Source organism: Engystomops pustulosus, chromosome 6 (genome assembly GCF_040894005.1).
Source record: "Engystomops pustulosus chromosome 6, aEngPut4.maternal, whole genome shotgun sequence".
Lineage (NCBI taxonomy): Eukaryota > Metazoa > Chordata > Amphibia > Anura > Leptodactylidae > Engystomops > Engystomops pustulosus.
In genome coordinates, this window is record NC_092416.1 from 16,940,924 (window position 1) to 17,085,102 (window position 144,179).

General features: G+C 46.1%; 5 protein-coding genes across 10 annotated transcripts in view; 3 read left to right on the plus strand and 2 right to left on the minus strand.

Moving 5' to 3' along the window:
• Positions 1–1,748: 1,748 nt before the first annotated feature.
• On the minus strand, positions 1,749–96,661 carry MAG (myelin associated glycoprotein). 5 transcript variants are annotated; one of them, XM_072155037.1, is made up of 11 exons: positions 96,527–96,661; positions 53,981–54,035; positions 25,094–25,169; positions 18,659–19,027; positions 17,150–17,446; positions 15,714–15,971; positions 13,995–14,255; positions 13,213–13,500; positions 12,207–12,303; positions 10,936–11,029; positions 1,749–5,396 (listed from the first exon to the last, which is right to left on the minus strand). In XM_072155037.1, the coding sequence occupies exons 3-11, from the start codon at positions 25,140–25,142 to the stop codon at positions 5,232–5,234; spliced, it is 1,878 nt and encodes a 625-aa protein (XP_072011138.1). In that variant the 5' UTR covers positions 25,143–25,169; positions 53,981–54,035; positions 96,527–96,661; the 3' UTR covers positions 1,749–5,231. The 5 variants fall into 5 exon arrangements, with proteins under 5 accessions (XP_072011138.1, XP_072011139.1, XP_072011141.1 ...); XM_072155038.1 differs by lacking the exon at positions 96,527–96,661 and adding an exon at positions 55,631–57,488; XM_072155039.1 differs by lacking the exon at positions 1,749–5,396 and adding an exon at positions 9,879–9,920.
• Positions 96,662–99,781: 3,120 nt separating this feature from the next.
• FAM187B (family with sequence similarity 187 member B) lies at positions 99,782–102,469 on the minus strand. The gene is made up of 2 exons (XM_072113128.1): positions 101,556–102,469; positions 99,782–100,147 (listed from the first exon to the last, which is right to left on the minus strand). The coding sequence occupies exons 1-2, from the start codon at positions 102,383–102,385 to the stop codon at positions 99,814–99,816; spliced, it is 1,164 nt and encodes a 387-aa protein (XP_071969229.1). The 5' UTR covers positions 102,386–102,469; the 3' UTR covers positions 99,782–99,813.
• Positions 102,470–106,697: 4,228 nt separating this feature from the next.
• Positions 106,698–117,957, plus strand: LSR (lipolysis stimulated lipoprotein receptor). 2 transcript variants are annotated; one of them, XM_072155042.1, is made up of 10 exons: positions 106,698–106,883; positions 109,811–110,146; positions 110,362–110,481; positions 113,141–113,197; positions 114,748–114,894; positions 115,375–115,536; positions 115,632–115,688; positions 115,770–115,898; positions 116,026–116,669; positions 116,819–117,957. In XM_072155042.1, the coding sequence occupies exons 1-10, from the start codon at positions 106,829–106,831 to the stop codon at positions 116,852–116,854; spliced, it is 1,743 nt and encodes a 580-aa protein (XP_072011143.1). In that variant the 5' UTR covers positions 106,698–106,828; the 3' UTR covers positions 116,855–117,957. The 2 variants fall into 2 exon arrangements, with proteins under 2 accessions (XP_072011143.1, XP_072011144.1); XM_072155043.1 differs by lacking the exon at positions 113,141–113,197 and having other exon boundaries at positions 106,699–106,883.
• Positions 117,958–126,218: 8,261 nt separating this feature from the next.
• Positions 126,219–128,960, plus strand: NDUFA4 (NDUFA4 mitochondrial complex associated). The gene is made up of 4 exons (XM_072155044.1): positions 126,219–126,379; positions 128,116–128,204; positions 128,293–128,353; positions 128,686–128,960. Exons 1-4 carry the CDS (start codon positions 126,338–126,340, stop codon positions 128,740–128,742), a joined length of 249 nt encoding a protein of 82 aa, XP_072011145.1. The 5' UTR covers positions 126,219–126,337; the 3' UTR covers positions 128,743–128,960.
• A 14,902-nt stretch (positions 128,961–143,862) lies between these two features.
• The window catches only part of FBL (fibrillarin), a 5,295-nt gene continuing 4,978 nt past the window's right edge, over positions 143,863–144,179 (plus strand). The window contains exon 1 of the mRNA XM_072155045.1: positions 143,863–143,987. Within this exon, the coding sequence (XP_072011146.1) occupies positions 143,978–143,987 (10 nt within the window). The 5' untranslated portion in view covers positions 143,863–143,977. The remainder of the gene's footprint in view (positions 143,988–144,179) is intronic.

Sequence of the window (144,179 nt, forward strand, 5' to 3'; positions counted from 1 at the left end):
TGTGCTTGGTTTACAATCCTTCATCCTGATGGTAGATTTTCTTTAAACTCAGAGCACAGGGTTTATCATTTGTAAAGAGGGTTTATGTCTGATTGACTCTTATGTTTTTTTGCATGAAGCTTTTCCCATGTCCCCTCCATTACATAGACTGCTCCCTATGCACCTCCATAATACAGACTACTTCACATACCCCCTTCTGTACTCAGACTGCTCCCTATGCACCTCCATAATACAGACTACTTCACATACCCCCTTCTGTACTCAGACTGCTCCCTATGCACCTCCTGCTACACAGACTTCTCCCATGTCCCCTCTATAACACAGACTAGAATTGTCCCCCTTTTAAAAATTTCTCCTCTGAGAGCAGCATTATCCCCTTTCATGTTTCTCCTGTGTTAAAAGCAGCATTCCACCCTTTCCCCCTCCCTTCCACTGGGCACAGCATTCTCCCCCTTCCGATCCCTCCACCACCGATGTTAGCATTATACCCAACCCTAGCCCTACTTCACTGGCAGCAGCATTGTGTGGCTACCCACACCCCCTCATCATCAGAAGCATTGACCCTCTACCCAAAATCCACTGGCCGCAGCATTGTCCCTCTTCCCAAGATCCACTGGCCGCAGCATTGCCCCTCTTCCCAAGATCCACTGGCCGCAGCATTGTCCCTCTTCCCAAGATCCACTGGCCGCAGCATTGTCCCTCTTCCCAAGCTCCACTTACAGCATTGGCCCTCTTCCCAAGCTCCACTGGCCGCAGCATTGTCCCTCTTCCCAATATCCACTGGTCGCAGCATTGTCCATCTTCCCAAGCTCCACTTACAGCATTGTCCCTCTTCCCAAGCTCCACTGGCCGCAGCATTGTCCCTCTTCCCAAGATCCACTGGCCGCAGCATTGTCCCTCTTCCCAAGATCCACTGGTCGCAGCATTGTCCATCTTCCCAAGCTCCACTTACAGCATTGTCCCTCTTCCCAAGCCCCACTGGTCGCAGTATTGCCCCTCTTCCCAAGCTCCACTTACAGCATTGTCCCTCTTCCCAAGATCCACTGGTCGCAGCATTGTCCCTCTTCCCAAGCTCCACTGGCCGCAGCATTGTCCCTCTTCCCAAGATCCACTGGCCGCAGCATTGTCCCTCTTCCCAAGATCCACTGGTCGCAGCATTGTCCATCTTCCCAAGCTCCACTTACAGCATTGTCCCTCTTCCCAAGCTCCACTGGTCGCAGTATTGCCCCTCTTCCCAAGCTCCACTTACAGCATTGTCCCTCTTCCCAAGATCCACTGGCCGCAGCATTGTCCCTCTTCCCAAGCTCCACTGGCAGCAGCATTGTCCCTCTTCCCAAGATCCACTGGCCGCAGCATTGTCCCTCTTCCCAATATCCACTGGTCGCAGCATTGTCCCTCTTCCCAAGCTCCACTGGCAGCAGCATTGTCCCTCTTCCCAAGATCCACTGGCCGCAGCATTGTCCCTCTTCCCAATATCCACTGGTCGCAGCATTGTCCCTCTTCCCAAGCTCCACTGGTCGCAGCATTGTCCCTCTTCCCAAGCTCCACTGGTCGCAGCATTGTCCCTCTTGCCAAGCTCCACTGGCAGCAGCATTGTCCCTCTTCCCAAGTTCCACTTACAGCATTGTCCCTCTTCCCAAGTTCCACTTACAGCATTGTCACCCTTCCTCACTTACTACTTACTACTGTCAACAACTTAAAACTGCTGCAATTATTACTTCCAATAAATAAAATGGCCGCCATAAACACCAGTTTCTGTAATTTTATTTGTTTGCACCGGGGTCACCAACATGAACAATTTGCTTTCATATTATTTACATTTTTAATATCATTTATGAACATTTCAGATCTATATAACAATAGTCATTAAAGTTATGTAGTTTACAGGAATATACATCAAGCAATAGCATTACCGAGTCTGTAGGGTGCGGGAGGGGAGTCGACTGCGGGGCTGATTACCGTGCATGGACACGAGCCATATGCTTTGTAGAACAGGTTATTCCTAAAGATTTGTTACCCTTCATAGGTGGCACACAAAGGACGATGGTGCATGTCTTCTACCCCAGTTACAACCCAAGCTGCATTCGGAATATTTACTTAGTATTAAGGGGGCATTCCCACGAAGTCCAGTTTCTTATACATACTCAGAATAACAAAATATCACATTCTCTAATTCACTGTTGTTAACAAAAACGCAGCATCTCCCAGATATAATTCCAACCTTTCTATCAGTCCTGGTGTGTACAATTTCAGTTGCCCCCAGATGCGACCCTGTAACTTCTGACTTTAGGGTTGGGCCGTCATCCTTGATTTCTGTGTGAGGCTGTGCTTGCTGAGTTTCTGTCTCTCTCTGCTCTGAGCCTGTAGCCCCGCCCCCTGCACGGAGCTCACACTGAATCACTTCCTGCCAGCACATGGTGAGCAGTGAGAGGCTGCAAACTACAAGGAGATAAGGGTTCTTGGGGAAGGGGGAGGCAGAAACATATCTGTGAGATGTAGCAGAGCTCACAGTGTAACAGTGTAAAAGTCTGTTAGCCTCTGTGTAATAGGCATCTTATGGATCTCTCTCTATATGTGTCAGTGTGTTAGTACAATGTCAGAGGCCAGATGAAAGTGTATATGCACCTTGTACCGTGATAATGTAACCACTTTGCCACCCCACAGAACTAGATGGATCATAATGAGTCCCTGCCCACACCCTAGGATTTTGAGCAGCCTAGGGAGTGATGGGAGCTAAAACAGGAATAACACTGAGTAAAATTGTAAAGTTAGGGGTTAACATGATCTTTATTGTGAAAGATTGAGATGTGAGAATTTTTTTGTGGGAAAACCCCTTTAAGACCTTGCCTCTTCTTGCTATCACCTGCTGGTATACTCCTTTCATATTGCATGCCCTGATGCATTGTGGGACATGTAGAGCCACAGCCAATCTATTTGTTAGTCATCTATGACACCAAGGTGTGTTGCAGCAATAGTTATGTATGTTTTGTAGTATGGGAGGAAACCGGAGGACCTGGAGGAAACCCATGCAAATACTAATATTATCTACTCAGAATAGTTTCTGTCCTTCTTTCTTTTAAGGCATTTACACTCATTTAAAGGGGGTCTCTGCCTAATATCTCTCTCAGACAAGAGAAGAGAGACACCTGTAGGTGTTTTAGTAAAATGGCATAGATTGTTCCAATGCAGGTGAGGATAGGAAAGCCGTCTACCACCTCCCAAGTTACCTAAACTACACTTAGATTGGAAATTTCATACCTACAGCAATTTTCACTATATATGGGCTTTGTATTATTATCACTAAAAAGTTAAAGGAATACTCCGGGCAAAAATAATAATGTGTTATTGCTAAAAAAAAGATCTGTGGGGGCGGGCATAATCCACATGGATTCCTGAGTTAGGTACCGCCCCTGAGGTGCCATACTAGATAGGAAAGAGAGTATTAATGTGCCTGGAATCAGTAAGAAAATAAAAATCCTTGTAAACTCTTGAGGTATAGCTGAAGTGTCAGCAACATCTGAGTCCGGGAAGTGTCAGGCAGAATCAAACACAGAATAATGTTTCATTAGGATAAAATTTAAAATTCTGGAATCTCACAGACCAATATTCTGCTAAGATAGAATGATATAGATAAGTGGCGCTATTGCATTGAAGTTTCTGAAAAAGAGTTGCCTGTGGCATAGTGGTAGGAAAAGGTACTGCAAAAAAAAAAAATTTTGAAAAACATTTTTTGACAAATTTTGTACACAAGAAGAGTTCTAGAACATCATATGCAGCGGTAGTTTCATTTAAAAAATTAAAATTTAAATAAATTGTACACTTTTCATTGGATTTATATAAAGTGACGTTCCAAGGTTGAATGTATGGATAATAAGGGTCATTTTTACTGAATATTACAGATAATTTACAAGTTTATTAGAGATTCTGAATTTACCAATTAGAGTAAAGTGAAGATTAGAGCGTTTAGTGCCTTAAATAATTGGAAAAATAATAATTTTCTCGTCATTTTTTGCATCTATGCACAGGGAAGAGCATTTACAGCATTGTACTATTACTTGGAGATCCGGGGGTCGGCCTTCTCTTGATAAATTAGGAAATAAATCATAATATAAATAGAGTAGATAAGAGAACAGCGCCCCCTATAAGGTTAGAGGGGGTAGTAGGAACATATGGGGGTAGATATGGGGAGGTTCTGGCATAGATTGCACCTTATACATGTAGCGAGTCCGCCTCAGGCTTATGAGTAGATGCTTGATGGAATGGATCCAAAAATTAATAATTTCCACAGTTTTGGACTCATCAGGTTTATCCGATCCAGCAACTAAATGTGACATAGACACACACGGGAACACATCAGTTTTTTTTGCTTCCATGACTAACAGCACAAAGGATTGTGGGTAGGAAGATGAAACCATTAAACAGCAGAAGACAGCTTGATGACCACCCACTCCCGGTGACACAACTGGCACCATTGTCTGGAGCCGTTCCATCCCAGAGTCTATCCAGCCAAACAATCAACAAGTATTATGGGGGGGGGGGGTGTATGGTATAATATTTTCATAGTTAATGCTACTGTATAGAGTCAATAGATTGAATCCAGTGTATAGACAGTCCTTTTTATGTCATATAATCGGAATTCTAAAGTTGTACTTCAATAGTTAAAAATTTACGGCAATGCCCCTGTCTAATGCTAGATCATGTGACTGAGCCGGTTTTGGGCTAAGGTTGCCCCTCTATTCCACACGTAATGGCCTCCCAATCCTTTCCCACTTTCCATGTACATGACCTACTGGATTTCTAAATGCTTCCTTATGGGGCGGGTACTTACTGTTGTGACATCAGAGCTTTACTGTATTCTCTGAGCCAATCAGATGTCTCCCCTGCTGACCTCCTTCTCCTCTCTTGTTACAATGTCCCATTAGCACTGGGCAGGAAGCTGCAGCTGCATCCCCTCCACCTCCCCATGACCTCTCCTCCATGACTAATACTTTCTTAATAAAACAAGATTATTTTTTTTTGTAACTGAGAAGGTTTTTTGGAAATTGAATCAACTCTTTGCTGGAAAAAGGGGCAAAGACGAAATTAAAATGCAAAAAATTATTACAAAATTTGGGGGGAAGAATGGAAAAATTTTGTATCCTATGACTTGTGGGCCTGAGATATTTTGGAATACTTTGCGATGGTGGCCAGACATTGGGTCAGTTGTGTTTGTGCTGTTAGATAAGTGGCCGTCATTTCACCCGGATTTCGGCATATTCGGTAAGCTCCTCGGGGGAGGTGTAGATGTCCATGACACTCTTCTTTGTAAAGTCAATATTTGCATACTCAGAGTCCACAGTTGGTTTTTGCTTCCTCTTACTCAATAGGATTCTCTCCGAAATACTGAGAAATTGGTTCTAGTAACAAACAAAAAGATTGTAAGAGGTAAAGTGACTATGCAATAAATTCTTGTCATTTTTTAATATTATTTTTTTATAGTTTATTATACAACATTTTTCCTTATTACTTTGATATTTTCTGTATTTATTTTATACCCTATAGTGACATATTACACTATAATACACAGCCACAAGACGACAGATGGTTTTCACATCACTTCAATACATGATCAACAATTTTTTTAGAAATTGAGACCCAACAGACAATGTATGAATTCGGAACAAGCTGCTGACAAACATTGATCAGTGCAGAAGCAATTAGAAGTAGAAGTTTGACATTTTCTTATAATATTTGTCCATTTCTCACCCGTACACTAGCGTTATAGTCGTAGTCAACTAAATGCTGGAATTTCCGTTAATTTCTAGAATGACGGACCCAATTTTCCCATTAACCAAACTCCATGAAATTTTGCCCCCTATTCCAACTAAAATCATTCCATGGTTCCATTCAAACCTCTTGGTCTTGTTGTTTATGGGGCCAAGCCCAATTTTGGAGTTTATATTTTAGAATAAACCATTAGAAAAATGGAACCACTCATGAGGGCTATAAATGGTTTACATGTCAAATGACACTCAACCTACTTCTTATAGGATAAGAGAAGTTGGCCAACTCCTGCTGGTTCTATATCTCCTCTACACCACTAGTGTATAGATGAGTAGGAATTAACCTATGAATGCAATAAGCAAAGCGTTGAACCAACATAATTTGTTAAGAGATGATTTTGTGGAGGCAACAATATCTGGAGCATCTAGAATACAGCCTGAGCCCAACAGAAGATCCGCTGGTATTCTGATGGCCCAATCTGACTCTGTGGATCCTGTCTTGAAGCTAGGACTGGAATCCTATCATCTGTGAGAAACTGGATCTTCTGGAAATGTTTTTATAGGCCGAGGACTTAACCAGATCTTCTGGAAATGTTTTGATTGGCTGGATACTTAACTAGGTCTTCTGGAAATGTTTTGATTGGCTGGGGGCTTAACCAGATCTTCTGGAAATGTTTTTATAGGCCGAGGACTTAACCATGTCTTCTGGAAATGTTTTGATTGGCTGGGGACTTAACCAGATCTTCTGGAAATGTTTTCATTGGCTGGGGACTTAACCAGTACTTTTGGAAATGTTTTAATTAGCTGGGGACTTAACAAGGTCTTCTAGAAATGTTTTCATTGGCTGGGACGAAATGTTTTTACAGGTCGGGGACTTAAAGGGGTATTCCCATTTGGGCATTTACATTTAATTAAATTCATTTGCCTTATGTAAACATTTCTTCAATTGGATGTTAATAAAAAAAATGTTCCTGTGTGAAGATAATTTCTCATAAATGTAGTCATGTTGTCCCTTAGAAACCAGATAGTCTTCTCGGATACGACCACGTCACACTCTGGCAGCGGTGGCCAGACTTGCGCTATTGAGTCCTGCCTGACCTCCTGGATTCAGCAATCATTACCACAGGACGGCTGTGGGACATACAGTAACTCCTCAGACATTTTATATACAATAACCTTTTGTTTCTTTGTGCACTCACTGCAGCAGAGGTGGCCGTATCCGAGGAAGCCATCTCATTTCTAAGGGACAGAATGACTACATTTATGAGAAATTATCTTCACACAGGGAACATTTTTTTAATGACATCTAATTGAAGAAATGTTTACATATGGCAGATTAATGAAACTGAATGTGAGTGCCCAGATGAGAATACCCCTTTAACCAGATCTTCTGGAAATGTTTTTATAGGCCGAGGACTTAACCAGATCTTCTGGAAATGTTTTCATTGGCTGGGGACTTAAACTGTAACAAGTTTACTGTACCTTCTATATACAGTACAATGTGATACATTGAGGTTTATTAATGCGGTTTTGGAAGGCAAAATCGGTTGGGTGAGAACAAATACAATGTGTACGGAAATTATTCAGACCCCTTTACATTTTTCACTCTTTGTTTCATTGCAGCCAATTGGTAAGATCAAAAAAGCTCTTCATTTGCTCATTAATGTGCACTCTTTTCCACATATTGACTGAAAAAACAGAAATGTAGATATTTTTTGTTGATTTATTAAACAAGAAAAACTGAAATATAAAATGATCAGAAGTATTAAGACCCTTTGCTGTGACACTCATATTTAACACCCATTTCCTTCTGACCCTCCTTGAGATGGTTCTACTCCTTCAGTCCAGCAGTGTTTCATTAAACTGATTGACATTGATTAGAAAAAAACCACACCATGTTACAAAATAATTTCTGCAGCACTCAAAGTTCCTTAGAGCACAGTAGCCTCCATGATCTTTACATGGTAGAAGTTTGGGACGAGCAGGACTCTTCCTTGACCTGGCCGTCAAAGACAAACTAAGCAATCCTGAGACAAGAGCCTTGGTGCGAGAGGTAAAGAAGATCCCCAAAATCCCTGTGGCTGCGCTGCAGCAGGGAGATGGGAGTCCCCTATTGCTGCAGCCTCCAGCAGTCGGGGCTTTATGGCAGAGCGGGGACGCTTCTCCTCAGTGCAAAGCATATGAAAGCCACATACAGCGTGCAAAACATATGGAGGATCCCAGACTATGAGGAATAAGATTCTCTGCTCTGATGAGATGCAGATTGAACTTTTTGGTGGAGGCAGCTTCATGCTATGGGGGGGGGGACCACTGATTGTAATGGAAGGAAAGATGAATACGGCCAAGTACAGAGAAATCCTGGATGAAAACCTCTTCCACTGGACCTCAGACTGGGCCGAACCTTCCAACAAGACAATGACCCAAGTACACAGCTAAAATACCACAGCAGAGGCTTCAGAACATCTCTGTGACCATTCCTGACCGGCCCAACAAGAGCCCAACCTAAACCCAATGGAGCATCTCTGGAGAGACTTGAAAATGGCCTCCACCAACGTTCACCATCCAACCTGAGGGAACTGGGGAGGATCTGCAAGGGGGAGGCAGAGGATCTCCAAATCCAGGAGTGAGAAACTTACTGCATCTTCGCAAGAAGACTCCTGGCTGCACCATCTCCAAAGCTGCTATTACTCAACACTGAGAAAAGGGTCTGAGCACTTTTGACCATGTGATATTTCAGTTTTTCTTTTTAGTTTAATAAACTATCCAAAATATCCACATTTCTGTTTTTTGTCTGTCAAGATGGGAGCAGAGTGCACATTAATGAGCAAAAAATAGAATTTACCAAATGGCTGCAATGAAACAAAGAGTTAAAAATTTAAAGGGGTTGAATACTTTCTGCACCCAATGTAATTGAGACTACTACACCTCTTGTTTAATGCCAATCCTGGTCTGGTTATCAAAAACTGCATCTGAAAACCTAAACAAACGGATCACAGCCTCAAAGGGTCTACACTAGGGGATAAAACGTAAAGCTTCAAGTATTCCCATCCGGATATACACATTTAATTCACTTCATCTGAGATGTACATGGGTTTCTAAAATAAAAATGTTCCTGTGTAAAGATAATTACCCATAAATCTAGACATGTTGTCACTAGTCAGTTTCTACATTGACTTCCCTCTATGTTTTTCTCGTAGGACATCCTGTCTTTTACTCCCATCGGAGAGTCACACAGTAACTCTCCGAAAAAAAAACTTATGTTTGAAAACTTTAGGTCCCTTCGCCCATGGGACTGCAGTCCAATTACGGTCAAAGTTACACTCTGAATAAACTCAAAAATTATCACCAAACAAAATCAAATAATTTCCAACTTGGTTCATGTGAAAGCGGCCTTGGGCAGATAAATTCAATTCAGTTTGAATGTCGAGTTGTAAACTTTTAGCGAGAACTTTCAACCAGAAAAACTTGACTGTTCATAATATAACAACGTCTTCGAACTTCAAATTATGGAGGTAAGAAAATTGGTGAAGTGATAACATGGGAATAGAACTTTTTGTTAGTAGTTTCTGTTGATCCAGGGAGTTATTCTCAATGCCATGTTAGGGGTCGGGAAGGAATTTTTCCCTGCTTTGGGCCAATTGGCATCAGCCTTTCTTCTGGATCAACGCAATATAATGTATAGATTGGACTTGGTGGACTGATATCTTCTTCTAACCTTTTTTACTATGACACTATGAACCTGGAGGGATATCCGGTAGTCTGGTCTAAGCTATTTTACAAACTATTGGCCAAGGACAGTTTTTCGCAGGGGCATTCTCCGGCCTGGGTCAGACTATACATTGGTTTAATCTAGGACAAGGTTACTTTGGCCTACTACACCTGATGTTCTGGAAATGGCTGGAGAGTGAAAAGCTGGGGTGGGTCACTTTTATTCATGGGCGTAACTATTAGAAGTGTTTGGATAGATGGTATGGTGGCTTCAACTACCTTCAGGAGAAGGTCCCCATCTCATCTACATACATCCGTAATTGTTGACTCTATTACCATTTCAGATTTTTTTCTTCACTGGACATAACTCAACATGAATACAAAAATCATAGACAAAAATGTACTAACCTTTATGGATCATTTTACCTCGACTGCACAGATCTCTCCGGACTGTTGAAGAAGGTATATTAGTGAGTGTTACATGGTACGTGGTTCATGACATTAGTTCATTACACAAAGTGGCGGCTCATGGTTCATGGTTTATTCTATCTAAGAACTACAGTAGAACGAGCTCAAAAACTATTCAAAAAGTTATGATTAGGTCCAACCTCCTGTTACTAATATCTGAGTTATTCCTATTATAATCTACAATAGTATCAAGTCAGATATTTTCATGGTTTTCACATAATGGCTGAAAATAATTCAAAAACTTTTTTAAAAAGAGGAAAAGATTGTAATAATTGTAAACGGGAATCACTAGTGGGATTGAGGATTGAGATGAACACTATACCCCTTCATCTCAGATGTGAATGTCTTGTGTATTTCTAGTAGACTCTGTTTATTTTGATTAAAAATGGGTCAATCGGGGTCTATGTGGGCAGGAGTGGACTGGGGTCCTTGGGTCCACCAGAAGCCTCCATGTGATTCTGAGGTTCACTCTCCATCAACTCCTAGGAAATATCCTACATCCAAGTTGGGCTTTCTTTTACTAAACTACTGGGGCCCTTGATTGAGTTATGGCCTTGACCACCAGAGAATCCCCCGGTATTCTGATGGGTTAGTTCGGCCCTCTTTATTGGTTCAGTCTAGAAACCAGAACTGAGATATAACCAATTAGATTCTGGATGCTCTGGAGATGTTGGCTTATAGCATTAAAAGTCGTTTTAAAGGTGGGATGAGACCCTTTTACTCAGGGGCGTAACTATAGGAAGTGTTTAAGTTTTGCCTCTGGCTTTACCTTTCATTGGTCTTGCAATTACATAAGTCTATCGGGGTTTCCAGGTTACGGAATTTATGAGGGTCCCAGCTCTAGGTTTTTTAACCAGGTTATTCAAAATTGCCATCAAGTTGGGAAGGTTATGGTACGATACATGGGTAGAAGTGTGCTCGGATGTAAACTTAGAAAAATTTGATGATTGAATAAAAAATAAAAATCTCAAAGGAAAAATATTGAATTTTGTCTCACCTCTATTTTTCCTAAATTTTTCTTGGAGGCGTCTCCACTGTATGACGGTGAGGTCTCCGTCTGGATGAAGCTGGAACTTTCTGTTATGTTCTTTCTATGACAAAAAAAATGTATATCATATTGAGCTCAAAAGAACACAACAGAATTATGTGGAGACCCATGAGGTGAATACGAAAGTTTTCGGAACTTTTAATGAGATTGATGGAGGTGGCAACTGACAGAACCCCGGTGGAAAAAAAAAGTTTAAAAAAATTGATATATCTAACTTTTTGCTAAAGTTTGCTATAACTTTTATTATATTTTGGTATGTGTACTTTTTTTAAAAAAATGAATTGATTTGTGTAATTCGTGTAAATTTGTAAATATTTCATAAATTCTTTTTGACGGAAGAGGCAAGTGGAGCAAAAAAAATTACACAATGTATACAAAATGTATATTTTTTTTAAATCCGTAGATATTTTTCTATCTAATTTTGGAAAAGCAACCAATTTAGATTTTTTTAGAACTGTATTTTCGGTAGCCTTAAGAACTTTTGTAATGTCGATAATCAGCAGTATCTACCATCTAAGATTGGTGGGTGTTAGTTATACCTTTTCTCATCCTGAGAATCTATCTTTGACCACATCCTTTGACTGGAAACGTAGGAATAAAGAACAAAACGGTCCTTAACAAATACCTATCATTATTTCCATACTAGATGATATATTCATGGTCAAACTTAACCATAATGCGACCTATTCAAGTCCCCAGAAATCAATGAAACTCAAACTGACTTACTGAAGAAACTAATACACGGCAGTGCAAGAAGCAACCAAATCCTTGATGTGAATTTTTAGAATACAGCTGTGTTGTGCCGGTCCCTAACTATAGGGGCATAAAGTGGCAGTATAAAATCTGCTCCTTAACATATTAATATTGAATCCGGGTTCTACCTTTACATCACTATGTGAATGTCACATTTCCTGTTTTCAGGGATTGTTATCTCATTAGCAAGCTATAAAGCTATCCTTGGGACTGGATGTCTCTGCCATTGATTTTGCTTGTTCATACACTTAATAATCTATTGTTGGCTGACCTATTGCTACATTTATTGTCTACTCTATGCTCCCTAATTCTGTACAGTGTTGCCTTCTAGTGTATCTGTTGTCTCTCTTTCTAGCACATATTCTTTAACTAATTGTAAAATTTTCTAACATATTATATGAACCACTGAGTGAATATGACTTGTACTAAATCATAAGAACAGATGACAGATGGATAATGTTCCTTACTTTTCTCTGGTTTTAATCATGTAGCCACCGACCGCTACAAGGATGACGAAAACCACCACGGCTCCAACGGGACCAATTTTGGCCCAAATCAAGGTGTCTGTGAAGAAACATGAGAAAGACATAGATAAGTCATCTATGAACCACAATAAATAACAAAGAACATATATCAATGATAAGGATCATATCATAATAATGATTAGTTTTTGGGTCTGGTTTGGGGTCTGTATTCAGTTTGGGGAGTGATTCATAGGACCATATTCATGACTTGTAATTTATATGGCTTAGGTGAGGGCATGTTCTTTATCAATGGTAAATATGTGAATTAACTATAGTAGCTTTGGGGGCTGCAGAGGTTGCAATTGCTACCAGGCCCGGAAAGCCTATTGACCCCCATGATATAAATATCAACCAGCAATATATACTTGGGGGCCCAGTTATCGATTTTGCATTGAGGCCCAAGAGACTCAGTCTACCACTCTGGATGCCAACTTTTAAAACTTGCTTTTATGGACAATTTGGCTTTGGCAAGGCATTTTTTGAGGGTACAGATTGTTGTGGGGAGAAGTTTGTTGGGTGTAGTGTGTTATGGGTCAGGGTTGATTGGTGTGGATTTTTATTGAATAGGCTTTAATGATCCATGGTATGGTTTGTTAGAGTGTGTGTGCAGCTTAATGAGGTGGGGGTTGTTGGTTTTGTTATTGGTTGTGGTATATTAACATACAGCTCGCTATTCCACAAGGTTTGTTAACATTTGCCTTGTTACAGGGGTGTGGTTTGGACATCCTAAATTTTTCCCTAAATCCCCCACACATACTAAATTCATATTACAGACCAAACTCCAATATCTCAGTATTCAAAACACAGATCAACCACTTTAACCCAAGAAGCAGACCCTGTACTTCTGACACCACTTGGTATTCCCTTGAATTACTTATGTAAAAAAAACTCAAATTTCATTCCACCACTCATCACATTTTCTTTACGCCTGCCGGAGAACGTGACTTACTGGTGTCCTGGAAGAAAAGCTCATGAACCTTCTTGCCATACAGGTTGCTTGCAGAGCACAACACAACTTCTGGGAGCTTGTTCTCCTTCTGCAGGGTCAGGATGCTGCTCACCATGTAGCCGCTCCTCTGGGAGTGTACATACTCTGCGTTCAGCTCACTGACCGTGAAGTTCTTCTCTGGGATCTCAAACATGATGTACGGGTCTGGATTGGACTTCACCGTGCACATACACTGGACACTGTCTTTGGTCACTGTGCACTTGGATTCAGGCAAAACCAATGGAGAAACTGGAAAGAACAAAAAAATGGGGATGTTAAAATCCTATTTAGGTAGAAGTTTGGAGATAAGAAATTGTTATTTTTTGGGGATCCCTAGTGGATAGACTTATAACATCACATAATGTATTAAGTTCTGTTTTTACCCCTATTATTTTATCAACCTGTTATTTTTGTTAGTGTGTATTTTCATGTTACCCTTTTTGTATGATAACCATTTTTAGTTGTAAGCACTGTCCTTTTTTATATTAAAACTTCAATTTAATAAGAGCCTTCTTGCATTCTATTGATTCTATAACTCAGAAGAGATGTTATCTGAAGTGATTTAACTATAAATTATGCAAGGTGTTTCGTCAGCCTTATATATGGTTCTGGAGGGCGGAAAGCTGTCAGAGGATGGTCCAGCATGATCTGATAGTCTCCTGAACCTACGTTGGTGATCCTTACACCTTACATTTTGGTGATTTCTTCAAAATCCAACAAACCCTGATTAAGAGGAGACTTACATACAACGGTGAGGTTGAAGGAGCTATTGCTGTGTCCATACTGATTTTCCGCCATGCACCAGTACTCCCCATCGTGTTCATGAGTCACGGATGGTATTTCCAGCACTAGTTCATTCTGGAAGATGACCGAATTTAGAACTTGCTTGTCCTTCACCATGGTCATGATGGGATTGGGGTTCCCCTGGGTGTTACAAAAAATAGTCACTGTTTCGCCCTCTACTGCTACGAGGGAGGCATTCACCGAGGGTTTCCATGGAGGATCTAGAAGATATCAGAAACGTCTTGTTATTTCAATTGAATTCAATGTTTTCGAAATATAATTTCATAAAATTAACTGAAAAAAATCATTGTGACAAAAACACGTTCCTTAACATGATTGTCTTTCAGTTGTCAGGTCTACTCTGAAGCCAACAATGGCAACATCTTGCATCTTCAACCAGAAAACATTGCTGTATTCGGCAACTAGAACCTTTTACTCAAAGAAGACTATGCAAAGAGCTAAGAGCACAGAAGGGTGAGCTCACTCAACACAATCGTGCAAATCTGTTTTTGAGAAAAATAAATAGCGACTTAAAGGAATCCTATTGACTTAATAAGCAGCTATGAGTAGGGTATTACGTAGCTAAAGACCTTCGAGATAATGTTTTTTTATTTCATGCCCTAGTTTGGTGGAATCGCGCAGGAAAATCAACTCTAAAGTGAGATGTATATTGGGCTTATAAAGAGGCGGAGAGTTCAGCACTGAAGTCAAGCTCTCCAAATTCACAACGTCCCCTCTGCTGTGACCTCTTACACCAGGCTTTAGGAGAGCCGGTAAGTGATGAACTTGGGCATAAGGGCATCAATCACAACAAAGCAGGTCTTCTGAGGTGGGGAGAACTTGACTTCAATGTTAAACTCTTCTCCTGAAAACTTTTAAGGGTCCCAGAAGATCCCAAATATGAGTTGATATTTAATAGAGTAAATGTATTTACTCTTATAAAGAGACATATATGATGGTATATACGAAGCGACGGGAGTTGGTTCTTTATAGTAAGAACAAAAATTTAGAGAATTCTTGTTTCCCGCTTCCCTTCAGTCACCTCCTATTTCATGGTTAACATGAATATATTGTTTCAATGGTAGGAATTATACAATCATATAATGGCGATTCAATGGTTAATGTGAGAAACGAACAATTCCACACTGCGCTCCATAATCCACTGCTGCCACCTAATGGTTCTTATAGATAAAGAGCTCAGCTCAGGGTACCGGAACGGAGGTCGGTGAACAAAGCTGGTGCAACCTTGATAGTAGTCAACATCATCACCCTACTCTACTAAGACCGTAGCTACAGTATTAGGAAGAAGTGATCACCGGGAGAACACAAGATCAAAATAACAAGGTGTCTCATGTGAATGGAGCGGAGGCCCATATTTTTGCCCACCATAACTCAACCAAGACTCTAACAGGCATTGAAGGGGTTGGCCACTTTACATCATGTTTTGGTAATGTTTGTGGGGGGGGGGCAGGATTTAGGGTAATTTACAAAAACATGAGGTAAAGTGGCCAACCCCTTTCAAGTTTCCCTCCTCCTATGAGAAGGTCTTCTCTGGTCTCTCCCATGGCTTATTGCCTCTTCATGTGATGATCACTGATGTGCTAATTATATAATATAATTTTTTTTAATTATATCCCTTAAAAACATCAAAATTTTTAAAGATTCCAACAAATACTTACACATGACGGCCAGTCCGATGGACTTATTGACCGCGCCGTACTCATTCTCCGCCGCGCACACGTATACGCCATCGTGGTTATAAGTGATGTCCTCCAGCTCCAGCGTTAGGTTCCCCGTGTAATCCTCCTTTATAAGGTTGTCGTCCTTCAGCCACATGACCCGTGCCATGGGGTTACTGTCCACCACACACAAAAACACCACCTGAGTGCCCTCTGTCGTCTCCGTGGAGGAGTTTATGTCTACAATACGAGGGGCATCTGGAAAAGAAACAAAAATGGTCAAGACTCTTGACCTTTAAACCTTAAGTCAAAATCATAACAAAAGTTGTCAAATATAAAAAGTTAATAAAAAGAACACAGGCTGGTAATTATGACAGGTGTCCTCTCACTGCTGTGCTCTGTGTTCTCTGCACTGAGCTGCTTCATAGCATCTTCCCCACTGTTCTAAGTAACTGCTGTAGCATGCATCCAGAGCCTACTAAAGCTTTTACTCAGAGCAGATGGGAAGGGGCTGTAGATTGGATCAACGTTAAAAGCACAGCAGTAAGAGGACACAGCACTAGGGCACTTGGACAAGCTATAACCATGGGATATAAATCCATTTCTCTACTAAAAATATACTAAAAGGTATCACTCAGATCTCTAGGGTGAATACATAGAAGTGTCTGCATAGAGCTAAGAGCACAGCAGTGTGAGGACACTCCCCCAGTGCACAAGCAAAAGTTACAATCTTGGGATATAAATCCATCCCTCTACTAAAAATATACTAAAAGGTATGATAACTCAGATCTCTAGGGTCAATAAATTACACTGTCTGCATAGAGCTAAGAGCACAGCAGTGTGAGGACATGCCCCCCAGTGTACAAAGAAAAGTTTCAATCCTGGGATATAAATCTTTTTATCACAGTCCTGCTGCTAACAACAACACCCACAAAGGTATAATTACACATCTCTCCAGTAATGATACATAACACTGCCACTGCAGAGTGCTAAGAGCACAGCAGTGTGAGGACAAATCCCCAGTGCACTTAAATAAGCTACAACCCTGGAATATAAATCCATATTCCACAGTCCTGCTGCTAACAACAACACCCACAAAGGTATAATTACACATCCAGGAATGATACATAACACTGCCACTGCTGAGAGCTAAGAGCACAGCAGTGTGAGGACAAATCCCCAGTGCACTTAAATAAGCTACAACCCTGGAATATAAATCCATATTCCACAGTTCTGCTGCTACTAACAAAATACACAAAGGTCTGATTACAAAACTCTCCAGGGACAATACATACCACTGGCTGGGAGATTCCCTTGAAACAAAATGTATGATTTTATAAATAAAAAATGTAATTTTTTTAAATACTGTGGAGTAATTAATCAATAAAATAATCAAAGCCTCCAACTAATCATTGGTGGGCATCAGAGTGACTTACATCTTACATCCATAGTGGCAAAGCCCTTGTACTCCAGTTCTGTCTCTGGAAACGTGACCTTACAGCCCAGACGTTGCCCATGGTTCTTATAGGATGGTAGGAACCTTAGGGTAGATATCTGCTTCCAAGCACCATTGTTTTCCTCAAGGCGGGCGTAGACGTTGTGATGCTCCAGTCCCTCGATGTCCATCCAGGTCACCGTAGGCTTCATGTCGGGACAGTTATCATCTACTAAGCAGGTGATCTCAGCTTCGTTGCCTGATACAATTTCTTGAGGTTGGACTACAAATGGTTCATCTATGGAAAAAAATAGCACCAGAATTGTCACCTATTGGCACTTTGATTCATTTTTTTCCCAGGGGCATCTACACACACTTCTAATGATTAATAAGAAAGTTCCAACCCAAAAAAGTCAAGGGTGAAAGTTCTACCAGTGGTTACAGTTCTGCAAAGAATCTAAAACTGATGAAGTAATAGCAAAAATATCTACTGATAGAATGAGATATTTCCTACTAATCTATCATTTTCGAGCAATATTTAAAGGAAACCTACCACCACCAAGGTAGATCGGGTGGTAGGTGCCTCTATTGTACGTGAGGATAGTCATTTTAAGGGCTAATCCTCACGTCCCCTGTATCTTTTTCTAACTTTCATGCCATAATATGCTAATTTTCTAAAGAGGCTACTGGGGCGTAGAGTAGCTGGAGAAGAAGCTACACGCGTGGTTATTCCATGCCACGGTAGCCTCTTTGATCTTTCCACCAGATATTTCGATGCGCAGCTACGAGGAGCTGCATGCCCACGTCCGCAAAGCTTAGCGGATGAGGGTGTGCGGGTCCTCATAGCTGCACGCTGAAGATATGCCGGTAAGAGGATCAAAGAGGCCACTGGGAGGTGGAGTAGCCGCGCCATGTAGGCTCTTCTCCGGCTACTCCACACCCCAGTAGCCTCTTTAGAAAATTTACATATTAGGGAAATAAAAGTTATAAAAAGATACAGGGGACGTGAGGATTAGACCTTAAAAGGGCTATCCTCACGTACAATAGAAGCACCGACCACTTGATCTACCTTAATAGGTAGATCCGTGGTGGTAGGTTTCCTTTAAAGTTAATTTCAGCAACCAATCAGCTAATTAGGTTCTCTACTGTCAGATGGGTGGTACTAGGTTGTGATCTCCATCCCAGGACCGCCCTCCTGACACTGAAGTTCTAAATTGTTATATTCAGTGCAGAAAACAATTGTTTGGGAAGGGTGGAAGTTAAACAAAAACTTTAAATTGCCCTGGTATCTACAGAGTAGGAACTATTAAAGGATGCACATAGTCTGAGCAGGTCATGAAATAGTAAACAAAAAAACCCACAAAAATGGTGTTAGTTTGTCTACTACAAAACATTTTTTATCTGATATCCAATAGATAACATAGAAGATTGGCTAAACCCATGAAAAATGCAACTTGCCTTGCAAAAAACAAGCCCTCATACAGTTATGAGGACAACCCAAAAAAATTACCTAATATATAGAGGTTGGCATGTTCGGAGTAAGTATATTGATTGTAGCCTCCCAAATCCGCCCGGAAGTAGTACTTTCCCTGGAGCTCACTGGAGACTTTCTCAATCTGTATTGAGCAGTTTGAGGCCTGTAGATCTCCGATCATCTTGGTACGACCCAGGTAGATTTCATGTGCAGAGTTAGTCTTTGAATTCAAGACCACAGGAGGAAAGTTCCTAGGATACGGACTGTTAAAGTACCAGATACCATGTACGGCCGACGGCCGAATGTCCTCGGGATAGTTGAAGTTGCATTGGATGGCGACACAGGTCTCCTTAAATGCCGAGATGGATGGGGGCATCCAGGCCGACCAGTGTCTACTCAACACACCTAGAATGGAGTCAATCACAGAAAACAATCAAACCAAGAAAAATCAGCCCTTGTGGCTTTGCTAGTTCCAGTTTTCAGGTTTACCCATGAGGGAAGGTGAGGGGTCAGTGGACATGCTTCAGATAATGAGTAGCCTACTTCAGTTTTCAAGTGGACATCACATTATTTGATGTCTCCGGATCTGAGGAGGCCACTCATTGGATATAGTGGGTTACAGCGACCCTACAGAAATTCCGGCCAGGTGTAGACCCGCAAACTGGAAGTATCAGAGCAACACATGAAGCAGAAAGGGCTACGTAAAGGCTGACCAGTGTCAACTCAACACCCCACAATGGAGTCAAAAATGAAATGAAGTAAAATCACCACATTTTTTACCCCTTGTTTACCCCCAATTTTCAGGTTTGCACCCCTGGCCAGAAGATTGGGAATGGTGAGGCATCAATAGACCTGCTTAGGACAATGAGTGGCCTACTTCTGTTTTCAAGGTAACTTCACTGATCTGAGGAAGCCACTCATTGGATAAAGTGGGTCCAGTGACCCCCCCAAGAACTTCCAAACAGGTTCAGACCCGCAAATTGGAAGTATCTGAGCAACACGTAAAGCAGAAAGGGCTACGTAAAAGCTGACCAGTGTCTACTCAACACACCACAATGGAGTCAATCATAGAGAAAAAACAATCAAACGAAGTAAAATGACCACATTTTTTACCCCTTGTTTACCCCCATTTTTCTGGTTTGCACTCCTGACCAGAATATTGGTAATGCTGTGGTGTCAATAGACCTGTTTGGGACAATGATTGTCCTACATTTGTTTTCAAGGGAACTTCACTTTCTTTGATGTCTCCTGATCTGAGGAATCCACTCATTGGATAAAGTGGGTCCAGTGACCCCCCAGAAATTCCAAACAGGTTCAGACCTGCAAACTGGAAGTATCTGAGCAACACGTGAAGCAGAAAGGGCTACGTAAAGGCTGACCAGTGTTTACCCAACACACCAGGATGAAGTCGGATCATAGAGAGAAAAAATCAAACCAAGAAAAATCACCACATTTTTTAATCCTCGGTCCTTTGGTATTTCCAGTTTTCCGGTTTGCATCCGGGGATGGTGAGGGGTCAATGGACCTGCTTCTGGCAATGAGTGGCCTACTTCTGGTTTCACAGGAACTTCAATTTATTTGATGTTTTCTGATCTCAGGAAGCCACTAATTTGTTGAAGTGGGTCCAGACTTTCTGGACGGTTGCAGATCCGCAAACTGGAAGTATCAAAGCAATGAGTGCGGTAGAAAGGGGCAAGTAAGGGCCGACCAGTGTCTACTCAACACACTTAGAATGGAGCCAATCACGAAAAATCACCACACTTTTTAGACGTTTTAGCTTTCGATACTTGCAAAATGTAATCAAAATGAAAACCCAAAAAAACGTGTACACCATACATGGATCCAGATCATATGATGGAAAATTTTTTTCCTATGAACAGTTTGTTTTTGAAGTTGTTTTGTCAAATTAATCCTATTTATGTAACAATTCGAAAAGCAATAAATTTGGCCCCTTCTTCAGCAGCGCCCGCCAAATCACCAAGACCCTGCCAATTTGATCCACCGCCACTGTTCTTGTTCTGGATCCAGACAGTTTCGTCTTGTGTGTGTGGGCCTGTAGTACCACCTCAATCTGGAACCTCGCGTCTTATCAATCATGTTCTTCTGAGAAAGTAACGGAGGAAAGGAGGAGAAAAAAACAAGGGAGAGGAAGAAAACTAAAAAAAAAAACATTGAGGTACAATCCTGCCGTCTTTCACTTTCCTTAAAAAAAAATCTCATGGATCATGATGCGGCCACATTTGAATATTTTTTTATCATTTTTCAGATGATTTTTGTCTCTGGAAGATGGAGTCTAATGCTGTTAATGTTGGTCAAACAGCCAAATTTCAGCAACAAACAGAAAACTACTTAACGTTCATGGCGCACGAGTGCCTGACATTGTGGGAATAGGAAAACACTGCCCCATAGCTACCTGGGCCCATGGGCCCCTTTGCAGTAAACTCACGTGGCGGCATTCAAAATTCTAAAGCTAAAACAGTCTCCTGTTCCCTAAAATATTCCTTCATTTATCATCCCAAACAGCCCCCTGATCGTTATTTTATATAAATCCCCCTCACTCCCTATGGATTGAGTATGTGGGCCCCCCCCTCCACAGCAGCTCTGGGCCCCGGCACTTGCCCATGTATGCCCAGTGTTGGTGCCAGCCCTGTTGTAAGACAGCACCCATGGGCGTAACTACAAGGGTAGCCACTGCAGTTGCTACAGGCCCCGACTATCAGGATTATCAATAAAGCTTCATTACAGACTCCTTACAGCTCATCATTGCAGTCTGGAACTATAGTAACATCCAGAGAGGTCACCAGAGGTCAGGGGGTCTGTCTGTAACTATGGGTTGTCTGTAAGTCAAGTGTCCTTAAGTAGGGGACCGCCTGTATCTGGATAATGAATATTTCGTGGAGGTACCACTCACCTGTGGGGCGATAATGTTCTATATATTCATATTTGTGGCTCTTGTTATAAAGTCCGAGGTATTTAAAGGGCTTTTCCAACGAAACAACTTTGACCGTATTCACAGTATAGGGCCTAACTTGCTGATCGGTGGTGGTCTCTGTGATGAGACCCCACAGTTCACGAGAATGGGGGGTCCGATGTACCCCAGTCAGACCCCTTGTCACTGCCCAAGATAAGCAGAGCAGCCGGTCATGACTGACCATGCGTAACTGGCTGCTCCACTCATCTCATCATCAAGGGGTCCGTCGTGGGGGGCACATCGGATCCCCCCCCCCTTCTTGTCATTACTGAGACCTCCCACCAATAGGCAAGTTTGGCCCTTATACTATGGATACGGCCTAACTTGTTTCATGGGAAAACCATACAAGGCAATCTTATTTGGAGCGGAAACACTGTACTGCATGTGTCCGATATTGCTAGACGCGTTTCGGAGCAGATTGCCCCTTTCTCAATAGTATGCTACTAAGAAAGGGGCAGGACGCCGTGTAACAAGACTATACAGAAGAGCCAAAAATATGAATACCATATTTTTCGGACTATAAGGCGCACAAAAAATCCTTTTATTTTCTCAGAAATCAAAGGTGCGCCTTATAGACCAGGGCGCCTTATATATGAACTTTACTTACAGACAACAGCTGCCTTGAACTGTGCACAGGTCTGCCTCCTGCTGGTCATTCATCCTTATAATCAGGTGCGCCTTATAATCCGGTGCGCCTTATATATGAACCGTACTTACAGACAACAGCTGCCTTGAACTGTGCACAGGTCTGCCACCTGCTGGTCATTTATCCTTATAATCAGGTGCGCCTTATAATCCGGTGCGCCTTATATATGAACCGTACTTACAGACAACAGCTGCCTTGAACTGTGCACAGGTCTGCCACCTGCTGGTCATTTATCCTTATAATCATGTGCACCTTATAATCCGGTGCACCTTATATATGAACCTAGACGTTTTAGCAGGCATTTATTGATGGTGCGCCTTATAGTCCGAAAGATACTGTATATAGAACATTATTGCAACACAGGTGAATGGTACCTCAGTGGTCCGAAATATTCACTATCCAGATACTACACATTATGCTGTGAATGTAACTATTATTGATCGTAAGAAGGGCAGATTTTAACGTGAAGAAGCTGGAGCCCAACTTTACTCCACTATAACGAAAACATTTTCTATTATTTCATTTTTATTTTTTAACACTTTACGGAGTAGATACAGATCCCGGTGCTAGTAAGTTGTTGTCATATCGTATAATATAGTTATTACTGCTGATCAGCTGCGACATTTGCTGTATGTTATTGAATAGATGGATATATGTGACTGTATCATTATTCATTTATGAATTGTAATTTATTCATACTTAGTATATTAAGGTTTTAAATCGAGTAGTGACTGTGCCATCACCCTTACCCTTATATACATCATTGTACCGGATGACAGTGTACAGTTATAGTGATCAGCATGTAATTACAAAAACGAGAGGTGTATGATATGACTGCCGCCTCAACTATTTACATTTTTACACGTATATGTGATGTGTATATGCACCATGTGTGTGTATACTGTATGTGCATGTATTTAATGTTTATATACTGTATGTATGTGTGTATGTGCTGTATGTACGTATATATAATGTAAATATACTATATGCATGTGTGTATATATACTGTATGTGTAATAATATGTGTATATATACTATATGTGCAGGTATTTAATGTTTATATACTGTATGTATGTGTGCATGTGCTGTATGTACGTATATATGATGTAAATATACTATATGCATGTGTGTATATATACTGTATGTGTAATAATATGTGTATATATACTATATGTGCAGGTATTTAATGTTTATATACTGTATGTATGTGTGTATGTGCTGTATGTACATATATATAATGTAAATATACTATATGCATGTGTGTATATATACTGTATGTGTAATAATATGTGTATATATACTATATGTGCAGGTATTTAATGTTTATATACAGTATGTGTGTACATACTGTATGTCTGTAAGTGTGCAAATGTATATATGAATGTATAAATGTGTGAGCATGATTGTAGAACTGTATGTGTGTGTATATAAATGTGTGGAAAAGTATATAAATGTATGGAATGTATAAACATGTGTAGAGAAATGTATATTTTTTGTTAATGTAAGGGGGGGCCCCATTCAGAAGTCCGCTATGGGGCCCGGTCGCTCCTGGTAGCCCCCTTGGCATCAAGCATGACTTTCAAGAAGCCTAATGATGCGGGATCAAAGCCAAACCAGTATATCTATTCCACAAGGAACAGACTCCCACCTGTACACATCGCTGTTTTGATTCGGGAGCGTCTCTTCAGTTCAGCGTAGGAAACTGATTTCGCTGAGTGAGAGGTTTTTGACCCGGGTCAGTAATGTGTTCCTTCTGGAATAGAAATACTGGTTTGACTTTATCCCACATCATGTCATTAGGCTTCCTGAAAGTCATTCTTGATGTTATGGAGGTTGCTGTAAAGATAAAAAGAGGTGTGGTTTTCCATAACCTATTCTGGGAAATGTATTTGCATATTTCCCAAAATCCCCTAGTGGGGCGTCAATGGCTGTAAGTCTACACACACCTTCAAGACGGCAAAGTCTCTGAAAGAAGAACTCTTACTCCCTGACACTGGGAGTTGACATGCCTGATCCTTTTAGCCTAGGCTGTGGCCAGAAGTGGCCATACACACAGTAGGGAATAAACATTGGATAAAAACCAAATGCTCCTATATCCAATAGCTTTTCCTCCCAATGTGCATGTGCTATGAAGATGAAGTGTGGGTAAAACCATTGCCTTATCTCCAGGATAAGGTAGGATGAGCTCCAATCAAGATGCCAGAGCAGAGATGAGAGGCCACCATACATAGCAGATGGTCAACCAGACTCAGATCTATGATACATATAGCTTTATGAAATGTATCTACTCATAGATCCAATTACAATAAATACTAAGCATTTTATGGAATCTTATGGAGTCTTAAAAGGAGTCTCCATGAATCTCAAAACCCCCTAGTGGCCTGGCTGGGGAAAATGGTAAGGGTGCATTCTTTTCCCACTTCGGCCCCTGGTTTGTCTATCCAGTACTTTCAGTTTTTGGTATGGCAACATACTGGAAGTTCATGGGGGTTCATGGAACAAGCTTCACCCAATGAGTGACCTCATTTTCCACTTCAATTATAATGGATGAAGTGGGCCCATTTTAGTCCATTAAACCAGAAACCCAGAAGCATTACATAATAATAATAATAGATATTTATATACCACCATAATTTTCTGCAACACTTTACAGTTTGAGTATCGGAGAGATGCCGAAACCGGCAGCCAGAGAGGAGTTACCTTGTATTCTTTCTCCAGCCTTTAGATTTCTGGGAAACCTTTTTACTTGGACCACCACTGGGGCCACCACTCACCTCAAAGTGTTCTTCGAGCCAATACGTTATAAAATGGAATTCCCCTTTACGTTTTTTTACTTGCTCATCAATATTCTTACCTTCTAATAGAATAAATATTAAGGTGAGGGTCTTCCACCTCCATGCCATCTTCTTCTAAACCAGTGGGAATCTTCTCTGTAAGGAAACAGAAACAATGACACCTCTGATTAGAGATGAGCGGAACCCATTTTAGTTCAGGTTCAGCCACTTGACCAGGAAGTATTGCCGGATTGGCAGCCAATCCGGCAAACTGATGGCCCTTGCTAATAGCCATGATTGGACACACCCAAGGGCCATGGCCAGGAGCAAGTGGTGTCAATTTGCAGGATTGGCTGTTCGTCGGCCAATCCGGCAATATGTTTGGGTTGTCCGAAACCCCAACTAAAACTGTAGGTCTGCTCATAAAAACAAAGTACAAGAGACATTATCTGGGGGAAATTTTGAGGACTTCAACCAACCCACTGGAGAAGAGAAACATTACACCTAAGGGACCAGAAATGGTCTACACCACGGATCAGAAAACCTTGGCCTCCCCAATGGCTGATAAATTCTAGGAAGTCTCAAAACAGGTCAACAGGTTGAATATCAAGGAGAAAGAAGGACTCACAACTGACCCTCTGGATAAGAGAACTGTTACACCTAAGGGACCAGATAAGGTCTCCACCCCAGAACAGAAAGCCTTGGGCACCCCCATGGCTGATATATTCTTGGAAGTCTCAAAACAGGTAAACAGGTTGAATATCAATGAGAAAGAAGGACTCACAACTGGGCTCACAACTGACCCTCTGGAGAAGGGAACCGTTACACCTAAGGGACCAGATATGGTCTACACCATCGATCAGAACGCCTCGGGCTCCACCATGGCTGATATATTCTAGGATGTCTCAAAACAAGTCAACAGGTTGAATATCAAGGAGCAAGAAGGACTCACAACTGGACTCACAACTGACCCTTTGGAGAAGGGAACCGTTACACCTAAGGGACCAGATATCGTCTCCACCACGGAATAGAAAGCCTCGAGCTCCCCAATGGCTGATATATTCTGGGAAGTCTCAAAACAGGTCAACAGGTTGAATATCAAGGAGAAAGAAGGTCATCAGATGGGTCACAGGGGGCCGGGACCAGGTCATTCCATCCTTGACTCCAGGAGGACTCTCTAAACCCGTAGTAAGTCAAAGTATTTCGTAAGGCAGTAACAATAGTAACCAATAATAGATTACAATGGGGGATTTTTGGATATTTTGTGATTACTCATGTGTGATGACATCTCGCAGCTTCTATGATGTGTGTGGGAGGAACGTGAAATCTATTAAGTAGGAATTAAAACACATAAACAGTGCGATTGTAGTAGACAGCAGGATATTTTTATGAGTAGGACGGCTCCAGAGGCTTCGCTCACACGTACGACTTGACGGGGGTGACAGCTTTTTGGCTCCATGTGCTCATTGTATGGAGCCGCAGATGAGATGTTACAAATCTGTCCATCCGCTCTATAACGAGCAGAAGAAGCCAAAAACGGCGAGAAAAATATGGAGATTTATGGTGAGTGATATGTGTAATATAAAGGATTGGAATATACTCAGTATTGCTGGAGTAACACGAATTACACCGGATTTACAACACGTTGGAGGATGTTTGATACATTGTGCACATTTTATGTACAGTTAATGTTAAGGGGATATTCCAGGAATAACAATAATTAATAATTAATCATTAAAATATAAGTTACTATGTTATTAGTTATTATTTAAAATGTTGCTCCCCCTTAAAATGCTACTGGCCCTTTAATTAGTCATGTGACTTTTTTCTGCTGGCCACATGTCCATATCACATGTCCTGCAACTGCCTGGACACTGTGATTGGCTGTAGTTGCTTGTAGTGGGTTTGATGTCATGGAGGGGGTGGGGACTATCACAGTTGGGGGCGGAGCCATAATCACAAAGGAGAGAAGCCTCAGATAGCTCTGCAAACCGGTCAGTTTAGGGGTAGACGGAACCTCTTTTTTTTAAGGATCAGTGACCAACATCCTCATGGTCTGCAATCTCTGAGCTTGCAATTACAGGAATACCCCTTTAAGTGGCTCCCTGGTAATATGCACATTATCCTACAAAAATTACAGTTTGCAGGACCCAAAATAATCCCAATATAGACTTTCCTAAATATTGACCCCAAATAAAACCCCTTACAAGACCCCCAATATAGAGCCTAAAATACAGAAGCCCAGACCCTAGGTCCTTAAAAAGCCCCCACAATACAGTCCCCCAGATACTACACCTTTAAATAAATATAGAATCCAGACATTTCTCTGGCTATTTTAGAAGCTTCAGGACCAAACTGGTCATGTGACCTTATCATGAAAGGTCCTTCAAAAGATGCAAGACCTGCAGAGATGTAGGAGCAGTGTGATAGTGATGAGAATTCCGGCTCTTCTTAGTGAGGTGGCTCAGCTCCCTAAGAAGAGCCGGCTCTTCTTGCTCCTGAATATAATAGTGAGCCGCAGGCCAGTCAGGCGCCGGACACCACACCACTTTTAATCCGAATTTATCAGGTTAAAGGGGGCATGGTGAGCCAGTTAGGGGCGGGGTTTAGTGAGCCATCTCTTTGACGGGAGCCGGCTCAGGTCGTTCGCGAACGACCCATCACTACAGTGTGATGTGTCCTACTCCTATTCTTCTGCCCATGCAATCAGGATTTGTGGGGTCCTGCCTAAGCCAGGGCACAACTTAATATGGAGTAAACAGGGGGATCACTGTGCCTATGTCACTTACATTAAGAGCCTAAAGGTGAATCAGTTGTGGAGCAGTACAAGGGGAGTAAGAGAACAGCAGTGTGAGGACATGCCATCAGTAGTTACTGGACGGAAATATAAGTCCATTTTTTCCCAGTCCAGTTGCAACTAACAATATACATAAATTTCTGATTACAGATCTCTCTAGGGACAATACATAACACTGGCTGCAGAGAGCACAGAGCACAGCAGTGTGAGGTCTGATTACACATCTCTCTAGGGACAATACATAACACTGGCTGCAGAGAGCACAGTGCACAGCAGTGTGAGGACACACCCACAAGAGAGAAGTTGCAATCCTGGGATATAAATCCATATATGAGAGTCCTGCTGCTACTAACAACATACAAAAAGGTCTGATTACACATGTCTCCGAGGACAATGCCTAACACTGGCTGTAGAAAGCACAGATCACAGCAGTGTGAGGACACACTTAAATTAAGAAGTTGCGATCCTGGGATATAAGTTTATATATTACAGTCCTGCTGCTAGTAACAAGATACACAAAGGTATGTTTAAACATCTCTCCAGGTAAAATACCTAACACTGGCTGCAGAGAGCACAGAGCACAGCAGTGTGAGGTCTGATTACACATCTCTCCAGGGACATTACATAACACTGGCTGCAGAGAGCACAGAGCACAGCAGTGTGAGGACTGATTACACATCTCTCCAGGGACAATACATAACACTGGCTGCAGGGAGCACAGAGCACAGCAGTGTGAGGACACAACCACAAGAGAGAAGTTGCAATCCTGGGATATAAATCCACATATTAGAGTCCTGCTGCTACTATTAACATATAAAAAGGTCTGATTACACATGTCTCCAGGGACAATGCACAAGACTGGCTGTAGAGAGCGCAGATCACAGCAGTGATACATTCCCTTTAAGTCTCGTCACTGGACATTCCGCATCCTCCTATCTATATTATAGTTACATTGGTACAGCGCTCCCTGGCCCTGGTATAATACACATGACACATCACCCTGTGCATTGTACCACCCTTAGCTGGGCCCGCACAGGGGACAGGAGGGGCATGTCCCGGCCTTCCACCTCCTGGATCGGGGCCTCATCACCACACAATCACTTCTGTTGTATCGCGGGGCCACAAGTAGCCATTGAATTCTCGGTGATGATACAAGAGCTGTTTTGATCGCACATCTTAAAGCCGGGCTGTGGGTCGAGCCAATAATTGACTCACTTCCACATGCGATGGGATCTGTGTGGGGGTGTACGAGGCTCGTCATCTGCTCGCTCTGGAGGTCTGGGACTTGTTTTCTTACAGATTAACACTTTCAATGCTGATCAGATATACTAATCACGGATGGACTCATTTCTAGGAGAGACGCGTCATCTTATGTGAGATCTGTATCTGTGCAATATTATATATAATAAACTAGTGCCAAAAGTTACATCACCCTAATCATAGTAGAATGGAAATAGAGGGTTTTAATCGGCTTTTAAAGAGGCTTTTCAGGACTTTATCGAAGAGCTGTTCTTAGGCTAAGTGAATGAAAATGAGCTGCAATACCATTCATGGCCACCCGAGATGAATTATAGGGAGGGCACCTGGGACGTGAGCCCCATGGCCGCCACCAGTCAGCAGGAGTAGAGGGTCCCCACCATTCTGCCTGCCTCCATTCCTGTTTTACTGATATGCTATAAGCTTCTTGTACAATCCTCTGCTCCCTGTGTAAAGGGGTGGGGCTTCCCTGGTGAGTGGGTGGAGCCTCACCACTATGGTCTGGATTCTACACGGTTTATTCAAAGATCTGGATACAACAGTTAAAACAGAAGCAGTCAGTGCCTTTAAGTGAAAGCTACATGTTTAAGATGCAGGACATACGATTATGTTCTTGGGGGTGATTGATGAAGTTCTGCATCAGCTAAAGTGTGTATGAAGAGGTTCTGCAGCAGCTTGCTTCTTTGAAAATGTTTGCAGAACTATGAATTTATCCTTATTAAGTATTTACTTTATTTTTCAAAAAAGGAAATAATTTGTGGCCCCCATCACCCTAAACCTTGGTCCTGTGACCACCAACCCGGATACAGCGCTGTGCCCTTACCACAGCACAATAGCCCTGTCAATCATCTGACTGTCTGGTGGAGTGGAGACTTCATTTTTGTGGGATGAATCATGCTTTTTTAATTACATAATTTTGGAAATGGTAAAATAACGGTCATTGATTGGGTCCGAGCAATTTTTGGGAAGACAATTAAAAAAAACTAAAATTCTTCCAGTGTTTTTTTGGATCTTTATTTTCACAGTAATGTTGAATGCAGAGAATATGAACTATTTTATTCTGCACGGCAACCGCCGATTGGGGCAATTTTTCTGTATAGATCCGCAGGATAGGGGATAACCTGTGTGGCAGGAACCCGGATCATGATCGCTCCATCAATCAGTGAGAATGGGGCTCTCCAAATTGTTGGGGGTCCATTCTCGTGATAGGTAGAGGTCCATTCTCTTTAATGATGGGGGTCCTTTCTTGTGATCAGTGAGGGTCCATTCTCGTTATCACTGAGGGTCTGTTCTTGCTATCAATGGAGGTCCCTTATTGTGATCGGTTAGAGTTAGAGATGAGCGAGCACTAAAATGCTCGGGTGCTCGTTATTCGAGACAAACTTTTCCTGATGCTCGAGTGCTCTGATAAGTTAGCAGATGTATGCAAACATCTGCAATCTATTCTTCACTGTTCCGCGCGTATATTATCTCCCGACAAGTTAGCAGATGTGAAGAACAGTGAAGAATAGAATAAAAACAGTGACCACAGGATCATTTAAGTGAAAAACACAGTGAAGAATAGAATGCAGATGTTCGGCACATCTGCTTACTTGTCGGGAGATACGCGGTCCGGGATCCGCTGCTCTTCTTCCACTGAAGTCTCCCCGATCTCTCTGCCCGCCCCGCTGTCTCCGTGCCCGCCGCTGCCCCGGTGTCTCCGTGCCTGCCGCTGCCCCGGTGTCTCCGTGCCTGCCGCTGCCCCGCTGTCTCCGTGCCTGCCGCTGCCCCGGTGTCTCCGTGCCTGCCGCTGCCCCGCTGTCTCCGTGCCTGCCGCTGCCCCGATGTCTCCGTGCCTGCCGCTGCCCCGCTGTCTCCGTGCCTGCCGCTGCCCCGCTGTCTCCGTGCCTGCCGCTGCCCCGGTGTCTCCGTGCCTGCCGCTGCCCCGGTGTCTCCGTGCCTGCCACTGCCCCAGTGTCTCCGTGCCTGCCACTGCCCCGGTGTCTCCGTGCCTGCCGCTGCCCCGGTGTCTCCGTGCCTGCCGCTGCCCCGCTGTCTCCGTGCCTGCCGCTGTCCTGGTGTCTCCGTGCCTGCCGCTGCCCGATGTCTCCGTGCCTGCTGCTGACCCGCTGTCTCCGTGCCTGCTGCTGACCCGCTGTCTCCGTGCCTGCCGCTGCCTGTGCTGCTCCCCGGTGTTTCTGTGCTGCTCCCCGGTGTCTCTGTCCTGCTCACCGTGTTCTTCAATGTGTTCTTCACATACTATTTTGTTCCGCCGTATCTTCCGACAAGTAAGCAGATGTGCCGAACATCTGTAATCTATTCTTCACTGTGTTTTTCACTGTGTTCTTCACTTAAATGATCCTGTGTTCACTGTGTTCACTGTTTTTATTCTATTCTTCACTGTTCTTCACTGTTTTTTTTAATTAAATGCTCAATCTCGAGCAGGGGAAATACTCGTCCGAGCAACGAGCTGTTTCGAGTACCTTAATACTCGAACGAGCATCAAGCTCAGACGAGTATACTCGCTCATCTCTAGTTAGAGTCCATTCTCGTGATGGGGGGTCCATGCTTGTGATCACTGGAGTTCCATTCTTGTAATCATTGGGGGTCCATTCTTATGATCGTTGGAGGTCCATTCTCAAGATGGGTTTATTCTCGTGATCCCTAAATGTCCATTCCTGTGATCACTGGTGGTCCATTATCGATGGGAGTCCATTCTTGTGATCATGGGGGTCCATTCTTGTTATCGATGGAGGTACTTCCTCGTAATCGGTGGGGATTCCTTCTCGTGATTGGTGAAGGTCCTCTCTTGTAATCAGTGGGGGTTAATTCTCGTGATCAGTGAGGGTCTTTTCTTGTGATCATGGAGGTCCTTTCTTTGACTGTTGAGACTCCCAACAATCACAACTCCCACAGATCAGATTTTTTTCCCCTATCCCGTGGATACGGGATAACGATATCACTTGGTACAACCCCTTTAAGTACATGTATTTCTTGTGATCCAACCACAGCACATCATTGTGAATGAGAAAAAAAAGTTGCTTTTAAGAAAACTTCTAAATCACCAAAAGAGTCCATCTAATGTCATACAATAAGTAGAATAACAGGAGGGGGATGCAGCTGCAGATCCACACTCTGAGAGTTATGCTGTGAGAGGGGAAGATAAGCAGGAGACATCTGGGAGAGACATCTCAGAGCACACAGTACAGTCCTGACATTACACCAATAAGCCAGGCCCAGAGATGAGCAGATCCGGATCGGGTGCATCCCGCCCAATCAGGACATATTGTAGGATCGGCAGCTGTGCAGTCAATCCGGCAAATTGACTCCCCTAGCTACAAGCCGAGGCTCTGATTGGCCATGTTATACTCCACGCCCAATCATGAAAACCATCTATTATATCCACTATCCAGGTCGGACTAACCTACCAAAGTACCAGAGGACCCTCAAGTGGGTCCAGGCTTCCACAATATAAGACTCCAATGGTTCTACAACCTGGGGGGGTGATGGAGAATGGGACCCCAATATAATTTTCTCTAGTAGACAGAAGGAATGAAACTGACAGTATCTGTCTACAACCCAAAAGCAATTAGATTATCACTTCCCATCCCTGACCGTGTCTGAACATATAACCAAGTCCACCCACTTTTTCAAGGATTTTGATATATTCAGTTATCAAGAGGTTTGTTGATCATGGAAACAAATAGCTGTTGTCCAGAAACAGCGCCACCCTTGGCCACAGGTGGCTTCCGGTACTGCAGCTCAGATCAATTTCAATTCAATTGAGTAAAGGAGGATCTGCTACGCCGCCCCCAGCCTCTGGATGCTGCTGTATAAAAGGGCAACAAATCAAAGATCTACTGCCCCCTAGTGGTCAGTTTCCCTCTTGCTCCTATTATAATTACGGTTTTACAATGTGTCGCGTTATCCTGAACTCCACCGTGTCAGTCCTGTCAGATAACAAAACATCTTCCAAAATGTGTCAGCGCCTCCTGTGCCGGCATTCTGGTCTGGAGATCATTACTCTGGGGGTGCAGTCTGGTGTTGTTATCTCCTCCTGTATTATGGAGATGAAGGCAGCAAAAAGCAAAATAAACAGATGAGGAACATATGAGCGAGGAATCCTGCACGTCTAGGAATCACTAAAACCCGAAAGAAGTACGCACACCCCTCCCAGCCTGATGTGGCTGATACCAGGGAACAATAGCGCACAGCCAGCTGTATAGCCATGACAGATCTGATAAACACTGGGTTCACGGCCCTTTAATTAAGCCGCAGGGTTCTGTGTGCGCTTCACTGACTATTATAGAAATCTACAGAAATCCTGACAACTAGGAAAGGTCTGAACCCACCGCAGCAACCGCAGGAAGCAAACACCCAGCGCTCCGCTCCGAAACACTGCTCAACTATGGACCAGAACTGGCCTCATGTCATATGTGATGTGTCCTCTATACACAATATCACAGAGAGGTGACCCCGCCCCCCTCCCCCGACACCAACAAAGAGAGAACATGTGTCACAGACACTGTATTATAGCAGTTATATTCCTGTACATAGTGGTAGTATTATAGTAGTTATATTCCTGTACATAGGGGGCTGTATTATAGCAGTTATATTCTTGTACATAGGGGGTAGTATTATAGTAGTTATATTCCTGTACATAGGGGGCAGTATTATAGTAGTTATATTCCTGTACATAGGGGGCAGTATTATAGTAGTTATATTCCTGTACATAGGGGGCAGTATTATAGTAGTTATATTCTTGTACATAGGGGGTAGTATTATAGTAGTTATATTCTTGTATATAGGGGGCAGTATTATAGTAGTTATATTCTTGTACATAGGGGGCAGTATTATAGCAGTTATATTCTTGTACATAGGGGCAGTATTATAGTAGTTATATTCTTGTACATAGGGGACAGTATTATAGTAGTTATATTCTTGTACATAGGGGGCAGTATTATAGTAGTTATAATCTTGTACATAGGGGGCAGTATTATAGTAGTTATATTCTTGTACATAGGGGGCAGTATTATAGTAGTTATAGTCTTGTACATAGGGGGCAGTATTATAGTAGTTATATTCTTGTACATAGGGGGCAGTATTATAGTAGTTATATTCCTGTACATAGGGGGCAGCATTATAGTAGTTATATTCCTGTACATAGGGGGCAGTAATATAGTAGTTATATTCTTGTACATAGGGGGCAGTATTATAGTAGTTATATTCTTGTACATAGGGGGCAGTATTATAGTAGTTATATTCTTGTACATAGGGGGCAGTATTATAGTAGTTATATTACTGTACATAGGGAGCAGTATTATAGTAGTTATATTCCTGTACATAGGGGGCAGTATTATAGTAGTTATATTACTGTACATAGGGAGCAGTATTATAGTAGTTATATTCCTGTACATAGGGGGCAGTATTATAGTAGTTATAGTCTTGTACATAGGGGGCAGTATTATAGTAGTTATATTCGTGTACATAGGGGGCAGTATTATAGTAGTTATAGTCTTGTACATAGGGGGCAGTATTATAGTAGTTATATTCTTGTACATAGGGGGCAGTATTATAGTAGTTATATTCCTGTACATAGGGGGCAGTATTATAGTAGTTATATTCCTGTACATAGGGCGCAGTATTATAGTAGTTATATTCTTGTACGTAGGGGGCAGTATTATAGTAGTTATATTCTTGTACATAGGGGGCAGTATTATAGTAGTTATATTCTTGTACATAGGGGGCAGTATTATAGTAGTTATATTCTTGTACATAGGGGGCAGTATTATAGTAGTTATATTCCTGTACATAGGGGGCAGTATTATAGTAGTTATATTCCTGTACATAGGGGGCAGTATTATAGTAGTTATATTCTTGTACATAGGGGGTAGTATTATAGTAGTTATATTCTTGTATATAGGGGGCAGTATTATAGTAGTTATATTCTTGTACATAGGGGGCAGTATTATAGCAGTTATATTCTTGTACATAGGGGCAGTATTATAGTAGTTATATTCTTGTACATAGGGGACAGTATTATAGTAGTTATATTCTTGTACATAGGGGGCAGTATTATAGTAGTTATAATCTTGTACATAGGGGGCAGTATTATAGTAGTTATATTCTTGTACATAGGGGGCAGTATTATAGTAGTTATAGTCTTGTACATAGGGGGCAGTATTATAGTAGTTATATTCTTGTACATAGGGGGCAGTATTATAGTAGTTATATTCCTGTACATAGGGGGCAGCATTATAGTAGTTATATTCCTGTACATAGGGGGCAGTATTATAGTAGGTATATTCTTGTACATAGGGGGCAGTATTATAGTAGTTATATTCTTGTACATAGGGAGCAGTATTATAGTAGTTATATTCTTGTACATAGGGGGCAGTATTATAGTAGTTATATTCCTGTACATAGGGGGCAGTATTATAGTAGTTATATTCTTGTACATAGGGGCAGTATTATAGTAGTTATATTCCTGTACATAGGGGGCAGTATTATAGTAGTTATATTCTTGTACATAGGGGGCAGTATTATAGTGGTTATATTCTTGTACATAGGGGGCAGTATTATAGTAGTTATATTCTTGTACATAGGGAGTAGTATTATAGTAGTTATATTCTTGTACATAGGGGCAGTATTATAGTGGTTATATTCCTGTAAATAGGGGGCAGTATTATAGTAGTTATATTCTTGTACATAGGGAGTAGTATTATAGTAGTTATATTCTTGTACATAGGGGCAGTATTATAGTAGTTATATTCCTGTACATAGGGGGCAGTATTATAGTAGTTATATTCTTGTACATAGGGGGCAGTATTATAGTAGTTATATTCTTGTACATAGGGGGCAGTATTATAGTAGTTATATTCTTGTACATAGGGAGTAGTATTATAGTAGTTATATTCTTGTACATAGGGAGTAGTATTATAGTAGTTATATTCTTGTACATAGGAGGCAGTATTATAGTAGTTATATTCCTGTACATAGGGGGCAATTTTTATTAGTAAAAAACAAACATAAATACAGAAATACTTTTTTCCATCAAAATAAATCATACATATTCATAAAAATAAAATGTATATTAAATATAACTTAAGAGTCCATTTTGGCTGAAAGGGAAACAAAGAAAAAACAGAAAAAAAACAAAAACAAATGCATCCACATTATATAATCGGACATATTTCAGTCTAGATGGATGTTCCTCCAGAGTGTTATATTCTCCCCCTTTTTCCTGACCTCTAGTGACCGGATCCACCTGAGCTCGGACATTATGAGGCTTATGGCCTTATTATGATGGAATGGCTCGCTATGTATGGACACTCTGGTTCTCATGTGCCAGTGATAGTACTTGATGACCTGGATCACTATGTACATGGTCTCCCGGTCGATGTTACTTACAGTAGGTGTCACACCATAGAGGATCTCTGGGTACCTGAGGGACTGCAGTGATGGGATTCTTAGCTTGTTGGAAATGTCCTGCCAGATGTTCCGTCCACCCCAGCACTGAGAGATAAAATGGACCATAGTCTCCTCTGTCTGACACCCGAGGGGACACATACGATCAGTCACACTTAGGAACTTTAGATTTCCCCTGACAAACAGTTTCCCCTGTAATGAGAGCCAGGCAATGTCACAGAACTTATAGGGCAGCCTCCGACCATTCATAAACCTCAAACTGTCCTTTAGGGTGGTGGTTGGACAGTCTGGAAGTGCCAGCTGCAGAGAGTAGAAAGTCCTACAGACTCTGGAGTACAGATCTTTCCTGGTCTTACTTTCAATAAAAGACTTGTCTATCCCCCATTTCCTTAAACACCTCAGACCATACTCCAGATACTGGGGGAGGAAGCCAGGAGTCCATCGGCCCCTCTTGAGACTGCCGCCTCGCACCCAAGATTCTGCAGAAGGCAATATCCAGTCCCTGACACTACTTACCCACAGGAGACCATTATTTGAGTCCAGGCTTCCAAAATTTACTTTCAGAAACATGGAGTCAAAAAAGACCCTTGGATTTAACATATCCAGTCCACCCTCTCTCCTCTGCAGGTAGGTGATCCCTCTTTTTACTGGGTTCAACCTGTTCCCCCATAAAAGCTGGAAGAACAGGCTAAAGAGCCTAGCGGAGAAAGATTCTGGCAAAGGAAAGACAACAGAGACGTAGAGGAAGACAGGGACCAGGTAAGTCTTCATCAGAGTAACCCTTTCTCTATAGGTCAGCCTCCAGTTCTTCCATCGCTGAACCTTTACATTTCCGGTATCCAACTTCTCTTCCCAATTTAGTATGGAATTATCTTCCCTCCCAAATTTAACCCCAAGGATTTTAATATGGGTGGAGGCCTTGGCGAACTGTGGCAGATCAAAGCCAGGAGCAGTATCCAATGTCCAGAAAGCTTGACTCTTCTCAAGGTTAACCATAGACCCGGAGGCCTCTGAGTAACTTCTGATGGCTGCAGACAACATCTCCACCTCATGAGGCTCAGATATCACCACAGTCACATCATCCGCGTAGGCAACAACATCCAGGGGCAAGCAATGGGGGACCGGCACCCCCCGAAAATCACACCGCTGCAGTGATCTCAGGAACGGATCTATAGCGAACACATACAGCAGTGGACTCAGAGGACAACCTTGTCGCACCCCCGCCTCTACCCCGAAAGTGTCCCCCTGCCAACCATTGATCAGAGGAAAGCTCTTCGCCTCTCTATACAAAGTTCTCAGCCAATCCACAAATTCTCCCGGAATACCGTACTTTGATAAAGTGGCCCATAGATAATCGTGGTCAACCCTGTCAAAGGCTTTAGCCTGGTCCAGACCTACAACATATCTCCCACACCTCAGAGCTTTACATCTCTCAAACATCTCTCTAATCGAGAGGACTGCTCCAGAGATGTTCCGCCCTCTTACTGTGCCGTACTGAGAGCCTGCCAACAGTGCCGGGGACAAACAGACTAATCTAGAAAACAGAATTTTTGCCAAAATCTTCCTGTCAACATTCAAGAGGGCGATCGGCCTCCAGTTCTTGATGTCAGTAGGCTCTTTCCCTTTGGACAGCAGGATTAACGATGAGACCCTCATGGATGGAGGCATCAGGTGATTTTCTAGACAATTTCTGTAAACATCCATGAGGATTGGAGCTAAGAGGTCTCTGAACTTCTTATAAAATTCTGCTGTAATACCATCAGGACCTGGTGCCTTCTTCAGATTTAACTTATCAATGGCCTCTTTTATCTCCTCCACCGTTATTTCTGCTGTCAAAGGAGAAAAATCCAAATCTCTAGTATCAGGGCCTGGAGTTGCCTCCAAGAATTGGGTCACTTTTTCCTTATCCAAAGCTTTCTTCTGAAACAAGTCAGTATAGTACGATCTCACCACCCCCAGGATTCCCTCCCGAGACTCTTGTAACACACCCTGGGAGTCAGTGAGACCTGCGATCAGTTTCTTCTCCACACGCTCCCGGCAATTCTCAAATGGATCAGGTGCCCCTCGGGTGCCATAGTCCCTCTCCACTACCAGGGAGGTGTACCTACTGTACTGATACTGCCTTATCTCAGATTTCAGCCGGTCAATCCTTTGTTGGTCATCCCCACCCGCCGAATAGAGTGACTCCAATTCTTTACGCAGTCTCAGATACTGGCTGTACTTACTTCTCCCCTTCTTAATTGACAGTCTCTGCAAGAGGGATCGGATCTCCTCCTTGACGTCCTCCCACCAGTCAGCCATGTTATTATAAAAATCTACTCTGTCCAGTTGATGCTGAAAGAAAGAGGAAATGTATTCTTGGACAGAATCATCATCTAACAGACCAGAATTTAGTCTCCACAGCCCTCTACCAGCCTCAGGATACTTAGAGGCACCCAAACAAAAATATAAAGCTGAGTGATCGGAGTATGGGACCGTTCTTTCCCTTCTTTCCCTTATGGCTTCAGTAGGACTTACCAGAGCTAGATCTATCCTGCTGCTGCGTCCTGCACAGGTGTAAGTGAACTTGGGACTCCTACCACCCTCTACAAAAACATCGGACAGGCCAGCCTGCTGAATAATACTATTTAGGACCTTACAGTCCCTGGTAAGGGGCCTACTGTTCCTGTCCCTGGTGGTAGTGGTGGCATTAAAGTCCCCAGCCATGATGACAGGAATAGATGTGAACAGATATGGCTTCACATCATTAAAAAGCTGAGTCCTTTCGGTCACTGTCTGTGGGCCATAGATGTTAATGAGCCGGAGTCTTCTACCTCTGATGGTGACCTCTAGCAGCAGGCACCGTCCCATCGATATCTCGGTGAGTCTGTGGACGGTGACATCATGGGTGTTAAACAAGATGGAGACTCCGGCATAAGGCTCCACAGCCAGCGACCAAAAGGAAGGACCAGACTGCCAATCTCTCTCCGCCTCTCGTATGAGACCCAAGGTGTTTAATCGGGTCTCCTGTAAGAAGAACACATCGGCCTTGAGATACTTTAGATGATCATACACAACATGCCTGGTCCTTCTAGCTCTAATGCTATTCACATTACTGGTGACCACAGTAAGATGGAAGTGCGCCATCATAAAAAGAAATAGAAAGACCATCCCCATCATCATAGATCAGAGTCAGAGTTGTTTCCCTGACTACAAGTTTCCATATCCCAAACTGACTGAGACTCGGCATTAAGCGGTTTCCTTTTTGTGGGAGGATCTCCCCCTGGGTCGTCATCATATTCCTCCATCATACGTTGCAGCTCTCGATCTATCTCCTCCTCCCCATCTGACTCGGACAGTACGCTGTACCTATTAGTGGTTACAGTAACATCAGCCTGACTCTGCACTTTCATTTTTGAGGGTTTTTGGACGGTGGTCCACGCACTCTCAGGTTTTCTGGTGCTTTTATCCTTCTTCCTCTTTTTAACACTATTATTTTCCCTTGTGGTTGGTATCAGTTCAGGGGAAGAGACGGGCGCTGGCTGCACTACAGGCTGCTCCACTACCTCCATGTCTCCCTCTGTGTTACCTGTCCCTGGATGGTCCGGGGCAGCACCACTAATATCCGGGGTCTCTGGTACTGTGCACACTGACCCTGACAATAGGGCCTCCTCCTCCTGCTCCTCCTCTGGTACATCTGCCCCTTCCATCAGGTCTTCATCGGGGAGGTCCCTACAGATGTTGTGCCAGGCATCAGGGCAGTCCCTATGGGGGTGACCGATCTGACCACAAAGGTTGCACCTGATGGTCTTGCAGTTGGCGCTCACATGGCCGAGGTCCCCACACAGGGTGCACTTCACTGTGGTGCAGTTACTCGCCACATGACCGGATCTTCCACACTTAAAACATAACCTGGGCTGACCAAAATAAAAGCATACACCCTTCTCTCTACCGATAAAGAAGGAATTGGGGAGGTGATGGGTGACGTTCTGGTTCTGATGTAATTTAACCAGGACCCTCCACCCCCCGGTCCAGATCCCATCCTCATCCCTGGTCTTGGTCATGTCTGACATGAGGGTGCAATGTCTCTTAAGCCAGGTAATGATATCCTGAGGGGGGACAGACTCGTTCCAGAACATGATGGTGACAATTGCAGTATCTAGTTTGGAGATGGGAATAAAACTAAACTTACTCCATCCCTCAGTATCTCTGTAGCGGGGTTGTTGAGCCCAGAACCGGTCCAGATTAGACATCAGCTTGAAACTAATGTCATACCCCTGTCTATCAGGCAGATTTATTACGGCCAGGATGTCGGCTGGCTGGAAACCCATCTGGGTGCACAACATATCCCTGACCACATGCCTCCTGTCAGGCAGATCCTCCTTCGCCCCTCTGTGCCTAAACCTGACAACATTCCTCCTCTTGAAGGCCTGGCCGGTGTAATGGGTGCTGGAGGAGAAAAATGGGGAACCCCGACTCCACGCATTCCCTGATGACTGACCCCTGTCCTGCTGTGGGGGATGTGTGGGCTGTGGGTCATCTGTACAAGTGGGCTGTTGACCACCCGGACCATGGGGCTCTGCTGTCTGTGGTGTGACTAGTGGGGGGAACTCCTCAGCTGTAGATTGTCCCTCACCCTCCACAACAACATCGGGGCTCTCTGCGTCATTAGCTGCCATAGACTGCACTGGAGATGACTCCTCAGCTGGGACATTATTATGCACAGAAACATCAGACATATCAGAAACACCAACCACAATATTAGGCACATCAGCAGCATCATTAGTATCAGCATTAACCCCTTGCACATCACAGTCCTGAATGTCCTCCCCAGAAACATCCTGCACAGCAAAGTCCTGTGGAGAAACACCCTGAGGTGCCATGGTGTTACCTTCAGGTGCGAGTCCTGAGTCCTCCTGCAGTTTGCCTTGTGGTGTTTGCACAACTTCACTGCTGTCATCAGGTCTGCTTACTGCTGGGACTTGTGGTGCCTCACCAAGGGTTGCTGGGACTTGTGGTGCCTCATCAAGGGTTGCTGGGTCTTGTAGTACCTCACCGTGTTGATATCTTCTTTTGTATACTTCTCCCTCCTCAAAAAGAAGAGTTGCCGGCTGCAGTACTGGCCTTACATGGGACTGCTGGGTCTCAGACCTTGATGTTGACGCAGACATCTTGTCAAACCTCTGCTGGTTCCTGTAGGTCTCTCCAACTGGTCCCATTTGGTCAATAACAGACTCCATCTCCCTCACAATGTCAGAGAGCTGTTTGGCCAGGGAGTCCAGCTTGTTATCCAGCAGGTTCTGCTTCCCCGGGTTTGCTGTCTTTAGCATATATGTACAATCTATTTGTTTTTGCAGGTACAGCTTTTGTTTTTGTAAAGCGTCCATCTTCCTCACCAGTGCTGGGATCTGAGCGGCCAGCTGGAGCTCAGGTGATGGCTCTGGGGGCTGCAGTTTGCTGCTTTGGAGTTGTTCTGACTTGGTTGCAGGCCTGGATCCTGTAGCCGCACTACCACCACTCTTTCCTGGTAACAGACCCTGTGACTTTGGTGCAAAGTCCTGTGACTTCTGGTGTTTGGAAGCTGCTGTTACTGCTCGTGGGTCACAATCTCTTGCTGGGTGACTGGGTCCCAGAGGTCTTGCAGACACAACATCAGTAGCACCTTTGGGTCTTTCCTCATGGCCGCCTTGCATCTCCTTCCCAGCCTGCATTCCCCCAGACCTGGTGCGCTCAGCTGGTAACATCACTCGCTGCTTCAGGTTCTCCTGGATGGTCTGTCTCTCCAGCGATGTCCTCCTCTGCCTGCCCGGGGTGGAGGTGGATTGTCCACCTGAGGCCTGGGATGGAGGCTGCTGCTCACTCTGCATGTTCCTTGCTTTTGGACTTTCAGGCACTTTAGCTTTACTCACAGGTACTACAATCATACTTGCAGGTTGTTTCACCAAGTTCTCACCTGAAACTGCTGGTTTTTCCACATCAAATTTCTTTGTAAAACTGGAACTGTTCACATTTGTTCCTTTCACGGAGTCTTTTGAAATCACATTGGTTGCTTGCACTGGCTGAGTAGTATTCACCAGATTAGGCCTAGAAGCCTGGGCCTTGCATGGGGAGCTTCCCCACCAGGGTGGCCCCGCCCTGGGCTAGCTCCAGACATCCAGAGAGATCAGGAGCTCAACTAGCACACAACCTCACCTCTAGGAGGCAGGATTATAGTAGTTATATTCTTGTACATAGGGGGCGGTATTATAGTAGTTATATTCTTGTACATAGGGGGCAGTATTATGGTAATTATATTCTTGTACATAGGGGACAGTATTATAGTAGTTATATTCCTGTACATAGGGGCCGTATTATAGTAGTTATATTCCTGTACATAGGGGACAGTATTATAGTAGTTATATTCTTGTACATAGGGGGCAGTATTATAGTAGTTATATTCCTGTACATAGGGGGCAGTATTATAGTAGTTATATTCTTGTACATAGGGGGCAGTATTATAGTAGTTATATTCCTGTACATAGGGGGCAGTATTATAGTAGTTATATTCTTGTACATAGGGGGCAGTATTATAGTAGTTATATTCCTGTACATAGGGGGCAGTATTATAGTAGTTATATTCTTGTACATAGGGGGCAGTATTATAGTAGTTATATTCTTGTACATAGGGGGCAGTATTATAGTAGTTATATTCCTGTACATAGGGGGCAGTATTATAGTAGTTATATTCTTGTACATAGGGGGCAGTATTATAGTAGTTATATTCCTGTACATAGGGGGCAGTATTATAGTAGTTATATTCTTGTACATAGGGGGCAGTATTATAGTAGTTACATTCCTGTATATAGGGGGCAGTATTATAGTAGTTATATTCTTGTACATAGGGGGCAGTATTATAGTCGTTATATTCCTGTACATAGGAGGCAGTATTATAGTAGTTATATTCTTGTACATAGGGGGCAGTATTATAGTAGTTATATTGCTGTACATAGGGGGCAGTATTATAGTAGTTATATTCTTGTACATAGGGGGCAGTATTATAGTAGTTATATTCTTGTACATAGGAGGCAGTATTATAGTAGTTATATTCTTGTACATAGGGGGCAGTATTATAGTAGTTATATTCCTGTACATAGGGGGCAGTATTATAGTAGTTATATTCTTGTACATAGGGGGCAGTATTATAGTAGTTATATTCTTGTACATAGGAGGCAGTATTATAGTAGTTATATTCCTGTACATAGGGGGCAGCATTATAGTAGTTATATTCTTGTACATAGGGGGCGGTATTATAGTCGTTATATTCTTGTACATAGGGGGCGGTATTATAGTAGTTATATTCTTGTACATAGGTGGCAGTATTATAGTAGTTATATTCTTGTACATAGGGGGCAGTATTATAGTAGTTATATTCCTGTACATAGGGGACAGTATTATAGTAGTTATATTCTTGTACATAGGGGCAGTAAAATAGTAGTTATATTCTTGTACATAGGGGGCAGTATTATAGTAGTTATATTCTTGTACATAGGGGGCAGTATTATAGTAGTTATATTCCTGTACATAGGGGGCAGTATTATAGTAGTTATATTCTTGTACATAGGGGGCAGTATTATAGTAGTTATATTCCTGTACATAGGGGGCAGTATTATAGTAGTTATATTCTTGTACATAGGGGGCAGTATTATAGTAGTTATATTCTTGTACATAGGGGGCAGTATTATAGTAGTTATATTCCTGTACATAGGGGCAGTATTATAGTAGTTATATTCTTGTACATAGGGGGTAGTATTATAGTAGTTATATTCCTGTACATAGGGGGCAGTATTATAGTAGTTATATTCCTGTACATAGGGGCAGTATTATAGTAGTTATATTCTTGTACATAGGGGGGCAGTATTATAGTAGTTATATTCTTGTACATAGGGGGCAGTATTATAGTAGTTATATTCCTGTACATAGGGGCAGTATTATAGTAGTTATATTCTTGTACATAGGGGGCAGTATTATAGTAGTTATTTTCCTGTACATAGGGGGCAGTATTATAGTAGTTATATTCTTGTACATAGGGGCAGTAATATAGTAGTTATATTCTTGTACATAGGGGGCAGTATTATAGTAGTTATATTCTTGTACATAGGAGGCAGTATTATAGTAGTTATATTCCTGTACATAGGGGGCAGTATTATAGTAGTTATATTCTTGTACATAGGGGGCAGTATTATAGTAGTTATATTCTTGTACATAGGGGGCAGTATTATAGTAGTTATATTCCTGTACATAGGGGCAGTATTATAGTAGTTATATTCTTGTACATAGGGGGGCAGTATTATAGTAGTTATATTCCTGTACATAGGGGGCAGTATTATAGTAGTTATATTCTTGTACATAGGGGGCAGTATTATAGTAGTTATATTCCTGTACATAGGGGCAGTATTATAGTAGTTATATTCTTGTACATAGGGGGCAGTATTATAGTAGTTATATTCTTGTACATAGGGGGCAGTATTATAGTAGTTATATTCCTGTACATAGGGGCAGTATTATAGTAGTTATATTCTTGTACATAGGGGGGCAGTATTATAGTAGTTATATTCCTGTACATAGGGGGCAGTATTATAGTAGTTATATTCTTGTACATAGGGGCAGTAATATAGTAGTTATATTCCTGTACATAGGGGGCAGTATTATAGTAGTTATATTCTTGTACATAGGAGGCAGTATTATAGTAGTTATATTCCTGTACATAGGGGGCAGTATTATAGTAGTTATATTCTTGTACATAGGGGGCAGTATTATAGTAGTTATATTCTTGTACATAGGGGGCAGTATTATAGTAGTTATATTCCTGTACATAGGGGCAGTATTATAGTAGTTATATTCTTGTACATAGGGGGGCAGTATTATAGTAGTTATATTCCTGTACATAGGGGGCAGTATTATAGTAGTTATATTCTTGTACATAGGGGGCAGTATTATAGTAGTTATATTCCTGTACATAGGGGCAGTATTATAGTAGTTATATTCTTGTACATAGGGGGCAGTATTATAGTAGTTATATTCCTGTACATAGGGGGCAGTATTATAGTAGTTATATTCCTGTACATAGGGGGCAGTATTATAGTAGTTATATTCCTGTACATAGGGGGCAGTATTATAGTAGTTATATTCCTGTACATAGGGGGCAGTATTATAGTAGTTATATTCCTGTACATAGGGGGCAGTATTATAGTAGTTATATTCCTGTACATAGGGGGCAGTATTATAGTAGTTATATTCTTGTACATAGGGGGCAGTATTATAGTAGTTATATTCTTGTACATAGGGGGCAATATTATAGTAGTTATATTCTTGTACATAGGGGGCAGTATTATAGTAGTTATATTCTTGTACATAGGGGGCAGTATTATAGTAGTTATATTCTTGTACATAGGGGGCAGTATTATAGAAGTTATATTCTTGTACATAGGAGGCAGTATTATAGTAGTTATATTCTTGTACATAGGGGGCAGTATTATAGCAGTTATATTCTTGTACATAGGGGGCAGTATTATAGCAGTTATACTCCTGTACATAGGGGGCAGTATTATAGTAGTTATATTCTTGTACATAGGGGGCAGTATTATAGTAGTTATATTCTTGTACATAGGGGGCAGTATTATAGTAGTAATATTCCTGTACATAGGGGGCAGTATTATAGTAGTTATATTCCTGTACATAGGGGGCAGTATTATAGTAGTTATATTCCTGTACATAGGAGGCAGTATTATAGTAGTTATATTCTTGCACATAGGGAGTATTATAGTAATTATATATATTATATAGCACTCTGTATTTCATTAGTTCTTCTTTCTCTCCTGGTTCGGATGTTTCTGTGTCACCTGTGACTAGAATTACTCTTTTAATTTCCCTTCAGTTGGTGTTTCTGGGTTGGATAATAAGTCAGCCGCGGCTTTGATGCCTATAGGCTCTGGCCCACTGTGGATTGTGATTTATCTGTCCCGATCTCAGGAGGAGGATTCATCCCACGCGAGACCATTATAGATGAAGAGAGGTGTTTGATGTTTTCCTCTTCCTTTAGAACGTATTAGAGGTTTTTTTTTCGGGGCTGTTTTTTGTGATATCTCTAAACTATCGGATAACAAAAGCTCAACAGGAAGCCGGCGGATCACCTAACAATAGCAATGATTATTAGAGTCAATTACCCCCATCCTAAAATAAATCCGCCTGCTCCTCAGCTGTACTTTATTTCAGGAAACCCTAATAAGCGTTGTCTGCGGAGCGCGTGTCACAGATACATTTTTTTTACATTTAGACCTTTTAAAGGGCCGGCGCGATGTGTCCTCTGAGCTTCATGCCGACATGAAAGCCAATGTACCATCTACGCTGAGATCTTCTATAGATTCACGTATGCTAATGAGGGGGGGGCACCATATGGTGTTCTCTGTTCTTGGAAAGTCAGAGATTTGTCACAATAATTGGCCACCAGATGTGATGTGTTGGAGTGGGTGTATGTACTATGGAGGAGGCTCATGGAGGGGCTGGTATGGGGGGTCCTTAGGAATTAAAGGGGTATAATTCATTGTCCTCACTTACTGGATGGGAGATGGAAGTCTGGTACATGGGATTCCATAGAATAGATATATAGGTAACAATCTGCCTGGTACATGGGATTCCATAGAATAGATACATAAGTAACAATCTGCCTGGTACATGGGATTCCATAGAATAGATACATAAGTAACAATCTGCCTGGTACATGGGATTCCATAAAATAGATATATAGGTAACAATCTGCCTGGTACATGGGATTCCATAGAATAGATACATAGGTAACAATCTGCCTGGTACATGGGAATCCATAGAATAGATACATAGGTAACAATCTGCCTGGTACATGGGATTCCATAGAATAGATACATAAGTAACAATCTGCCTGGTACATGGGATTCCATAGAATAGATATATAGGTAACAATCTGCCTGGTACATGGGAATCCATAGAATAGATACATAAGTAACAATCTGCCTGGTACATGGGATTCCATAGAATAGATACATAAGTAACAATCTGCCTGGTACATGGGATTCCATAGAATAGATATATAGGTAACAATCTGCCTGGTACATGGGATTCCATAGAATAGATACATAGGTAACAATCTGCCTGGTACATGGGATTCCATAGAATAGATACATAAGTAACAATCTGCCTGGTACATGGGATTCCATAGAATAGATATATAGGTAACAATCTGCCTGGTACATGGGATTCCATAGAATAGATACATAAGTAACAATCTGCCTGGTACATGGGATTCCATAGAATAGATATATAGGTAACAATCTGCCGGGTACATGGGATTCCATAGAATAGATATATAGGTAACAATCTGCCTGGTACATGGGATTCCATAGAATAGATACATAAGTAACAATCTGCCTGGTACATGGGATTCCATAGAATAGATACATAGGTAACAATCTGCCTGGTACATAGGATTCCATAGAATAGATACATAGGTAACAATCTGCCTGGTACATAGGATTCCATAGAATAGATACATAGGTAACAATCTGCCTGGTACATGGGATTCCATAGAATAGATATATAGGTAACAATCTGCCTGGTACATGAGATTCCATAGAATAGATATATAGGTAACAATCTGCCTGGTACATGGGATTCCATAGAATAGATATATAGGTAACAATCTGCCTGGTACATGGGATTCCATAGAATAGATATATAGGTAACAATCTGCCTGGTACATGGGATTCCATAGAATAGATACATAAGTAACAATCTGCCTGGTACATGGGATTCCATAGAATAGATACATAAGTAACAATCTGCCTGGTACATGGGATTCCATAGAATAGATACATAAGTAACAATCTGCCTGGTACATGGGATTCCATAGAATAGATATATAGGTAACAATCTGCCTGGTACATGGGATTCCATAGAATAGATATATAGGTAACAATCTGCCTGGTACATGGGATTCCATAGAATAGATACATAGGTAACAATCTGCCTGGTACATGGGATTCCATAGAATAGATACATAAGTAACAATCTGCCTGGTACATGAGATTCCATAGAATAGATACATAAGTAACAATCTGCCTGGTACATGGGATTCCATAGAATAGATATATAGGTAACAATCTGCCTGGTACATGGGATTCCATAGAATAGATACATAAGTAACAATCTGCCTGGTACATGGGATTCCATAGAATAGATACATAAGTAACAATCTGCCTGGTACATGGGATTCCATAGAATAGATACATAAGTAACAATCTGCCTGGTACATGGGATTCCATAGAATAGATACATAAGTAACAATCTGCCTGGTACATGGGATTCCATAGAATAGATACATAAGTAACAATCTGCCTGGTACATGGGATTCCATAGAATAGATATATAGGTAACAATCTGCCTGATACATAGGATTCCATAGAATAGATACATAAGTAACAATCTGCCTGGTACATGGGATTCCATAGAATAGATATATAGGTAACAATCTGCCTGGTACATGGGATTCCATAGAATAGATACATAAGTAACAATCTGCCTGGTACATGGGATTCCATAGAATAGATACATAAGTAACAATCTGCCTGGTACATGGGATTCCATAGAATAGATATATAGGTAACAATCTGCCTGGTACTTGGGATTCCATAGAATAGATACATAAGTAACAATCTGCCTGGTACATGGGATTCCATAGAATAGATACATAAGTAACAATCTGCCTGGTACATGGGATTCCATAGAATAGATACATAAGTAACAATCTGCCTGGTACATGGGATTCCATAGAATAGATATATAGGTAACAATCTGCCTGGTACATGGGATTCCATAGAATAGATACATAAGTAACAATCTGCCTGGTACATGGGATTCCATAGAATAGATACATAAGTAACAATCTGCCTGGTACATGGGATTCCATAGAATAGATATATAGGTAACAATCTGCCTGGTACTTGGGATTCCATAGAATAGATACATAAGTAACAATCTGCCTGGTACATGGGATTCCATAGAATAGATACATAAGTAACAATCTGCCTGGTACATGGGATTCCATAGAATAGATATATAGGTAACAATCTGCCTGGTACATGAGATTCCATAGAATAGATACATAGGTAACAATCTGCCTGGTACATGAGATTCCATAGAATAGATACATAGGTAACAATCTGCCTGGTACATAGGATTCCATAGAATAGATATATAGGTAACAATCTGCCTGGTACATAGGATTCCATAGAATAGATATATAGGTAACAATCTGCCTGGTACATGGGATTCCATAGAATAGATACATAAGTAACAATCTGCCTGGTACATGGGATTCCATAGAATAGATACATAAGTAACAATCTGCCTGGTACATGGGATTCCATAGAATAGATACATAAGTAACAATCTGCCTGATACATAGGATTCCATAGAATAGATACATAAGTAACAATCTGTCTGGTACATGGGATTCCATAGAATAGATACATAAGTAACAATCTGCCTGATACATAGGATTCCATAGAATAGATACATAAGTAACAATCTGCCTGATACATAGGATTCCATAGAATAGATACATAGGTAACAATCTGCCTGGTACATGGGATTCCATAGAATAGATACATAAGTAACAATCTGCCTGTAACATGGGATTCCATAGAATAGATATATAGGTAACAATCTGCCTGGTACATGGGATTCCATAGAATAGATACATAGGTAACAATCTGCCTGGTACATGGGATTCCATAGAATAGATACATAGGTAACAATCTGCCTGGTACATGAGATTCCATAGAATAGATACATAGGTAACAATCTGCCTGGTACATGAGATTCCATAGAATAGATACATAGGTAACAATCTGCCTGGTACATAGGATTCCATAGAATAGATATATAGGTAACAATCTGCCTGGTACATGGGATTCCATAGAATAGATACATAAGTAACAATCTGCCTGGTACATGGGATTCCATAGAATAGATACATAAGTAACAATCTGCCGGGTACATGGGATTCCATAGAATAGATACATAAGTAACAATCTGCCTGATACATAGGATTCCATAGAATAGATACATAAGTAACAATCTGTCTGGTACATGGGATTCCATAGAATAGATACATAAGTAACAATCTGCCTGATACATAGGATTCCATAGAATAGATACATAAGTAACAATCTGCCTGATACATAGGATTCCATAGAATAGATACATAGGTAACAATCTGCCTGGTACATGGGATTCCATAGAATAGATACATAAGTAACAATCTGCCTGTAACATGGGATTCCATAGAATAGATATATAGGTAACAATCTGCCTGGTACATGGGATTCCATAGAATAGATACATAAGTAACAATCTGCCTGGTACATGGGATTCCATAGAATAGATACATAAGTAACAATCTGCCTGGTATATGGGATTCCATAGAATAGATACATAAGTAACAATCTGCCTGGTACATGGGATTCCATAGAATAGATACATAAGTAACAATCTGCCTGGTACATGGGATTCCATAGAATAGATACATAGGTAACAATCTGCCTGGTACATAGGATTCCATAGAATAGATACATAGGTAACAATCTGCCTGGTACATGAGATTCCATAGAATAGATACATAGGTAACAATCTGCCTGGTACATGAGATTCCATAGAATAGATACATAGGTAACAATCTGCCTGGTACATAGGATTCCATAGAATAGATATATAGGTAACAATCTGCCTGGTACATGGGATTCCATAGAATAGATACATAAGTAACAATCTGCCTGGTACATGGGATTCCATAGAATAGATACATAAGTAACAATCTGCCTGGTACATGGGATTCCATAGAATAGATACATAAGTAACAATCTGCCTGGTACATGGGATTCCATAGAATAGATACATAAGTAACAATCTGCCTGGTACATGGGATTCCATAGAATAGATACATAAGTAACAATCTGCCTGGTACATGGGATTCCATAGAATAGATACGTAAGTAACAATCTGCCTGGTACATGGGATTCCATAGAATAGATACATAAGTAACAATCTGCCTGATACATAGGATTCCATAGAATAGATACATAAGTAACAATCTGTCTGGTACATGGGATTCCATAGAATAGATACATAAGTAACAATCTGCCTGATACATAGGATTCCATAGAATAGATACATAAGTAACAATCTGCCTGATACATAGGATTCCATAGAATAGATACATAGGTAACAATCTGCCTGGTACATGGGATTCCATAGAATAGATACATAAGTAACAATCTGCCTGGTACATGGGATTCCATAGAATAGATACATAAGTAACAATCTGCCTGGTACATGGGATTCCATAGAATAGATATATATAGGTAACAATCTGCCTGGTACATGGGATTCCATAGAATAGATATATATAGGTAACAATCTGCCTGGTACATGGGATTCCATAGAATAGATACATAAGTAACAATCTGCCTGGTACATGGGATTCCATAGAATAGATACATAGGTAACAATCTGCCTGGTACATGGGATTCCATAGAATAGATACATAAGTAACAATCTGCCTGGTACATGGGATTCCATAGAATAGATATATAGGTAACAATCTGCCTGGTACATGAGATTCCATAGAATAGATACATAGGTAACAATCTGCCTGGTACATGGGATTCCATAGAATAGATATATAGGTAACAATCTGCCTGGTACATGGGATTCCATAGAATAGATATATAGGTAACAATCTGCCTGGTACATGGGATTCCATAGAATAGATACATAAGTAACAATCTGCCGCCTTCTATTGACCCTTTCTTTACCCATATCCTAGTTTTTGTCCCTGTTCCCTCCCTTCCCTCCTAACATCCATCCATGCAACAAGTAATTGTCTTTCCTGCCTTAATAATAATAATTCTTTATTTATATAGTGCACACAGATTACGCAGCGCTGCACAAAGCATGATAGATTGGTCCCTGTCCCCAATGGGCTCACAATCTAAACAACCTAACGGTATGTTTTGGAGTATGGGAGGAAACCGGAGGACCCGGAGGAAACCCACACAAACACACCTTCCCCTTCTTTCCTCCTTCATCCTACTCTGGATGCTTTGATAAACTAGACAAGTAGCATCCAGCTATAAAAGGGGTCTTTAATATGTCTTTTCAACACCCCTTTTCCATTCCCCAATTGCTTTGTCCTCCAAAATGAGGCACAAACATGGATGAAACAGCCATGAGGGGAGTTGAGCCTATTGCCTCACGCAGCACAGACTGCAGCAAGATGGGGGTCAACATCAAAGGCCCAGGTAACTGCAGGACCTCCCACTTCTGCAGACCTGATGTCTGCATGGGGAACCCACTTACTAAAGACATAACCTGATACATCACTACTGCATGGGGTGGAGAGGGAGCTGATCTATTGCTCACCCCAGGAAGTAGAGAGTTAAGGTTCACCCTTGGGGTGCAAAGTGGAGGTGGAGTGTGAATATTTGCATAAAAGTGGGTATTATTCGGGTATTACGGTGGCCGGCTCTGATGTAGAGGTTCTCCCCTTCTAAGGGTACATTAACATGACGTATGTTCGCCCAGACCTTAGCCCCCTAGCTCACCCCTCCCCTCTCCATAGAGAAGCGAGAGCGGCGATGTCATGTCATGCCCTATATGTGTCCTATATTTCTCTGTGCACAGTCACAGTGCGTTGGGACACCATAGACATCGATTGGGACCAGTACCCGGCCATTACAACAATGTGAATGTACCCTAATAGTATCTATCAGGTCCTTTCTTTATGATGGCCCTGTATGGTCTGTAGGGTGCATGTCCTTGCTAAAAGAGTGTATATTATACACATGAGGGACAAATATGGGGGCCATGTAGGGTTTCGGACATAGGTGAGCGGAAATGCTAAATCTGTACAATTCCCAAACTATGATGCATTTTGCTAGAACTTGTCTCTTTGTATGGGAAGAAGACACTTTTGGGGGACCCAGATTTGAGCGCGCCCTCTGCACCCCACCAGGTTACACCGCTGGCTCCTATTGGATTGCTAAATTACTCATCCGCTCAAAATATCTCATATCTAAGCAGAATTGCCATTCAGGATGGTGGAAAAGTTGGGATTGAGAAGTAATAGCATCACATTACACGTTACCCAGCTTTTCCAGAATTTGGATCACTTAGAGATAGTGGACAGCACTGATAGAGTTAAAGATGTCTTTATACTGGGGATTTTTTTGATCAGGATTCTGGATTTTGGACCCAGCGAGGCTCCGGCGAGGTTGAAAGTCATCAAAGGCGAAAGCGGCCACAAGAAATTAATTTACAGGACACATTGTGAAGGCGAAGCAGAAGGTCCCATCCCGTGTCATTGTATCACACAACAGGTGACATGTAGCAGAGATGAAGACGGATCCTCGACCATGTGGAGACATTCACTGACAACAATACAACAACCTGCACTTACCTGCTCGCTGCAAGGCCCTCCGACTACACCGCATAAAACTGGGATGTGCTCAAATCTGAAAGAGAAAATGCTAAATATCAGACGTGGACAATCACGGAAACCAAACAAATCCACAAAAAGAACAATAGAAGGGAATCTTTTATCATGTATGATTGAAAACCTTTGTGTGTGTTGTTATGGAGGTTGGATAGCAGGATCCTCACCCTGCTGTGCTCTGTGCTATTTACATTAAGCTTCTCCTGTATTCCAGCCACCTCTACACCATGTGACTGCTGTAGTATTCCCCAAAGCTTGCCAACAGCTTTTACTCAGAGCAGATGGGAGGGGCTTGTGGAGCAGCTCTAAAGAGCCAAAAGTACAAAAGTATTAGGACAACCTTCCCTCTACCCAGAACTTTGGAGAAGCTATAATCCTGGAATACAGTCCTGCTGTTACTAACAACATACACAAAGGTCTGATTACACATGTCTCCGGGACAATGCCTAACAATGGCTGTAGAGAGCACAGATCACAGCAGTGTGAGGACACACTTAATTTGAGAAGTTGCAATCCTGGGATATATATATACACAAATGTATGTTTAAACATCTCTGCAGGGACAATACCTAACACTGGCTGCAGAGGGCACAGAGCACAGCAGTGTGAGGACACATGATAATTGCACTTAGAGAAGTTGCAATTCTGTAATATAAATCTATATTTCACTTTCCTGTTGCTACTAACAATATACACAATGATAAGACATCTCCCTGGAGCCAAAAACTAACACTGGCTGCATTAAAATCTGACACATCCCTTTAAGGTTAAAATTTAGTGGCTTCCCTTAACTGCGTAGAAGAAAAAAGGATATAGTGATGGTCAGGATTCCTGGGTACCCCTGCCTTAAGAGTTTTATGACTCCTTAATTGGGGCCCCACCCCTTTCCAGTTATTTTGTTATAACTTGTACACACGTTGCTACAATGTTGCAAGTCAGAATATTTACTGTTATGTAAACATTCTAACCAATAGAAAGCGTCCGATGCTAAGCTCAGGAGTTCGCTAACGTTTTCTTTAGTGATAAAAAGGAGGAAATGTAACCCGTTCCCCCGCCCCCTAAGTCCTGGACCAGCCCCAAGGCACTGTCCAGTGCTGAAGAGAAGGGTGGCAGCATATTTGGGCTTGTGTGCAAGCTCCACCACAATAGGGGGCGTGTAGGATCACAACCCCTATAGGGATGGGTAACAGGGCAACTTCAACTGCAGCTCATGCCCCTCATCACAGTACATGCCCTATCACCCGCCCTATCACCCACCCTATCACACGCCCTATCACACGCCCTATCACCCGCCCCATCACACGCCCTATCACACGCCCTATCACCCGCCCTATCACACGCCCTATCACCCGCCCTATCACATGCAGAGTTATTCAGGTTATTACAGTCAGGTTAATCCATTAGATTATTATTAGTATAATATCTCCATACACATTGTTCCCCCGAAGCAATGTACTTGGTGAAATTATAGTTTCTTGTCACTGGCATCATCCACAAATAAGACGATTCATGATAATATTTTGCGGCAAATATTGTAAAAACAGTAAAATAAATTAGATTTATGTAAAGAATAATAAGTAAAAATAACTGTACTCTTCAAAGAAATCCACTCACCTCCCTGTAGTGCACCTAAGATGCCAACCCCTATGCACCGAGCCACCCTGGCACAGGTAATAGGTCCTAGAGAAAGTTCTTCAAACTGATGACAGGGTCACCCTGTGAGTGATGCCAGATACTGTCACGAAAAATCTGACTATTCAGGGCAGGGTCTTCTCCAGAATGATACCAATGACCTGGGTATTTTCTTCTTCAGGCGCTGTCTGATCCCAAATAATACCAGTTTACTAGACGTAGTCTTATTCAGTAAGAAATGGGCACAGTCTTTTCTTGGAGAGAGAGAACAAACTGTGGGATAGTGACTATTATCCGAGACAGAGTCTAGGCTGGTGACAGAGAGGGGCACAATTTTTTTGGAGGAATGGTGATAATTAGATTCCTGCAGTGATGATGATACGCCAGGAACTTTTCCCTCAGATGAGGACGATGATCTGGGCAACGTTTTCCCTGGAAAAAGGTCACTGACCTGGCACAGTCTTCTCTAGGATGATATCAGTCAGCCGGGCACAGTCTCCTCTCAGACCTGGGCACAGTCTTCTCTGGGAAAAAGACTATGATCTGGGCACGGTCACCTCTAGGATAGTGAGCTAGAAACCGTCTCTTCTGAGATGAGGATGATGACCCGGGCACAGAATACTCTGGGATAAGGATGATGACCCGGGCACAGAATACTCTGGGGTAAGGATGATGACCCGGGCACAGTCTCCTCTGGGGTAAGGATGATGACCCGGGCACAGAATACTCTGGGATAAGGATGATGACCTGGGCACAGTCTCCTCTCAGATGATGATGATGACCCGGGCACAGAATACTCTGGGATAAGGATGATGACCTGGGCACAGTCTCCTCTTATATAGTGACAGTGAACTGGGCATAGACACCTCTGAGATAAAGACAATAACTCAGACACAGTCTCCCCTAGGACAGTGATAGTCAGCCGGGCACAGTCTCTTCTGGGATAAGGGCAATGACCCAGGCACAGACTCCTCTAGGACAGCCGGGCACAGTCTCTTCTGGGATAAGGGCAATGACCCAGGCACAGACTCCTCTAGGACAGCTGGGCACGGTCTCTTCTAGGATAAGGACAATGACCTGGGCACGGTCTCCTCCAGGACAGCCGGGCACAGTCTGCTTTGGGATGATGATGACGATGAACCAGAGTCTTCTCAGTGACAATGACAATGACCTGGGCACAGTCTCCACTAAGATAACCAGGCACGGTCTCTTCTGGGATAAGGACAATGACCTGGGCACAGACTCCTCTAGGACAGCCGGGTACGGTCTCTTCTAGGATAAGGACAATGACCCGGGCACAGTCTCCACTAAGATAACCAGGCACGGTCTCTTCTGGGATAAGGACAATGACCTGGGCACGGTCTCCTCTAGGACAGCCGGGCACAGTATCTTCTAGGATAAGGACAATGACCCGGCACGGTCTCCTCTAGGACAGCCGGGCACAGTATCTTCTAGGATAAGGACAATGACCCGGCACGGTCTCCTCTAGGACAGCCGGGTACAGTATCTTCTGGGATGAGGACAATGACCTGGACACAGTCTCCTCTAGGACAGCCGGGTACAGTCTTCTCTCTGATGATGATGACGATGATCCAGAGTCTTCTCGGTGACAAGGACAATGAGCCGGGGAAGGTTTTCTAGTAGGAGTTTTGAAATGCACTTTCTCTACATTTTCATCGCCGCTTGATCCCACACAGAAATTCCTTTGAGCCCGGAGCGTAGAACGCCCTCTCTGTGAGCTGGTGAGGAACCAAGTGTATGAAGATGGCACATTACATGTTCCTAAGTGTTCAGCTGGTGTCTGTCTGCCTCTGTGTAGGTGTGTAGGTGGGAGGACAATCTGTGCGGGTCCTGGCAGCCGGCGAGATCAGCATCACTCACATTACATAGGAAGGGCAGCGAGCTCTGACCCCATCAACATGTTACACCCTGATACAAGGGGATACATTGTGACAACATCTCCCCCACTGCTCAGCACGTTATCCCAAAACAGTCAAGTCACAATCTGTCTCGTTTCCTATTCAACCATTTCTTTTCCCAATCGTATAACATTGTGTTAACCCTTTCGGTGCCAGTGGCTTATAGACATTTTTTTCAAGTCGTTTTTCACATTTTGGAAACAAAACCAAAACAAAACCAAATAATGACATGAAGAATCCTGGGAACCCCTATAACCCTATTATCTGTTATATGTCACATTCTCGTTATTCTGCTCAGACGCCTTTCGGCTGTTTTTCTTTTCAACACAAATTACATCAAAATTTTGGTTCAAGGCTAAAAATGTGATCTGCACTAAAAATGATACACAAAGCCCCTCCAAATGAATCCAGCAAGCGCGGAGTCAATCCATACCACATAGTCTTAGCATACATGCACGTGTCATCATAATATCACTAAATCTGGAAGGACCGAAAATATATATTTTTTTCAATCAGTAAATTTTACAACAGTAGCAACTTAAAATTATAAGGATTACACATCTTACAAAGTAAGTGAACCCCTAACACCTATACCTATTGTATTCTTACTTATAGATCCAGGAACCGTGACTGTGTTAATCTTCTTTTTTGTGTTATCCACGGCCTCCTTCACACTAAAAGCAACTTTTAAAATTATGCTAATGAGGGGCTAACCTGTCTCTGTGATCTGGCTTTACAGGTTATTACTACCAAAAGGCAGTATATAGGATCTAAGTAGTTTACCACTATCAATATACAAATACCATATTATTATAAAAACAAATCAAACTTTATTGTACAACAAATTGACACTCCAAAAATATAATAAAAACATGATTAAAACCACAGGAACAACAAAACAGAAGGGTGGTGGTCAAAAGTAATAGAAACAATGGGGCAGATTTACTTACCCGGTCCATTCGCGATCCAGCGGCGCGTTCTCTGCACTGGATTCGGGTCCGACCGGGATTTATTAAGGTAGTTCCTCCGCCGTCCACCAGGTGGCGCTGCTGCGCTGAAGAGCATCGGAACGCGCTGAAGTTCTCTGGGCCGGGCTGAGTGAAGCGACAGATTTTTTTTTTTTAATGCGGCGGTTTTTCCGAATCCGTCGGGTTTTCGTTCGGCCAAGCCCCCCGATTTCCGTCGCGTGCATGCCGGCGCCAATTGCGCGGGGCAATTCAGGGGGAAACAGCGCAAATCGGAAATATTCGGGTAACACGTCGGGAAAACGCGAATCGGGCCCTTAGTAAATGACCCCCAATGTGTTCCAAACAGGCACATGAAGGATAGTCAAATAGTAGGTGGTAAAAGTATTACCAATGCCCAAAGCAGGGTACAATATAGCCCACAAGTGCCTACCAATAGGGTTCAAGTTACCAGACCACCACCACAGCACCCCAACGTACGTTTCGCCGTCGCTTCCTCAAGGGGGTGTCGGTGTTTACAGGTTATTACACTGTCTGACTCTCCCCTGCTTCCTCCGGCACTTCCCCTTCCTCTTCTGTAATCACACACAGTGGGAGGGGGGGAAATGCTCCTGCACTGGGTAACAGCAGGTGAACCTGCAGCACAGAGGGGCTAAAGTAACATGCACCCACCCCCTCCACCCCAGAACTATTCTGATTCTTTAGCATATTTTTAATAGGTGATTTTAGGAGGAAGGAGGCCATGGATAACAAATATAAGGAGATTAACACAGTCATGTTTCCTGGATCTGATTTATTGTGATGGATTTTGATGATAGGTTTCCATTAAAGGGAACCTGTCACCAGGGGGCAAAATTTCTGTGGTGACAGATTCCAGTAGGCAGTGCTAAGTACATTACATGTTATATTCAGACCTTAGTTGCCCTGCGTGCATGCACTATGCTCTTCTGAAGTTTACTTGGCTCCCTGCCAGCATGTCCTGCTCAAGTCCCTGGGGGAAGCCTTATGTCACATAGCAGCACTTGTTGGGTAATTAGCACACAGGCTCCGCTCCTCAATATTCAATTCTTCCTCCTCCCACATCCTCCCTCTGCTCAGCTCTCCGTTTCCGACGTCAGCTCCGCACAGGAAACCTTGCGTCTGCACAGTGAGCCATACAAAGCTGTGCGCAGTGACCTGCTCAGCCGCATGCGCACTGAAACTAGGCAGAGCTCAGGTGCGTAAACTCGCTAGCTAGACTGAGCCGCGTGTTCCCATCAAGATCTTTGAGGCAGTACATCGCCACAGCCAACGTCAGCCTCTTTTATCTGAGAAAAGATGAATATTTTAAAAAGCAGTGACATATTATTTGTGGGGGAGGGAAGAGGCACTGGCTGGCATATTAATTCTGGGGGCAATTAAAAGGGTCACTGGGCGAGATATGGCAGATAGTGCCCCTTTTATGTGCCCTTTTGATTGCCACCAGCCCAGAAACAGTATGCCAGCCAGAGACCAGCCAAGTCTACCTGTATATATGGGCACAGCACAGTACTACTACTCCTATCCTGTACATATGTACACAACACAGTACTACTACTCCTATCCTGTACATATGTACACAACACAGTACTACTACTCCTATCCTTTATATATGGACACCGCACAGTACTACTACTACTATCCTGTATATATGTGCACAGTACTACTACTCCTAAACTGTATAGATAGGCACAACAGAGTACTACTACTCATATCCTGTATATAGACACAGCACAGTACTACTACTCCTATCCTGTAAATAGACACAGCACAGGACTACTACTCCTATCCTTTATATAGACACAGCACAGTAATACTACTCCTATCCTGTAAATAGACACAGCACAGGACTACTACTCCTATCCCTTATATAGACACAGCACAGTACTACTACTCCTACTTTATCTGATGGACCCGCATAGGAGACTTTCCTGCAGTGAAATGATACAATGTAACAATGGACAATCCTCCATCTTTCTGTTTTGTTTTATGTGTCTAAACGTGTGGAAGATACAGGACACCTATAGACAATGCACCTTTTTACATTCCAGTCATTCTGGGGGTCCTGGGGGTCCTGGTTTATCATGTGAGGGCAAAAACAATGTTATAATAAAAGAAGGGGGATGATTATTAATGGAAAATCACACATTGGAGCGAATCACAGCAGCACAGAGGGTTTCAGATACATGCACAGATCTTGTGTGATGGTAACAAAATCCTGGTACTATTTGAGAAGAGAAATGTAGACTAGCGGTAAATAGTGGCAGCAGCACAGAGTATTTCAGGAGGAGGGTGTGTGGCTCTCGTAGGAGGGGGTGATAACACAGCAGCACAGAGTATTTCAGGAGGAGGGTGTGTGGCTCTTGTAGGAGGGGGTGATAACCAGCAGCACAGAGTATTTCAGGAGGAGGGTGTGTGGCTCTTGTAGGAGGGGGTGATAACCAGCAGCACAGAGTATTTCAGGAGGAGGGTGTGTCTCTTGTAGGAGGGGGTGATAACCAGCAGCACAGAGTATTTCAGGAGGAGGGTGTGTGGCTCTTGTAGGAGGGGGTGATAACCAGCAGCACAGAGTATTTCAGGAGGAGGGTGTGTGGCTCTTGTAGGAGGGGGTGATAACCAGCAGCACAGAGTATTTCAGGAGGAGGGTGTGTGGCTCTTGTAGGAGGGGGTGATAACCAGCAGCACAGAGTATTTCAGGAGGAGGGTGTGTGACTCTTGTAGGAGGGGGTGATAACCAGCAGCACAGAGTATTTCAGGAGGAGGGTGTGTCTCTTGTAGGAGGGGGTGATAACCAGCAGCACAGAGTATTTCAGGAGGAGGGTGTGTGGCTCTTGTAGGAGGGGGTGATAACCAGCAGCACAGAGTATTTCAGGAGGAGGGTGTGTGGCTCTTGTAGGAGGGGGTGATAACCAGCAGCACAGAGTATTTCAGGAGGAGAGTGTGTGGCTCTTGTAGGAGGGGGTGATAACCAGCAGCACAGAGTATTTCAGGAGGAGGGTGTGTGGCTCTTGTAGGAGAGGGGTGATAACCAGCAGCACAGCGTATTTCAGGAGGAGGGTGTGTGGTTCTTGTAGAAGGGGGTGATAACCAGCAGCACAGAGTATTTCAGGAGGAGAGTGTGTGGCTCTTGTAGGAGGGGGGTGATAACCAGCAGCACAGAGTATTTCAGGAGGAGGGTGTGTGGCTCTTGTAGGAGGGGGTGATAACCAGCAGCACAGAGTATTTCAGGAGGAGGGTGTGTGGCTCTTGTAGGAGGGGGTGATAACCAGCAGTACAGAGTATTTAAGGAGGAGGGTGTGTGGCTCTTGTAGGAGGGGGTGATAACCAGCAGCACAGAGTATTTCAGGAGGAGGGTGTGTGGCTCTTGTAGGAGGGGGTGATAACTAGCAGCACAGAGTATTTCAGGAGGAGGGTGTGTGGCTCTTGTAGGAGGGGGTGATAACACAGCAGCACAGAGTATTTCAGGAGGAGGGTGTGTGGCTCTTGTCGGAGGGGGTGATAACCAGCAGCACAGAGTATTTCAGGAGGAGAGTGTGTGGCTCTTGTAGGAGGAGGGTGATAACACAGCAGCACAGAGTATTTCAGGAGGAGGGTGTGTGACTCTTGTAGGAGGGGGTGATAACCAGCAGCGCAGAGTATTTCAGGAGGAGGGTGTGTGGCTCTTGTAGGAGGGGGTGATAACCAGCAGCACAGAGTATTTCAGGAGGAGTGTGTGTGGCTCTTGTAGGAGGGGGTGATAACCCAGCCGCACAGAGTATTTCAGGAGGAGGGTGTGTGACTCTTGTAGGAGGGGGTGATAACCAGCAGCACAGAGTATTTCAGGAGGAGGGTGTGTGGCTCTTGTAGGAGGGGGTGATAACCAGCAGCACAGAGTATTTCAGGAGGAGTGTGTGTGGCTCTTGTAGGAGGGGGTGATAACCCAGCCGCACAGAGTATTTCAGGAGGAGGATGTGTGGCTCTTGTAGGAGGAGGTGATAACCAGCAGCACAGAGTATTTCAGGAGGAAGGTGTGTGGCTCTTGTAGGAGGGGGTGATAACCAGCAGCACGGAGTATTTCAGGAGGGGGGTGTGTGGCTCTTGTAGGAGGGGGTGATAGCCAGCAGCACAGAATTTTTCAGGAGGAGGGTGTGTGGCTCTTGTAGGAGGGGGTGATAACCAGCAGCACAGAGTATTTCAGAAGGAGAGTGTGTGGCTCTTGTAGGGGGGGTGATAACCAGAAGCACAGAGTATTTCAGGAGGAGGGTGTGTGTCTCTTGTAGGAGGGGGGTGATAACCAGCAGCACAGAGTATTTCAGGAGGAGGGTGTGTGGCTCTTGTAGGAGGGGGTGATAACCAGCAGCACAGAGTATTTCAGGAGGAGGGTGTGTGGCTCTTGTTGGAGGGGGTGATAACCAGCAGCACAGAGTATTTCAGGAGGAGGGTGTGTGGCTCTTGTAGGAGGGGGTGATAATCAGCAGCACAGAGTATTTCAGGAGGAGGGTGTGTGGCTCTTGTAGGAGGAGGTGATAACACAGCAGCACAGGGTATTTCAGGAGGAGAGTGTGTGGCTCTTGTAGGAGGGGCTGATAACCAGCAGCACAGAGTATTTCAGGAGGAGGGTGTGTGGCTCTTGTAGGAGGGGGTGATAACCAGCAGCACAGAGTATTTCAGGAGGAAGGTGTGTGGCTCTTGTAGGAGGGGCTGTTAACCCAGCAGCACAGAGTATTTCAGGAGGAGGGTGTGTGGCTCTTGTAGGAGGGGGTGATAACCAGCAGCACAGAGTATTTCAGGAGGAGGGTGTGTGGCTCTTGTTGGAGGGGGTGATAACCAGCAGCACAGAGTATTTCAGGAGGAGGGTGTGTGGCTCTTGTAGGAGGGGGTGATAATCAGCAGCACAGAGTATTTCAGGAGGAGGGTGTGTGGCTCTTGTAGGAGGAGGTGATAACACAGCAGCACAGGGTATTTCAGGAGGAGAGTGTGTGGCTCTTGTAGGAGGGGCTGATAACCAGCAGCACAGAGTATTTCAGGAGGAGGGTGTGTGGCTCTTGTAGGAGGGGGTGATAACCAGCAGCACAGAGTATTTCAGGAGGAAGGTGTGTGGCTCTTGTAGGAGGGGCTGTTAACCCAGCAGCACAGAGTATTTCAGGATGAGGGTGTGTGGCTCTTGTAGGAGGGGGTGATAACCAGCAGCACAGAGTATTTCAGGAGGAGGGTGTGTGGCTCTTGTAGGAGGGGGTGATAACCAGCAGCACAGAGTATTTCAGGATGAGGGTGTGTGGCTCTTGTAGGACGGGGTGATAACCAGCAGCACAGAGTATTTCAGGAGGAGGGTGTGTGGCTCTTGTAGGAGGAGGTGATAACAAGCAACACAGAGTATTTCAGGAGGAGAGTGTGTGGCTCTTGTAGGAGGTGGGTGATAACCAGCAGCACAGAGTATTTTAGGAGGAGGGTGTGTGGCTCTTGTAGGAAGGGGTGATAACCCAGCAGCACAGAGTATTTCAGGAGGAGAGTGTGTGGCTCTTGTAGGAGGGGCTGTTAACCCAGCAGCACAGAGTATTTCAGGATGAGGGTGTGTGGCTCTTGTAGGAGGGGGTGATAACCAGCAGCACAGAGTATTTCAGGAGGAGGGTGTGTGGCTCTTGTAGGAGGGGGTGATAACACAGCAGCACAGAGTATTTTAGGAGGAGGGTGTGTGGCTCTTGTAGGAAGGGGTGATAACCAGCAGCACAGAGTATTTCAGGAGGAGGGTGTGTGGCTCTTGTAGGAGGGGGTGATAACCAGCAGCACAGAGTATTTCAGGAGGAGGGTGTGTGGCTCTTGTAGGAGGGGGTGATAACCAGCAGCACAGAGTATTTCAGGAGGAGGGTGTGTGGCTCTTGTAGGAGGGGGGTGATAACCAGCAGCACAGAGTATTTTAGGAGGAGGGTGTGTGGCTCTTGTAGGAAGGGGTGATAACCCAGCAGCACAGAGTATTTCAGGAGGAGAGTGTGTGGCTCTTGTAGGAGGGGCTGTTAACCCAGCAGCACAGAGTATTTCAGGATGAGGGTGTGTGGCTCTTGTAGGAGGGGGTGATAACCAGCAGCACAGAGTATTTCAGGAGGAGGGTGTGTGGCTCTTGTAGGAGGTGGGTGATAACACAGCAGCACAGAGTATTTTAGGAGGAGGGTGTGTGGCTCTTGTAGGAAGGGGTGATAACCAGCAGCACAGAGTATTTCAGGAGGAGGGTGTGTGGCTCTTGTAGGAGGGGGTGATAACAAGCAGCACAGAGTATTTCAGGAGGAGAGTGTGTGGCTCTTGTAGGAGGGGGTGATAACCAGCAGCACAGAGTATTTCAGGAGGAGGGTGTGTGGCTCTTGTAGGAGGGGGTGATAACCAGCAGTACAGAGTATTTAAGGAGGAGGGTGTGTGGCTCTTGTAGGAGGGGGTGATAACCAGCAGCACAGAGTATTTCAGGAGAAGGGTGTGTGGCTCTTGTAGGAGGAGGGTGATAACTAGCAGCACAGAGTATTTCAGGAGGAGGGTGTGTGGCTCTTGTAGGAGGGGGTGATAATCAGCAGCACAGAGTATTTCAGGAGGAGGGTGTGTGGCTCTTGTAGGAGGAGGGTGATAACTAGCAGCACAGAGTATTTCAGGAGGAGGGTGTGTGGCTCTTGTAGGAGGGGGTGATAACACAGCAGCACAGAGTATTTCAGGAGGAGGGTGTGTGGCTCTTGTAGGAGGGGGTGATAACCAGCAGCACAGAGTATTTCAGGAGGAGAGTGTGTGTGGCTCTTGTAGGAGGAGGGTGATAACACAGCAGCACAGAGTATTTCAGGAGGAGGGTGTGTGACTCTTGTAGGAGGGGGTGATAACCAGCAGCGCAGAGTATTTCAGGAGGAGGGTGTGTGGCTCTTGTAGGAGGGGGTGATAACCAGCAGCACAGAGTATTTCAGGAGGAGTGTGTGTGGCTCTTGTAGGAGGGGGTGATAACCCAGCCGCACAGAGTATTTCAGGAGGAGGGTGTGTGACTCTTGTAGGAGGGGGTGATAACCAGCAGCACAGAGTATTTCAGGAGGAGGGTGTGTGGCTCTTGTAGGAGGGGGTGATAACCAGCAGCACAGAGTATTTCAGGAGGAGTGTGTGTGGCTCTTGTAGGAGGGGGTGATAACCCAGCCGCACAGAGTATTTCAGGAGGAGGATGTGTGGCTCTTGTAGGAGGAGGTGATAACCAGCAGCACAGAGTATTTCAGGAGGAAGGTGTGTGGCTCTTGTAGGAGGGGGTGATAACGAGCAGCACAGAGTATTTCAGGAGGGGGGGGGTGTGGCTCTTGTAGGAGGGGGTGATAACCAGCAGCACAGAGTATTTCAGAAGGAGGGTGTGTGGCTCTTGTAGGAGGGGGTGATAACCAGCAGTACAGAGTATTTAAGGAGGAGGGTGTGTGGCTCTTGTAGGAGGGGGTGATAACCAGCAGCACAGAGTATTTCAGGAGGAGGGTGTGTGGCTCTTGTAGGAGGGGGTGATAACTAGCAGCACAGAGTATTTCAGGAGGAGGGTGTGTGGCTCTTGTAGGAGGGGGTGATAACCAGCAGCACAGATTATTTCAGGAGGAGGGTGTGTGGCTCTTGTAGGAGGGGGTGATAACCAGCAGCACAGAGTATTTCAGGAGGAGAGTGTGTGGCTCTTGTAGGAGGAGGGTGATAACACAGCAGCACAGAGTATTTCAGGAGGAGGGTGTGTGACTCTTGTAGGAGGGGGTGATAACCAGCAGCGCAGAGTATTTCAGGAGGAGGGTGTGTGGCTCTTGTAGGAGGGGGTGATAACCAGCAGCACAGAGTATTTCAGGAGGAGTGTGTGTGGCTCTTGTAGGAGGGGGTGATAACCCAGCCGCACAGAGTATTTCAGGAGGAGGGTGTGTGACTCTTGTAGGAGGGGGTGATAACCAGCAGCACAGAGTATTTCAGGAGGAGGGTGTGTGGCTCTTGTAGGAGGGGGTGATAACCAGCAGCACAGAGTATTTCAGGAGGAGTGTGTGTGGCTCTTGTAGGAGGGGGTGATAACCCAGCCGCACAGAGTATTTCAGGAGGAGGATGTGTGGCTCTTGTAGGAGGAGGTGATAACCAGCAGCACAGAGTATTTCAGGAGGGGGGTGTGTGGCTCTTGTAGGAGGGGGTGATAACCAGCAGCACAGAGTATTTCAGAAGGAGAGTGTGTGGCTCTTGTAGGAGGGGGGTGATAACCAGCAGCACAGAGTATTTAAAGAGGAGAGTGTGTGGCTCTTGTAGGAGGGGGTGATAGCCAGCAGCACAGAATATTTCAGGAGGAGGGTGTGTGGCTCTTGTAGGAGGGGGTGATAACCAGCAGCACAGAGTATTTCAGAAGGAGAGTGTGTGGCTCTTGTAGGGGGGGGGTGATAACCAGAAGCACAGAGTATTTCAGGAGGAGGGTGTGTGTCTCTTGTAGGAGGGGGGTGATAACCAGCAGCACAGAGTATTTCAGGAGGAGGGTGTGTGGCTCTTGTAGGAGGGGGTGATAACCAGCAGCACAGAGTATTTCAGGAGGAGGGTGTGTGGCTCTTGTTGGAGGGGGTGATAACCAGCAGCACAGAGTATTTCAGGAGGAGGGTGTGTGGCTCTTGTAGGAGGGGATGATAATCAGCAGCACAGAGTATTTCAGGAGGAGGGTGTGTGGCTTTTGTAGGAGGAGGTGATAACACAGCAGCACAGGGTATTTCAGGAGGAGAGTGTGTGGCTCTTGTAGGAGGGGCTGATAACCAGCAGCGCAGAGTATTTCAGGAGGAGAGTGTGTGGCTCTTGTAGGAGGGGGTGATAATCAGCAGCACAGAGTATTTCAGGAGGAGAGTGTGTGGCTCTTGTAGGAGGGGTGGGGGTGATAACCAGCAGCGCAGAGTATTTCAGGAGGAGGGTGTGTGGCTCTTGTAGGAGGGGGTGGTAACCAGCAGCGCAGAGTATTTCAGGAGGAGAGTGTGTGGCTCTTGTAGGAGGAGGTGATAACACAGCAGCACAGAGTATTTCAGGAGGAGGGTGTGTGGCTCTTGTAGGAGGGGGTGATAATCAGCAGCACAGAATATTTCAGGAGGAGAGTGTGTGGCTCTTGTAGGAGGGGGTGATAACCAGCAGCACAGAGTATTTCAGGAGGAAGGTGTGTGGCTCTTGTAGGAGGGGCTGTTAACCCAGCAGCACAGAGTATTTCAGGATGAGGGTGTGTGGCTCTTGTAGGAGGGGGTGATAACCAGCAGCACAGAGTATTTCAGGAGGAGGGTGTGTGGCTCTTGTAGGAGGGGGTGATAACCAGCAGCACAGAGTATTTCAGGATGAGGGTGTGTGGCTCTTGTAGGACGGGGTGATAACCAGCAGCACAGAGTATTTCAGGAGGAGGGTGTGTGGCTCTTGTAGGAGGAGGTGATAACAAGCAGCACAGAGTATTTCAGGAAGAGAGTGTGTGGCTCTTGTAGGAGGTGGGTGATAACCAGCAGCACAGAGTATTTCAGGAGGAGAGTGTGTGGCTCTTGTAGGAGGGGGTGATAACCAGCAGCACAGAGTATTTCAGGAGGAGGGTGTGTGGCTCTTGTAGGAGGGGGTGATAACCAGCAGCACAGAGTATTTCAGGAGGAGGGTGTGTGGCTCTTGTAGGAGGGGGTGATAACCAGCAGCACAGAGTATTTCAGGAGGAGGGTGTGTGGCTCTTGTAGGAGGGGGTGATAACCAGCAGCACAGAGTATTTCAGGAGGAGGGTGTGTGGCTCTTGTAGGAGGGGGTGATAACCAGCAGCACAGAGTATTTCAGGAGGAGGGTGTGTGGCTCTTGTAGGAGGGGGTGATAACCAGCAGCACAGAGTATTTCAGGAGGAGAGTGTGTGGCTCTTGTAGGAGGGGGTGATAACCAGCAGCACAGAGTATTTCAGGAGGAAGGTGTGTGGCTCTTGTAGGAGGAGGTGATAACCAGCAGCACAGAGTATTTCAGGAGGAAGGTGTGTGGCTCTTGTAGGAGGGGCTGTTAACCCAGCAGCACAGAGTATTTCAGGATGAGGGTGTGTGGCTCTTGTAGGACGGGGTGATAACCAGCAGCACAGAGTATTTCAGGAGGAGGGTGTGTGGCTCTTGTAGGAGGTGGGTGATAACCAGCAGCACAGAGTATTTTAGGAGGAGGGTGTGTGGCTCTTGTAGGAAGGGGTGATAACCAGCAGCACAGAGTATTTTAGGAGGAGGGTGTGTGGCTCTTGTAGGAAGGGGTGATAACCCAGCAGCACAGAGTATTTCAGGAGGAGAGTGTGTGGCTCTTGTAGGAGGGGCTGTTAACCCAGCAGCACAGAGTATTTCAGGATGAGGGTGTGTGGCTCTTGTAGGAGGGGGTGATAACCAGCAGCACAGAGTATTTCAGGAGGAGGGTGTGTGGCTCTTGTAGGAGGTGGGTGATAACACAGCAGCACAGAGTATTTTAGGAGGAGGGTGTGTGGCTCTTGTAGGAAGGGGTGATAACCAGCAGCACAGAGTATTTCAGGAGGAGGGTGTGTGGCTCTTGTAGGAGGGGGTGATAACCAGCAGCACAGAGTATTTCAGGAGGAGGGTGTGTGGCTCTTGTAGGAGGGGGGTGATAACCAGCAGCACAGAGTATTTCAGGAGGAGGGTGTGTGGCTCTTGTAGGAGCGGGTGATAACCAGCAGCACAGAGTATTTCAGGAGGAGGGTGTGTGGCTCTTGTAGGAGGGGGTGATAACCAGCAGCACAGAGTATTTCAGGAGGAGGGTGTGTGGCTCTTGTAGGAGGGGGTGATAACCAGCAGCACAGAGTATTTCAGGAGGAGGGTGTGTGGCTCTTGTAGGAGGGGGTGATAACCAGCTGCACAGAGTATTTCAGGATGAGGGTGTGTGGCTCTTGTAGGAGGGGGTGATAACCAGCAGCACAGAGTATTTTAGGAGGAGAGTGTGTGGCTCTTGTAGGAGGGGGTAATAACCAGCAGCACAGAGTATTTCAGGAGGAGGGTGTGTGGCTCTTGTAGGACGGCGGGGGGGGGGCTGGTTTGTTGTGCCAGTCCTGGCAGTGACTTCCTTCCTGACCCCCGGGGGTGACACAACATGTAATATTTTCTCTGCTGATCACAATCATTTTCTATTTTTGTCGCCTTTTCTTTATTTTCTGATGTTACCGGCCAATTATTCTCTCCCGTTCTGTTTTCTCGGCGCCTCGTGTTGACATAATTCGTCCAAAATTGGAAACAAGTGGGATGGACAATATGTCGGCCTGTTTACCAAGGAAAGAGACGCAATAAATACGCCAAAGCCGTCACCATGGCGATGTGACCGCCGTGTCCGACGAGGTGCTGACAGGCCGCGCTGTGGAGACCCTCCTAATTAACCGTTAATTAGGTGAGACCTCTGCACCGCAGACCATCGCACCCTTCTCCCGAGGAGTCTGTGCTGGATTCTATCCAGATCTCATGTCACCCCCGTGCCAGCGCTGACATACAGGGCGCAGTGTTATTTCGGTGAAGATCCCTTTAATTAGTGATGTTACATCCCACATGATGATCGCGCTCTATCTTTGGCCGCAAGTCTTTGCTTTGAGGAAAAAAAAGATAAAAACTGGATAGAGCTCAATTCACACTCTCAGATTTTTCAGGCAGATTTTTTAAACCAGACCCAGAAGGGAATTGAAAATACGAAGCAAGAAGATAAAGACTTTGCAAAACTTTTCCTTTAATATAGGCTAAGAAACTCAGAAATCTCTGCCAGAAGAGCAGAGAGGGGCGGGGTTTAAAAAATAACAGGTACAATAGGGGCGGGGTTTGAAAATAACTGGCACACTAGGGGTGGGGCTTAGAAATAATGGGTACAATAGAGGTGGGGCTTAAAGAAAATCTAACATTAAAATCCATCCTGATAAACCAGGGACATTACTCATAGATCCAGGCACCGGGACTGTGGGAATATTCTTATATGTGTTATCCATGGACTCCTTCCTTCTAAAATCAACTTTTATAATTATGCTAATGAGCCTGGAGGGCTCCTGGGAGTGTTACAGAAGCCCCTCTGTGCCTTATAAGGGGTTTGTTCTAGGTTCTGTGTTAAGAGGGAACGTTCCAAATGTATTTAGGTCTGCTTTTTTTAGGGTGTGTGATTGCAATTTGAATTTAGAGCAGGGGTGGGCCACAAGAGAAAGGGGAGTGGTTTCAGAGGGCGGGGCTTGTATAATGTACTTAGGTCTATCAAATACCTAATGCCCCCTCTCATTTTGTCCCCCTTCAAAATACCCCCTCTTATTATGCCCCTATTCATTAAGTCACTTTCATTATGGCCCCTTTTATGATGCCCCCTCTCCTTATGCCCCCATATATAGTGCCTCCTTTTACAATGCCCCCTCTCATTATGTCCCCCTTTATAATATCTCCTCTTATTATGCCCCCCATTCATAATGTCCCTTTGATTATGCCTCCCTTCATAATGCCCCCATATATATGCCCCCTCTCCTTATGCCCCCATATATAGTTCCCCCTCTCCTTATGCCCCCATATATAGTGCCTCCTTTTACAATGCCCCCTCTCATTATGTCCCCCTTTATAATATCTCCTCTTATTATGCCCCCCATTCATAATGTCCCTTTGATTATGCCTCCCTTCATAATGCCCCCATATATATGCCCCCTCTCCTTATGCCCCCATATATAGTTCCCCCTCTCCTTATGCCCCCATATATAGTGCCTCCTTTTACAATGCCCCCTCTCATTATGTCCCCCTTTATAATACCTCCTCTTATTATGCCCCCCATTCATAATGTCCCTTTGATTATGACTCCCTTCATAATGCCCCCATATATATGCCCCCTCTCCTTATGCCCCCATATATAGTTCCCCCTCTCCTTATGCCCCCATATATAGTGCCTCCTTTTACAATGCCCCCTCTCATTATGTCCCCCTTTATAATACCTCCTCTTATTATGCCCCCCATTCATAATGTCCCTTTGATTATGACTCCCTTCATAATGCCCCCATATATATGCCCCCTCTCCTTATGCCCCCATATATAGTTCCCCCTCTCCTTATGCCCCCATATATAGTGCCTCCTTTTACAATGCCCCCTCTCATTATGTCCCCCTTTATAATATCTCCTCTTATTATGCCCCCCATTCATAATGTCCCTTTGATTATGCCTCCCTTCATAATGCCCCCATATATATGCCCCCTCTCCTTATGCCCCCATATATAGTTCCCCCTCTCCTTATGCCCCCATATATAGTGCCTCCTTTTACAATGCCCCCTCTCATTATGTCCCCCTTTATAATACCTCCTCTTATTATGCCCCCCATTCATAATGTCCCTTTGATTATGCCTCCCTTCATAATGCCCCCATATATATGCCCCCTCTCCTTATGCCCCCATATATAGTGCCTCCTTTTACAATGCCCCTTATCCTTATTTCCCCCTTTATAATGCCCCCATATATATAGTTCCCCCTCTCCTTATGCCCCCATATATAGTGCCTCCTTTTACAATGCCCCCTCTCATTATGTCCCCCTTTATAATACCTCCTCTTATTATGCCCCCCATTCATAATGTCCCTTTGATTATGCCTCCCTTCATAATGCCCCCATATATATGCCCCCTCTCCTTATGCCCCCATATATAGTTCCTCCTTTTACAATGCCCCTTATCCTTATTTCCCCCTTTATAATGCCCCCATATATATAGTTCCCCCTCTCCTTATGCCTCCATATATATTGCCTCCTTTTGCAATGCCCCCTCCATTATGCCCCCATATATAGTGCCCCCTCTATAGGGACCCCAGACACAGATTGGACCAGGCTCACCCAATCAGTACATATTGAGGACATCTAGACAAATACATAAGAGGCTGACTGGGGGTCTGTATGTATTAGGGGGTCTTTCCTTTCCTTTCCTTTCAATAACTTTTGGCTAGAAAACAGTTTTAATGTTTAGCAACTTCCTAGATATAGCAGAATCTGGGAAAGCTGAGTGACAACCAATATGGCTGCCATTACCATTTCCAGAAGTGTCTTTGTTCCCATAACAACCAATCACAGCTCAGCTTATGGTTCACCATAAGAGTTTAACAAGTGAAAGCTTGGCTCTGATGGGTTCATCTGGGAAATAAGGAAAATTTGGCTTTTGAGGTCGACTGGGGAATAGAAAGTTTGGTGACCGATCTATGGTGGTGACAGAATCCGTAATTTCTATGCTTGGTTTCTGAAGAATCCATGGAAAATCGGATACAACGTGGTCTTGTGTCCTCGCCTCCCACCCTACACTCGTGTCATTGTGTGACCCACAGGTTCGGGGGGGTCATTGACAAAATGACGCCCCCCCTTGGAAACCCCACAAATATTGTGTCTCCGGACAATGGTGGACGCGTCGCTGTGTGCGCTGTGCGGTGTCCGGCCGCGGCGTTAGAATAGGGGCCGCATTCCCTGCATTCCTGATAAGCATTCCCAGCACACGTCACACCTACACGCATGGAAAACAAGCGTGACACAGGCCGCACGCACAAAGGATCACTGTGCACCACCGGATCATTATTCTGCATTGTTAGATCCCTCCCTGGGGGGGCAACAAGCCCCAAATCTCAGAAACCGGGATAGTTAACACTTAAAGGGGAACTCCACAGCAACATCCCAGAGCTAAATTCAGCATCAAATGTTCAGAAACTTTACAAGATCCAAGTTTTACTTGTACTGGTTATTAATACATTCTACTCCAATCACAGCCAAAGCTGCACCAAGGATTCTGCTCTTCTCCTATGACTTGAAACTGTACATGGTGGGAACTATGTGTTCCCTATTACTGCACTGAAGTATGTGACAGCAAGAAAGTAAAGTGTTAAGCTGTTAGGTCACATGTTTGACAAAGGGGAGGGGCTAGAACATTGTTTCTGAGCACAACTAGCAAAGTATTAGATAGATTTCCAAAATGTATGTGAATAGACAAAATGTGAATTGTAAGACTGTAAGAAAAACTGTAAGAAAATATAAAAATATAAATTTGTGTTTTCTTCTCCAGTCACAGCTAAAGCAGCATCCAGAATTCTTCAAGATTTCCAATACTAAAGAGCAATTCATATGACAAACTTTGTGACCCCAATCAATGTTCTAGAGCCAGTCCAGGTGACAGCTACACTATTAGATCACTTATCTGACAAATGGGTGGAGCCACATTCCTGTTTCTAAGGGCAATCAATGGTTTTTGATGCATTTCTTGATGTGGATAGAGAAAATACTGTGATATTTTATTAAACATCAGACAAAAAGAAAAACAAAAGGAAACAAATATCTGAACATTTTAGTGCAAAACTGTGTTTTCTTCTCCATTCACAGCTAAAGCTGCATCGAGAATTCCACTAGATTTCTATTGCCATGAAGCATTTTGAAAACTTGGTGTATGGTACTGATTCACTGTATCTGATCCTGGTGACAAGTGACCATGGTAAGCGCTAAGCTGTTTGACAAAGGGGAGGAGCAAATTATTGCAACAAGTATACATTTTTGACTGGGAATAGAGAAAATGCTGTGAAACAAATCCATATAAGTGCTGAGACACTGACCTAAACAGATGGAAAAAAGCTGTGAACTTTGTATGCCAAAAAGTTGTGTTTTTTTTCTCCAATCACCCCAAAAGCTGAATCCAAATATCCGTTAGCTCCCCATTGCCGCAGCAGAATTTGGGGACCCTTCATCCCCCTGATTGCTGCTTTTCTGTCTATACTGAGAGATGAGCTGCACGAGAGTCTAACAGTAAAACATCGAGTGTGCAAAATTTGTATTTCTTCTCCATTCACTGCTAAAGCTGCGTCAAGAATTCCATAATGACAGAGCAGAGCATTGTGGGAGCTTTCTGTCAACTGTTGCTGTTCTGAAGAGAATCCAAAGAAGAGGAGGATGATCGGGTCAGACTATAACCGGGTCACAATATTTCCGGGTCACAATATAACCGGGTCACAATATATCCGGGTCACAATATATCCGGGTCACACTGTATCTGGGTGCTGCATGGTACTCCATAGACCAGTAAAGGGAGTTCCGAAGCAGCATCGCCCCCTATTGTCTCCTGTGATGATTGCCACACACATGAGCGCCTCCTTGTGGTCAACTATAGAACCATTGCTGTTGACAACATTCACATTTAAAGGGGTGTTCTTATCCTGATGTCCCTCCATGCCCTTGAAAATTATAATTAAGGGAACACTCCAGTCACTGCTGAAACATTAAATTATACCTTGTGCAGGACTCCAGGTTCTAGAATACAAAGGAAATGAGTCCTGCTCCTCCCTCCAGGCCCTGCACCATGTATTATTCAATGAATTAGTGTTTGCTGGAGTGTTCCTTTAAACACAATCACTGATCCCAAAAGTTGGATACAATTTCACCACCAGGTGGCAGCAGTGGAGCTGAAATGACCTGCAACAAATTAACCTGAAATTATCACTTGTATTTTATTGTTACTAAATATACAACAAAATTATAACTTTGTTTGCTATTTATATTATTTATCACATAAACAAAGGTGTTTCATATATATAATTTTATATTAATAACTATACTACATATATATATATATATATATATACACATGGCGAGGGGTGCAACTTACTAATTCTCATGTGTGCTCAATAGTTAATGATTTGTGAACCGTATTTGCCCGGCCCAAGATAAAACTAATACTTCCCTCCCGGTCACAGGTGAATTTCTATCACAAGAAAACAAACAGAAAATATATAAGGAAAAGTGGGGCTCTGGAGTATAATACAGGATGTAACTCAGGATCAGTACAGGATAAGTAATGCCATGTATGTGCACAGTGACTGCACCAGCAGCACAATAGTGAGTGCAGCTCTGGAGTATAATACAGGATGTAACTCAGGATCAGTACAGGATAAGTAATGTCATGTATGTACACAGTGACTGCACCAGCAGCAGAATAGTGAGTGCAGCTCTGGGGTATAATACAGGATGTAACTCAGGATCAGTACAGGATAAGTAATGTCATGTATGTACACAGTGACTGCACCAGCAGCAGAATAGTGAGTGCAGCTCTGGGGTATAATACAGGATGTAACTCAGGATCAGTGCAGGATAAGTAATGTCATGTATGTACACAGTGACTGCACCAGCAGCAGAATAGTGAGTGCAGCTCTGGGGTATAATACAGGATGTAACTCAGGATCAGTACAGGATAAGTAATGTCATGTATGTACACAGTGACTGCACCAGCAGAATAGTGAGTGCAGCTCTGGGGTATAATACAGGATGTAACTCAGGATCAGTACAGGATAAGTAATGTCATGTATGTACAGTGACTGCACCAGCAGCAGAATAGTGAGTGCAGCTCTGGAGTATAATACAGGATGTAACTCAGGATCAGTACAGGATAAGTAATGTCATGTATGTACAGTGACTGCACCAGCAGCAGAATAGTGCGTGCAATCTCATTCTGCTGTGTGCTACTGAAGGGTGTGGTTGTGTGCTGCTGAGCTCCTGCACTACCTGGTGGAAGATCAATCCACCCAGGCCTGCTCTCTCCTCCCCAGGGAGGGAGTGGGTTCTGTGGGATGAATCCTGCAGGAAAATCCCAGGCTTCTGCCTCCCGGACCAGGCCGGCGGGGGGCAGGAGAAGCCAGATACCGGCCAACATGGAGGGGGTGAGAAGATCTGCCCGAACCCAAGGACGCAGCGATGTGACCTCGGCTGCCACCCCCAAGACCCAGGGAAGCCGCAAGGTCTCCGGTTCACAGAAGATCAAGGCAAGTAACATCAGCCTGAGTGCTCCTCCTGGAAAGCTGAGTGACTGTGCGGGAAAGTTGGGTGGTTCAGCTGGAAAGCTGGGTGCTCACGGAGGTGTGCAAAAAGCATGGGGACATCTAAAGGCCCGGGAGTCTGCTACCATCTATGGCTCCCGGATTGCTGAGCACCTCCGTGAGTACGAGGAAGCTGGCAAGGCGATGAATAGGCTCCAGGAGGAGATACGCGAGACCTTGGCCCTAGCGGGGGTGGCTACACAGAGAAAGAAAAAGTCTGATCTTCTTAACACCATAGACAGACTTAAAGCCGAGGTCACCGCTCTGCAGGAAAAACGACGGTTGATCCGGGAGCACAGCGGTCCGTTCAGGGAAAAGTTGGAGAACGATGCCAGATTTGATGACATGCGCCAGGAGCAGTTAAGAAAGCTGAAGGGGCTTCAGATCCAGGCGGATGATGGCGATGATGAGGAGGATGAGGAAGACCTGCCGTGTCCGTCTGGTGGCCTGCACCAACACCAGCAGGCCTCGCACGACAGGCTGCCTGCGGAGCAAGCGCCATTACCATCAGGCTGCGGCTCTGCCAACCTGGAGGAGGAAAGTGATGACAGCGGCCAGGGAGGGGCGCTAATGGCTCAGATCCGTCAGCTTGAGTCCCCAGTTCACCTCCAGAACTTCTCCTTCAGCGATGATATGCCAGATGACGACCTAAAGAGAAAGAAGAGAGCCAAGAAGACCAAGGCGTCTCAGGAGGTGAATCTGGTGTTTCGTCCTCTCCCTGTTTCCTCCAGGCAGGTAGCAGTGCCAGCCTGTCGTGTAGGCCCCGTTACCCAGCCCAGCACGAATCCTGCAGTGGACTCGGTGCAAGGGTGCGGGGAGATTGCAAAGCCACGTTCCATCATGGCGCAGAGCACCAGCCTTGTTTGTAGTAGCAAGGATGGTGCAGGGAAGGCATCGGCCGAAAGGCCGGACAGTGAGGGCGATCCAGCAGGTCCTGGTACTGTGCGCTGCCCCCCAGTGGGAGGGGGGGTGGCCCGGTGCCAGGGGCAGTGGCGGTGGCTCCTGTGGCCCCTAGCGCTGTGGCTGCATCTAGCTCCGGTGAGCAGCGGCAGTGTGATGGGGCTGCTGGGGCTTGTGGTGCGGCGCCTCCCAAGCGTCCTGTGCAGCCTGTGGGAAAGGGCGCAGGAAAAGTTTTATTTTGTATCGGTGCATCTGACCCTGGAGATGACCATAAGAGACTGTCCGGAGTCAATAAGGACAAGCGGCCTCTTTCAACCAGCGAGCAGCGATGCTCAAACCTTAGAAAAACTGTGGGACAACAAGGGGTTAATGCCAATGAGGCAGAGGGCACAAGTAAGATCGGGGTTGGAGCTGCCTCTTCTCAGGCTGTATCAGCTATGGAGGTGGCTCTACCCCTAGTGCCCAGTGACGCCGAGGCAACCCCAGGTCCTCCTGGCCCAGCTGGTGTGAGTGATGCAAGGAAGCGAGGCAGTGATGCAAGGAAGCGAGGCAGTAATGTACATAGTGTGGTGAATGTGGGGGTGGTGAATGGTGATGGGGGGGATCCTGGTAGGAGTGCTGGTCCATCTGCACCCCCAGTGGTGGCCGCTCCCATAAGGAGCTATGCGAGTGTCACCGCTGGGGCAAGTGGGGTTAACTCCTTGTCTCCTGGCTCTGGGAATAGCGTTTTGCAAAGGCGTCTTCTGGAGGCTCTCAGGAGAGGGGAAAAGTCAATCACTGTAGAGGGAAGAGAGGTTGATCTGTCCTTCTGGACAGACAGGCATGGCCTGGCAGCCTTCCAAGAGAAAAGGGGGGAGAGACTGTATGGTCTTTACCCACAACTGGGCCCGGAGCTGCCCGTAGGAATGTGGTTCGTCTTCGCTGGAGGGGCAGTGACGCATGCCCACCCAGGTCAAGGGTGGTGGAGCTCCTCCTGAAGATGAACTTCAGGGCTAGTGACATCTTTGCCCTGATACATCCTTATGGTACTCCGGAGTTCGACGTCAGCTTTGTCCGGCCGGAGGGCTTAGAGCTCTTCTGGTCGAATTATGAGCTGGCAAAGAACGAGCCCGCATGGCGAGACTTTGCTGTGCAAGCAGTGTCTCGCCAAAACACAGTCAAGAAGGTGACCGTTTTGACCCGTAACGAGTCACTTTCTTGCATGGACATCATGACGTGGCTCAGCCGTTATGGTGAGGTTGTACAGGTACCTCAGAAAAACCGCGATGAATTTGGCATTTGGTCTGGGGCCTGGACCTTCATGATGAAGTTGAAGTGTTCAGGCGGCACAGTCGCCCACATTCCCTCTTCAGCCTTTCTTGGGCGGGACAGAATCCTGATTTTCTACCAGGGGCAGCCGAAGGTCTGTCACAGGTGCGGTGACCCCACACACTTTAGCGCCAGCTGCCAAGTGCAGAAGTGCGCTTTGTGTGGTGGGCTAGGTCATCTCGCTGCATCCTGTAAGGACATTAGGTGTAACCTGTGTGGTGAGCTCGGTCACCCTTTCAGCCGTTGTCCTCGCTCCTTTGCCAATGCGGTTGTGACCCCAGTGGAGGAGAGCCATGAGGTTGCTTCTGCTGGGGAAGGTACCAGCAGAGGTGGAGGAGCTGAGGGGCCTGTGAAGAAAAGCAAGAATAAGTCACCTTCTCAGTTGAGGCGGCTTGAAGCCAGACAAAAAGGGAGAGAACTGGGGAAGCCTCAGGTTGCTGGGGTGACCCTTGGTCCTTCCTCAGAGGCTGGTCATGCTACTGAGGCCCTGAGGGATGATGAGTTGGATGAGGAGGTCAGGAGGATGGAGCGCGAGAAAGGTGCCATGTCCTCCACGTCCTCCCATTATGAGAGTATGGATGAGGATAACAGGATTTGGCTAGAAAATAAGCGCAAGCAGAAAAAGAAAAAGCGCGGCGTATCTAAGGTACCTAAGGAAGGGAAAACTTCCTCCCCTCTGGTTGAGCTTTCCAACCGGTTCCTCACCCTCGATGAGATCGCCTCCTTGGAAGGAGAGGCTGAGGGTGGGGTTCTGGAGGTGGCGGCGGAGCAGCCTGCAGGGGGCGCCGAGTCTCTATCCTCTGGGGAAGCTGGGTCCTCAGAGTGGGAGACTGACTCAGAGTCAGGAGACAAGGACGAAGGAGAGGGTGGTCCGGGTGGGTCCTTGGGGGCCAGTAATAACATGGACACCTCGATTTCGTTAAAAAGAAGTTGCCCCAATTCTGAAGGGAAAAGGGAAAAGGGATCATCCTCAGAGGACAGTAGAGGGAAGGGAGGTAGTAAGAAAAAAGCCGTCTAACTCAATCACTCATGATGGCGGCCCCCACTCCGTTGACACTGGCATCCATTAATGTCGCCAGCATTAAATCTGATGCGGCTAGATTTGCGGCCTTTGATTTTCTCGGCCGTGTTGAAGCCGACATTTTATTTTTGCAGGAGACCAGGCTGCCAGATTTGGCGGCCGTGTTTAAAGCTAAGAGGGAATGGAGACATGGGCCTTCCTATTGGTCTCTTGCGGCCGAGCTGTATAGTGGAGTGGCGGTCCTTTTTACCGCACCGGTAGAATGCCGACGAGTTATTGAGTTAGAAATGGGGAGGTGCCTGATCCTGGATGTCCTCATGAAGGGACAAGAACTTCGTCTTATTAACATCTATGGTCCCCAGTCCAAGTGGGACAGGAAGTGTCTCTTTATGAGGATCAAGCCCTACCTTTTTACAAGTCGGCAGGTGGTCTTTGGAGGGGACTTCAATGCTGTCACGAGGTCCCAAGATAGGGGAGGTTCCAGAGACAAGCTGACTTATGATAGCGTCGCTCTTAATAGCATAGCCAGTGAAGCTCGCCTGGTGGATGTCCACATCCGGCACACCCGAGGCCACGCGGGGTTCACCTATTATAGGGGTAGCTGCAGGTCTAGAATAGACAGGTTTTATTTAAAGGAGGAAGCCATCTCTTCAGCAGTGTCCGTTGTTGAGGTGGAGTTCTCCGACCACTGTTTAATTTTGTTTTCTCTGAATGTTACAGAGACCCCCCGGATGGGAAGAGGCTACTGGAAGCTCAATTCGTCTCTCCTGGAAGAAGCGGAGATCAGACAATCCTTTGAGGACTTTCTTCAGAGCCAGGTACCATTGCTGGGCCTTTGTGGCAGTAAGTCAGAGTGGTGGGAGATGCTCAAGAAAAGGGTGGCGAGATTCTTCCGCCAGCTCTCGAGCCTCAGGAGCCTGGACAGGTACCGCCTGTATCAGGGCCTGAGGAGGAAACTCGAGCACCTCGTCTCGACTGGAGGTAGTCGTGAGGACATCTCCAGAGTGAAATCCTTGCTGAAGAGGTGTCAGTACGATAGACACGCATCTTTGGTTTTTGAGAGGGATTACGGGAAATACCGCTCGCCCGACCCTTACAGAAACTGCAAGATGTCAGTGAATGGTAAAGTTGTCACAGGACTGGTTGACAGTACGGGATCCCTGAAAAGGTCCAGATCAGGGATTCTGGAGGTCGTCAGATCCTTCTACTCGCACCTCTTGGGCAGGAAGGATCTAGATCGGGATGTGATGTCGGCTTTCCTGGCTGAAACTGTCCCTGAGCCAGGAGTAGACCCCTCTCTTGATGTTTTGACAGAGATGATTAGGGAAGAGGAAGTCAGCCGGGCGATTGAAGGGCTCGCCCTCAAGAAATCGCCGGGTCCGGATGGCTTAACATCCGAGTTTTATAAGACCTTTAAGGACGCCTTGGTTCCCCTCTTGACTGAGGTATTCAATGAGTGTCTTTCCTCGGGCGCTCTGCCGAAGTCAATGAGGAGGTCTGCCCTGATCATCCTGTCAAAGGGTAAGGACCGATCTCGTATTGAGAACTGGCGTCCCATAGCGCTTCTCAATACGGACAGAAAGGTTTTGGCAAAGGTGCTGTTTAATCGGCTGGTGCAGTTTGCACCCCGGCTCCTTTCGGGGACCCAGCACTGCTCTGTTCCAGGCCGCAGTACATTTAGTGCTGTGCTGTGTGTCCGGGAGGCAGTGGAGCAGGGCAGGGCTGGTAACTGGAAGGGGTACTTGCTGTCCTTGGATCAGGCAAAAGCGTTTGATCGGGTCAACCACGAGTACCTCTGGTCTGTCCTTCTGAGGTATGGCCTGCCGGGTGGGTTTGTCAATTGGCTGAAAGTTTTGTACGCAGGGGCAGAGAGTTTCCCGCTTGTGAACGGTTGGATTGGCCGCTCTTTTGAGGTTGGGTCTGGTGTTCGCCAGGGTTGTCCTCTGAGCCCACTACTGTACGTGTTCGCGATTGACCCATTCCTTAGGAGGGTTGATCGTGGGCCGTTGGTGGGAGTCGGGATGGACCAGGCGGCACCGGAAGCCACTCTAAGGGTGGTAGCGTATGCTGATGATGTCACCGTTTTTGTGTCCTCGAGAGGGGAGGCGCAATGGGTGATGTCAGAAGTTGACCGCTACTCAGAGGCTTCTGGGTCCAAGATCAACCGGGATAAGTGTGAGAGTCTCTGGCTGGGAGAGGGAGGTCCAGGCTTTGATCTCCCGGACACTCTTCCAGGGCCCCAAGACTCTGCCAAAGTTCTCGGCATCGAATTTGGCCAGGGGGATTACCCCATGCAAAACTGGGACGGCAGGCTTAAGATCGCCGCTCAGAGGGTGGACCAGTGGAAGGGTTGGTCTTTGACCCTCAGAGAAAGGGTTAACCTGATCAAAACTTACCTGCTCCCATTGCTGATATATCTGGGCAGTGTGTGCATGTTGCCGGAACCCCTCTGGACTCGGGTCTACAGTCTGTTCTTCCAGCTGTTATGGGGGAATAGGCTGAACCTTATCAAGAGGGAGGTTACTTACCGCACGAGGAGACAAGGAGGGTTGTGTATGGTCAACCCTGTGGTGTTCCTAGTGAATACCTTTCTTAAGATCAATGTTGCAAACCTCTGGAAAGAGAGGGCTCCTCCGTGGGTATACTCCTGCAGGGGATGGTTTCGGCCTTTCTTCCAGGAATGGGAGACAGGAGGACAAGTGAAGGATCTCCGCACACCGCATGGGCATCTTCCGGCTTACGCTACCCCGGTTCTGAAGGTGATTCGCCGGTGGGGTCTGGGAATGTGGGAGATCAGGACCTTGTCGAGGAAACTCCTTGACAAGAGGGTTCTGTTTGCCCGTTTCCAGAAGCCTCTGGCCCTCAGGGATTGCCCAAGTCGGGATCTTGGGGTGGGTTTAGGTCTTTTGAATTCCATCAGGATCCCCTTGAAGTTTTGGGACTTGGCTTGGCGCTGCTTCCATGGAAAGCTGTGTGTGAGGGACAATCTGAAGTGTAGGAGCTCTGAGGAAAGGGGTTGTCCCCGGGAGGAGTGCAGTGGCCTGCTGGAGAGCATGGACCACTTCCTGCTTCAGTGCCCCTTTAACACAGAGGTGTACAACCGGGTGGGCGCTTCCATCCATTGGCCCGGGTTGGCCGGTCTCTCCTATGCGGAGTGGGCCTATGGAGCATTCAGAGGCCTGGGTGGCCGGGACCGCTGCACGTTATTCCTAGTCAGTGTAGTGGTCAGGTACCACACGTGGAACGCACGGTGTTTAGTGTCGACGCAGCGTAAAATCCTCCCGGTGGATGAGGTGGTTAGGAACATTCTGGGTGACCTGGTGAAGGTGCGCTCTCTGGAGTATGAGGGGCTGGGCACGGGGAGGGCCTCTCTCCTTTGGAGGGGGTTCTCCTTTAGTGTCCCTTAGTCCGTCATCTCCTCTCCTGGTGTTGGGCTGAAGCTGCACTGTAGATTTTTGTTTTGTATCTGAGGTTATAGTGATGTAGGGCTTGCAGGCACCGAACCTGGGCTTTATGTGGTTTGGATTTGTTTTGTTTAATGTGTTTGTATTTTGTGTATTTATTTATAGTTATATGTAGTTATAGTTCTTGTGTGTGTTTATAGGTTGGTTGGTTTTGGGGTGTTGGTGTTAGGGTGTTAGGTTGGGAGGGGGGTGGACGGGACTTGGACTGTACGATCCTGGGCACTGGTCTGGACTATATAACGCGAACTTTGGACGTTAGACCAGTGTCTGGGGGGGAGGGAGGGTGATGGGCGTGGGATTTAGTTAGCTATATTTAATGTTATTTAATGTTATTAATGTTATTTCAGTTATATTCATTGTTATTTCTGTGTTTATTTCTTGTTCGTTTATGTGTATTTTGCTGTGTATTTCAAAAAAAAAAAAAAAAAAAAAATTAGGTGGTGGGACTGGGTGATGGTTTTGTTTGTTCTTATGCTGAGTGTGTGGTGTGTGTGTGGCTGGGCCAGGAGATTTCCGTAAGACTCTTTTAGTTTGTATTATTGTTTTGTTATTATTATAATTGTTTTATTTTGCCAGAAGTTATGGCTTGATTTATGTTTATGGTTGTTATGTTTTTCATTTTTATATAAAATAAAAGATTTACAGGATGTAACTCAGGATCAGTACAGGATAAGTAATGTCATGTATGTACACAGTGACTGCACCAGCAGCAGAATAGTGAGTGCGTGCAGCTCTGGAGTATAATACAGGATGTAACTCAGGATCAGTACAGGATAAGTAATGTCATGTATGTACACAGTGACTGCACCAGCAGCAGAATAGTGAGTACAGCTCTGGGGTATAATACAGGATGTAACTCAGGATCAGTACAGGATAAGTAATGTCATGTATGTACAGTGACTGCACCAGCAGCAGAATAGTGAGTGCAGCTCTGTGGTATAACACAGGATGTAGCTCAGGATCAGTACAGGATAAGTAATGTCATGTATGTACACAGTGACTGCACCAGCAGCAGAATAGTGAGTGCAGCTCTGGGGTATAATACTGGATGTAACTCAGGATCAGTACAGGATAAGTAATGTCATGTATGCACACAGTGACTGCACCAGCAGCAGAATAGTGAGTACAGCTCTGGGGTATAATACAGGATGTAACTCAGGATCAGTACAGGATAAGTAATGTCATGTATGTACAGTGACTGCACCAGCAGCAGAATAGTGAGTGCAACTCTGTGGTATAACACAGGATGTAGCTCAGGATCAGTACAGGATAAGTAATGTCATGTATGTACACAGTGACTGCACCAGCAGCAGAATAGTGAGTGCAGCTCTGGGGTATAATACTGGATGTAACTCAGGATCAGTACAGGATAAGTAATGTCATGTATGTACACAGTGACTGCACCAGCAGCAGAATAGTGAGTGCAGCTCTGGGGTATAATACTGGATGTAACTCAGGATCAGTACAGGATAAGTAATGTCATGTATGTACACAGTGACTGCACCAGCAGCAGAATAGTGAGTGCAGCTCTGGAGTATAATATAGGATGTAACTCAGGATCAGTACAGGATAAGTAATGTCATGTATGTACACAGTGACTGCACCAGCAGCAGAATAGTGAGTGCAGCTCTGGAGTATAATACAGGGTGTAACTCAGGATCAGTACAGGATAAGTAATGTCATGTATGTACACAGTGACTGCACCAGCAGCAGAATAGTGAGTGCAGCTCTGGAGTATAATACAGGATGTAACTCAGGATCAGTACAGGATAAGTAATGTCATGTATGTACACAGTGACTGCACCAGCAGCAGAATAGTGAGTGCACCTCTGCAGTATAATACAGGATGTAACTCAGGATCAGTACAGGATAAGTAATGTCATGTATGTACAGTGACTGTACCAGCAGCAGAATAGTGAGTGCAGCTCAGGGGCATAATACAGGATGTAACTCAGGATCAGTACAGGATAAGTATAATATTACACATAGTACACACACTGCACATAGTACACACACTGCACATAGTACACACACTGCACATAGTACACACACTGCACATAGTACACAGGACACTGCACATAGTACACAGGACACTGCACATAGTACACAGGACACTGCACATAGTACACAGGACACTGCACATAGTACACACACTGCACATAGTACACACACTGCACTGTTCTTAGTAGATGTGGCCCAATTAGCTGCAGTCCCTACAAATATAACCCGTGGCTCTGGTGTTATCAGTCTCCGGCCCTTGTCCGGGAATACATTAATAGCGGATGACACATATGACAGGATGATGATGCGTCATGTAATAATTAGTGTCGCGGCGCTGGCGTGTGCGTCTGGCTGGCGCTCAGGGACGGCCGGGCTGTTTATTCCATGGATTCCTTCTTTATCTGGAGATTTCTCATCTCTCCATGTAAATGAGGCTGTGACACTACAGCGCGGTGCAGACTCTATACAGTGATGGCGGAAGTGTCAGGCTCTCACAATGATGGGAGTGATGTTACTTAGAGGATGAGTCCACATCACCGGCCGCAGAGCTGACAATCTAATATCCTGCTCTCAGTATGAGACATAACCTGCAGTTCTGCTCTGGAGTGAATAGTAGTGAGAGGTCAGGGAGACGCCGCCATTGTCTTTACACTGGAAAACTCTGCCCAGAAATAAATTCCCCCTGGACTGTTGTGCTGCATGTCACCTGCAGGGGGCGCCACGGCGCTGGAGACTTCTGTCTCATTCACTTCTTATCATTCTTGTGGGTTTCTTCTTTATTCCTTGTTTATCCCATTTAGTAACTCTGAATGTATCTAACCCCCTGGATGTAGCTCTGGATGTATCTAACCCCCTGGATGTAGCTCTGGATGTATCTAACCCCCTGGATGTAGCTCTGGATGTATCTAACCCCCTGGATGTAGTTCTGGATGTATCTAATCCCCTGGATGTAGCTCTGGATGTATCTAAGCCCTGGATGTAGCTCTGGATGTATCTAACCCCCTGGATGTAGCTCTGAATGTATCTAAGCCCCTGGATGTAGCTCTGGATGTATCTAACCCCCTGGATGTAGTTCTGAATGTATCTAACCCCCTGGATGTAGCTCTGAATGTATCTAACCCCCTGGATGTAGCTCTGGATGTATCTAACCCCCTGGATGTAGTTCTGGATGTATCTAATCCCCTGGATGTAGCTCTGGATGTATCTAAGCCCTGGATGTAGCTCTGGATGTATCTAACCCCCTGGATGTAGCTCTGGATGTATCTAACCCCCTGGATGTAGCTCTGGATGTATCTAACCCCCTGGATGTAGCTCTGGATGTATCTAACCCCCAGCCAAATTCTTGTCCTTACAGAGACAGTCACCCCATCTCTACTTATCCTGCTATATGGTAGCCAATGATTAGCCATGACATCTGACTACAGTGTATACTGCTCTCTGTTATCAGCCAGGATCTCCAGATATGATCCCCTCCTAGTGTATGGCAGGTTGCGGGCGCAGCAGATGACCCCCATTGTGTCTGTGCCTTATACTTCTGGCCCATTTCCCTGTATACCTGGCTCCGCTGTCATGTCTGGTCATGAGATAACACGTGCAGGTATGTGGAGCATGCGGCCCCCGCACAGCGTGGCCCCGGCTCTATGATCTGCCCTATGCCGGTCCTCACTGCGCCCTGTCCTGGTATCCCAGAGCCCGGACCAGGGAGCGGCACCGACACAACATCTGGATCACAGTCTCCGGAGGCCCCTAAGGAAAACACGGAGGCCGCCGCTCCCAGATATTCTACAACCTGCTTCATACATCCGGAATAATACTGTCATCATGTGCCCGATAATAATAATACAGTCATATAATGCTACATAGCCACCACAGGCAGCACCATATAGCAAAACACTGCAGGACCAGACAGCGGTACCATACAGGACCATATAGCAACACACCGCAGGACCAGACAGCGGTACCATACAGGACCATATAGCAAAACACTGCAGGACCAGACAGCGGTACTATACAGGACCATATAGCAAAACACTGCAGGACCAGACAGCAGTACTATACAGGACCATATAGCAGAACGATACAGGACCATATAGCAGAACAATACAGGACCATATAGCAAAACACTGCAGGACCAGACAGCAGAACAATACAGGACCATATAGCAGAACAATACAGGACCATATAGCAGAACAATACAGGACCATATAGCAGAACAATACAGGACCATATAGCAGAACAATACAGGACCATATAGCAGAACAATACAGGACCATATAGCAAAATACCACACAGCACTTACTGTATAAATTTTTATAACACCTACATAAAGGAACCATACACATACTATATAATAGTGCCATACTGGGTGTATAAAATGGACCCATACAGCATCTAGATAACCGGACCACACATTGCCTACAGACAAAGTCCACACAATCCTGCACGGAGTCCACACAATCCTGCACGGAGTCCACACAATCCTGCATGGAGTCCTCACAATCCTGCACAGAGTCCTCACAATCCTGCACGGAGTCAGTCCACACAATCCTGCACGGAGTCCACACAATCCTGCACGGAGTCAGTCCACACAATCCTGCACGGAGTCCTCACAATCCTGCACGGAGTCAGTCCACACAATTCTGCACGGAGTCCACACAATCCTGCATGGAGTCAGTCCACACAATCCTGCACGGAGTCCTCACAATCCTGCACGGAGTCAGTCCACACAATCCTGCACGGAGTCAGTCCACACAATCCTGCACGGAGTCAGTCCACACAATCCTGCATGGAGTCCACACAATCCTGCACGGAGTCAGTCCACACAATCCTGCATGGAGTCCTCACAATCCTGCATGGAGTCAGTCCACACAATCCTGCATGGAGTCCTCACAATCCTGCATGGAGTCAGTCCACACAATCCTGCATGGAGTCAGTCCACACAATCCTGCATGGAGTCAGTCCACACAATCCTGCATGGAGTCAGTCCACACAATCCTGCACGGAGTCAGTCCACACAATCCTGCATGGAGTCCTCACAATCCTGCATGGAGTCAGTCCACACAATCCTGCATGGAGTCAGTCCACACAATCCTGCATGGAGTCAGTCCACACAGTCCTGCATGGAGTCAGTCCACACAATCCTGCATGGAGTCAGTCCACACAATCCTGCATGGAGTCAGTCCACACAATCCTGCATGGAGTCAGTCCACACAATCCTGCATGGAGTCCTGACAATCCTGCACGGTGACGACCTTGAAGTTTAATCTTTAACACAACCACACTGGCTGAGCCTCTATTTGTCACGCTATTACCCTGTAGGCGCCATTTTTGTCTCCCCTTGCTGTGCCTTTCTACACACCTGGGGCTGACCAAACATGTCTGTGATTGAGTGCAGTGTACAGTGCGGGTCTACAGAGCTCCCTCTAGTGGTGGATGAAGGAAGACAATAAAAATGTTATTATCTCACACCTTTGCCACGCTGGGAATTTGTAACTGTGTATGACAAACCCTAAGTGAAGGATGCAATGCCCCATTATGGACATGACACGCCCTCAGGTGTATGGTGGGGTTGTTCATAGCTGGAGCGTCCCCTGTGATGACGGCTCAGGTGTCTCGGCCTCCATGGAGACTTCCCCCTGTGAATAGATAGCATTGTTTATCTGGTGACGACTCGCTCGGCAGGTAGAGTTAGTTTCACTTTCAGCCAAGGGAAAAGTTTCGCCGAGAGCAGATCCGTGTCTGTGTCACCCTAGTGACTCAAAACCAATCCCTAACCCTATACAGGAAATGACACCAATAACCACAATCACAGACTGATACATTGTAACAAACCACCAGAAACGGGAAGAGACTTCTGCTTCTGATGCCTTCACATGACTCATTCTGAACTGTAACAAATTGTAACAATTTTTATCGACCGCCCCCCCCCCTTTAATATTACAACAATCTTACAATATGTACCCCACCTAGAAATAGAAAACAAAAGACAGCTTGAAGTGGCTGATAGCAGAGAACAATAGTACAAATGTAATCAACAGAGATGGGATTTGTGTGTGTGTGTGAATGGGGTGGTACAGATGGTGGTCCTATGGCAAGCACTCATCCAGTGCAAGAATATCTGAAGACTCCATACAAAAAGACTGGATGTGGACCCACAGTACCAGCAGTCAATGTATCTTACTAAGGGTTAATCAGCATTTGGTCTAAGTGGTCCCTGGGTATTCACCCTTTAATCCCTGTACAATAATTAGTGACAGCTGAGCCTGTAGAATATTTAAGGTCCTTTAGACAGTATTAACTAATAAAAGTTGAAAGGGGGCGGTCCAGACTACAATATTCCGACTACAGTACAGCAATCAAGTTTATTTTCAAAACTTGCGGGAAAAGGTGGGTTCATCTGACTTTCATCTGAGCCCCCAAGACACTATAGTGCTGAATTATTATTATGTTGGTGATTATAATTACCTACATACAAGACAAGGAGACTTACAGACGTGCCAGAAGGATAGGCGGAGCTGTGGTAAGAACAGTTCAGGCAGCTAGAGGTCAGGGCAGGGGAACGATACAGAGTCAATACAGTAGTCAGGAAGAGAAGGTTCAGAGTTGTGTAATACAGGTAAAGAACAACACTTATAATACAGACTACAGCAGCAAACAAAGCAATAGGTACCTTATTGCTCAGGCACTTTCCATGGGAGGAATGTGCCTTAACAATGGGTGAATTACAGCTGTCTGGCCATGTGAAAGCCTATTAAACGAAATCTACCATCAAAATCTATCTCATAAACCCAGGCACCAAGACTATGTTATCTATGGCCTCCTTCCTTCTCAAATCAACTTTTAAAATGATGGTAATGAGCCTGAGTGGCTATCCTTGTTCCTCTGTGATCTGGCTTTACAGGCTGTTACACTTTCTCACCTTCCCCCCATCCCTCTTCCTGCTGTAATCTCACAGTGGGAGGGGGAGACCTGCTCCTGCATAGTGCCTGTGAAACCACAGCACAGAGGGGCTCTGGCAACACCCTCTATAGCCCTTCAGGCTTATTAGCATAATTTTAAAAGTCGATTTTTAAAAAGAAGGACCATGGATAAAGACAATTTCGGAATATTTTCAAAGTCACAGTGTGTGGATATATGAGTTATTGTCCCTGGTTTATCATGATGGATTTTGATCGTATATTTGCAGCCAGCACACTTACAGAGCTGGGACCTGGAAAACAACACGAAGAAGCCGGGGGGGGGGGAGTGACGATGACCTAAAAATAGCTATTTTTGTGTCAATTTTGATATTTAGAAGAAAAAGGCTCATGAGATAATCTCAGGGTTTATATGTCACATAGGACGTCACTCTACAAACAGAATCCATGGCCAAGAAAAATCTCTCATCAGGAGAAAACATTACATGGTGCGATGCTCTGCAGAGCGTGGTACGGGATAATTAATGAGCGTCGCTCCCACTGCCAGGGACTTCAGCTTCTGCTAATTGCATGAAACTCGTCAACAGTCACTCGGATCGGAAGTTTATTATGTAGCGATTTGTACATTTGTATCACTGCGATTAATTACTGGGACAAAACAAGGCGAATATATAGATCCGCATTCCATTCATTACTCTGCTTGCTTTAAATGAATAGCAACCGCCGTGTTTACATCCAGTAGCCAACACACACCTACTACTTATCCTATGGATCGGCCAGAAATCCAATATCTACTAGACTGATAAATTTTTCCTGCAGTGATTGTTAAGACTTGTCTGGATACAACTGTAACAACCCTCCAGCTCTGTGTAGTGTCAGCGCTAGAGGTGTTCTGCCTAAATATGTCAACAAGGAACTTGTTAAACTCATAAGAACTTGAAACAGATTAGATACAATTAGAAAGTGATACAACAATAAAGGTTTATTTGTAAAACATTGGAATATCCCTTGAAGCCAAAGCTTCCTGGTGCAACAATGTTTCCTGTGTGTGTAAATACTACAGAACCGGTGCGGTAGGTGTGAACGCAGCAGTAACCGTATGCTACCTGTATGACAAGGAAGGCGTGGGAAAAGTGGCTGCGGGGGTTAAAAGTGGAGCAGAAGCTGTGACTATGAGGACAGCCAGTGTTGGGTATTGTCCCTGGAGATCTGTGTGATCATACGATTGTGTGTTGTAGCAGCAGGACTGTGCAAAAATTATCTATAGTCCAGAAGTGTATTTGAGTGTATTTGGGGCATGCGCCCTCACACTGCTGTGCTCTTTGCATGTTCAATGAACTGCAGCCAGTGTTATGTATTGTCCCTGGAGATCTGTGTGATCATATGATTGTGTGTGTTGTAGCAGCAGGACTGTGCAAAAATTATCTATAGTCCAGAAGTGTATTTGAGTGTATTTGGGGCATGCCCTCACACTGCTGTGCTCTTTGCATGTTCAATGAACTGCAGCCAGTGTTATGTATTGTCCCTGGAGATCTGTGTGATCTTTCGATTGTGTGTGTTGTAGCAGCAGGACTGTGCAAAAATTATCTATAGTCCAGAAGTGTATTCTGAGTGTATTTGAGTGTATTTGGGGCATGCCCTCACACTGCTGTGCTCTTCACATGTTCAATGAACTGCAGCTAGTGTTATGTATTGTCCCTGGAGATCTGTGTGATCTTACGATTGTGTGTGTTGTAGCAGCAGGACTGTGGAAAAAGGATCTATAGTCCAGAAGTGTATTCTGAGTGTATTTGAGTGTATTTGGGGCATGCCCTCACACTGCTGTGCTCTTCACATGTTCAATGAACTGCAGCCAGTGTTATGTATTGTCCCTGGGGAGATCAGTAATCACAAATGTGTGTATATAGTAACAGCAGGAATGTGGGATGTGGATTTTTAAGCCAGGATTGTAGTTTCTCCAAGTGAATCTGGCGCTTGTCCTCACACTGCTGTGCTCTGTGCATTGACCTCCTCCACTCTGCTTCAACTAAAAGATATAGCAGGTTTCTACAGTGGTCACACACAGAAAACTGAAAAAGATGTGGAGAAATTCAATGCAGAGAGCTAGAGGCACAGCAGTGTTAGGACATGCCCCAAATTTACTTGGAGAAGATAAAATTAGGGAATTTAAATCCATATCTCACATTCCTGCTGCTACTAACAATATTTGTGATTACACATCTCCCCAGGGACGATGCCAAACACTGTCTGCAGTTCATTCCAAAATGCTAAGAGCACAGCAGTGTGAGGATATGCCCTAAATGCACTCGAAAAACTACAATCCTGAAATTTTAATCAATTTTTCCATGCACATACAAAGGTATCATTACAAATGTATCTGGGACAATACCTAACACTGGCTGTGGGTCAGTGCAGAGAGCACAGAGCACAGCAGTGTGATGACATGCCCCGAATGCACTTGGAGAAACTACAATCCTTGCATAAAATGCATATCTCACATTCCTGCTGCTACTACATACACACATTTGTGATTACAGATCTTCCTAGGGACAATACATAACACTGGCTGCAGTTCATTGAAAATGCTAAGAGCACAGCAGTGTGAGGACATGCCCCAAATCAGAAAAGCTACAATTCCATTTTTCACACTTCTGCTGCTTGGAACAGCACACACATATAATTAGAAATGTATCTGGGACAATACCTAACACTGGCTGTGGATCATTGCACAGAGCACAGAGTACAGCAGTGTGAGGACATGCCCGAAATGCACTTGAAGAAACTAAAATCCAGGTGTATAAATCCATATAGCACAGTCCTGCTGCTACTAACAACATACACAAAGGTCTGATTACACATCTCTCCAGGGACAATACATAACACTGGCTGCATATGGTCGCATCTGCTGATAGTTTCCCTTTAAGCAGCTCTCATGTGATGCTCACTGCTTCCCATATTATGGAGAAGATCAGGAGCAGTCAGGAGGGTAAGAGACTTCCATTACTCACTGCTTTTTTGGGAACATTATACCATACTATGTGGGCGGACTCACTGACTCAGCGTTACTACAGATAAGTAACTGGCGGGTCACATTCCTTCAAGAAAGGTTATTTCCAGTAAAGATTGGATACAAATAACTATATCTTAATCCTGCAGAATTTTCATTTCTTAAAGGAATTCTCCAGTCTCACTTTAATACCAGGATAAAGGACGTGTAAAAGCTCTGGACATCAAATGTAGCAAGAAAATATGTGATCATGTGACACCAGCTTCATTTTCTCCCATGATTCTCTGCAGAGTATGGGTGACCACTACAGTCCTTCTGCTAGGGAGGACACATGCAGTTCCTTTTACTTTCACCAGGGGGAAGCAGTGGATCCACTTCCTCCTTCTACCCAAAAGCCCTTGCAGTGATACATTGTAACATGTGCAATGACCTTTCATTAATAACAAACAAATAGTAAACAATAAACAACGCAATGAAGTAACAATAACATTCTATACAGAACAACTACAACTATACAGGTGCCTATAGGACAGCCAATGGTTTCTGGGCATCACTATGACAACAGCATTATCTAGTCATCATGTATTATATGTTGTGTGTAATATATTGCCTGTATGATTAGAGGGCATGACCATGGCAGTGCCAAATACTGAACAGCACACGGGTGGTATCTGTAAGGAAAAAAAGGATTTGGAGTGAAAAAGGGGGTCTGGAGCAGCCGGAAGATTCTGGAGCAGGACAGAGGGGTCTTGGGTAGGACAGAGGTGTCTGGAGCAGGACAGAGGGGCCTTGGGTAGGACAGAGGTGTCTGGAGCAGGACAGAGGGGTCTTGGGTAGGACAGAGGTGTCTGGAGCAGGACAGAAGGGTCTGGAATGGGACAGAGGGGTCTAGAACAACACAGAAGGGTCTGGAATGGGACAGAGGGGTCTAGAGCAACACAGAAGGGACTGTAGTGGTACATAAGGGTCTGTGGGGGGCAGAGGGGTCTGAAGCGGGACAAAGAGGCCTGTAGTGGGATAGAGGGATCTGGAAAGGGAAGAAGGATCTGGAGCAGTAAAGAGAGGTCTGGAGAAGGACAGAGGAATCTGGAGCAAGAGACAGGAGTATGGGAAAGGACATAGTAGTGCTGTGCATGACAGAGAAGTCTGGTGCAGGAGAGAGGGGTCTGGAGAAGGACACATGGATCTGGAATGGGACAGAGGGGTCTAGAGCAAGACAGAAGGGACTGTAGTGGGACTGAAGGGTCTAGAAGGGGACAAAGGGGTATGTAATGGGACAAAGAGGTTTGTAGTGGGACAGAGGGGTCTCGAATGGGTAGAAGGATCTGTGGAAGGACAGAGAGGTCTGGAGCAGGATAGAAGGTTCTAGAGGAGGACAAAGGGGTCTGAGATTGGAAGAAGAGTCTGGAGTGGCACAGAGGGGTCTGGTGCAGAACAGAACGGTCTGGAGCAGGACAGAGGGATCTGGAGCCGGATAGAAGGGTCTGGAGTGGAAAGGAATGTCTAGATTGAGACAGAAGAATGTGGAGCAAAATTGAAAGGTCTAGAGCAAGACAGAAGTTACTGTAGTGGGACAGAAGGGTCTGGAGGGGAACAGAGAAGTCTGGAATGGGAAGAAGGATCTGGAGCAGGAACGAGGGGTCTAGAGCAGGACAGAGGGGTCTCAAATGGGAAGAAGGATCTGGAGCAGGACAGAGAGGTCTAGAGCAGGATAGAGGGGTCTGGAGGAGGAGAAAGGGGTCTGTAATGGGAAGAAGTATCTGGAGCAGAGCAGAGGGGTCTGGAGCAGGATAGAGGGGTCTGGAATGGGAAAAGGAGACAGGAGCAGGGCAGAGAGCTCTGGAGTAGGACTGAAGGTTCAGAGTGGGCAGTTGGTTCTGGAGCAGGACAAAGGGGGCTGGAGCAGGGTATCTGCTTGGGGATCTGGAGTGAAAAAGAAAGGTCTAGATCAGAGGAATGTGGTGTGCAATAGAGGGGTCTAGAGCGAGACAGAATGGACTGTAGTGGGACAAAAGGGTCTGGAGGGCTACTGAAGGGTCTGGAGCAGGATAGAGGGGTCTAGAGGAGGAAAAGGGGTCTGGAATGGAAGGAATGGTCTGGGGTGGCAAAGAGTGGTCTGGAGCAGGACAGAATGGTGTGGAACAAGACAGAGGGGTCTGGAGAGGGACTGAAGGTTCAGAGTGGCACAGATGGTTCTGTAGCAGTAGAAAGGGGTCTGGAGCAGGGCAGAGGGGCATGGGGCAGGGTAGAAAGATCTGGAGTGAAAAAGAAAGGTCCAGATCAGAAGGATGTGGTGTGGAATAGAGGGGTCCAGAGTGGACAGAAGGGTCTGTAGTGGGACAAAGGGGTTTGGAGCAAAACAAAAATGTCTGGAGCGGAGAAAGGGCTATGGAGAGGACGGAGGGTTATGGGGTGACACAGATGGATGTGGAATGGGACAGATATGTCATGGGATTGAGAAAGGCATCTGGAGAGGAACAGTGTAGTCTGGAGGAAGGACAGAAGATCCTGGAAGGGAAATAGAAATTTGTAGGGGACAGGCGGGTCTGAAGGTGACAGAGGTGACTTGCAGCAGTTGATCCTCCTTCCTGTAACAGAAACATGAATGCAAGGCCAAGCCAAGAATGCATGTGTATGGGGGATAATGAGGGCGTCATTAACTATCTAATGTCCATGTTCAGCTCAAGGAGTATGAGAGGACATGTTTCCTGACACACAGAACACTGGGGCTTCTTACATCCTAGAAGATCATTTCTGTACGTTTTCCACATGTGACCTGCACCTCCAGAGTAGATTATAAGTCTCTGGAGTGTAATACAGCCATCACCTGTTATCATACACTCCTCACCTGCCTCCCCCTTACCTTGATATTCAGAGACATAAACTTTAACAATCTATAATGCCAATAATATTTTTTTCTGTAACAAAACTGCAGCAAAGATCAAAGCACCGATCAAGAATATACAACAATATACAGCAATATACAGCAATATACAGCAATATACAATATAATAACCACAATATACAGCAATATACAGCAATATACAATAATATACAGCAATATACAGCAGTATACAACAATATACAGCAATATACAGCAATATACAATAATATACAACAATATACAGCAATATAGCACTGACTAGAATACCTCAAAACTGTAATAATATAGAAAATAAAATAATAATAATGAACAGAGGGTAAAAAATAACGCAAGTAGCAGTAAAAAAAAAATTTATAATTTAAAACATTATATATTTAATTTAATGCATAATAATAACATGAATAGTATAATAATCTTATATATTTTTATCATTCTTCAATGGGAAAACATATGATCCTTAAATACTAGTAGTAACAGTAACTTATATAGTTTTTTCCTATAACTTTTTTCTTATTTTATATTATTATTAGATTTATAATTATTGTTCTATTTAATATTTTTATTTGTTTGTTCTTTTTTTGTTATGGTTTATTATTATTTTTATCATTGTTATTTTTATCCTATAAATTGTTGCTGTTATTATTTTTCTGGTTATTAATGATTATTCATGTAATGATTATTTGGTTTTGCTGTGTACTCACCCGGGTGAGTGGCTGGGGGCGCCTTGTCATATCCTCTGGCAGTGTAGTTGTGCCTCTGTGTGTGTCCTTCCCCCGGGTACCGCACCATCAGTACCAAGTGCTACCACCCTCTGCACCAAACAAAGGACAAGTGACCACAGAGCAGCGAGGATTGTCCCACCGGACCCAGCCCCGGACCCCTGACAAGAAGAGCTTTGTTGAGTTTGCACTTGGTGCCTTTAACCCTTGGCCTGTGCGGCAGATCCGGGGTTATGTCTTGTACTTGTAGTGATGTTCAAATGTGCAACTAAAAACCTTCTTGACATTTCAAGTGACATTTCTGTGGCTAATTCTGTGTATAATTCACAATACTCGGATATTCTTATCTTATTACAGAGGCTTCTGCTTATCTTGTACCTCTATGGGGGATGCAGACGCGGCCATCATGGAAGCCCCATAGCAGTGAATGGAGAGCAGGGGGATCATCTGCTCCAATACTTTTGAAAACTTTCTTTCTTTGTTTCTTGTTCTCCAAATCACTAGACACGAATCATATGTATTAGGGGGATATATGTTTATATGTAACCAATTCTCTTCTGACACTTAATGTGTCACCTCTCCCCTCTCACAGCGGGAAATCTCAGTGCAGCTGCACCCCCCTCTTTGGTCGTCCCATTTCAGGACCCGATCTTTTTAATCCTGGAGCATTAAACCTTCAGCAAAAGCATCATCCACCATCTTTGGGGTCAAAGACAGGAGACTATGTTGCAGATAACACTATGGTGGTCCGATATCAGTCAGTGCCCCTGGATCAGTTCCATCCCCCTTCACCATGGCTCCTCCTTCATTATTTTGGATTCTCCCCCTTTAATCAATATCATTGACCCTTAGTTTCTAACACATTTCTGAGGGGAGCTACAGAGCGGCGCCCCCTCCATCACATCCAGTGCTATATCCGGTTAAGTCGGTTCTCAATGCAGTGTCTCATACCCATGCTGACATTGGGAGTCACTTTTTTTAGGTGTTAGGTGACTGATCCCCTGATGCTCTCCCCCATCTTACTGCAGGTGGTGCTGCCTGAGGCAACAAGCTCGACTCGCCTCATGGATGGTGGTTGCACCACTGGATTCTCACTTCCCATTCCAGTGGCTAAATATATAGAATTTTCAATTATACACAGATGGATATTGACCAAAGCCATCACTGTTCGGTTATAACTGGTTCTGGGAAAGCTGGGTGTCCCCAATTAAGGCTTCTACAGTATTAGTCACTCAGCTTTCCCAGACTCTAGACCCAGACTTTAGAGCATATATACAGTTATACAGAGTTATATTTCCCTCATCCTATACTTTTTTTTATGTGGGAACCCCTCTATTTTTGGGATAAGCTTTGCTGCGGTATAAGATGTTCTGACACCGGGGCAGGTCCCTCTGTCCTGGTTGTGTCAGTCACAGCCGGGTCCAGCGAGGGTTCAAATCACCTAAACAAAGGGTGGGATTATGAGTCACAAACATTACTCATTATTAGGCGAGAGCTGCGGCTACATTGTCAATGGATTGTATGATACACACGGCCGGACCCCACAACGACTCATTGTCCTACAATCATCTGCACTAATCCTATGGCTAATATCAGTCCTGTCCTGGTTATATCCCTTCATGAATGACAGATTCCCCCATAGTGATCTATAGAGTTATATAGTATTCGGGGTCCTGGGAAAGATGAGTGATGATCCTGTGGGTGTCCTGAGGACGTTATAGAGGTGGATGAGGCGTCATATTACGATTCATCAGAAGTTATTTTCAGTCCATGAATAATACAAACATATCCAGACACGTGATACTGCGAGAGAGCGCGGCGCCTGCAGCTGCCCGTTACATCATACAAGGCGATCACGTCCTGTGATACATCTCCCGGTCAGACCTTGTGCACACAGGGAGGTTTTCATGTGCTGCTTTGCAAAAGTAAGATGATTTCCTGTGCCTCCAATCCCAAAAATATTTGCTTACATTATTGATCTAAAGAGAAAAGTTCATATTATACTGTACAATATGTAAAAGAGCTGTAAGTGTCCACTGGGCGGTCCTGGACACAGCAAGTGCTAATTCTTTTAGTACCAAACGCTTTTATCTTGATTGACAGCCACCTGATGTCTGATATGAGGTTGAGGCAAAATTGAAATAGTGCACATGTTGCAGGACGGCGCATGCTACAAAAAAATTGCAACCATTTTGATATACTCATTGGGGCTCATTTACTAAGGGTCCGCACGGCGCATTTTCGTCGGGTTTCACGACTATTTCCGTTTTGCACCGCATTTAAGTGAGGTTTTTGGCGCATGCAATCGGATTTTGGCGCAGTCGCGCTGACGTGCATGCGACACAAATCGGGGGCGTGGCCGACGGACAACCCGACTGATTCGGACTACGACGACTTACAATTCAAATTCAAATTCTGCCGCAAAACAATGCACTCACATACACCAGGAAGAAGAAGGTGAACTCCGGTGGAATTCAGCAGGGAAGCGACACAAGCAGGAAAATGGACGCACGATCTTGAAGAATCGCGCCGGACCTCATTCTCGGCGGAGAACGCACCTCGGGGATCGCGACAGGACCAGGTAAGTAAATCTGCCCCAGTGTATTGCCATGTAATGCCATTACAAAATACAACTCACCCTACAGAAAACAAGCCCTCATATGGCTGCATTGATGTTATGGCTACCAATTTCCTCATGGAACATCTCCTTCAGGTAACTGTTGGGGACGTATCATGCTCTTTTTGGAGTTGAAAAATGTGCAAAATATTCATGGGAAGATTAAAACTGTATGGATATTATGGCCCCTACAAGTCTGGAGTCACTTCCTACATCTGGTGCTAGAATCAGCTTCTTGGAGAATGGAGGACGTGTCCCTTCTGCTGCTTTCAATCTGTGGTTTCAGGACTTTTGGAGGACCTTCAAAGGTCCTAAAATGGCGCTTGTGTACATGTGCATTGAAAGCAGGAACAGATGTACAAGGATTTCATGGGTGAAGGTCCTTCTCAGTATAAAATCTGGTGGGTGGCCATGTGCCCCCTAGAAGGTGTGTCCACTACTGAAAGTATTGCACCTGGTTTAATTGCACCTGCTGCAACTTTTTTGCAAAGTATCAGCCCACAGAAGCCAATGAAAATCATGAACCTGTTCAACATTTGCAGTGACTTAAAATGGACAAGTCCCCAAAAATCCCCCCCCCCTCCCCCAAAATATAAATTTCATAACAAGAGAAATCAGAATTTCCAGTTTTACATTTTATTTTTGGCCCATCCTAGTGCATCATGCGGCGGTCGTTGCCCTTGCATTGCTGGAGTATGCTAAAACATAAAAGGACCAGCAGGAACAATGACAGGCCCAGAACAATGGACTCGGGGATAGAATAATATTGGGGTGCTGAGGATCCGTCAATGTTAGCGAATATCACATGGAAGCGGCCCACCATCCTGTGCTCCACGTAACACCTGTAGATTCCCTCATCCGATTTATTGAGGAGGGGAATAAACAAGGATCCACCGCCGGTCTTCTTGTCCAGGACGTATGACGCGTTGTTCATCATCTGATGTAAGTGCATGAAAGACGTGTTTCCATGTTTCCAAGACACGGGCCTGTAGATAAAAACATAGGAGGCTGTGGATACATGTATGTGTAAGGTTTGATCCGGAGGACCCCCAACGGGTATTACAGGACGAGGTCCAAATCAATAAATCTTAAAGGGAACCTGTCACCAGGAAGTGGCCTCATAAACCAATACCAGTTTGTTGTGAGGCAGCTTAACACATTTAAGATCATGTTTCTTTCGTGGTTCAATGTGATGGCATCATCCAGAAAATGAGTTTTCAAGTCAGATGTAAAATGATTACATAAAGTCATGGAGGCGGAGACTTTAGTCCTGAAGTCAAGATCTTTCAACCTCAGAACCTTCTCTGCTGTGATTCATATCATGCATTGGACTTCAGGAGATCTGGATAGTGATGTTTCTTGATGTATGACCATTAATGCAGTGTCAGGGGCTTTCTGAAGAAGAGTGAGCTTGACTTCAGAGTCAAATTCTCCCCCTCCTTGACTTTATACAAGCATTTCACATCTCTTTTCAAAGTGGATTTTCTGCATGATGCCACCACGCCAAATCACGAAAGAGACGTATTCTCAAAGGTGTTCAGCTGCTTGATCAATCTACTTGTTTTGGTTTATTAGGTCAATTTCTGCTGACAGGTTCCCTTTAAGGTATCAGTGCACTGTGCAATAGACACACACAATAGTATCTTGAAAGACTTCTGCTTTATTGAGACAATATAATTCTTCTTATGTGGTCAAGAACAAGGAACCAGTTAATCTTAGACATTACAGAATAAAAGTGGTTACGTCTATTATTGGCGGATAGCCCAGACATATTATTGCCTACGTTACATTATTTGTTCTCGTATTGTGCTGATTACTGCACGTTCTAGGCTTCGTCCTCATTTATATGGAGGGAAGATAAATCTGAAGCAGACAACATGGCTGTAAAGCAAAGAAGATAAAATGGAAGAATGGAAGGTCCTACCCGACCTTTAGTAATAGCCACAGTCACCCAATGTTGGTTCCTGTTCATGATCATGAAACTCTGACCTCTCATGGCTTTTTCCAAGCTATGGAGAGATCAGCTGGACAACCTGGGAAAACCATCAAGTTATCCCTCTGAGGATCCAACCTAAACCAGTGGTAAGATGCCTCCTTCTTCCTTGACCTGGTCAGGAGCACTATCCATGAATGAATGCCTCTTACCGACCCTTGCCCTTTGGGGAGCTACCTGATCAAATTCCATTGACCTTGGTTGTGGATGTCCAAGTCCTGGATTTACAGAAGCTTAGTCAGAAGAGTCACCAACCATTAACCAAACCCAATGATTTTTGCATGCCCAAAGGCTACCTAATGTGTATGACTACCAATTTGGTTCATTTAGATATTTTGGTAAATAAAGATCAGGCTGTTGGACATGTCTGATCATTTTAGCTACCAGAGGAGTCTACTTACTTGTAGATTGAAGACGATGGACACTGTAACAAGATGTCCGCATGGAGATAAGTCTGATAGTTGACCAACACGATGGCGAGGTTCTCGTCCTCCATAGATGAAGTCTCAGTACAAGCTTCATGACACATCTCTATCCTCAACTCCGGAGCATGACTGAATTGAGCCTGACCGTGATTGACAAGTCCACATGGTCGGGGGTCCTCTTTGACTGTTACATTTTTACTGATCTCCATGTAGCAGAATCCAACCTTCTTTCTTTCACCCAGTGTTCCACACCGATCACAAGTTTGCCAGCTACTCCATACTGTGAACACCTCCGCAGTTCCCACCGGTCCGAGATCTATGCTCGTGTTTGGCAGGACTTTGTTTCCCAAAACCACATGTGAGATGTAAATGTTCTCAGAATCCTGAAAATCAAGTTCGTAATAAGCCAAATAATTCCCCTTCTCCCTACAAGTGTAGATTCCCGTGTCCTGGATCCTCGGAGACAGAAGTTTGAGATTTCCAGCTACAATCTCAGATCTTGACATTAAATTCAAGATCTTGTGCTGTTTTTGGAGGTTGACATCGTTATCCTCAGGGACTGAGCCTTTACTTTTTAGAAAAGTCACCGGACGAGCATGAGGCTGGGAGGTGTCAAGATATTGCCAATACACAGCAGCGTTTTTAGGCTGGTCTTCACATTTTAGAGTTATGGGATTGTGGGACGCCAAAGCAGTTGTACAAGGTTGATGAATCGGACAAGACAAGGTCGTGGAGTCTTCATTCTTGGTGGATGTTGTGGCATGAACTAGGATTCCGAAAAAGAAAGAGAGGGACACCAGGATCATTGATCTGATCGATAGATATCTCCACCATGTGCCAGACTGACTCTCTACTCTTCCAGAGATGATACAGAATGAGCAAGGTCATAGAACACTGGAATTCCCTCGGAATGTTGGAGTATTGCATAATGTAGGCAATGTCTGGTCCCAAGGCCATTTGTGATACTGATGACCCTTACTCACCATTGAAGGAACCCAGAACCCAGGAATCGTACTGGGATGTAAGGAACCAGGAGCTTCACATCAAGAGGCTTTCAACACCAGAACTAGGAACTTTAAGTATCACTCAGTCAGTCACTAGGTTCTCACTCAAAGTCATTGCCTTGGTCATGACTTGGACCAGCCCTTTTGGAGCCTAGATGTTCCACGATGGTTGATCACTGTCCCTCTATCTCTTGGGACACAGCTTGCTCTTCTGTCCTACACATCCTAGTGGGTTAGAAACATTGGACACTCAACAATCTGTCTGCCCAGATTACACAATTGCCTTATTAAGCCCTTATAAACCAATAACAATAAGTAGACGGCCCCCAGTGTATATGCGGAGCTCAGGTACAGCCAATGCCTCAGTCAAATAACCAATAAAGATCCCGGCACTCACAATTTGCTTCAGCTTGCGTTTTAATGGTAAGATATAACTTACAGCATGTTACTACAGGGACAGAAGGGAACGCGATTTCTGCTCGTATGTCGAGCCTTCCTCAACCATATATATATAGTTATATCTTACCATTAAAACGCAAGCTGAAGAAAATTGCAAATGCCGGGATCTTTATTGCTTATAAACCAATAGTCTCATGGCCACGGTGACCATATGTATCAGGAAATCGCAAGCTTCTGTCCCAATTCCCACCACTCTATTGCCTTTAATAGTTTATAATCACAATCTATCCCTAGGATAGATTATAAGTGCATGAAATGACCAAGATGACAGAAAACCCCCATTAATCTTGATGAGATTGTAAAGAAAAAAAAATCCTGGATTAGACAATTGGCACCAGAGAAGGGTCGGACTTTGCACTTTATTGCTGCCAAGTCTGAAGCTTAATAACTTATAATAAACAAATCTCCAACTTTACCATATAACCTTTGTCTGGATGTATCTTGATTTGGAAGATTTCTGCTTGCTGTCAGTGATTGGTAAAATACTACAGAAATTTTAATGAGGACCTAACATATCAATTTGCGCCCCTAAACCAACTGTAGGTCTGTAAGGACCTGTGGTTCAGGGCCCAAATCGACATTTATGAAGACAGCAAATGCCGCGATGCGGCAGGTCAAGCCGAGATAAAACCCCATCTTCATTGCACGTGCGCCGGATTCACTTGCCTGAACGCACAGGCGTCGAGGGAACGAGGGATGAATATAAATGTTTTTTTTTTTTCAAGGCTCCACATAAAAATTCTTACAGGAAGATTTGGGACACTAAACCACAGGCCCATATGTGTCCCAAATCCCCCTGACAGGTTCCCTTTAAAACAGTAGAAGGTTCGTAGGTTAAACCCATCAGCAGCAGAAATCTCTCTACTGTTCTGTTTGTTACAATGTATCAGTTTGGGGTCTAGGCTACAATTGTAACAAGTTTCAACTTATTGATATAAACAAAAATGTTTCTATTTCCTGACCACAAGATATTTTAGAGAGATATTATTTATTATTTTTAAGTTTTTACAATATTTTATTTGTTTTAGAATCACTAGTCTATTCCATTAGGCCCAGATCCAGCACAGAGACCAGGGAGATGCATCTGCTTGGAGCAAATCCATTGGACGAGGTAAAGAATAGACAAGTCCAGTTATCAATATGGGGGAGGGGGTGAAGGGACAATGTCACCTGTGAAGATCACATTAGAGGACAATGCAGGACACAGACACAACAGGAGGGAGGAAGGAGAAACAAACAAATCCGACAAGAGGCGAGAACAAACATCTACAAGAGCCACAGATAAAGGCAAGAGATAAATGATGGGACAGAGGAGGTCAGAGACACAAGAAGTGATAAGGGGCAGGAGAGGGAGAGCAGGTACAGAGGAGTCACCTGAGAGGTGAAGTCATAAGGGGCAGGAGAGCAGGACAACAACCCCCATACAGAGGAGTAACCTGAGAGGTGTATGTGGAGTAGTGGACCCTCTGGGTCAGGGCAGGTGTATGTCTTGTTGTGGACCCCCTGGGTAAGGACAGGTGTATGAGGGCAGGACTCTCTCTGGGTCAGGACAGGTGTATGTCTTGTTGTGGACCCCCTGGGTCAGGACAGGTGTATGTCTTGTAGTGGACCCCCTGGGTCAGGACAGGTGTATGTCTTGTAGTGGACCCTCTGGGTCAGGACAGGTGTATGTCTTGTAGTGGACCCTCTGGGTCAGGACAGGTCTGTGTCTTGTAGTGGACCCTCGGGGTCAGGACAGGTGTATGTGGAGTAGTGGACCCTCTGGGTCAGGGCAGGTGTATGTCTTGTTGTGGACCCCCTGGGTAAGGACAGGTGTATGAGGGCAGGACTCTCTCTGGGTCAGGACAGGTGTATGTCTTGTTGTGGACCCCCTGGGTCAGGACAGGTGTATGTCTTGTAGTGGACCCCCTGGGTCAGGACAGGTGTATGTCTTGTAGTGGACCCTCTGGGTCAGGACAGGTGTATGTCTTGTAGTGGACCCTCTGGGTCAGGACAGGTCTGTGTCTTGTAGTGGACCCTCGGGGTCAGGACAGGTGTATGTGGAGTAGTGGACCCTCTGGGTCAGGGCAGGTGTATGTCTTGTTGTGGACCCCCTGGGTAAGGACAGGTGTATGAGGGCAGGACTCTCTCTGGGTCAGGACAGGTGTATGTCTTGTTGTGGACCCCCTGGGTCAGGACAGGTGTATGTCTTGTAGTGGACCCCCTGGGTCAGGACAGGTGTATGTCTTGTAGTGGACCCTCTGGGTCAGGACAGGTGTGTGTCTTGTAGTGGACCCTCTGGGTCAGGACAGGTGTATGTCTTGTAGTGGACCCTCTGGGTCAGGACAGGTCTGTGTCTTGTAGTGGACCCTCGGGGTCAGGACAGGTGTATGTCTTGTAGTGGACCCTCTGGGTCAGGACAGGTGTGTGTCTTGTAGTGGACCCTCTGGGTCAGGACAGGTGTATGTCTTGTAGTGGACCCTCTGGGTCAGGACAGGTCTGTGTCTTGTAGTGGACCTTCTGGGTCAGGACAGGTGTATGTCTTGTAGTGGACTCTCTGGGTCAGGACAGGTTTGTGTCTTGTAGTGGACCCTCTGGGTCAGGGCAGGTGTATGTCTTGTAGTGGACCCCCTGGGTCAGGACAGGTGTATGTCTTGTAGTGGACCCTCTGGGTCAGGACAGGTGTGTGTCTTGTAGTGGACTCTCTGGGTCAGGACAGGTGTGTGTCTTGTAGTGGACCCTCTGGGTCAGGACAGGTGTATGTCTTGTAGTGGACCCTCTGGGTCAGGACAGGTCTGTGTCTTGTAGTGGACCTTCTGGGTCAGGACAGGTGTATGTCTTGTAGTGGACTCTCTGGGTCAGGACAGGTGTGTGTCTTGTAGTGGACCCTCTGGGTCAGGACAGGTGTATGTCTTGTAGTGGACCCTCTGGGTCAGGACAGGTCTGTGTCTTGTAGTGGACCTTCTGGGTCAGGACAGGTGTATGTCTTGTAGTGGACCCTCTGGGTCAGGACAGGTGTGTGTCTTGTAGTGGACCCTCTGGGTCAGGACAGGTGTAGGTCTTGTTGTGGACCCTCTGGGTCAGGACAGGTGTAGGTCTTGTTGTGGACCCTCTGGGTCAGGACAGGTGTATGTCTTGTAGTGGACCCTCTGGGTCAGGACAGGTGTATGTCTTGTAGTGGACCCTCTGGGTCAGGACAGGTGTGTGTCTTGTAGTGGACCCTCTGGGTCAGGACAGGTGTATGTCTTGTAGTGGACCCTCTGGGTCAGGACAGGTGTGTGTCTTGTAGTGGACCCTCTGGGTCAGGACAGGTGTAGGTCTTGTAGTGGACTCTCTGGGTCAGGACAGGTGTGTGTCTTGTAGTGGACCCTCTGGGTCAGGACAGGTGTGTGTCTTGTAGTGGACCCTCTGGGTCAGGACAGGTGTAGGTCTTGTAGTGGACTCTCTGGGTCAGGACAGGTGTGTGTCTTATAGTGGACCCCCTGGGTCAGGACAGGTGTATGGGGGCAGGACTCTCTCTGGGTCAGGGCAGGTGTAATTCTTGTAGTGGACCCTCTAGGTCAGGACTTGTTCCGGGTCCTTCCGCCGGACACTGAGCCCCTCCCCCCTCTCCTGTACACAGTGCCGGGGGCGGGGCTGTACCTGGGCTGTACCATTCCCTCTCCCGGGAGGGGCGTGTCCCTCCTCTTCCTTGTTCCCTCACTTTCCCTGGGGCAGGTGCTGCTGAGCGGACGTCGCTCCGGTGTTGGTTCCCCCTGTCGGGCGCTCGGGTGGTCCCGCTGGTTCCGGAGGTTCGGGCGGGAGGAGATGATGGAGCGCGGCTCCGGGCTCTCGGTTCTCCTGGTTCTGCTCGTCCTGTCAGGTAAGAGGAGGCGGCGGGAGGGGAAATGGCGGCCGCACCTGCGGAGACTGCGAGGCCGCGCACAGCAGTGTATACACAGGGGAGAAACCGCACAGTGTGAACTACACCGGGGAATAGTCATTATACACAACTTATTACACGACTTCTAACTTGTTGTATGAGGGGCGGGGCCTAATGCCCAGGTCATTGTACGTCACTCTCATTAGCATATACAATTTATTACATGTTACATGACGTGGTGTATAATTATTACACAGGGGTATTATATACAATGTATCACATGACACGGGGGGGATATTATTATATACAGTGTATCACATGACACACGGGGGGATATTATTATATACAATGTATCACATGACACGGGGGGATATTATTATATACAGTGTATCACATGACACGGGGGGGATATTATTATATACAATGTATCACATGACACGGGGGGGATATTATTATATACAATGTATCACATGACACGGGGGGGATATTATTATATACAATGTATCACATGACACGGGGGGGATATTATTATATACAATGTATCACATGACACACGGGGGGATATTATTATATACAATGTATCACATGACACGGGGGGATATTATTATATACAGTGTATCACATGACACACGGGGGGATATTATATACAGTGTATCACATGACACGGGGGGGATATTATTATATACAATGTATCACATGACACGGGGGGGATATTATTATATACAATGTATCACATGACACGGGGGGGATATTATTATATACAATGTATCACATGACACGGGGGGGATATTATTATATACAATGTATCACATGACACAACTTATCACAGCGCTGGAGGATATTTAAAGGGTATGTCCACTTTCAGCACATAATTTGATGTAGTTTGTGTAATGACAAGCTGTACAATTCTAAAATACACATCCTCACTGTTTTTTAGATCTCTGCTTGCTGTATTTCTTTAACCCCTTTGCGTCAGTGTTTTTCCGTTCATTTTTTCGCACTCCACCTTTAAAAATCAATAACTTTTTAAGTTTCCCTGTACAGGTCTGTGTGAGGGCACATTTTTTTTTGTGTAACAAAGTTTCTTCTCAGTGAGGTTACTTATTATTCTCTGCCGTGTACTGGGAAGCTGGAAAACATTCCAAATTGGTGAAAAACGCATTTGCGTCACTTTCTTGTGGCCCCAGTTTTTATGACTTTCCCTGCGTTCCCCAAAAAAACTTATTTATTCTTTGCGTTGTTATGATCATGGAAATACCAAATTTATACAGGTTTTATCGTGTTTTAATACAATTTCATAAATTAAAACAATGGGGCTCATTTACTAAGCGACCGCGATTCCGTTGGGTTTCCCAAATATTCCGATTTTGCCCCGGGACTATGTCGCACGCGATCGGATTGTGGGGCATCGCCGCCGGCTTGCATGCGACAGAAATCGGGGGCGGGGCCGTCGGACAATTTGATGGATTCGGACAAACCGCGGAATTTAAAAACGGAATTGTGTCGCAAGATCAAGCACTTACATGCACCGGGAAGAAGATGGTGAACTCCGGCAGACCTAAGCGCAGGAGGGACAGATGCAGGAACTCGGGCGCACGATCTTAGTGAATCGCGGCAGACCCGAAGTCTGACAACGCACCGCGGGATCGGGACTGGACCGGGTAAGTAAATCTGCCCCCATGTGTACGATAAAATGAGCTTCACCATCTTCTGGCACTAATTACTTTTTGTGGTGCTGGGGGAGGGGTCATTGAGCCGACGCTCTCAGCGCTTCCGTTGTGAGGACTGTGTGACCTTTTCATCACTTTGTTACATTTTTTTTATGCTATGTAAAATGCTATAAAATTTGTTTTTCAGATATTTGGGCGCCATTTTCCCTTATGGTATCACCGTCGGCAATAACCATTTTTATATTTTGACAGGGCAATACCTAAAGTGTTTGTGATTTTTACTGTTTATTTAGTTTTATATAATTTTTCTAGGGAAAGGGGGGTGATTAGAATTTTTTGTTAACTTTTTTATTTAAATTTTTCAATTTTTTTGGACCATTTGGGGAACTTTAACCCTAGATGGTCTGATCATTCCTACCATTTACTGTGATACTACTGTACTGCAGCATATGGAATATTTACATAGGCTTCACTTCAATGCAACACTGGCCACTGGATACTTCCTGTAGATAAACGCCATCACATCACATGACCAGGGATATAACATGCTGTGCACCTGTGTGACATCACGTGACCATGGATATATAACGAGCCGTGCACCTGTGTGACATCACATGACCAGAGAAATAATGAGCCGTGCACCCATGTGACATTACAAAACCAGGGATATAACGAGTTGTGCACCTGTGTGACATCACATGACCAGGGATATAACGAGCCATGCACCTGTGTGACATCACATGACCAGGGATATAACGAGCCGTGCACCTGTGTGACATCACATGACCAGGGATATAACGAGCCGTGCACCTGTGTGACATCACATGACCAGGGATATAACGAGCCGTGCACCTGTGTGACATCACATGACCAGGGATATAATGAGCCGTGCACCTGTGTGATATCACATGACCAGGGATATAACGAGCCATGCACCTGTGTGACATCACATGTACAGGGATATAACAAGCCTTGCACCTGTGTGACATCACATGACCAGGGATATAACAGTCCTGCACCCCCCTGGTTTCGTGTTGAGGGGGAGGGGTGGGATCCTGCGCTGGAGGTCGCTGGTGTCCTGCGCTCTGCATGGGGTCAGGAATGGGAGCAGCACAAGTACAATAACAAGCACTGGGAGCCCTCCTCACCCTCCGGTGTACTCTGCTGCCACCACCAGGACAGTCTCATGTACTGCGCCCTGGATGATACTCGGTGCTGGGTAATAACTTTGTATAATTCTCCTCCTTGTGTTTGCAGGTGGTGGCAGCGCCATGTTGGTCACTGTGAAGAATCCCTTCAACGTGGTCATCTTATTCCAGCCAATCACGCTGCAGTGCAACTATGACACCAGCTCGCTGACGCCCCCTATCGTCACATGGAAGTTCAAGTCGTTCTGCAGGGATCGGATCTCGGACGCCTTCAGCCCGTCCAGTGTAGACTCCACCACCAGCGGGCTGATGCAGCAGGCCGGGTATAACCCGTATGTGGAGTGTCCTGACACCAGCCGCACCGTGCGCATCGTGGCCACCAAGCAGAGCAACACGGTCACCCTGGGGCAATACTACCAGGGCAGGAAGATCACCATCAATAACAGTACGTGCTGCCTTATACACTGCTAGGGGGCGCTAGTCACTGCTTACAGTAGTCACTGACTAATCGCTATGCGTTGTAGTGGATTATGCTACCCACTGGCATCATAGAGCGCAACAATGTATCCAGGGGATTATTACACCATTTTACAGAACTACTGACTGGTCTTCACTTTGACAGCTCTCAGTCCTGACACTCGCTTTCCTTTCCCTTCACAGATGCAGATCTCACCTTTGATCAGACGGCCTGGGGTGACAGCGGAGTCTATTACTGTACAGTGTTCTCAGCGCAGGACCTGAGCGGGAATAATGAGGCCTACGCAGAGCTGTTGGTATTGGGTAAGGATATCATCATGGCCATACACAGTGACTGCACCAGCAGCAGAATAGTGAGTGCAGCTCTGGGGTATAATACAGGATGTAACTCAGGATCAGTACAGGATAAGTAATGTCATGTATGTACACAGTGACTGCACCAGCAGCAGAATAGTGAGTGCAGCTCTGGAGTATAATACAGGATGTAACTCAGGATCAGTACAGGATAAGTAACGTCATGTATGTACACAGTGACTGGACCAGCAGCAGAATAGTGAGTGCAGCTCTGGGGTATAATACAGGATGTAACTCGGGATCAGTACAGGATAAGTAATGTCATGTATGTACACAGTGACTGCACCAGCAGCAGAATAGTGAGTGCAGCTCTGGGGTATAATACAGGATGTAACTCAGGATCAGTACAGGATAAGTAATGTCATGTATGTACACAGTGACTGCACCAGCAGCAGAATAGTGAGTGCAGCTCTGGAGTATAATACAGGATGTAACTCAGGATCAGTACAGGATAAGTAACGTCATGTATGTACACAGTGACTGCACCAGCAGCAGAATAGTGAGTGCAGCTCTGGGGTATAATACAGGATGTAACTCAGGATCAGTACAGGATAAGTAATGTCATGTATGTACACAGTGACTGCACCAGCAGCAGAATAGTGAGTGCAGCTCTGTGGTATAATACAGGATGTAACTCAGGATCAGTACAGGATAAGTAATGTCATGTATGTACACAGTGACTGCACCAGCAGCAGAATAGTGAGTGCAGCTCTGTGGTATAATACAGGATGTAACTCAGGATCAGTACAGGATAAGTAATGTCATGTATGTACAGTGACTGCACCAGCAGCAGAATAGTGAGTGCAGCTCTGGGGTATAATACAGGATGTAACTCAGGATCAGTACAGGATAAGTAATGTCATGTATGTACACAGTGACTGCACCAGCAGCAGAATAGTGAGTGCAGCTCTGGGGTATAATACAGGATGTAACTCAGGATCAGTACAGGATAAGTAATGTCATGTATGTACACAGTGACTGCACCAGCAGCAGAATAGTGAGTGCAGCTCTGGAGTATAATACAGGATGTAACTCAGGATCAGTACAGGATAAGTAATGTCATGTATGTACACAGTGACTGCACCAGCAGCAGAATAGTGAGTGCAGCTCTGGAGTATAATACAGGATGTAACTCAGGATCAGTACAGGATAAGTAATGTCATGTATGTACACAGTGACTGCACCAGCAGCAGAATAGTGAGTGCAGCTGATAAGTAATGTCGTGTATGATGGTGTGGAGGAAGATGTGATGTATTCATAGTATTACATTACCTGTTACTACAGACTCCCAATCGTTGTACATTACTCTGTATACTGGTGACTTCTCTCCTCTCTGTAGTGTATAGCGTTGTATACATAGGTACACAGGGCGGTGTAATGCTTGGTGTGTGCCGCCATCTAGTGATGTAGTTAAGAGATGCACAATGTGTGTGATAACTCTACGGTTATTGGATTTCTATCTGTCGGGGCAGCAGATGCTTTATCCTCCATTACTATTTTTCAGGAGTATTTTTAGCTGAGGAGGAGTAATACAAATAACTCCCTGGCATATAAAGTGTTAATGGACATTTTGTCAAAGAAAATAGTGGTTTCTCTGTTTAACACCTGCCGATGGCTGAGACTTCCGACCCCAATGTTATTTTTCTGACTTGATTTTAACCTGAGACACAAGCTAGCACAACGTGTGCATGTCTGTCTCTGTCTGTGTCCTGCTGTTCCTGTATACAGATGGGATCTAGTGATCTTATGGTAACTGTTACCAGTGATCTGTATACACAGAGCTGCAGAGATGATGCTTGGAGAATCCCTGTGATGTCATCAGTGATGTCAGAGGGCCCCCCTGCAGGGACAGCGTTATGTATGAGTGCAATATTCAGGGGCTACTGTGACATGGGACATGAATCTGCTGCAGCTTCTGGCAGAGGAGAGAAAAGTCTTATGCAGAATTTTACACGTGAGGCTTTTCTTAAGTTGTAGAATTTCTTGTACAAGCGTCTATCGCTAAAGTGAGTGTAACTCACAATCGCTGCTAAAATATGTCCCTGCTTTGTTTCTGTACACAACCTCTATAGGGGGAGGTGAGAGGGGCATCTGTGGGGGTAGTATGTATTATGTTTTTATGTTTTGTACTGCTACTTGTATATATATCCTCCTACATGACAAGAGCTTTAAGGGGTCCTCCAAGACCCCTCCTCTTAGCATTCCTCCTCTTTTAGGATGCCACATGAATTGGTGGGGGTCTTCTATTTCTGGCACGGCTCCACCATGACCCCACCCCGGCCTATCCTGCAGGACAGCATGCACAGTGTAATATTCCGGATCTCTCCTAGACTGCAGCCCCAGGCGTCACATATACACACTATACATTATCTTATAGAGTTGCCCTTCCTCTTTGGATTAGTTACAGCTTTGTTCATCCTGAGCTCCCTGGTTCATCTACTTGCAGTAAAGACTGGCATGGCACTCCAGTAGTGAGGGGGAGCAGTCGGCTCAGGCTTGTGTGGATATTGGGGGGAGTTGTGGTACTCGCTAGCGCCCTCTGCCTCTGGAGAACACACACCGGAGTACAAATCTCTATTTAGTAACTCTTGTCTCTTTTGTCCTCTAGGTAAAACATCAGAGGGCTCTGAACTATTACCAGGCTTTCAGATAGATGACATGGAAGGTAACCGCTCCATCCATGATCAGTCCTAAACTAGTCTCTCGGTGGGTATGGGTTAAAGGGGCGGGCTGGTCGTCTGGTGGCTTCTTGTTACTGATGGCTGAGCATCCGGGTGGGTCATTTGTATCAGATTGGTGCAGACCCCACAGTGATCGGCCGCCCTGAGCTTCCTCTAGTTCTGGTGACCCAAGCATTGTATAGCGGCTGTGCACAGGTCATGGACTGAAGCATCATGGGTGGCAAAGGGAACTCACAACAGTCTGATACTGGTGACCTGCATGGAGGACGGGTATCAAAACTGGACAGAGACCAGACATGCCCCTTTAACTTCCTGCCCCCTAAGTAGTACAGGCCTTATGTGCAGGTCTATATATAAGGTTTGGGGGTCACCTCCCTTCTCTGATTGCTGCCGGGGCGAGAGGATACGACAGAGCAACAAAACAGAGCCAAGTTTGGGCCTTTTTGAGTCGCTGTGATTTGTTATCTGCTACGTCGTGCTTCCTCCTCGTCCCGGCAGCGGATCTGTCCTGCGCTTTTGTATGGTGGCGAGGGCTATACATGGAGAGCGGTGCCGGGTGTGAGGGAGGGCTACCGGCTCCTTACAGAGGATACAGCGCCGGATCACTACTATATATTGTGTATATATATATATAGCGCTGGGGACACACAGGGATCTTCTCTTATCCTCCTGCTATACGACATCTTCTCTGCTTTGCATATTTTGGGGTCTTGATGCTTTTAGGCGTAATGAAGAGAGGGGATAGATGTCACGTCTGTACAGGAGATATATAGGGGGTCTGCAGTGTATATGCCCCTATATGTAATTCACTATTCTCAGAGAATCTGCACAATCCAATTGTAACTACTTGTAAAAGTGCAATTCAGATCAAACAGGTTTGCGGTTTCCTTAAAGGGGTTGGTCCATGACTTAAAGCTTTTCCAAAGGATACAGTGTGATGATTGGTCGGGGTATCTACTCAAGTCAATGGGAGCAATATAAATATTATTGTTCCACTCTTTACAAACGTCTCTGTAACTTTAATTACAATATATCCAATATATCTGACATGGGACAACCCCTTTATGTGAATATTCTCTTATTGAACTCCACCGGTTCCCCAAAATGTCAGCGGGCACAGTGGAGGGAGCATAGAGCTTTCTAGAATCTATTTTAGCAAAATCTCTGTGGCTGGTGGTAGTCATTTCATAGTTTTTAGAAGCCGCTTCCTTTTCCCAGTGCTGCTCGTACAGCTGACTGTTTGTTACAATGTGTCACTGAGCGATCCAGGACAGGATATGGATTCAACTGTTGTTTTGCCTCCTGATACATTGTAACAATCTCTCTCAGCGGGGTGTAGCTGGACTAAATAGGAATGTATTATCCGCTGGCAGCAAGCAGAGGTCTTGGCTGTGGTGAGTAGCTGAGACACAGTGTTGGATGTGTGATGGCGGGGAGCAGCGTCCGTCCTGTCACCGCTGCCGTCCTGACCTTTTCTAATGAGCCTCCTGACCTTTTCTCCTGTGACACCGGTGTCTCTTCTTGTGTCTTTCAGATTGGCTTTTCGTGATTCTTGTTATTCTCGGTGGATTGTTCGTCGTTCTCCTGATTGGGATCTGCTGGTGCCAGTGCTGCCCGCACACCTGCTGCTGCTACCTGCGCTGCCCGTGCTGCCCCGAGAAGTGCTGCTGCCCCCGAGCCTGTACGTCTATGGCAGATAACTGCATCTATATGTCCCCCGGGCAATATCTGCCATGATCTATATGTACCCCCTGTCCTGTGTCTGATCTCTAGGCATCCGATGACTGAGACCCCCTGCGATCACAGTAATAGGGGCTGCAAGTCCCTTGGGGGTGCGGGCGTGCCTGCTCTAACTACTACCTTCGATGGCTCTCCTGTACATATCCTCTAATCTAATGGCTCTCTTAAGATGAGCCCTATAGACCTGACATTCAAATCATGTATCCTATAGCAATTGTAGCTTCATATTCTGATGCAGAGATCCAAACCCACACAAATCTAAAGTAAAATTATTAAAAAAAATAGATCCTTATGCAGCCACCACTAGATGGAGCTCACTGGATGTGCAATTCACAAATCTGTATTCAGAGAGCTCCCTCTAGTGGTGGCCGTCCATTGTGATTCTCCCACACTAATGACCGGTCTCTTTATATCTACGCAGTGTATGAAGCCGGGAAGGCAGCCACCGCTGGTGTACCCAGCATGTATGCTCCCAGCGTCTATGCTCCCTCTATGTACTCCCACCCGAGCCAGGTGAAGGTGCCCCCGCCGGGATCTGTGGTGAAGATGTACAACGGCTATGATTATGACGCAGCGAGCTCTGGTGAGTGACCTAAACACATTACATTGTCTTAGGATTCGGCTTCCGGTACTCACACGAGCAGCAGTGAGGCTGATTTTGCTTTCTTCTCCTTGCAGTGGGAGGACACAGCTCTCAGGTTCCTCTTATTCGGGACACGGATGCCCCGGTGTCAGGTGCGTATCTTCTATGTCATGGTTCTGCTTATTAGTGCACACTGGATGCGATTATATTGTCCTCTCTCCTCCTCCTTCCAGTCCGCAGCGGTTACCGCATACAAGCCAACCAGCAGGACGACTCCATGAGGGTCCTCTACTACATGGAGAAAGAACTGGCCAACTTTGATCCAACCAGACCCGGACCTCAGAACAACAGGTTTGAAAATGGTGAGTGAGGAGTTCAGATAATCTACCCGGTAACAGACTACAAGCCACACTGCGTGTAGTCTGTTACCATAGTCGCACTCCCCTATTGTTGTTAATGACAATATCTCATGCTTTGTATCGCGTGCAGCCACGGTGATGAGCGAGGTGAGCTCCCTCCACGAGGACGACCCCAGAAACAACCTGCGCAACGATCTTGGCCGGTTACGTAACCAAGCTATGACCCCCATCCAGGACATGGAGATGGAAAGTCTCCACGATGGCGGCTACAGATACCCGCCTCCGCCGCGCTCCCAGAACTACCACGATGACGCCTACCCCTACGAGCGGAGAGCTCGCACTCGCTCCGTGGACGGCTTGGATGACCTGGACAGAAGAGATCGATACCGCGACCCTCCCGACAGCCGGAGCCGAGGAAGACGCAACTCTGACGATGACAACAGCAGCAGAGGCTACGGCAGAGGCCGAGACGGACGCTCTCCTGACCCCCGGGATGACTATTATGGAGGTAAAAGGAGCAGGAGCAGAGACGATCTCCGTGACCCCGACCGCTCCCGCCAGGAGCCGGAATACGATGACCGATTCCTACAAGACGCCCTGAGGAGGAAGCAGCAGCAGAGGGCGGGCAGCCGCGACGGCTTAGATAGCATCGCCAACTCCAACCGCTCAGACGGCAGAAGAAACCGGCGCGATGATGACGACGACTTCCCTCCACCGCCTCCTCCGTATACGGAAACCGAATCCGTGTCTTCCAGAGGGAAGAAGCTGAAGAAGGTCAGTGAGGTCACATCCAGCGACTCCTCCTAGGGTCATCTAAGGTCATGCAGAAGGGCTCCACTCCTGTCCATAGGCTGCAGTACCGCTCACCGCCATGGACAGGGGTGGCGCTGCTCACGATTTGATCATCCTCTTCTTCTTTTCAGGGTGAAGCTTTGAGCCGGGAGAGTCTCATCGTATGAACATCAGACTGAGATCAAGACCAAACATTTTTTGTTTTTAAATTTTTTCTTTTTGGCCATAAATTGTATAATTTGTGCTGACGGCGGGGGGATGACGCGGGGAGTTTGTGCCGGAGGCGTTGGGGTTTTTCCACTGTAACATAGAGGATCCCTTGTAGGACAGGGTCTCTCCTTTTATATAGCAGATTATTGTGTCATTTTATAATGTGATGATTTTTCAGGGCTTTTTTATATAAATCTGTAAATTTTTTAATTTGTGTCTAATGTTTTTGCAGTGAAGGCAGGAAATTTTAGCGAGATAATAGATGTTATTGGCCATAAAATGGCGCCACCCCTGTCTACAGGTTGTGTGCGGTATTGCAGCTCTGTCCTGTACACATCAATTCAGCTGCTGACACAACCCATAGACGGGGGTCCCCAGCAGCACAGAGTATTTCAGGACGGGAATCTGGGACCAGAGCTCCGAAGGGTTTTCCCCGCATTTAAATCGAACAATTCCTTAAAACGCTGTAAAGAGCCGTGCCCACAGCAGCACAGAGGACTCCAGGAGAAGATGTGACTGGACATGCTGCACTTGGCAGGCCCCACAGCAGCACAGAGGGTTTTATACTAGGCTTATCTGGGAGGATTGTGTCACTTCTGTGCTGTAAATGTCTGATGTATTTTATAGAATATTTTACTGTGTTTTAATTTTTCTGATTTTTCATTTTTTTATGTGACCCACTAGGAGGTTAAAATGATGCTCCTTGTCATCATTAGGCGATGCTGCCACCTGTGGTCACATGATGAGGGCAGCCAATCACTGGCACCCATGGCTTCATTCCACATCTGCCATTGGTCTGGCTGGTCATGTGATTTGCTCTTTTTCGTGATGGGGTCCACCTGTATTTATTTTTTGTATGTACAGATTCTTTTGTTTCTTTTAATGGGAAAATCTCACTATTAGCCGTGACCTTGTCACATGACCTGCATCTCCTCTGTTGCACTAGTCTGGACGTCTAGTACATCCTCCTTGTATAATACTGTAGTGCCTTACTGAGAGGCCTTACTACTGCTGTGAGTGATCTTAGTAAAACTGAATAAAGTTTTGCATTTTTGTATTATTTTCTCTCTCCTGTGCTTTACTCCAGAGCTGCACTCACTATTCTGCTGCTGGTGCAGTCACTGTGTACATACATGACATTACTTATCCTGTACTGATCCTGAGTTACATCCTGTATTATACTCCAGAGCTGCACTCACTATTCTGCTGCTGGTGCAGTCACTATGTACATACATGACATTACTTATCCTGTATTATACCCCAGAGCTGCACTCACTATTCTGCTGCTGGTGCAGACACTGTGTACATACATGACATTACTTATCCTGTACTGATCCTGAGTAACATCCTGTATTATACTCCAGAGCTGCACTCACTATTCTGCTGCTGGTGCAGTCACTGTGTACATACATGACATTACTTATCCTGTACTGATCCTGAGTTACATCCTGTATTATACTCCAGAGCTGCACTCACTATACTGCTGCTGGTGCAGTCACTGTGTACATACATGACATTACTTATCCTGTACTGATCCTGAGTTACATCCTGTATTATACTCCAGAGCTGCACTCACTATTCTGCTGCTGGTGCAGTCACTATGTACATACATGACATTACTTATCCTGTATTATACCCCAGAGCTGCACTCACTATTCTGCTGCTGGTGCAGACACTGTGTACATACATGACATTACTTATCCTGTACTGATCCTGAGTTACATCCTGTATTATACTCCAGAGCTGCACTCACTATTCTGCTGCTGGTGCAGTCACTGTGTACATACATGACATTACTTATCCTGTACTGATCCTGAGTTACATCCTGTATTATACACCAGAGCTGCACTCACTATTCTGCTGCTGGTGCAGACACTGTGTACATACATGACATTACTTATCCTGTACTGATCCTGAGTTACATCCTGTATTATACTCCAGAGCTGCACTCACTATTCTGCTGCTGGTGCAGTCACTGTGTACATACATGACATTACTTATCCTGTACTGATCCTGAGTTACATCCTGTATTATACACCAGAGCTGCACTCACTATTCTGCTGCTGGTGCAGTCACTGTGTACATACATGACATTACTTATCCTGTACTGATCCTGAGTTACATCCTGTATTATACTCCAGAGCTGCACTCACTATTCTGCTGCTGGTGCAGTCACTGTGTACATACATGACATTACTTATCCTGTACTGATCCTGAGTTACATCCTGTATTATACTCCAGAGCTGCACTCACTATTCTGCTGCTGGTGCAGTCACTATGTACATACATGACATTACTTATCCTGTATTATACCCCAGAGCTGCACTCACTATTCTGCTGCTGGTGCAGACACTGTGTACATACATGACATTACTTATCCTGTACTGATCCTGAGTTACATCCTGTATTATACACCAGAGCTGCACTCACTATTCTGCTGCTGGTGCAGTCACTGTGTACATACATGACATTACTTATCCTGTACTGATCCTGAGTTACATCCTGTATTATACTCCAGAGCTGCACTCACTATTCTGCTGCTGGTGCAGTCACTGTGTACATACATGACATTACTTATCCTGTACTGATCCTGAGTTACATCCTGTATTATACTCCAGAGCTGCACTCACTATCCTGCTGCTGGTGCAGTCACTATGTACATACATGACATTACTTATCCTGTATTATACCCCAGAGCTGCACTCACTATTCTGCTGCTGGTGCAGACACTGTGTACATACATGACATTACTTATCCTGTACTGATCCTGAGTTACATCCTGTATTATACACCAGAGCTGCACTCACTATTCTGCTGCTGGTGCAGTCACTGTGTACATACATGACATTACTTATCCTGTACTGATCCTGAGTTACATCCTGTATTATACTCCAGAGCTGCACTCACTATTCTGCTGCTGGTGCAGTCACTGTGTACATACATGACATTACTTATCCTGTACTGATCCTGAGTTACATCCTGTATTATACCCCAGAGCTGCACTCACTATTCTGCTGCTGGTGCAGTCACTGTGTACATACATGACATTACTTATCCTGTACTGATCCTGAGTTACATCCTGTATTATACTCCAGAGCTGCACTCACTATTCTGCTGCTGGTGCAGTCACTATGTACATACATGACATTACTTATCCTGTATTATACCCCAGAGCTGCACTCACTATTCTGCTGCTGGTGCAGTCACTGTGTACATACATGACATTACTTATCCTGTACTGATCCTGAGTTACATCCTGTATTATACCCCAGAGCTGCACTCACTATTCTGCTGCTGGTGCAGACACTGTGTACATACATGACATTACTTATCCTGTACTGATCCTGAGTTACATCCTGTATTATACACCAGAGCTGCACTCACTATTCTGCTGCTGGTGCAGTCACTGTGTACATACATGACATTACTTATCCTGTACTGATCCTGAGTTACATCCTGTATTATACCCCAGAGCTGCACTCACTATTCTGCTGCTGGTGCAGTCACTATGTACATACATGACATTACTTATCCTGTACTGACCCTGAGTTACATCCTGTATTATACCCCAGAGCTGCACTCACTATTCTGCTGCTGGTGCAGTCACTGTGTACATACATGACATTACTTATCCTGTACTGATCCTGAGTTACATCCTGCATTATACCCCAGAGCTGCACTCACTATTCTGCTGCTGGTGCAGTCACTGTGTACATACATGACATTACTTATCCTGTACTGATCCTGAGTTACATCCTGTATTATACCCCAGAGCTGCACTCACTATTCTGATTGTTCTTATTCTGCCTCTGGGCTTGTCGCTCCTGGGACAGAACCATCCAAGCCCCCAATGGTGAGGCCCACTAGTCCCCCTGGATATGAGCGGAGCACTCTCCTCCTCTGGGCTCATGTCTCTTCATACCTCCGCAGGTTTCCTCAGACCTGACCCTCAAGTCGGCTGAGAATGTTTTCCTTCTGCACCTCTTCATCTGTGTCCTGAGCAGAGAAGCAGAAAGCAACACAAGGACACGTGTCCAATCATTACTAGTAACTGGGGCGCTCAGAGGAAAAACTATCAGTACTAGAGCAATTCCTTACTGTGTGCACTTTGCCGTGTATTGTGCAGGGGGCGCCAGATTCATACAACTGGCGCTTTGTCTTCATGAATCTGGCGCCCCCTGCACTGCACCTGCAGAATGCACCATTTATTTTTCATGCACTTCGTTCATGCTGCAGAATTGAATCAGTAATAAATGCTTTTCTCCTCTGACGTCCATCACTCGGGGTCAGCGGCATCAGAGCTGCAGGGCCGGGTGTGTAGTTCTTAAGAGTCTCTGCAGTTGTTTCCCTCTGGTGCTAAATAGTCACCCTGAAAGGAAGAGAATATTGTCTGGTCCCCCAACTTTACTAATATGCAAAGAGCAGTCTCCTCTCCCCTCAGCAGACCTCTTCCTCTCCCCTCAGCAGACCTCTTCCTCTCCCCTCAGCAGACCTCTTCCTCTCCCCTCAGCAGACCTCTCCCTCTCCCCTCAGCAGACCTCTCCCTCTCCCCTCAGCAGACCTCTCCCTCTCCCCTCAGCAGACCTCTCCCTCTCCCATCAGCAGACCTCTCCCTCTCCTCTCAGCAGACCTCTCCCTCTCCTCTCAGCAGACCTCTCTCTTCCCCTCAGCAGTCCTCTCTCTTCCCCTCAGCAGTCCTATTCACTTAGCAGACCTCGTCTCAACAGACTTCTCCTCTAGCCTCAACATTCTTCTCCTCTACCCTCAGCAGACTTCTCCCCTCGTCTCAGCAGTCCTCTCTTCTCCCCCCAACAGTCCTCTCTTCTCCCCCCATTAGACCTCTCCTCTCCCCTCTGCAGTTCTCTCCCCTCAGCAGTCCTCTCCTATTTCCTCAGCAGTCCTCTCCTATTTCCTCAGCAGTCCTCTCCTATTTCCTCAGCAGTCCTCTCCTATCTCCTCAGCAGTCCTCTCCCCTCCCCTCAGCAGTCCTTTCCCACTCAGCAGACCTCTCCTATCTTCTCAGAATTCCTCTCTTCTCCCCTCAGCATTCCTCTCTTCTCCCCTCAGCATTCCTCTCTTCTCCCCTCAGCATTCCTCTCTTCTCCCCACAGCATTCCTCTCTTCTCCCCTCAGCATTCCTCTCTTCTCCCCACAGCATTCCTCTCTTCTCCCCACAGCATTCCTCTCTTCTCCCCACAGCATTCCTCTCTTCTCCCCTCAGCATTCCTCTCTTCTCCCCTCAGCATTCCTCTCTTCTCCCCACAGCATTCCTCTCTTCTCCCCACAGCAGACCTCTCTTCTCCCCTCAGCATTCCTCTCTTCTCCCCACAGCAGACCTCTCTTCTCCCCTCAGCATTCCTCTCTTCTCCCCACAGCATTCCTCTCTTCTCCCCTCAGCATTCCTCTCTTCTCCCCTCAGCATTCCTCTCTTCTCCCCTCAGCATTCCTCTCTTCTCCCCACAGCAGACCTCTCTTCTCCCCACAGCAGACCTCTCTTCTCCCCACAGCATTCCTCTCTTCTCCCCACAGCAGACCTCTCTTCTCCCCACAGCAGACCTCTCTTCTCCCCACAGCAGACCTCTCTTCTCCCCTCAGCATTCCTCTCTTCTCCCCACAGCATTCCTCTCTTCTCCCCACAGCAGACCTCTCTTCTCCCCACAGCAGACCTCTCTTCTCCCCACAGCAGACCTCTCTTCTCCCCTCAGCATTCCTCTCTTCTCCCCTCAGCATTCCTCTCTTCTCCCCTCAGCATTCCTCTCTTCTCCCCTCAGCATTCCTCTCTTCTCCCCTCAGCATTCCTCTCTTCTCCCCTCAGCATTCCTCTCTTCTCCCCACAGCAGACCTCTCTTCTCCCCACAGCAGACCTCTCTTCTCCCCACAGCAGACCTCTCTTCTCCCCACAGCAGACCTCTCTTCTCCCCACAGCAGACCTCTCTTCTCCCCACAGCAGACCTCTCTTCTCCCCACAGCAGACCTCTCCTCTGCCCTCAGCAGTCCTCTCTTTTCCCCTCAGCAGACCTCTCCCCTCAACAAACTTCTCCCCTTGTCTCAGCAGTCCTCTCCTTTTGTCTCAGCAGTCCTCTCCCCTCGTCTCAGCAGTCCTCTCCCCTCTGCAGTCCACTTTTTCCCCCTCAGTAGACCTCTCCTCTCTGCAGTTCTCTCCTCTCCCCTCAACAATCCTCTCTTTTCCCCTCAGCAGTCCTCTCCTCTCAGCAGACCTCTCCCCTCAACAAACTTCTCCCCTTGTCTCAGCAGTCCTCTCCCCTCGTCTCAGCAGTCCTCTCCCCTTGTCTCAGCAGTCCACTTTTTTCCCCTCAGTAGACCTCTCCTCTCTGCAATTCTCTCCTCTCCCCTCAACAATCCTCTCTTCTCCCCTCAGCAGTCTTCTATCCTCCCCTCAGCAGTCTTCTATCCTCCCCTCAGCAGTCTTCTATCTTCCCCTCAGCAGTCTTCTATCCTCCCCTCAGCAGTCTTCTATCCTCCCCTCAGCAGTCTTCTATCCTCCCCTCAGCAGTCTTCTATCCTCCCCTCAGCAGTCTTCTATCCTCCCCTCAGCAGTCTTCTATCCTCCCCTCAGCAGTCCTCTCCCCCACTTAGCAGTCCTTTCTCCCCTCCCCTCAGCAGACCTTTCCCCTCGGCAGACCTCTCTTCTCCCCTCGGCAGACCTCTCTTCTCCCCTCGGCAGACCTCTCTTCTCCCTTCGGCAGACCTTTCTTCTCCCCTCGGCAGACCTTTCTTCTCCCCTCGGCAGACCTCTCTTCTCCCCTCGGCAGACCTCTCTTCTCCCCTCGGCAGACCTTTCTTCTCCCCTCGGCAGACCTCTCTTCTCCCCTCGGCAGACCTCTCTTCTCCCCTCGGCAGACCTCTCTTCTCCCCTCGGCAGACCTCTCTTCTCCCCTCGGCAGACCTCTCTTCTCCCCTCGGCAGACCTTTCTTCTCCCCTCGGCAGACCTTTCTTCTCCCCTCGGCAGACCTTTCTTCTCCCCTCGGCAGACCTCTCTTCTCCCCTCGGCAGACCTCTCTTCTCCCCTCGGCAGACCTCTCTTCTCCCCTCGGCAGACCTCTCTTCTCCCCTCGGCAGACCTCTCTTCTCCCCTCGGCAGACCTCGCTTCTCCCCTCGGCAGACCTCGCTTCTCCCCTCGGCAGACCTCTCTTCTCCCCTCGGCAGACCTCTCTTCTCCCCTCGGCAGACCTTTCTTCTCCCCTCGGCAGACCTTTCTTCTCCCCTCGGCAGACCTCTCTTCTCCCCTCGGCAGACCTCTCTTCTCCCCTCGGCACTCGGCAGACCTCTCTTCTCCCCTCGGCAGACCTCTCTTCTCCCCTCGGCAGACCTCTCTTCTCCCCTCGGCAGACCTCTCTTCTCCCCTCGGCAGACCTCTCTTCTCCCCTCGGCAGACCTCTCTTCTCCCCTCGGCAGACCTCTCTTCTCCCCTCGGCAGACCTTTCTTCTCCCCTCGGCAGACCTTTCTTCTCCCCTCGGCAGACCTCTCTTCTCCCCTCGGCAGACCTCTCTTCTCCCCTCGGCAGACCTCTCTTCTCCCCTCGGCAGACCTCTCTTCTCCCCTCGGCAGACCTCTCTTCTCCCCTCGGCAGACCTCTCTTCTCCCCTCGGCAGACCTCGCTTCTCCCCTCGGCAGACCTCTCGCTTCCTCGCAGCAGTCCTTTGCCCTCCTCGCAGCAGTCCTCTCCACTCAGCAGACTTCTCCTCTACCCTCAGCAGTCCTCTATCCTCCGCTCAGCAGTCCTCTCCCCCCAGCAGACCAGTCCTCTCCCCCCAGCAGTCCTCACTATGCTCTTAAATGCCTGCAAGCACCAGTCCTCCCTTCCAATCCTGGAGTAATCACCAGTGACCCATCCATGCTGCTGCTAAGATACTGAGCCAATTATTTAAATGTGGGGCTCCCCTTTAAAGGTGAAATTTTCTTAATATTTGAGTTCTTACTTCCCATTGCCTTATTATCTTGCCCCCTCTTCTCTGGGGGTCCTCAGAGCTGAGGTGTAGGGGGTGTGTGTAGGGTCATTACTGTCGGTGTCTCCTCTCTGTTGCTGTGACCCTTCCCCTCTCCTGTATGGTGCAGGCGCAGCTCTGCACGTAGCTCAGGGAGGTTTACGAGGGCTGCACCCAGCACCCAGGGGAGGTGTGTACAGGACGTCATGTAAGCAGGGAAAGACTATGAATCCCAGCATAACCTGACGGCTGCGGGTTATCGGGGGCATGCTGGGAGTTGTAGTCTGCCTCTGTGTATGGCCATGAGCAGGTCCTGGTTACTACTAGTCAGGATCACAATCAGGGGACATTGATGTTCCTAATATAGCAGAGGGGTTACAGCTCAGTCTGTGTCCTGCAGGGCAGGTGTCTTCTGTATTATACACCAGACTACCGGCACCCATCATCGCATTGAACCTGTGATATGGTGGAACGTATACAGCGCTGCTGCCTCGGAAAGCAAAAATCGGAATAAAAAGTCATCGAAATGTTGAACTGTCCCCAAAATGGTAGCAACAGGTCCGTACAGAGAAGTATGAAAAGTTACGGGTGTAAGATTGTACCAACCCAAGGAATAAGGGGAAGGTGCCATCTGGACCTCACATTGAAGACCGTAAACACGAAGCCCCAATGAAAATGTATATTTTGTCAATTTCACCACATTTGGAATTTTTTCTAGCTTCCGGTACATGGCACAGACTATTACAAGGCAAAATGCATTTACCTGGCAGATAATAAGCCTCATACGTCTCTCTACACTGACAAATCAAACAACGTGTGGAAGGACGGGAGGGAAAAACGGAAACGCGGAAACCTGGGAGGGAGACCAGTAATGAAAGGCTCAACGCTGCGACAGACGTGTCCGTTCTGCGAAATCAGTTACATGAGGAGGGTCTGACGCCAAATCCAGCAGCTACAGATCTTCCTCTATGTGATGCTACTATACATAGAGCTGTTAGGAAAAAAATAAACACAGGAGGTTTCCTTTTCTTTATTTGTGTCACACAGTTTGTATGTAAAATGTTTTATCTGTGCAAAAACGCATTAAAACCGCACGCGTTTCTTCCGCAGTCTCTTTATCCCAGTTGTTGCTGGTGCACGGCGCCCCCTACTGGGTCAAGTGACGCGGCCTCTACGAGAGGCGGTTGCCGCGCGGCGCATGCGCAGTGTGTCCCCACTCCGCCTTATAATGTATGATGAATTATTATGACTCGCCCCCGGTTATATACATGTAGGTGTGTGTATATATGTGTAGCTGTGTGTATCACACTGTGTTTTGCGCTCTCCCTCCTCCCGGGCAGCCCCGCACATGTGACGGAACGCGCAGGCGGTGTGAGGGCACCCCCGGGCCAGGCCCCCTGTGTGACGTAAGAGGGGTCCTGCGGGTGTACTTGTGACATTGTGTCGCAGTGAAGGCATCTGTGTACAGCGCAGAGCTCCGCCGCCGCCATCATGTTCCGCACTATGCTCTCACACGCCCGCAAGCACCCGAGCGTGAGTATCACCCCAGCCCCGGGGGGAACACCCGGACTCCTCCGTGCTGCTGCTCCTCCATTGTCTTACATGTGGAGCCCCCCTTTAAGATGTAGTCACTTAAAGGGGAAGTCATTGTAAAGTTGAAATTCTCTTAATATTGGAGATTGTTCTTCCTATTGGCTTCTTATCCTGTCCTGATGTCTCTGGGGGTCTCCAGGGCTGAGGTATTGGGGGCGTCTATAGGGTCATTACTGCTGGGTGACCCCCTCCAGTCTCCTCTGTGTGCAGGCGCCGCTCCGCATGTAGCTCAGGGAGGTTTACAAGGGCTGCACCTGGGGGAGGGGTGTACAGGACGCCCCGCAACCAGGAAGGACTACAAACCTCAGCGTCATCGGATAGCTGCCGGCATGCTGGGAGTTGTAGTCTGTGCACTTGTGTATGTGAGCCGGTCCTGGTTACTTCTAGTCAAGGTCAGGACCTGCTGCTCTGTAGGTGACATTGATGCTCCTGATATCGCGGAGGGGGATTGGGCTCCACTTAAAGGGGATGTCATCCGTTGAGTGATGTGTATGAAGAGCTCACTGAGACATCTCTGCTCTCGTCTCCTTGAAGAACTTAAAGGGATCTTTTTACCCCCTCTTATCTTCCAGACCCCTCAGGTGAGGTGTGAAATGTCCTTTGGAGAATTCCTTCCTACCTGTTTACCGATTAGTCTCTCCCAAAATTCAGGCAAATATCCTGGCTTTTCAAATCCCGTTGAGATGAGTCAAGTTTAGCGGTTGCTGGAGAAGTGTCACTTCAAAAGCCGCCATCTTCTGTTCTATAGCACCTAGAAACATGCTGCTGGTGTCATGTAAGATGAGAAACTCCTCTTCCAGATCACACTATGGATACAGAACCAGAGATACGGCAGCTAAAGACATTGTTGGAAATGCAAGCTGCAGGTTCTGTAGCTCAAATATCCGTAAGCCTGATGTGCCCTGAAAGATGAGATTCTTGCCTTTAATATGACACCAGCAGCATGTTTCTAGGTGCTATAGAACAGAAGATCGGGGCTTCTGAGGTGACACCACCCCGGCAACCACTAAACTTGACTCGTCTATGTGAATATAAGGAAAGAGTCATATATTTCATATCGGAGGGCATTGTAGGAAGGACATTTCATCCTCTACATGATGGGACTAATATTTTAATGGGATAAAAGCTGCTGCTGACGGGTTCACTTTTAAAGTGAAAACAACTCTTTATCCATCAGATTATTATACGCTAAGAGCCGTGAGTAATGTATATGGGGGCCTGCGGCTATGGAGGGTCTGTGCTGGGAATGTCGTGGGCCAGAGCTCTGCTCTCATCCACTTAAAGGGGATCTACCAAGACAACGAGCCCACAGTATAGGGGCTCACTTGCTTGTTGGTGGGGACCCCCACACAACACAAGAACGGGGGTCCTGTGTATCCCAGGTGCACAAAGCCACCAATCTGGAATGCACCAGCTGCTCTAGTCATCTCTCTGGTGCTCAGGGAGATACCTGAGCGCTGTACACGGCTACTGCAGACAGCACATGGGCGACTGTTCATCTGGGATCCAGTCTCATGATCTGTCACAGTCCCATCGCTGAGACCCCACTGATCAGCAAGTTGACCCCTATAACTTTGGCCCTTTTCACTCAACTTCCCACCAGCGAGGTGGCTGATAACAGAGAACAAGGGATGACCTCTTACCCTCATGATGTGATTGTTGTGTTTCTCTTGCAGTTGATCCCCCTGTTCGTCTTTGTGGGGTGCGGTGGTGTGGGCTCCATCCTATATGCATTAAGAGTGACCATGACCAGTCCTGAAGTGGCGTAAGTTCAGAGGTCACGACCTGCGGATGATATTGGTTTATAAGGAGATCGGATATTTATAATTCTACGTCTTGTGTCTTTTATCTAGATGGGACAAGAAAAACAACCCCGACCCCTGGAACAAGAAGAGCCCCAACTACCAGTACAAGGTATGTCCTACTGCACGGGGGATGCTGGGAGTTGTAGTTGTGCTGGGGCTTGTGGAAGGGTCTCGGCTTATCTCTGGCGGCCCCATTGCTCTGACCTGGTGGTTGCCCCCAATCTGTGGAGACCTGGATGAGGCTGCAGGGTCTGCTCTCTGAAGAACCTTCTAGAAATATCTGACAGATGAGGGTTACAGGACCCCCCCTATAGGAGCACAGCGCTCCATTAGTTTGGGGCTCTTACAGACCCACATTCTAGGGACCCCTTTAAGAATACCTTGTACATTAACACTAAATTACCAGGAATATCCCTTTAATTTGTCGTCTTCTTCCCGCAGTTCTACAATGAGACAGTCGACTACAAGAACCTGAAGAAGGAAGGTCCCGACTTCTAAGCCCCCCGCTGCCTGTGCCGCCCGCGCTCACCCCCCGGATCTCTCCAGGAATGTCCATTCCCTGCGTCTCATCAGGCGAGGTGCTGACGGCTCGCGCCTCCTCTGTCTTTGGTCATTAATGTATTAGTGGAGCTTTAATCTGATTATCGCAGTCTGCCGGGCGTCTGCTCGCTCCATCCAGAGACTGACAGACTGTACAATACACTGATTTCTACGTGTCACCGCCTCTGCTGTGGAGTCATTGTCTGGGGGGGGAGGCTGAGGGTTGTGATCCCTGTAGGTTTGTTTATGGGGGTCCTTAGGGCCAAGTTCACACACTCTGGGGTTAAATCTGATTCTCATTTCCTTCATGTTTCTTCAGGGTAAGTCAGAGGTGCTCCTTATGCTGGAGACTATTGGGAGCCTCCTGTGTAACAGAACCTGGTACATGCCATTAATGTGGACCCTCTATAACCTATGAGGGTCTGATAAGGTCCTGGATGACATGTGATTGGGATAGGCCGGGCTCCAGAGGTCAGACTGTGTGACGGAGGAGGCTGTAGTCACATGACATGAAGATGGGACAGAAGGCCTGTAGTGCAGGAGCCATGGGTGCCCCTTGTTGCCCCTTGCACTGTTCCTGCAGGTCCTGGTATAACACTGATGGTCTGACCCTCTGTATCCTATCAGGGTAGGATAAGGTCCTGGGTGACATGTGACAGGCATAGGCCGGGCTGCTGAGGGTCCTGGTATAACACGGATGGTCTGACCCCTGGACCGGATGGACCCGGCTGTGTTTGATGCACAAATCTTGGTCTTTTCGTCACCAGATTCATCCTGACCGTTCTGGTGGTGGCCGATAAATCCGGGACAGAGGTTAAACCTTCTACCCAGACTCCTCAGCAGCGGGTGCTGGATGTACCGGGCTTCTCAGACTTTCTACTTGTTTCTCACCAAGAGATAATTCTAGATGCTGCTGGGTGTTTGTAGACATTCAGTGTCCGTACATCAGGGTGGTGGGTGCTCAGTGTGACCAGATACCGGGGCTCATTCACAGCCCCTGATGTGTCCGGTTATATTGGCAGGTGCGCGGCTCCTTTTTGCTTCCATCTTCACACATGACATCCAGCAGGAAGCACAGGATGGGGAGCGCTGCACACTGCTCTATATCATCCTGCTTCTTTCTGGAGAGTGATGTATATGATCAGTGGATTCTATTAGTCTATGGGGGAAGGATTCATCTGTAGCCTCCATCCCCAACTTCCCCAGTGATGTAACTTTCATGATGGTACAAGGGGACATCACTGGGGAAGCAGCCAATCACTGACTGCCACTGTGGGAGTAACAGGGTGACGTATCCCTTTGTGTGAGCATAAAACAGGATACGCGGCTCCCCTGAGGGAGGGAGAGGACGCCGTGTGACTGTAGCCTGATGTAGGCAGTATTCACACTTGTGATTGTGGTCAGGTGTAATCTGTGATGCTCCATCCATTGTGTTGGCCAGATTTACCGGGCAAAACCTGAACTCTAATGCGGCTCTGATGAGCAAGTTTGAGGCTGCGTTCACACAAAGGTTCAAAATGTAATTGCGCACCTCAGTGTGTGATCATGTTTGCAGTGATTGTGTTTTAAAGGAAACCTACCACTTAAAAGTAATAGGTTTATACACATGTACATGGCACCAGCTCGGGGTGAGCTGGTGCCGGAGCATATTTTTGTTAGGGGAACAAAGCCCCTATCGCAGAATTATAAGTTATATTACTTATAACTCGGCGCACCACGCGCGCGCCCGATTCTGAAGTGCTGGGGAGCCGGTGACGTCACTGAGCTCCCTGGCACACGGCACCTGCGCAACTTAGCATGGGGAAACAGGTCGTGCTAAGTTGCGCAGGCGCGCGTGTGCTGGGGAGCTCAGTGACGTCACCGGCTCCCCAGCACTTCAGAATCGGGCGCGCGCATGGTGCGCCGAGTTATAAGTTAATATAACTTATAATTCTGCGATAGGGGCTTTGTTCCCCTAACAAAAATATGCTCCGGCACCAGCTCACCCTGTGTATTAAAAAAGCGTTCCGATGTGTGACCGCGGCCTCCAGCATGTACAGGTCACACAGCGGCCTCTTGTTATGTTTAGAAACACAAAGCGAAGGCCTGGGGGTGCGGCTCGGCCCGATTGCAGAGGTTTCTATTAGAATGCATGTGATCAGTAACCCGTTACATATAAAACATCAGGCGCTCGTTACTGATCACACGTTTCAATGGGAACACATAAGCGATCGGGCCAAGCTCCGCCCCCTGATGTTTGCATCGCATTTCTAATTGCAGTGTATGCGCCCTGTGTGACTGCACCCGCAGTCTGGTCTGATCTCTCCTTGTCCCTGAGTCTCGGCCTGGACCCCACACACAAGGTTCTACCGGATCACACCTCCCCGTTACATGCGAGTGCGGCCTCCGCTCACATCCTCGTGGGATCCAGACGTTTGGGTCAGTAGAAGAGGCGCTGCAGAGGCTGAATTCTCATGTCGTTACTTACCTGAACGCATCCTGTGACCTTGTTCACACTCAGTATTTTACATCAATGTCTGTAATTCTGAAGTAAGACCAGGTCCTGGCCCTGTGGGCCCATAGTAACAATGACCCTGGTATTCCGGATCGGAGGGCAGAACCATCATTGGTTTAGCAGATAGTGATCAAGTGCGGCCCAAGGGTAACCACACACACACACACACACACATAGTGTAATGGCTGCAGGACTTACCCCAGTGGTAGGTGTCCAGGCTTGGTGCTGGTTCCTTATGCTCATCCTATGTATCGCATCCCTAGGCTGTGGCGCAGGTGATGCGCTGCCTCTGCAGTTTCTCTTGCACACAAATTATTAGACCCACCGGATGAAGCAGACGGGACCCGCACCTTGTGTCACCTGCAGGATCTCAGGATCCGGACGGAACTGCAGCCAGAACATTCTCCGGGCCGTGTGCAGGCGTCCGCATAGAGCCCATAGTCAGCTGCAGCCACTCGCACGGCGAGACCACGGCACCCAGGAGGACGGGCACATCTCATCACACGGATCTTATATGGACAGATAAGTGATAGGAAGGTTCTGCCATCGGTCCAGTGCACGGACTACATCCCTGGTCACATCCTTCGCTGTTTCTGCTCAGGGGTCCTGTCCAGGATACATGGCCGCTGCCCTCAGACCCAGCGCCGTCACTGAGCACGGGGGGGGGGGACCAAAAGTGTCCCCCAAGTGCCTGTAACAGGAGAGATGCAATGTTCTTCTTAGCGGGATCGAGGTGCAATGGAGTCTTATCTGTGCAGTCGCCATGAGATCCTGGAGGGGGAAGGTGCTGGGGATCTGGTGACGAGGAGCCGATGGGTTGGAGTGTGGGAAGAAACCGGAGGAAACCCACGCAAACACGGAGAGAACATACAAACTCTTGGCGGATGTTGACCCTGGGAATTGAACCCAGGACCCCAGCGCAGCAAGGCTGTAATGCTAACCACTGAGCCACCGTACTGCACTACTGTGAAAATGAGACGATTTATGACTCGTAGTATGTGACACTAAACCGCATTTATAAATAGGTCTAAGACACTTTAAGACAGGGCATCTACCACCAGGATTAAGGACTGTATGCAAATGAGCCTGAGGGGCTCTAGACTCCATAAGTGTTATTGGAGCCTGGGGCCCCTCAGGCTCATATGCATAAATGCTTTCATCCTGGTGGTAGACGCCCATTAAAAATGGTATTGGATGGGGTGTGGCTTCATCGCCCCAGGACGGCCCTTACTAACTTCCTGAACCCGGATAACCCCATTACTATTAACAATGCGTTTACGTTTTGTTACTTCATTGTTAACACATGCATTTACACTACACTTTCTACACGCAAATGTTAACAGTAATGTAATTATGCAAATCACCTCCCCTCGCACAACACCCAAAACGCAAGTTGTAACCGCACCCTCAGGTCTGCTCCATTACTCTCATGGCGGACGAGGGGTGTGACAGAGATACGTGGGACCCCATCAGAGCCCTCGATTTCGTGATCTGTAGCACTGAGACCCCCCACTGATCAGCAAGTTAGGCTTTATCCCATGTATAGGGCCTAACTTGTGTTCATGGGAAAACCCCTTTAAAGTGGCCTTGTCTCCTGATAAATCTGCTGGCAGTGGCTCGTAATTTGTGGGCTGTTTGTGTCACATAAAAAGTCACAGCACAAAGACCAGTGCGGGGACTGCGCAAATCATGAATTGAGTCATAACGTAAAAACCCAGTGTATGCACATAATGGGGCAGATTTACTTACCCGGTCCATTCATGATCCAGCGGCGCGTTCTCTGTGGTGGATTCGGGTCCGGCCGGGATTCATTAAGGCAGTTCCTCCGACGTCCACCAGGTGTCGCTGCTGCGCTGAAGAGCATCGGAACGCGCTGGAGTTCAACGTCCTATCGTGAGTGATGGTAAGCGCGTGTTCAGCGACACTTTTTTAAAAAAATGCGGCGGTTTTTCCGAATCGGCTGGGTTTTTGTATGGCCACGCCCTCCGATTTGCCACAATCTGATCGTGTGCGCCAAAATTCCGGGGCAATTCAGGGGAAATCGGCGCAAATCGGAAATTTTCAAATAACCCGTCAGCAAAACGTAATTAGTAAATGACCCCCAGTGTCTGTGCTGCCAGCGGTGTATATATACGTCTCGGGGACTGTGCTCTGTCCTATGTCCATCTAACGCAATGGAAAGTCACAAAACCGCATTTGTACCGCAACTGCGCCAAAACAACAACAAAACACAGACACAACCCCCGCTGATAGATCCCCCCCCTAATGGGTTACTGCACGTGATAATCTCAGCATTGCTTTACTTCTGCAAGTCACACGTGTCAAAAACGCACCATACAAGTCTATGGAGACGCATCAAAAACGCGCTGCACCCTGAGACGCACGCAGTTCATTGATCGATGGCCATAGAAAAGAAACATCCCAGTCATCAGACTTAAAATAAAGGCATCGAAAACTCCCCAAAAACGTGTGTGAAAAACGCTAATGGCTCAACTAACCAAAAACACAGGCAAAAAAACAGTTTTTTACACATTGCTCCCTGGCGTGATCTGCAGCGCAAGCGTGAAAGAGGTCAAATGGGGGCCCGTGCGGCCGTGTCATGGCCCCCGTACAGGTCTGGGGCACCCAGGCACAGTGCGGGGAGCACCGTGGATCTTCTCCACAGCCAATCACCGGCCTCAGCAGCATACGATGCGCCACCTATGAGGCCAGTGACTGCTATACAGACAGCTGGAAATACAAGTACAGGCAGTCCCCGGGTTACATACAAGATAGGGTCCATAGGTTTGTTCTTTAGTTGAATTTGTATGTAAGTCGAAACTGTATATTTTATAAATGTTGATCCAGACAAAAAAAAAATTTACCCCAGTGACCCGGTTATCAATAAAGCTTCATTACAGACACCTCACAGGGGATCATTACAGTCAGGGACTATAGTAACACCCAGAGAGGTCCGTCTGTAAGTCGGGTGTCCTTAAGTAGGGGACTGCCTGTAGTATAGGCCTCATGCACACGGCTCATGTACCAGATGTCACAATGATACATAAATGTCACTGGGCCCGTCCACGGAGTGACCTCGGAGCAGGTCCTATCCCTGTCTGCGATCGCGGCTCTCGTTTTCGGGCAGAAGTCTATGGGAACGTGAAAAACATAGGTTTTGTATCCGTGGATTGGGCCGAACTAGTGAGATTGTTTGCCAGCCTTGGGCCACATTCACACTCAGCGTTTGTGTAAAGGCTGCGAGGGAAGGGATTGCCCAATCTGTGATACATCTATGATCAGGCTGGTCCGTCGCTCGAAAAGTCTTTGGGGGTCATTTATCTTACCTCTGTTTTGGTAATTTATCAGTCTCACTTTCACAACTGTCTCACAAATGTCTTAAGTCACTTCTTTCCCTTTTCTAAGTTAAGTTTGGTTTAGTCTGGAGTTTTTTGCACCAAAAAAATGTCACAAATTTGAGACAATTTGAAATGATAAACGTCATGTGCGACATTTGTCACATCTGGAATAGAAGGTAAATGTGACTTTACTGATGAAAAACCAACGTCCGGCAGAGATTTCAAAATGTCCCCAAAAAGGCGCAAAAACTGCAATGTGCCAAAAAACGTCTAAAAAAAAAAGACAGAAAAAACAGGAAGCAACATAAAGATAAATGACCCCCATTGCGCTGCTTTTCAAAGCACAACCCAAACGCTGCGTGTGGACGAGGCCGTACGGTTTACTTTTTGTTGATTTTTCTATGTGTCCCTATGATTTTTAAAGCGCTACGGAATATGAGGGCGCCATATAACATTATTATTATACTAAGTATTAACCCCTTCCCGCACCCTGACCGGATTCTATGTCATAGCAAGCAGGTAGTCCCCACACCCTGACGTAGAATTATGTCATGGCGATCGCCTTCTGAGCCCGTGCAATCACTATGGGATCCCAGATGTACGTGGTAGTTGGGATCCTGCAGTAACAGCCAGGATCACGACTATCGCAATCCCGCCTGTTTAACCCTATAGACGCCGCAGTCATAGTGACCGCAGCATCTATAGAGCATCACGGCGATGATCGGGACCCTCAAAAACGATGATATTTTCACATCTGACCTTATAAAAAGCGCATAAAAGTGATCAAAAAAAGTAACATTTATGCCGACTTGATACCAAGAAAAAGCACAGATTGTCCCGCAAAAAATAAGCTCTGTAAACAAAAAAATTATAAATGTTCTGGCCATTGTTACACGGAGATACAAAAACAAGCAGATTTCTCACAGAATGGGGGTCATTTACTAAGGGCCCGATTCGCGTTTTCCCGACGTGTTACCCGAATATTTCCGATTTGCAGCGATTTTCCCTGTATTGCCCCGGGATTTTGGCGCACACGATCGGATTGTGGCGCATCGGCGCTGGCGTGCACGCGACGGAAATCGGGGGGCGTGGCCGAGCGAAAACCCGACGTATTCGGAAAAACCGCCACATTTAAAACAAAAAATTGGTCGCACGGGCCATACTCACATGCACCAGGAAGAGATCGGTGAACTCCGACGCAACTTGGCGCAGCAGCGACACCTGGTGGACATCGGGCTGTGGGAGATTTGGCCCAGTAGAGACCGTGGTAGCGGGGTACTGTGATGCAGTTCAAGACAGTGACACCAAAGTACAGTCCAAAACAGGTCTCGCCTGCATTTATTGCAGCAGCAAAATAAAACAGCCTTCACATTCAGGCATTAAACAAACAAAATCCTACCCGTCAGGGTGCTAACTATACAGGTGTTCACTAACTCACCACTATACAAAATCACTTGGCTGCTCCAGGCACAGAGGTCAGGGCTGCGTGCTCTCCAGCCTCCTTTCAGAGAGACAACACTCTCAGCTCTGCTCAGCCACTTTATGCAGACTCATTAGGCTGCTCCCATCACCTGTGTCCAAGGTGCTGGACAACACAACCTCAGCACTAAGGCCTTGCATAATAGGAAAACCTAGGGGAAACATACCGCCCATCCACAGTTAACCACTTCAGTGTCTCACATACCCTCCCCCTCTGTTTGACCCTGTGGGGGCGAACACTTTTGGCCATCAGACAGTGGGTATGAGACAGGGCATCGGCATTCCCATGCAGCTTTCCTGCTCGATGTTCTACCGTGAACTTGAAATTCTGCATCATTAGGAACCACCTTGTGACCCTGGCGTTCCTCTCTTTGGCCTGACTCATCCAGGTGAGGGGAGAGTGATCGGTCACTAGTGTAAACTGTCGCCCTACTAAGTAATACCTCAGGGATTCCAGACCCCATTTGATCGCTAAGCACTCCCTCTCAACTATGCTATAGTTCTTCTCAGGAAGTGTGAGCTTGCGGCTCAGGAAGGTCACGGGATGTTCCTCACCCTCCACTACTTGGGACAGGACAGCCCCTAAGCCCACGTCAGAAGCGTCAGTCTGCACAATAAAGGTCTTGGTGAAGTTAGGGGTGATCAGTACCGGTCCCTCGCACAAAACCGTCTTAAGTCGCTGAAACGCCCCCTCAGTCTCTTCACTCCACTTTACCATCACCGCCCTGCTACCCTTGGTCAGGTCAGTCAGGGGTGCCGCTAAGGTAGCAAAATCGGGAATAAATCGGCGATAATAGCCCACTATGCCTAGGAAAGCCCTCACTTGCTTCTTGCTCACAGGTCGTGGCCACTGCTGGATCGCCTCCACTTTATTTACTTGGGGTTTGATGACACCTCGCCCAATACGGTACCCCAGGTAACGGGCCTCTTCCAGACCCAGTGCACATTTTTGGGGGTTCGCTGTCAACCCTGCTGCCCTCAGGGAGTCTACCACTGCTTGCACCTTGGCCAGGTGACTCTCCCAATCGTTACTATAGACTATGATGTCATCCAGGTAGGCCGAGGCATATCTCCGGTGAGGTTTTAGCACGAGATCCATTAACCTCTGGAATGTGGCGGGAACCCCATGTAGCCCAAAGGGGAGTACCACATACTGAAAAAGCCCATCAGGAGTAACAAAAGCGGTCTTCTCTTTAGCCCTGTCAGTCAGGGGTACCTGCCAATACCCTTTCGTCAGGTCAAGGGTGGAGAAGAACCTAGCCTGTCCAAGTCGTTCTATCAACTCGTCAACTCTGGGCATAGGATAAGAATCAAATTTGGACACCTCGTTCAACTTCCTAAAGTCATTGCAGAACTGTAGGGAACCATCAGGTTTGGGAATCAACACAATAGGACTCGACCAGTCACTTTTAGACTCCTCGATAACCCCCAGGTCTAACATCTGCCTGACTTCTTCGGATATGGCAAGCCGGCGTGCTTCGGGGACCCGGTAGGGTTTTTGGTGTACCCGGATGTGGGGTTCGGTTATGATGTCATGCTTGATGACTGAAGTACGACCCGGTAACTTAGAGAACACATCAACGTTTCGGAGCACAAACTCCTTCGCTTCCTGAATCTGGGCCCTGGAGAGGGACTCCGAGATCCGTACTTCAGGCACCTTGGCATCGGGTACACCTACCTCCTGTGTCACCTTCTTGGGGACAGGCGCTTTTTCTACTCCCGCGGCCATCAGGGACTCTCTTTCCCTCCATGGCTTTAGGAGGTTCACGTGGTATATCTGTTCGGGTTTCCTCCTCCCCGGCTGAGATACCTTGTAGTTAACGTCCCCCACTTTCTCCATGACCTCATATGGACCTTGCCATTTTGCCAAGAACTTACTCTCAACGGTGGGCACCAGAACTAGCACTCTATCGCCTGGGTTAAAGGTCCTGAGTCTGGCTGATCTATTGTAGACCCTAGACTGGGCCTCTTGTGCCCTTGTCATGTGCTCCTTTACAAGGGGCATTACCGCTGCTATGCGGTCCTGCATAAGGGAGACGTGTTCTATCACACTACGGTGGGGGGTCCTCTCCTGTTCCCAGGTCTCCTTAGCTACATCCAAAAGCCCACGTGGGGAACGGCCATATAACAGCTCAAAGGGTGAGAAACCCGTGGAGGACTGGGGAACTTCACGTATGGCAAACATCAAATAAGGCAACAAACAATCCCAGTCCTTACCATCTTTGCTGACCACCCTCTTTAGCATCCCCTTCAAGGTCTTGTTAAACCTCTCGACCAGGCCATCTGTCTGAGGATGATACACAGAGGTGCGGAGCTGTTTAACCTGGAGTAATTTACACATCTCCTTCATTACTCTAGACATGAATGGGGTTCCCTGGTCAGTCAAGATTTCCTTGGGGAGGCCTGTGCGGGAGAATACCTGGAACAGCTCCCTGGCAATGTTTTTGGAGGAGGTGTTCCTTAACGGGATAGCCTCTGGATATCGCGTAGCGTAGTCCAGGATAACCAGGATGTACTGGTGCCCCCTTATGGACTTGACTATGGGGCCAACCAAATCCATTGCAATCCGTTCACACGGCACCTCTATGATTGGTAACGGGACCAGAGGACTCCTGAAGTGGGACACCGGGGCAGTAAGTTGGCACAGGGCAGGAGCTAAAATACCGGTTTACCTCCTCCCACACCCCGGGCCAGAAAAATCTCTGCAGGATCCTCTCTCGGGTCTTCTCAGCACCTAAGTGCCCTCCCAGCACATGTTTGTGTGCTAACTCTAGCACCAGCCTACGGTGAGATTGGGGTACTACAAGTTGCTCAACCTCCTCACCCCGTATCTGGTCAACCCTGTACAACAGTTCCCCAACAATCACCATTCGGGGGTATATTTTGTCAGCCCCTGGTATTTGGAGTACCCCATTTATCACCTTAACATTCTCCCGTGCTTTAAACAAGGCAGGGTCCTGTAGCTGTGCAGCCCCAAAATTTTCACGGGAAATCTCAAGGTCCGGCAGGTCGGCTACCTCCTCGTGGCCCTCGACCTCACCAGCTAGGACCTCTAGGGGAGAGAATTCATCACATGGGGTCACCCCTACTGCTGGTGTGGGTACATCGGCCTCAAAGGGTTCAGGGGCCAAGGCCGGACATACCTGATGTCCATTATCTGCAACAGCACCTGAGGTGGGTCTTCGTCTCCAGAGGTCCCAAAACACCGGTAAGTCTCTGCCGATAATAGCCTCATGAAACAGGGTCCCCACCACCCCCACTTCATGGGTGATAGTACCATAAGGTGTATGTAGGTTGATGACGGCAGTGGGATATTCGCGAGTGTCCCCATGTATACACAACACTCCCACTTTACAGTCCAGGATCAACCAAAGTTCCCCGCACCAGGGTGACCAGACTCCCTGAGTCTAGCAAGGCTTTCACCGTGTGACCACCGATTGTGACCATACACACTTGGGATTCTGCATCCGTGACTGACTCAGCTGCCAGAACCGGCCGGGCAAACAGTGACATTCACCGGGTCTGGTTGCAGTCCATTGGCTCCACTGACAGGGGACAGTTGGCAGCAATATGGCCCATTTCATGTCATCGCCAGCACTGGATACGGCTATGACCTCTGTCACGAGCCTCACTGGGTTTCTGTGTATCCAAGCCCCCCAGTGGACCCCCTCCCAACCTGACCTGTCTCCCCTTTTCTGCAGTAGCAGTCTTACCAGATGGTTTGGTGACCCTGTCACTGGCACTGCTTCGTGTGGGAGGGATAACTAGAAGGTCCTCCGTAGCCCGATATCTCTCTACTAGGGACACGAGTTCCTCAGCTTTTGTGGGACCGGCCTGTCCAACCCACCGCTGGAGCCGAGAGGGCAGAGAACGGGTGAACATGTCAAGAACAACTCTCTCGACCATCTGTGCTGGGGTGCAGTCCTCTGGTTGTAGCCACTTCCGGACAATATGCATCAGGTCATGCATTTGGGAGCGCGGGGTAGTTTTTCTGAGTACGCCCACTGGTGGACCCGGCTGGTACGGACTTGTATGGTGACCCCAAGACGAGCCAGAATCTCCTCCTTTAGCTGGGGGTACTCACGGGCCTCCGTTTCACTCAGGTCGTAGTAGGCCTTCTGCGATTCACCTGTCAGGAACGGTGCCAGGACATCTGCCCACTGCTCAGCTGGTAACTCCTCTCGCTCAGCTACTCGCTCGAACACAGTGAGATACGCCTCCACGTTGTCGGTCGCCGTCATCTTTTGTAAAGCCTTCTGCACTGCAGCCCGTGCGGAATGCTGGACAACCGGGTACCCTTGCAAACCAGTATGGGACCCCTCAGTAGTCGTCGCTTGTGGTGCTGCCATAACGCCAGAAAACTTTTCCATCATCAGCTGGAACATGGCTCGGGACTCTTCCTGCTGCTGGCGGGACCTCTCCTCCTGCTGCTGGAGCATGGCTTGCTGCTGGCGGGACCTCTCCTCCTGCTGCTGGAGCATGGCTTGCTGCTGCTGCCGATTAGCTCTGGCCTACTCTTGCAGGTATTTAATAAAGTCCTCCATCTTGGCTTTATCCTGCACTTTGCCTGCTGCTTTCACCCAGGCCATGCAATGTTGCAGGATGTAGCGAGCCTTTCAGGTGTGTGTCTTTTGAACTGCCCGCAATCCGAAGCACCATATGTGGGAGATTTGGCCCAGTAGAGACTGTGGTAGAGGGGTGCTGTGATGCAGTTCACGACAGTGACACCAAGGTACAGTCCAAAACAGGTCTCGCCTGCGTTTATTGCAGCAGCAAAATAAAACAGCCTTCACATTCAGGCATTAAACAAACAAAATCCTACCCGTCAGGGTGCTAACTATACAGGTATTCCACTAACTCACCACTATACAAAATCACTTGGCTGCTCCAGGCACAGAGGTCAGGGCTGTGTGCTCTCCAGCCTCCTTTCAGAGAGACAACACTCTCAGCTCTGCTCAGCCACTTTATGCAGACTGATTAGGCACCTGTGTCCAAGGTGCTGGACAACACAACCTCAGCACTAAGGCCTTGCATAATAGGAAAACCTAGGGGAAACATACCGCCCATCCACAGTTAACCACTTCAGTGTCTCACAGGGCGCAGGACCTTCATGAATCGCCGGAAGACCTGAACGCTTGTCCGAGAAGCCGCCGCTGGAACGCGAATGGACCGGGTAAGTAAATGTGCCACAATGAGTTCTATAGTTCTATATTCTGCAAAACAAGTTAACCATAAAAAAGCTATAAATGGGGTATCGCTGTAATCGTGATAGAACCCATAGAACAAAGAGAACACATTATTATTATTATTATTATTATTATTATGGTACAGTGAACGCCTGGGAAAAAAAATGTTAAAAACCATAAACAAAAATTAATGATTTTTTTAAACCACCACCAAGAAAGAGTTAATAAAATCTGATTATTAGTTTAGCCCCCCCCCCATAAATGATGTACCTGAAAAGTGGATCTCATCCACAAAAAAAAAAATTATCCCCCATATGTCCAAATTACAAAAAAATAAGCATTTTATAGCCTGTAGAATGGGACATTGCAGATCTGCTCTGGATGGGGCTCCTTCCGTTCTATGCCCGGCCGTGCGCCCGTACAGCAGTCACCACCACTAATTGGGTCAAACTTTGTAGAAGTTTCCGGTATTTAATACTATGTGACGGTTTCATTTTTGGCAAAAAATTAACGTATTGTCTAAATAAAATGACAGCTTGTAAATTACACCTCCATTTTGTTTTAACCCCTGTGAAGTATCTAACGGGTTAACACACTTCTTAAAGTTGATTTTTCACACATTTAGGGGTGTCGTTTCTAAAATGGCATCATTTATGGCAGTGACGGTGAACCTTTTAGCAACTGAGTGCCCAAACGGCGAACCCAAATAGTATGTGAAGAACAATATATATGTGTGTAAAGAACACATTGCAGATGTATGGAAACAATGGGACAGAGTACAATGCAAAAGCACGCGCAGAACTCGCGCATGAAAAACGCTAGTGTGGAAGGGGCCTTACTGGCCTCCTGAGGACACCAACATAGTAGAATGGAGGAGTTAAAATTTGCATCATTTTAGCTTCTTTCCAGTGTCCCTCTGTACACAAAGAATGATGGGGCCAGCAGGAAGTCCTTCAGAGATAATTAGGCCCTGTCTACACATTCTCCCTCTTCCTACAGTCCCAAGTAGCCAAGTAAGTCACTTTAAAATATCACTTTTAAGTTGTTTGGAACTGCCGGAAGATTCTGTGAGTTCTGTCTGGTGTCCTGGGGCGATGGCCCGGGTGCCCACAGAAAGAGCTCTGAGTGCCGCCTCTGGCACCCGTGCCATAGGTTCGCCACCACTGATTTATGGGGTTTTACTGCTATTTTGGCCTCTCTAAGTCACTTAAAACTGAGCAGGTGCCTCTAAATAAGGGTTTTTTTTAATAAAAATTGCATCCAAAATCCTGAACTTCCTAACAACCTAGAAAAGAGAGAGGAGGCATAAAACCCCCCGGCCGATATAAAGCAGACATTCGGGAAATGTATTCATAAAGTTACTCGGGGGCTGTCACTATCTGCCTGAAAAGCAGAAGATATTTGCCAAATTTCCATTTTTTTAAACACAAAAGATCATCAAAATGTTTCGGTTACTTTGAAGTACAATGTGTGACGAGAAAACATTCTCTAAACCCCGTGGATTTATTACAGCGATACAAAGTTATAACCTCCATAGCTGAACCTTCTTACACACCACTCTGGTTTTTTGGTACATAACCTCCTATAATGACACGGGGCAAATTTTAATAATCAGGCCTAAAATGGCTTAGACCTGAAGGGGTTAATGTTTTTTTTTTAATAGTGGGCACCTAGGGAATTTCTAAAGTGACATTTGGGATATTAACCCCTTACTGACGTGTGACATTAGTGCATCCCACGCCGGCCAAGAGTGTATGGAGAGGAATTATGTGCTGACCCCTCTCCATACAAGGTGGGTGGTTGCTGCATATTGCAACAAACACCCACCGGTCGCACCCACGATCCGTTGACGGGTATTGCGTGTGATCGTCTTTGGGAAAGCTGCTGGCAGCGGTAAAAAGCCGGCAGCGTGTGGGCGTCACCATTTTGGCTTCGATCGACGCTCTCTGTGACATCAGTAGGGAGCGGCGATCTGTTGCTTTGACCTTTGTAGGGTCCGAGGCTTCACATCCAGTGGCACATTGTAATACATGATCAGTAATATCCCCATGTACTGCCCTACTGTAGTATGGGAGCGTATGGTAGAATCAATCAGACCCCCTAGGGTTAAAGTACCCTAGGGGGTCTGAAAAATAGGTTTGTTGCCCCAAATCCGTTTTTTTCCTGTTTTTAAACGCACATTTGAGGGGGCACGGCCAAAACACACAACAGCAATGCATGCAAGTGATGACGAGCAGAACACCGGGTGCAAACTCGTACGTGATCATAAATGTCATGTAAACGCAATGCTAACTAACATAGTGTGAACGCGGCTGGATGTCATTTACCATAGTTTTAGCAAACGCAACATGTGAACGCAGCTTCAAGGACCTTGCGCCATTACAGGCAGAAAGAAGACGCGGCAGATGCGCTATTTTTTTCTGCTACTGATACGGAAGAGCCTGAACGCAAGTTGAGAGATTTTGGTGTGAATGTTTTCAGTATTATTAGAGCGCGGGTCTATGCGGTGCATCTCCTGGCAGCGGCCGTCCTGCGCCACACTGCCCACAACAGACATGGCGGCCGCGCACTTCCGGTAGTGGCGGGATCAGCACTGCGCACGCGTGTCCCCGCCCTTTCCTGATATCGCAGGGGTTGCCGGGAGCGCAGTCTCATAGTGCGGAGGACACGTGTTGGGCGCACATCGAGCTGCAGACATGAGGCCAGGTGAGAGGCGGCCGCTACCGCGCACATAGAGGGGGAGGCCGGGGACACGCAGGGAGAGCTCCGGGCAGGCGGTGCCGGGGTCCTGGCGCACATGGAGCGGGCGGTGGATGATCTGTGTTGCCCGGGGAAGGCTGAACAAGTTCTGCGGAGAGGAGACACGTGACTGCGAATGATGGGAGTTCTCATCCTACT

What these genes read in the sequence shown, in the direction of transcription:
- MAG (XM_072155037.1), bottom strand. Translation starts at nt 25,142, where the DNA reads ATGGCATGGAGGTGGAAGACCCTCACCTTAATATTTATTCTATTAGAA. An exon ending in TGCCACTATGGATGTAAGAT is followed by an intron (nt 15,972 to 17,149) that starts GTAAGTCACTCT and finishes TTTCTTTTCCAG; the next exon opens with ATGCCCCTCGTATTGTAGAC. An exon ending in CTTCAACCTCACCGTTGTAT is followed by an intron (nt 13,501 to 13,994) that starts GTAAGTCTCCTC and finishes TGTTCTTTCCAG; the next exon opens with TTTCTCCATTGGTTTTGCCT.
- FAM187B (XM_072113128.1), bottom strand. Translation starts at nt 102,385, where the DNA reads ATGATCCTGGTGTCCCTCTCTTTCTTTTTCGGAATCCTAGTTCATGCC. An exon ending in CCATCGTCTTCAATCTACAA is followed by an intron (nt 100,148 to 101,555) that starts GTAAGTAGACTC and finishes TTTTATCTACAG; the next exon opens with GCCCGTGTCTTGGAAACATG.
- LSR (XM_072155042.1), top strand. Translation starts at nt 106,829, where the DNA reads ATGATGGAGCGCGGCTCCGGGCTCTCGGTTCTCCTGGTTCTGCTCGTC. An exon ending in GTGCTGCTGCCCCCGAGCCT is followed by an intron (nt 114,895 to 115,374) that starts GTACGTCTATGG and finishes ATATCTACGCAG; the next exon opens with TGTATGAAGCCGGGAAGGCA. An exon ending in TTATGACGCAGCGAGCTCTG is followed by an intron (nt 115,537 to 115,631) that starts GTGAGTGACCTA and finishes TTCTCCTTGCAG; the next exon opens with TGGGAGGACACAGCTCTCAG.
- NDUFA4 (XM_072155044.1), top strand. Translation starts at nt 126,338, where the DNA reads ATGTTCCGCACTATGCTCTCACACGCCCGCAAGCACCCGAGC. An exon ending in ACGCCCGCAAGCACCCGAGC is followed by an intron (nt 126,380 to 128,115) that starts GTGAGTATCACC and finishes TTTCTCTTGCAG; the next exon opens with TTGATCCCCCTGTTCGTCTT. An exon ending in GCCCCAACTACCAGTACAAG is followed by an intron (nt 128,354 to 128,685) that starts GTATGTCCTACT and finishes TTCTTCCCGCAG; the next exon opens with TTCTACAATGAGACAGTCGA.